This window comes from Oryza brachyantha, chromosome 6 (genome assembly GCF_000231095.2).
Source record: "Oryza brachyantha chromosome 6, ObraRS2, whole genome shotgun sequence".
Classification (NCBI taxonomy): Eukaryota; Viridiplantae; Streptophyta; class Magnoliopsida; order Poales; family Poaceae; genus Oryza; species Oryza brachyantha.
The window spans coordinates 2,668,073-2,806,536 of record NC_023168.2 but is presented as its reverse complement, the minus strand read 5'-3'; the positions used below and the strand labels follow the sequence as shown (position 1 = coordinate 2,806,536).

Here is a 138,464-nt window from a genome sequence, read left to right as displayed (position 1 = left end):
TATTATATTCTTTACTTAAAAATCATATCGTTTAGAAATCAGGAAAGCATAAGCATTTATCCATTTATCCTTTAAGAAGAGAAAAATACAGAAACTTTTCGTCCGATCTTGCTGATGGAAAATTTCTGATACAACGTATCATAGAAGGTCGTATATCTTCAAAACCCTATTATTAACGCGTTAACCTAGAGAGAGTTTTGTGTTGTGTCCGTCAACTCTATGCCGTCCAATTAGCAAACCTGTGGGCCGTGGCCTGTGGTACGTGTCCATTCTTCCTGGAGATTCAGGAAGACGCTTCGCTTCGCTGCAACTGCTATATACAGCTCTCAGCTCTGCAAGAAAAAGACCAACGCCATCATCTTATGCTTATACTTATAAATCAAAATTTAAATTTAAAATTTAAAATTTATGTTAGGACTTTTTATTATAGTTTATTTTTTAGTCTTGGTTTTGAGATCGCTAACAACACGTATATAAAAAATTTTATTAACAAATCATTTTCCGTTTGCAGATATGTTGTCTTGCTTATTCCTCCAGTAAACCAAAAGATGGGCAGAGAAGATAGTGAATGCACTGTTCTTAACTAGTCCAATTTCATGTAAAAAAAATCTCTTCAGGGAATATTAGTTTGCAAACTGAAAACAGCCTGAACCTTTTGATGTGCAATAACCCTGGTCCCTGCACAATGCAGCCTGAAGAATACCAACAAAACAGCCGATTATGTCAGAAGATTTCCTGCAAAAGATGGTGATTAGCATGATGATGCCCACTGGTGTGAATATCTGAAAAAATTTAGCGGCCAAATTAGACAGGGGGAGTTGGTGGTTTTGACCTCACCTGCCTTGCTTTGCTGCTTTGGTCAGTGTGGATAAATGTGATCTCCAAGCTTCATTTCGTCACGCGTAGATACTCAGTCAAGCACCTGGTCCAAGTAAGCAAAGGTTGTAGTAGCAGTACACTGGTACTTCGGTCTACCAGTAAGAGTGAATATTTAGAATAGTTTTGGAATTTTGCTGTTATTTTATTAATTATTTGAACAGACAAGTAAGTTTCAAAGTTAGAGGAGATGGTAGTATTTGTCGGTTTAGACAGTTCGTTTCAGCTCCTTGTTGGGTTAGCCCCTTGTTTACCCAAAAGACACTCAATTATTGTGTTAGAAACAGAGACACAACTAAGACGACATGAATTTAACGTGGAAAACTCTTGCGGAAAAAACCGCGGACGCCAACTCCGGCAATAACCACTATGAAGATATGATTATAGTACAGGGGAAACAATAAGAACTCGTATCTTCCCGTGCAGACTAAAAAATATATATATAAGGAAACCTAAAAGTCCTAATAGGGTAAGGCGAAATAATCCTATTAAGAAACTAATCTGACTCCTAGTAGGAACCAATTGGGAGAATACTAATCCGAATATAATTCTAGTTAAAATTCGGATCACATATTTAACATATTGCATGCTAATTACCGTACTTCCTGATCCGTTTTATATTATAATTTATTTTATGGTTGTCCAAAGTTAAATCTATTTAAATTTGATTAAGTTTATAGGAAAGTAAAGTAACATACGCAACACCCAATTAGTTTTGTTAAACTCACCATTATATATATACGTATGGTATATTTTGTGTTAAAAATGCACTATATTTTTCTATAAACTTAATGGAACTTAAATAAATTTAATTTTTGGATAACCCAAAATAACTTATAATATAAACATTATAATATAAAATAGGGAATTTAAGAGTATTAACTATTACAAACTCAAAAGATCAATTTATTTATTTATTATATATACATAGAAAGATTTTCGAATATCACTTTGTTTAATGGCTTAAAAGCGTGTCCATGGTAATCGAGCAGCTAGAATCCAAAGAGAAAAAACCGAAGCTAGTACTCCTATATTTAATTGGAACCTTTTCTCTACTAGTATTGTGCATTGGTCAGCCTTTTCTCTTGACTGTACCAGTTCCCCACTTTTAGGCAAAAAGAAAACAAAGTAAAGTTCTGGACGTTTTGAACGTTTTTCTTCTGAGCTCATGTTTAGGTCTTGTTTAGTTCCCAAATTTTTTTCTAAAAATATCCATCAAATCTTTGGACATTTAAATAAATTATTAAACATAGATGAACCAAAAAAACTAATTGCACGGTTACAGAAGAAATCTTGAGACAAATCTTTTGAGCCTAATTTGTCCATGATTAGCTATAAGTGCTACAGTAACCTACATGTGCTAACGACGGATTAATTAGGCTCAAAAGATTCGTCTCGCGGTTTCCAGGCTAGCCGTGAATTTTTTTTTTCATTCGTGTCCAAAAACCCTTTCCAACATCCGGTCAAAAATTTGACGTGACATTTCTTCTAAAAAAATTTTCAATCTAAACGAAGCCTTAGTTCCCAAGATCATTTAAAAAACCATCACATCGAATCTTTGATACCTAATAAAGTATTAAATATTGATAAAAGTTAAAACTAATTACATAGTTATGAGGGAAACCATGAAATGAATCTTTTAAGCTTAATTAGTGCATGATTAGCCATATATACTACAGTAGCCAACATGTGCTAATGATATATTAATTAGACTCAACAAGATTCGTCTCGCGGTTTCCAAGCGGAATCTAAAATTTGTTTTGTAATTAAACTATGTTATGTTTAATATGTAGTGATAGTACATGCCAATGTGACACCTGTCACAAAAATATTTGGGAACTAAACGGGGCATAAATGAATGATGCCTGCATTTGCTAGTGTTTGGGCCAAGAAGTTGGGACCATTTCCTCGTTCTTCGTTCGGATGAACACCAATTGGGCCATATGCATTCCATAGTAGGAGTTCGTTTGTAAAAGATGTCAGCCCAAATATGTTCCTTTGGTGAATTGTCCATGGACGTTTGAACTGCTGGCATTTCATTTCATGCCATTTTTTACCAAAAAAACAAACGAACGGATCAACTTGGTATTCTCCCCAAGGGAAAAAGGACATTTTTTTGAGGCAGGAAAAAGGACATTTTTTATAAGGTGAAATCTCTCTGATAAGCCTTTTATATAATGAAATTAATGTCCGACATATATTCTGCTACATGTACTCTCTCCTTACCAAAATATAACCAGTTAATACGTGTTATTTATTATAGATTAAGATTGATAAAAAAGATTTTAATGTCCCTAAATAAATGAGATGGATGAGAATAGGTGAGATTGAAAGAAATTTAAATGGAAGGTGCTTGATGGTAGTACTACCAAATACATCTGGAAATGCTACATTTAGGCTAGGTTTAAATGTTAAGGCCTCCAGTTTAGAGGATGTTAATCCTATGGAAAAAATTCCTATAAGAGCCTTTGAAATAAAGGATTACATCCTACCATTTTCTTTAAAATTCATATGGATTGGACAATCCTGTAGAAATTTTGGAGGAAAATAAACATGAGGTTCTACCTCATGTTTCTTCTTTCCATAACTCTCTCAAATTCATGTGTTTTTCCTGTGGTCCAATCAAACGGCTATCCTACGTTTTCTATGTTTTGCAATCCTGTGTTTTACATGTACATTCCTATCAGAATCCTATGTTTTTCCTATTACTCTATTTTTTCTATTCTTATTATTCAAAGGGCCCTAAAAGTGGGACTACTACACAGCCAAAGACATAAAAGTACGAGCTTTACTCTCATTCTTCCTTTTGTACCGCGAGGTATTAATACCATGAGGTACTAAAATCCTTACTCGTGCTATCCACCTCACGATAAAGTTAATACTAAAATCCCGACGGTTGGTGATGATAGATCGAACATGATACCTCGAGATACCAGCTTGGTCGTAGGGTAGATAGCACGAGGAGGGATATCAGTACAGAGTAAAACTTTAAAACCATGGAGTCAGTGACAAGAGACAGGGATGGATAGCCAGTGGACTGGCCTGGCCCTCTATTAATTTTTTTAAATATAACAATCATATAGTTAATCAGATAATTAACCTAAGTAACAGTGTATTAAGTCATCTCCAAGACTCATACTCTCGTAGGACCATCTCATACATGAATCCTGGTTCTGCCGCTGTATGGAAAACAGTATGGCCAAAACCGCTGTGCAACTTTTCAGCTAGTAGTAACCAAAATACAACTAGGAAGTACGAACAACGCCGATGCTGCCATTACTGGCACGATGCTGATCGATCTTGCACTGGCCACCACCGCCACCCGTTATCTGCAGCTCTGCTGCAACCTGCTGCAATGGCGAACGGAACAACGGACGCAGCCAGCAGCCATTGATTGCTCCCCGACCAAAGCCGCGGATTCTTTTGACAAAACTCGCCCAAAAATCCCATCGCATTTGCCTGCAATCCTGCACCCAGCGATGCCTCCCATCATCTCTCTTGCCCTGCACTCCAAGCCACACCCATCTTGAGCTTGAGCCCTAGCCGGCCGGCCGGCGGCGTCATCAATGGCTGGCGGCATTGCACTGCAGCGCGGCAAGGAGAGATTCAGGGCATGCACTACGCATGTTCCTCACGTGAGGAGCCCTAGCATGTCATATGGGATGAGGCTACACACCACACAATACAGAGTGTTCTAGATGGGTTCCACAAAACATTTTTTTAAATTTCCCTGACAACTCTCTCCCCTTCCCTTCCCCTTCCCCCTCCTGTCCTCATGAGCTCTTTCCACTCTCCCCCGGTCTGTAGAGCTCGGCAGCGGCCGCGTCCCCACGGCGGTGCATCTAGGTAGACCTCGCCAGCGTCGGGGCGGGGACGGTCCTCGCCGGCGTTGGGACGGCGCCAGCTTCCGAGCGGGGACAGCGTCGGCCTCGTCAGTCCTCTCTCTTCCTTCTCCGGTTTCTCTCTCCTCTCTCCCTCACTTTTGGTTGAAGCTACCATATCCTACAGAGGGTACATGTACCCTTATGGGGGCACGGTGCACGCTGATCTAATAAACCAGCTCCTACGTAGCAATCTAGAGTTCCTCAACACGTACGAGCACTGGCGTGCCCTCAGAGTTGTTACTGCTGCTGCAGGTGGATCTCCTGTTGCTATAAAAATTCGTCGTTCGGATGCCGGGATCTCCCACACCGATAGCGGGTGGATTCGTTGCGTGCGTACGCCTCGTGCGTTCGTCAGGAGCCTCCGTCGGACCACGCGATTAAAAAGTGGATCTTTTTTTTGCTGCAAATGCCTGGCGTCGATATCTTCTCTGTTCTTGAGATAATGGCCTCATCTGAATATCTGATCATGGACAGAACTGGTAGAAATTCAGGATGCATGTTTGTAATATCAATATATATATTATCCTCTGTCAGGGTTTGGGCAAATAGGAGATGGTGGTGGTGGGGGATTTGGGGTTTAGTGGCTAGGAATTTCTGGAAATTCTTTTTTTATTAAATTGGGCTGGTTTTCGCTGGCTTTTGGGTTGAGTTGGTGTGGTCCGGGAATTTTTCGGTATCTTGTAGCTATTGTTACCGGCTTTATTTATGCACCATAATTACAAATTTGCTCGACTTTAAGTTGTATTATATTTGGTTTTGGTTTTGAAGAGATGTTGTCTTATAATGTGTGTAATTGAACCATTAACACCTTGATTGATGATTAATGTATGTAAAATATAAGGATATGTTATGTAAAATGGACATGGCCTGATTAGTCTCAAACAAATACTAGTATATCCATAAATCATATGTCATATAACATGTATTTAAAATTTTAGCGACACATCGTTAGGAGAACTTTTTTATCATTCTTAAAAATATCTCGAGTATCACATTTTTCAGTGTAAAAGTAAAATAACTTGAGTTACAATATATTTCTAGATAACAGAGTTTTACACTAAAATTTTTAATACCTAAGCTACTTCTCAAATATAGTAAACAAGCCCTTAGGAGAAAGTTATTAAAGGTTAAAATTATGTGCTAGTGACTACAGAATTTTTAGTTGATGGCTAAACTTGCTACACCTAAATTTGTCAAATGTATGGTAGGCACACGGGCTAACGATTTGTTGGCAACGTGTGTGACAATGTCTGGGTTCAAAATTGAGCGTGTGAAAACTGAAAAGTGAGGCCAAGAATTAGTAAAGTGTGGCATGTTTCAGTTGTAAAAACCAACCAAATATTAGACTAACAAAGTATGGCGTAGAAGTCTAACAAGCTGTAAAGTATAATGGTAACAACTTATCAACATGGGCATGAATATCTTGAAGATCAAATGAAGCACATGGCACTAATTATTTGGGACACTAATTAATTAAAGTAGTAGAACAAAAATGAAGGTCTCAACCCCCAACCCTGTTATGCCCTAAATGATGCTACTGTATACACAAGCTGATTCAGAACTCTCTTGTGACCAAATTAAACTAATCTCGATCAGAGTTCTTCCTCACATAGCTTACTAAACTAAAGAAAAAATAAAAGAAAAAAAAAACAGGAGAAGGAAAAGTACAGAGGAGACAGGTAGATGAACATGCACATCAGCAGGAGATCTCCATGGAGAAGTTGGAGTCGAGCAGCTCCTCGATCATCTGGTCCACGTACTGCTCCTCGAGGAAGCCGCCGCTCCACTCCGACGTGGCCGCCGACGGCGCATTGCCGCCCATTGCGCCGGCGCCGGCGCCGGCGCTGGCGGCGGGGAGGGCGGAGACCGCCGCGGCGCGCGACGAGGCGGCGTCGTCGTCATTGCTGCTCCCGCGCTGCGCGGCCTGCACGGAGGCGAGGTTGAAGCGGTGGAGCTTGGCGACGAGAGCCGCGGAGAGGAACGAGGATGAGGCGGCGTGCGTCGGCGGCGGCGCGTCGGCGGCGTCGTGGGGGAAGTTGGTGCGCACGCGCGGGCCGCACATGATGCGCGCCGCCTCGTCGTAGGCGCGCGCCGCGTCCTCCGCCGTCTCGAACGTGCCCAGCCAGATCCTCGTCTTCCTGCACGAATCCCCCCGGTGAGCCAACCAACCACGAATCCCCCCGCCCGCCATGGCCAAGAAACCAGCCGATCTCAAGCCAAAGAAAAAGGAAAATCAATTACAGGAGCGGGTGGCGGATCTCGGAGACCCAGGACCCCCAGTGGCGCTGCCGCACGCCGCGATACCGCTGCTGCGGCCGTGCCATTGGCGCCGCCGCAATCTCCTTGTTGCGCGGCGAGACGAGACGAGGCGAGACCGTGCGTGCGTGCTTGCGAGCGAGAGTGAGAGAGTGATCAGTGTGGAGCGCGAGCCATGGGGGCCGTATAAATAGGGAGGGAGGCGAGGAAGTTCATTCAATCCGCGGCTTTTGTTTGAATTGAAAGCCTCCCCCCTCCCCCCAGTGGTGGGGCCCACCCATGCGTCTGCCCAGTCTATGATTCCTGGGGCCCACCTGGTCTGAGCAAATTTGTTCCCTCCGATTTGTACTCCCTTTGACACTCATGCTCCAGGGCTGCTTCTTCTTTTTTTTTTTTTCCTTTTTTTTCTGCTATATTTGTTTGTCTCACGAAGATTTAACTTTGACATCATTGTTGTATTTGAGTTTATAAAGTTGATAGATAAATGTGTTGGAGCTTATAATGGTTAAGGGTATTATCGTTTTTTTTACTTAGTATTGGCACGTATGAGATGCAGGAAAGATGATGTTTTTTGGGACAAAGGTAGGACACACTGAGCTAATTTTACACTAAGCTTCTGTTTGCTACTTTTAATTCTTTTGTTGTAAATTTGATTATAGAAAGATAGAGGACATGGAGAAGTCAAGGTTAGTTAGTGTCAACAATATTCCCCTAGAACATCCAACCAAGTCATGGCATTGCATTATCCAGTGAAAGTAATCACCTAATCCAGTGACCTAACTATAGTAAGGTGAGAATGAGGTGATAATTAATCTAGTTTAATTTAGCCCTAACTCTAGGCATATCTACAGTGCAACCATGTTAGGATCATTCATAAATGTCATATCCATTTCATAATATAAGATGTTTGACTTTTTTAGTTGCAACGTTTGACAATTCGTCTTATTCAAAAAGTTATAAAAATATTATTTATTCTGCTTGTGATTTACTTTATTATCAAAAGAACTTTAAGCATGACTTGTCATTTTTTATATTTATACTAAATCTTTGAATATGACAAATGTTCAAACGTTGCAACCAAAAAAATCAAACATCTTACGTTATAAACAAATGTAGTAGTACATGCTCCCAAGAAAAGCTAAGAGTATGCTTAGGTTATGAACTTCAGATTCCCCACAAGAACCCGAACTAACCTACAAGCATTTCTTGTGCAATGGTACTTTTTTAAGATAATGGAAATGTTTTGCATTTGCACTTTTGCAGCATCTATCATAAGACATAACCAATTGTGCTATGCTAATACTAAGTGTTTTTTTTTACTGCATAGAACTCTCTGTTTTCATCTGTATCATGACTAGGCTAATCTTTTTTTTTATAACAAAACTCTAAGCCTCCATATTAACAAGAAGAGATTTACTCCAGTCCAATAGAAAGTACCTTGAGGTACTGGAACCTCATGGTAACAAATCGTTTCTGACCGCTAGATCTAATAATGCTTATTCTGCTCAGCTAGATCCAATAATAGAAAACGATTTAATATTATGAGATACCGGCAGGAACAAATCTCTAACAAGAATGCACACGGCAATACAAGTAGGATAATCTAGTTAAACCAAATTGTGAAAAAGGCTCCAATGGCTTGTTACATCATCCTAGCTAGGTGATGAATGATCACAGCCAACAACCAACCCAGTTGCACTGGCTAGCTATATGTTGAGATAACCTTATTGGGCTGCTAACATTGTAGCTGGTTGGCACCATCCATGGGGCCATGGGTGTCACCTTGGGAAGAGCAGGGGCTGCACCTTGGGAAGAGCATGCAAGATGGAACTGAATCCTCCCCAAAAGACAAAAACTTGCAAATATATGCAATTGCTGCTGCTGCTGCTCCTGCTCCTGCTGAGGCATCATCACTCATGCATTGCCTTTGCTTATTATCATGTCTGCCTGCTTGTGCAGCTCAGCTGTGTGTGTGTGCATCTTCAGAACTCTGCAAAATTGTCTGAAAACTCTGAATGGCTGCATGTGTGTGTGTGTGTTGCTGTGTGTCATTGACCCCCGGCTGTGCAGCCATGCATGCACCGTATCCACCATACGATCTTGGCTCGTCCCTTCTCACATTGGAAGCTAGTGCGGTGTTCTGGCAAGCTGTGCTTGATCAGCTGTGATTTTCTATCGTTGTTTCAGCTGATCATAATTTAGAGGAAAGTCGGGGGTTTGTCCAAACACCTTACGTTTTCTTTTATATTATAACTCATTGATTGTGTGCATCGACGGCGGAATCGGATCCTCTGTCATTGCATGCTAATGACTGAGAAGGAACGGTGCGGTAACATAGGAAAGAATTTCAGCTGTCCGTTTCGAGATGGACCGCTATGGGTCCATCCGCTACAGCAACACGCTACAGTGCAAACAACAACTATATTATTATTTTATCTACAGTGATTTTCTACAATACCACATAGTGCACCTGCTGTGGGGTTTTGCCATTTTCTCTGTGCTAGCTTGTCATTGCTTAACCATGGCAGGTGATCCGAATTCTTTAGCGGCAGAGACCGGAGATGTAATGGGCTTTCGTTGTCTAAAAAAAATCAGCTCCTAATGCATACTGCGGACCATTCTTAATCAGGGATCAGTACAATGTACACACATGCTGCTGCCATGTACAGTGTTAAGCTGGGCTTTCTGATGATCAGTAGTGAGTCAGGGTATGGGCACTGACCAGGGGTTGTTTTGGAGGTTCATGGTTCAGACACTAAACTAAACTGTTGTGCCATGTGGGTTCTAATAGTAGTGTTTTAGGTGAGAGTGATAGTAGCTGGTCTGTCTAATCACTGCTGATCGAATGGAACCCTCCTCCATGCTTTGGTTAACTCTGATTAATTGATTGTCAATCTTCTGACAATAACCTAATAACCACACTGTCTCCTCTACAGCAGTTGCCATGCTTAGAATTGGCATCCACATACTATATATATATATATATATATATGCATTGAACCTGACAAGAATTGGACATCACAACAACTACTACTACTAACATGTAGATATAGATAGACAACTAGGGATCTTAATCTAATTAAGCTCAACAACATGGCAGCACATGCTGGTTCAGCCAATTGAAAACAAAATCTGTACTGAACCCTGCTGCTACTGCAACACTCTGCTGATGCACTGCACGGCACACGCATACATAGTTCCATCTCTTGAATGATAAGCTTACAAGTGAGAATTTTATGGCTCTGCTCAGCCACAGTCCCGACTGTTCTTGGACGCTGTTGCACTGGGAGTCCGTCATGGTCGAAAGGACAATGGCACAAGAGCCGATCGATTCATCGGTTCATCGATCGATCGATCAAACTGGCCGGCCGATGCTGCATGCATGCAGATGCAGCCATGAACACTGACAGTATCTTATCCATGATCTGCCTAACCGGCACAGAGAGACAGAGAGAGGGAGAGAAAAAAAGATTCAGAAACAGGTTGTCAGTGTGGTTCTTGCGGCTGCTACGTGGCCGCACGGCGGCGCGTCAGGCCGGCCCCTACGGCGACAGCGGCGCCGGCGATGGGGGGAGTAGGAAGGAAGAGACGACGGTGATGATGGACGGTCAGGTCATGGATTTGGATTTGGATTGGATTGGATTTGGATTTGTTTGGGGTTCAGGCTGCTTCAGAGTTCGTAGCAGGAGAGAAGCAAAGATCCCAGTACAAATCTTGGCCCTGATCCGCACGATCTGTGGCCCTGTGGCTACACAAACTTCACTGTGCAGCGTGTGCAGCTTGGCTAGATGCTTTACCATGCCGATGATATCTTGTCACTCACTCATTCACTCACCTGCTGCTGCTGCTGCTAGCTCAATCTATAGCTAGGAGCATGGAAAACATGGCATGTTCTTCCCAAGGATTACTGCGTACGTTTCCATGCCATGTGATGCCTGATGAAGACATGAAAGAGATCATCTCTTTTTTCTTTTTTTTTTCTGAAGGCATCATCAAACAACAGCCTATACTAGACAAGGTTTTGGAATAAAGAGAAAAAATGGTAGTATCAACAATGAAGCTAGAATGGTGTTCTCTACCTGCTACCTAACACATGATTCACTGGGAGAGTTGCTGACTAAAGTCTCAAACTAATTAAGGATACTTTAGACATATCTTGATATCTTTTCCAGAAAATTTTCTATAGACTTTGTTATAAAATCTATGTGATTTCTTTTCATTAGTTTAGCTGGTTATCATTTGAAGGGAGATGGGGTTTGTCACCACAACATCTTTTCTTTATAATTTCAGTGTCAGAGCTCATTGGTTGTGTGCCTAACAGTAAGAGCAGAGGCCAAAGATGTAAACCATTTCCATTATCAAAAAAAAAATTCTTCTTCAGAAAATGACCAAAATTATTATATACACATAGTTAATTATCTACATGCTTCCTTTTACCAAGTAATCGTATATAAGTTGGAGATCGAAAGAAACTATTATTGCTGAAAATTACTGTACTCTATCTATATTGCAAACACTGTTCATTATCTGAAATTTTTTCTATTGGGGAGCAGAGCAGATGATACATGCAGTTCTGTACATGGGTCAAATTGACGTAGGCTCATCTCTGCACTGAATTGCGATCCGTGTTTAATGTTGATGTCGTTTGGCCCCCCCAAGGTATATGAACTCAGTATCTGACGATCGTGACATTGCGAATCTGACGCTCTTTTCTTCAGAGTACGATGATCTGTTGCATCCGAGTCCAATCCAGTTGGCAGGTTAAGCTTTGCTGAAAGCCTGAAAACCTCACACAACATGTATGTATCAGTATCATCATGAAGTGCAAATCTTTGATCAAGTACTGGTATTAGCATCGTCTTTTTCTCAGTTCAGCAAAACTGCCTTGCATTGCATGCTGTTTAATTAAATATATAACCCTCAGATGACAATTGATATGATGCAAAGAGTGTGATCACACATTCAAAACTATGGTAACCTAGCTTGTCTTGTTTTTGGAGATATTTTTTTCTGAATTGGAATATTCTAGGTATGATGTAGCAAAAAAAACATGCATGGAAGAACATACCAACATGGACTGCCAAGTGTTTAAGAAACGATTAGAGCAAATTCAATAGTATAGCTAGCTGATGGCTACAAATTATCTATAGCCAATTTAATAGCCAATTCATGCAATAGTCATATACCACACAACTAATATATGGTCTCACATGTCATACACACATGTCTTGAAGTCCGTGCTGCAGCTGGCTATAAATCTATAGCCCGCTATTGTTCTGTCTTCTCTCTTATCATATTAAAATATGTTTATAGCTGACTTAGTCTGCTATTGTAACTGCTCTTAGCATGGCAAGTGGTGTGATTGGACTTGCAAACAACAGTATTTACACGTGTCGCTTAATCTTGGTCGGTCGGCACATGAACAGGGCTTAATTTTTTTTTAATTAGTCGATGAAGGTCTCCTGCAGCCATTGGCAAGGGCAGCATCTAAAAGAACCCCATGTGACCATGATTGCGAGATGTCGACAAATCATAAGACGATGTTAGTGGCCAATAGGATTTTAGGAAATTTCTCGTGCTGCCACGTGTCCTAATGAGCAACAAGAGTACGAGTACATGGATGATAGTGTCTGATTGGTTGCTTCCGTCTGATTTCACGGTTTCCAGATAACATGTACTCCTCCGTCCCAGGATAAGGGAATCATTAGGTTTTCGTGTGCATGAAAAACGTGTGCACAGAAAACAAGGAAATCTACATAAGAGTTGAAACAACCAAACGGAGCCCTGCAGGTATATTTGAACAGGATTACCACTTAACGCATGTGTGTTCCCAATGCACATTTTCATGTGAATTTTTAAATGAAAGTTTCAAAGGCGCAGTTGAAAATTTTGTATGATTTTACTCTAAAGCTGTATGATTTTGAGTAGAAACTTGTGTGTAAATGTGGTACTAAATCGGGAAAGAAATGTGTGCCGTAACCGCACATCCGCTAATTAGCAGTCCCCATTCCTAAATCCAGATTACTGTCAGGCCCATCCTTAGGCCCAGACACAGCGGCCCATTTCCGGCCATCCGGCCCATATATAGTACGCAGCAGGGAACTCGGCCCATACAAGAAGGCCCAATCAGAAAACCCATTAGGCCCATCGGGCACATCTCTTCTCCGTATAAATACTCACGGCCTCGAAATGCTGCGGCTTCTCCGATCCAAGGGTTTCCTCCCGCCGCCGCCGCGCTCGTCTCCACCGCCGTCGCCGCCATGGTACGCACCTCGGTTCATCTCTCCCGCTTTTCTACTCGTCTCTTCTGGACTTGATTTGTGTTTCCCCCCTCTCTGATCGATTGGGTGCTTGTTCCGCGCTTCCTCCGCCCGCCCGCTCGCAGCCGTCGCACAAGACGTTCCTGATCAAGAAGAAGCTGGGGAAGAAGATGCGCCAGAACCGCCCCATCCCGTACTGGATCCGCATGCGCACCGACAACACCATCAGGTAAGCAAGCATGATCCGATCCGATGCGTTCGTCTTTGAGGAAGGGAGGCACGCTGTTTCGTGTTGTTTCGATCCGATTCCTGAGCTGCTGTCTGTTCGTCTGCGGCGATGATGTGCCCAGGTATAACGCCAAGCGCAGGCACTGGCGCCGCACCAAGCTCGGTTTCTGAGCGGGCGAGGAGAGGAGAGGAGACGACGGACGCCGCTGCCCGGAGGAGGACGAGGACGAGGAGGAGAAACTAGGGTTTATGGGTTGCCTCGTGTTCGTTTTGAGGTTTTGCTTGTGTTGAAGAGATTATCAGTAGTTCTGCTCGTAGTTTGCCTGGGAGCATCATAATTTTGCTGGTTAAAGAACCACTTTGGTATCCTGCATGAATTTGTCTGAATTTTGTCTGAGCTGCAGTGGATTGATCAGTTGAATCTCTCTTGCTAGCATAATCTGATTGTTACCTGCTTATTGCCTAGATCCATTTCTGCTGTAGCTTTTAACAGTTATGCCATTTGGTATGTAGGATGAGATGACATGCTGAGATTTTAGCAGGATTCTAGGGAATGGGATTAAGTGAGATTGCACCATGACATTCTCGGTGACATTCTGTTACTGATATGTGGGTCTAGGCATATGCGGGTCCCACTGTTAGTGACAGAATGTCACCGAGAATGTCACGGTGCAATGTCACCGAATCCGGATCCGGATTTTAGTAGGGGATTGTGTTTCTGAGTTTCTCCATACTATGCCCTTCCTATTAAACAGTGACCTGTTGTAGCCATTTTTAATCACATGGGAATGGGGGATGTATCATGCATGTTTACTCTTTCTCCAAACCAAACCAGAGAGCTAGGAACCTTTGATAGCATTTCTATGGGGAGATTAGGAACATAAGTGTTCTTGTTTATTGGTATTACACAGATCTAGCTTGTTGTAGTACAAAGATGCTTATGCTTCAATGAGCTATAACCAATTGGGTCTTAGAACAATGATACTCGTGTTACTGTGTATGCTTCTGAATACCAGTCTCCATATAGGCCTCTCTGGGAGCAAAATTGACTAGGGTTTCCCATTCTGGAGTACTCAAGTAGGCAATTAGTCAAACTAGATTAGTGATTGAACGTCCGGTGAATTATCATGGTGGTTGAAAGGATGCTGGTTTATTCCAAGTATTTAAGGTCTCTTGAGTGACACATATGCTACAGTTCGGTTTAAAACTTTACCCCGCAATTCACTGCTGTGAACTTGCTATGTGGACCTCAGTGGATTAAGCCCTTATTCTGTCGAACTAGCAGTAATTTGAGCTTTGAAGCAGTGAGCATTTTATTTTATTTGGGCGTATAGTTGAATTCCGGTCTGCTCTATTGTGCAGAGCTTTTCGTTTACTTGACGTGAGGCTGGTCGAATACAGCTATTTTGTCCCAAACGTTGGTTGGTTGTGTGAATCCATCTATTGCTGCAATTAATTTTGAGGCCGTGTCAAGTGACCCATATTTGCAAACGAAAAATAATCCATGAATATAACTTTTATATTCTTATTTTTATTCTTAGCAATATAAAAGTTAAAGGTTGAAAAATAAACTTTAGTGAAAAAATCTTAAAATTTTGGCTTATAGGAATAGCGAAAGTCAAAAGATGGGGTGCATAAAACTTCACTCTGCCTTGGCCCTTGGCTTATGATTTACACTAACAAGTCATATTCAATGCATCGATTTTCCATTTTTTTAACTTCTCTTTACTTCAATGTAACTAGATGATGATTCTAAATTACACTTTAGGCTTCTCAAATGATTATTGTATGGTTTTATGTGTTGTGATTAGTACATTATCTGAACGACATGAAATGGTGCCTACCTGGCTTAATGCTGTATTCCTGTGGAAGTAGCAGTAATTGGAGCTCAAGCTGTCAGTATTCCAGCTTTGATGCAGCTCGGTTTCCTGCATCTTAAATTCAAAAACAACTTGAAATTCAGGGTTTCTAACCTACGCGAGCCAGCATCAAAATCAGTATGATTTTGATAGAACTGATGTGCTTTGGTGGCTCGGTTTCCCGCACCTGATTACGAGATTCGCAGCCTGAATCAGTTAAATTTCAGTAGGATTTAATAGAACTGATGAGATCTGTACTGCCATGAGAACTTCGATGAAAACAGCTTGAAACTCGAAGCTCGAACAGGTAAAATATCAGTAGGATTTGATGGAAAATTTTACAGTGCTCCAAATTATTTCAGTCCGTCCAATGCAGTTCAATTCAATGGACCACATCCATCTTACCTGCTTGGAGGTAATATATAAGAAAATTGAAGAAAACAAATTCTTGGATCTACCATGCAAAACGTTATTGCCTATAAAAAAAGTAAGAGCAACTTTAATGGTACTCAAATTCCGTTTTCTCTGGTCTTTTAACAAGTTTATAACCGATATAGCAAAGAAAAATTATTTTATCTCTAACATTTAGGAAAAATTTACTTACCAAAAACAGCTATAATCATCAAAACAGATGGAAGTTAAGGGAGATCGCAGTCGCACTCGTCGCCCTGCCACCCGCGCCGTCGGCCACGACGCCTGTGCCACACCGGCCGCACCCCCGCGACGCCTGTACTTCTGGAATCCAAACAGAAGAAAATAGCAGAAACAATAAAAAACCTCATCATTTAGCCACTCCGTTTCATTCAAGCAGTGCAAGATCTCTCTTGTTATAACAATATTTGATGATTCATGTACCACTAGCCAGAGACCTCTAAGACAATCAACACAAGATTTAGCAAAACAAAATTCAGCAGAGTGAAACTTGAGGAAGAAACTGACCTTTCTTATGCTTACTCCTCTTCCTTTCTAGCTTGTCCCAAAGATCAAAATGGACTTGCAATCTGTAGGACAGAAAAGAGAGGCTGAATTTTATTTTATTTTTTGAAAAAAAGCAGTGATCCATGGGTGCAGCTAACTCCAAAAAGGAGAAAATAACATAGCAAAAATGAGTACGAGCAAACTAGCAATCGACCTCCACACCACACTCGATCTGTCCTGGCGATGAAGAAAGCCGAAACTGTACTGCAACCACACTCAGAGAGAGGAAGAGGAGAGGAAGGAACGGGGCTGCGCAGGTGTCAGACTGAGCGAGTGCAGCTGTGCACTGCTTTGGGGGTTAAAAGTTGCGGAGGAGGAAGAGAGCGAAGAAAAACGGAAAAGCGGTGCGGCGTCGGGCCGTGGGCGCGCGCGACGGCGACGCTCGCGGGCGTGCCGATCAAGGCGCCAGGCGGCGACACGCACGGTCGCGACGAGCCAGGCCGCGGCGAGGTGGCGCGCGTGCGGGGGACAGCGGCGGGGCGACGGCACGGCGGCGCCGGGAGGTGAGGAGATGGCATTGGCAAAAGAAAATCGCGTACGCTGAAAGTTTCTGGTGGACCCAGCGCAGTACTTTTTTTGGATGCTATCTCGTCTCCCATATATACGCGCAAGAGGACATGATAAATTGTTAAAATTTAGAAACCCGGATGATAAACTATTAGAGACAGTTTTATTATTATTTACTAAAAAACAGAGTTAGCAAGTTAGTACGGGTAGCTGTTGAAGTTGCTCTAATTAAATGGTAATATCTCTTGCCAAATTTCGTATTTTATTTTAAACCATGAACCTGCCTGATGCAAAACTAACTTTAAATCATGTTGAATGAGAACTTCATATTTAATCTATAAATAATATCACAAGAATTGAAAATATAAATATATATAATGTAAATACAAAAAATAAGAGAAGAAAATATTTAATTATATTTTGCATATTATGAATTCTATAATTAAATTTAGCGTATGATATTTCATGAATTGGTAGAGTTAAAATAAACAAACATTTTTTATTGACCTGTGGCCTGCATGTCGAATGTAATACGATGGAATTAGTTGTTCTGTTCATCTCTAATTTATTGCATGCATAATTAAAATTGGAAAGCACAATATATGGTATCAACCATTGATGCTGACCCATGCAATCATTACTCACACATGAGAAATACATTTTAATTTTAAGTCACATAATTCAAATAAACATTATCAATGGTCAGGATTTATTGTTGAGTCGTACTCCCCTAGAGGTAAGGTGGAGCACCGTAAAACAGCTCAGGATTTGATAGAATTTCGACCGGTTTTGGGTGATTCAACCGAATTTGTAAAAACCTGAAAGAAAAGTAGGCTTGGTTTCTAATTTTCCCGCGGAATCCTGGCCTCACAAAGACACGCGCGCAGGAGGAGGCGGCCCGCGAAGCTCGCCATGGACAGAGCTTCCCCTATAAGACGCCCACGCCGAGCGCCATTGCCTCGCCGTCTTCCGCCCGCCCCCACGGAGAGGAGGAGAGAGCCAGGCCAGCCGCCGGCCCTCCCTCCGTGCCCCACTGCCTCCCCCGCCGGCCGGGCACCGGCCATCCACCCATCACCACTCACTTCATCATCATCCCAATAAAAACCCGGAGGCTGCCATGGCGTCCTCCATCTCCCTCGAAGACGTCCGCGACGGCGCCGTCGACCTGGTACGTCCGTCGGTGCATTGGCATCATGCGTGCGTGCGTGCGTCTCGCCTCCATGCGTGTAATCGTTTTGTCGTCGATGGCGCGCGCAGTCGAAGATGCCGGTGGAGGAGGTGTTCGCGACGCTGCAGTGCGACCGGAAGGGGCTCACCGGCGCCGAGGGAGAGAGCCGGCTGCGGCTGTTCGGGCCGAACAAGCTGGAGGAGAAGAAGGAGAGCAAGCTGCTCAAGTTCTTGGGCTTCATGTGGAACCCGCTCTCGTGGGTGATGGAGATCGCCGCCATCATGGCCATCGTGCTCGCCAACGGCGGCGGCCGCCCGCCCGACTGGCAGGACTTCGTCGGCATCGTGTCGCTGCTCATCATCAACTCCACCATCAGCTACATCGAGGAGGCCAACGCCGGGGACGCCGCGGCGGCGCTCATGGCCGGGCTGGCGCCCAAGACAAAGCTGCTGAGGGATGGGCGGTGGGAGGAGCAGGAGGCGGCGATCCTGGTGCCCGGCGACATCGTCAGCATCAAGCTCGGCGACATCATCCCCGCCGACGCGAGGCTGCTCGAGGGCGACCCGCTGAAGATCGACCAGTCGGCGCTCACCGGCGAGTCGATGCCGGTGAACAAGCACCCGGGGCAGGAGGTGTTCTCGGGGTCCACGGTGAAGCAGGGCGAGATCGAGGCCGTCGTCATCGCCACCGGCGTGCACACGTTCTTCGGCAAGGCGGCGCACCTCGTCGACAGCACCAACAACGTCGGCCACTTCCAGCTGGTGCTCACCGCCATCGGCAACTTCTGCATCGTCTCCATCGCCGCCGGCATGCTGGTCGAGGTCCTCGTCATGTACCCGATCCAGCACCGCGCCTACCGCGACGGCATCGACAACCTCCTCGTGCTCCTCATCGGCGGCATCCCCATCGCCATGCCCACCGTGCTGTCCGTCACCATGGCCATCGGCTCCCACCGGCTGTCGCAGCAGGGCGCCATCACCAAGCGCATGACCGCCATCGAGGAGATGGCCGGCATGGACGTGCTCTGCAGCGACAAGACCGGCACCCTCACCCTCAACAAGCTCACCGTCGACAAGACCCTCATCGAGGTCTGCTCCAAGGGCGTCGACAAGGACATGGTCCTCCTCTACGCCGCCAGGGCGTCCCGCGTCGAGAACCAGGACGCCATTGACACCTGCATCGTCAACATGCTCGCCGACCCCAAGGAGGCGCGCGCCGGCATCCAAGAAGTCCACTTCCTCCCCTTCAACCCCGTCGACAAGCGCACCGCCATCACCTACGTCGACGGCAATGGCGACTGGCACAGGGTCAGCAAGGGCGCCCCCGAGCAGATCATCGACCTCTGCAACATGGCCGCCGACGCCGAGAAGAAGATCCACGCCTTGATCGACAGCTACGCCGACCGGGGACTCCGGTCACTCGGCGTGTCGTACCAGCAGGTGCCGGAGAAGAACAAGGACAGCGCCGGCGAGCCGTGGCAGTTCATCGGCTTGCTGCCGCTGTTCGACCCGCCGAGGCACGACAGCGCGGAGACCATCCGCCGCGCGCTCCACCTCGGCGTCAACGTCAAGATGATCACCGGCGACCAGCTCGCCATCGCCAAGGAGACGGGGCGGCGGCTCGGCATGGGCACCAACATGTACCCGTCGACCACCCTCCTCGGCGACAAGAACAGCCAGGTGAACGGCCTCCCCATCGACGAGCTCATCGAGCGCGCCGACGGCTTCGCCGGCGTGTTCCCGGAGCACAAGTACGAGATCGTGAAGCGTCTCCAGGACCGGAAGCACATCTGCGGGATGACCGGCGACGGCGTGAACGACGCGCCGGCGCTGAAGAAGGCGGACATCGGGATCGCCGTCGACGACGCGACGGACGCGGCCCGGAGCGCGTCGGACATCGTGCTGACGGAGCCCGGGCTGAGCGTGATCGTGAGCGCCGTGCTGACGAGCCGCGCCATCTTCCAGCGGATGAAGAACTACACCATCTACGCCGTGTCCATCACCATCCGCATCGTGCTCGGCTTCCTCCTCATCGCGATCATCTGGAAGTTCGACTTCGCGCCCTTCATGGTGCTCATCATCGCCATCCTCAACGACGGCACCATCATGACCATCTCCAAGGACCGCGTCAAGCCGTCGCCCACCCCGGACTCGTGGAAGCTCAACGAGATCTTCGTCACCGGCGTCGTGCTCGGCACCTACATGGCGCTCGTCACCGTGCTCTTCTTCTACCTCGCGCACGACACCGACTTCTTCACGGAGGTGCTCGGGGCGAGGTCCATCAGGGGGAGCGACAGGGAGCTCATGGCGGCACTCTACCTCCAGGTGAGCATCATCAGCCAGGCGCTCATCTTCGTGACGCGCTCCAGGAGCTGGTCCTTCGTCGAGAGGCCCGGCTTCTTGCTGCTCTTCGCCTTCTTCGCGGCGCAGCTCGTGGCCACGGCCATCGCCGTCTACGCCAACTGGGACTTCTGCCGGATGCAGGGCATCGGCTGGGGGTGGGCCGCCGCCGTCTGGGAGTTCAGCCTCGTCACCTACCTCCCGCTCGACGTCCTCAAGTTCATCATCCGATACTTCCTCAGCAGCAAGGGCTTGGACAACGTCCAGAACAAGGCAAGCTCCCCCTCCAGTTGATTTCTCTCTCTCTCTCTCTCTTGTGCTCGCCGGCCGGCTGGCCGGGCCGTCGTGAACGCCATTGATGATGGTTGGGTGTTTGCTCTGCTGTGGCGTCGTCTCCAGTGAGAAATTTCTGGGCGTGTGTCCCGCGCAGACGGCGTCCACGAACAAGAACTACGGCAAGGGCGAGCGCGAGGCGCAGTGGGCGGTGGAGCAGCGCGAGCTCCACGGCCTCACCCAGCCTGCCGCCGCCGCCGCCTCCGACCTCCTCGCCGAGCAGGCCGCGGTCGCGGAGTATATAGGCAAACCTTGAAAGCCTCCGGCCGGACAGCCGCCGGCGACGACTCCTAGCTCCAGCAGCTTCTTGCGATCTCGCTCGCCGGCGACTGAGCAGAGTCAAGGGGGCAAGTCGAGTCGGTGGCGAAGCTGAAGGGGCTCGACGTGGAGATGATTCAGCAGAGCCACACCGTCTGATCGGCTGGCCGCCGGTGGCCGGAGAGTTTGTCGCCGTAGGTGTACGTCTTGTGTTTGCGTGGTTTTGAGCGGGAAAGAGGTTCTGCAAAGAAAAAAAACAAAAAAAATGCATTCCGTCTGTTCAGTATATATATCTCGTAAACTCTTAAGTTTATTATGTATATATATATATATATATATATATACACATATACACTAACTTATCAGTGTTCAGAAATGGTGCTATTCAGAAAAAAAAATTGCAAGAAAGTTCTTTTCTCATGAAAATCTTACCAACAACAAAAATGTCTTGCTGCAACTATATCAATCAAGCATGAAAGGGAAAATGGCTACAATAAATTGAAAATTTGCAGCTCTTGATCAACTGAAACAGGAGATTTATTCAAAACAAGTGGAGCTTGTGACATGAACAATCTGTCCATGCAAACAAAACTCACGACCTCATGTCCCTAAAGTTTACAGAAGAGATGCTTTCGTGGCCCTAAAGTTTACAGGAGAGATGCTTCAAATACTTTCTAAGAGTACAAAACAATAATAAGGAACACAAAAATTGTCAGCATTCTGATGGTACTCAAATATCGTGCTGAGATCTAGGGAGAAGTTTAGTAGGCTGAACAACGTTTCCTGGAATGACATAAGCTGCTTAACCAAGCTGAAAATTGTGAGATGACCTCTGAAAATATCCAGACTTTAAACATGCTCACTGGAACATCTAAAGGCAGGCAGCCAGTCACATCAACTCCAATGAAATCCTTGTTGCCTATTTTAGTTCATGCCATGCGGATTGACTGTTTGACCTCACATTAGCTTCATATTTCGATATGCAGCGGCACTCCTTTATGTAGGCATTGCACGAAACAGGACCAAGTTAGCACTGAATGATGCATGGTGATCAACTCCCCCCATCCTCCATGTTCCTTCACTCATTTCAAGTTCTAAGGTTTTTTCCAGCAAGTGAATTCAGAAGGTATTAGGCTTTCATCGCAGGAAATCGCAGCCTTGGCAGTAAGCTTTCCAGCCAATCCATGGTATAGAAGACCCCTCGCACCAAGCCCACCAACTAGCCAAAAATTACAGTTGCTCCTCTTACCTACCACATTATTCAAACAACCCAATAGCGGCAACGATCCATTGGCTGTCAATGGAGGCATTGCTCTTATCCCAGCCCTTGCCTGTACAAATTTCCATTTAGTAATTCCTGGATAAACAGCAGAAGCTTTTGGGAGCAGCTCTTCCATTGCAGTAAGAGCTTCATCATTAGATACAGCTGTAGAATAGTTTTCTGACTTCCATTGCCAAGTCGACCCAATGGAAACGGTACGAGGACCTTGAAATGCCAGCCAAGCATCAGATAAGATTGAAGGGCTTTGACTGCCATATATTTCTCTGCAGGAATGAAATACACAATCAGATAGTCCCACTTGGTGCTGCACTGACCTTAGTTCAACTGTTCAACACAAAGAATTTCCCTTACACTGTATCCGATGGCAACTTGAATCCAGCAATAACACCTCTGCAGGTTCTAAGAGGTAGCTTATTTGTGAGTTCTGGAAGTGAGCTAGCTTTGCCCCCGAGGCAGATAATTACTGAATCATAATCACCTGCAGAAGTTTGATGCATGTCTTTTGGTATTAAAGGAAGTCCATACAGAAACAGAGGTGCTTCAGCAAATCATAAAATTGTTGCATTTGAACATATTTGTTAACAGGAGCTGCTGGAATGTAACATGGCAAATTGACAACAACAAATGTTCACTTTTGCTTCAGGTAATATGTTTGTCCTAGCTTAGTCGGGTGAATGTGAGAGAATTTACCTGACAACTGTTGTAGATCATTGATGTGTTCCTTGTAAAGTTTGCACTCTTTCCATTTACTGGATGATAGTGATACTTCATCAGAAAAATTTTGGCATGCAGTGAACAAAGCCTGCAGAGACTCAAAAGAATGAGTATGAAGATAGATGACAAACCATCAACAATGAAACAAAGCATGAGGGGCCCACCACCTGTAAATATTTCTTAGGATTGATGTTCAAAGCTAATGGCATGTAAACCGCAAAGTTTAACGGAACACGTAACCCAGGGACCAGACATTGTGCCTCATCCGAATCAAGAACTTCAAGGCTGCAACTCTGGAGGCAACTCTGAGCATTCTAACTTCAATAGGTCGAAGCAATCAAGATCAAGATGATACACCAGAAACAGAAAGGAAGCACCTGAGCATATTCTGCACAATCTTAATTCAGCAGTACCTCCAGCAATATGTCAGCGGTTTTCTCGCTTGTAGGCGGCCGTATAATTCCCCTGTTCAGTTTAGATAAGCCAATCCTTTACAATGTGCACACAAATACAATAGCCCACAGCAACAGGCCAAACAGAAGTAGGGGTGTAAGTGGGCCGGTCCGCGAACCTACTTATAGGTCAATTAAGCAGGTAACCCAGTGGACAACCCGCTTAATTGACCTATAAGCGGGTTAGCGGGTCTGCCCACTTACACCCTTAAACAGAAGGGTTATGTAAATCCATAAACAAGTGTACAGAGAACAAAGGAATTGCCTTCTCCAGATAAGGGTCTCATCTTCGCTAGCTCCATCTGATCCATTCGCTTGTTCCGCGCAGCGAAGCAGATCCATGCACTCCTTCCAGAATTCACCACCCCTCCATAGAAGCTTCACTGCAGTTAATAAGAATCCGATTTTTGCATATCACGCAACGCAATCACACTTACGCTGGAGCAAAATATTTCTGCATTTGCAGTGCTTGTGGTGATGGAGAGGGAAACCTTTAGGTGAGTACGGGTGGAGAAGCCCTCCGGAAACGCCCGAGGCGCCTCCCCCGACGCCGTTCTCGTCGTAGATGTCCACGCGCACGCGGGAATCCTTGGAGCTATGCTGGAATCATTCAGGATTTTTCGAAAGCGTCAATTCAGGAGAAGCTTCTATTGGCAGGAAAGGGAGAAGGGAGGACCTTGAGGAGGTGCCAGGCGACGGAGAGCCCCGCGAACCCGGCGCCGAGGACCGCGTACCGGATGGGGCGGCCGCCGCCTCCCGCCGCCGCTGTCGAGTAGGCCGCGGAGAAGGCCGATGTGATGGCCCTCCTGGAGCACGATACAAGGTTGGGGAGGACGCGGGGTGGAAGCGAAGGCGGCGGCGGCGGCGGCGGCGGAAGCATGGCGTCTTCACTCTTCACCGACTCGTCTCCGGCCGTGTGGAGAAGAAAGCGGCGGCGAGGAGATTGGAGAAGATGACACGGAGAGGGCCTTCTATTGGGCCGTAGAACATGAGGCCCATGTACTATGTGGGCTGGAGGCCCACGTGCTATAGGCGGCCCAACCATGGCGACTTAGTTTCTGAATTCCGATTGAATGAGATGAGATTAACACCTAATCACCTTTGCTTTATGAACTTGAACACCAGGTTTAGCATTCTGGTGTGACAAATGGCCATGCAACCATTGATTAATTGCGGGAGAGATTGTCATATTACAGACAGCATAAGTGACTTGTAAAGAGTATAGTTGGATACAGATGCTCAGTTTCTCACTGAGTGAATGCACACAGAATATGTTCTCTTCAAGGAGGGGAGAGGGGTTAAATGTTAAAAAGCCATCACTTGTAAGCATCTGGTACTGATCAGGCGGCAGATTCTCACTCGAATCTATGCTCATGGATATGTCGGTGAAGCACCCAATTGGAAAAAGGATGCATCACGCCCAACTGCTTCAGCGGTAGAAAGGCTTGCTACTTGAGCATGTTATGCCCTAGAGCATAAGATTCTTCATCCAGAATGAAAGAAAATTCTTGTCTGAACCACTGTCTCTCGCTAATATCTTCTCATGTTTCTCCACTTATCTTTCAAGTCCATCTACAAGGGACAACAGGTGTCAGGCCAATGCTTTATGAAAAATAACTAAAAACAGGGACTTCTTAGTATGATACAATACTCACCGCTTTTCTACCAATAAAAACATCAGCATTGTTGGTTAAAATATCCTTCCAGTTGCCATTACCATACCTTCACATGGAAAAATATACATCAAAATGGTTAGCCCAACACAACTGAATGGCAGATATTTCCAAGAGGAAATTGGAACAACCAAGTACAACAAGGTAAACTACCCAATGAGAGGTTACAACAGCCAGGCAAAAAACATACTGTTCGACACCCTTTCTTAGTGTTTCTTCTTCTAATGCGCACCACTTCCTTGCCTTCCTACGCTTGGCTTTATTATCTGCCGGTTGCAAAGGAGAAACTGTTGTTCTCCTTGGGCTAGGCAGGTGTGGTCTATGTATCGGCGATCGTGACCCCTCAGGTTCTGGCGAGTCCTCCCACTGCAAACAAGCCATGTCCAAAATCTAATGCTGAGTTATGCTACGAAGTTATTTACATGCTAACAAGAAAGCCTTAAAATGTCTACATCACTTAAGTCGATATTATTTTAATTTTTAATAAAGTTTACTTATTGAGATGCATCGGCTAGTCTTGTCTGCATGGACAAACCAGAAACATTATGTTCTAGAAAATTTTATTAAGTATATAAGGATTCACCATTCTAACTTCAGTACTCATGCATGCAGTTTATGTTACTAGGCTCAATATTTTCCAGATCCTATAAGGTTGATATAATTCCATTTTATCATTCTTGTCATGGTTCAAGAGCAGCTTATACAAGAAAGCATGAGTACTCCATACTACCACAAAGCAAACAAACAAAAGGCACAAATGGAAAAGCAGGGAGATCTAAAACAGTTTACATTCAGAAAACCATGGGTGTTATGACCTGTGGCATTATAAAGACACTGATAGTATACATTCTAATTACTAGGCGATAATCAAGATGAGCAACAATTATCACAAATTTAATCTAATTCATCAAAGAGAGTGAAACATAGTCCATTCTCAAAGAGGTAAGTAATAAATAATACATGAGGAGAACTTACCAGAAAGGTTCTTGCTGTTGGGTTCCAATCCATAAGACTGGGTGATGCGCCTTTCTTTGGAGCCTCCCTATTGTCAGTAGGAGCACTTGGACCAGCAATGTCACAGGCCACTGGTTGATTACTAACTTCTCCAGCATTTAAATCGGCTGCTTTATCCATCCTTGCAGCCAGCACCTCATCTGCCACTGCCTTTGCAGCAGGAAGAGGATCCTCTACTACACTGTGAAGGTTAGCACAGCTTGATTTTAGGGAATCCACCACCTTATGAACTTCTGGTGTCGAAATTTGATTTCCTTGAAAGACAGGTCCTCCAAGTTTGCACTGAATTTCACATGCTCTTTGTTCCCCAGCTGGAGGTTGCAATGTGCACAGTAAGCTATAGACATTTAAAATAAAATATGGGAGCTAACTGCTCAACTACTTTACCAAATAATAGCAGCTAAAGTAAAATGTACCCAAACTAGTGACATTGGTATGCAAACCAGAATAGATAGTATGGAAAGATTAAAATTGCATAGCTGGGTCTACCTCTACCATATACAAGAATCTAGAAGAGGGTGTCCGATAAAACTTTTGAGGATAACATTAAACTTCTGATAGTTCCAAAGGTAACATTTTGACCGCACAGATTTATAGACCTAGATGATCAAGAGCTCTAGATTAGTGCTCATCTGTTTGGAATTAGAAGGAGAAAGAAGCCATGAATGATACTTCCATGAAATGTAGCATTCGTAAATCATGAATCAAGAATTTCTAACCTACTGACGGAGCAATCAAAGGGCCAAATTACGATGTTTCCACTCACCGATTTGTGCCGAAACATTGAAATAATTCAATTACAGAATTAAATTGTGACCTAATGTGCTGCATGAAACTTCAAGCACTAAGTGGCATCCGAATTACTCCTTCAAGATAGGGACTATTTCATTGCTCCTCCTGGCATAAAAACACTACATTCTTTTTGAGATAGAAGAGCACTAAAATTCTTTGTTCATTCAGTTTCCCCAATTCCTGACATGCTAATCTAATGCAAGTGTACGCCACAATAAGAATCTCACCGAGCACGCAGTACTTGGCGCGGGTGACCTCGTCGGCAGCACTCCATGTCTCGATGGCACCATCCCCAACAATCCGCTCAGCCGCCTCCTCCAGCCTGGACTGCCCAATCGCCGCCCACTCGGCAGCGAGGAGCTCCCTCACCCGCTCCTCCGCCGCGGCCCGGTCGCCCCACAGCCCCCTCAGCACAGCCTGCGAGAACGAGTTCCCCACGGCGGCCTCGAACTGGTCGGCCACGGTGGCGGCCTCGTCGGAGACGAGCGCGGCGTCCCCACCCTCGACCGCGCGGCGCGCGCGGCCGCCGGGGCGCGCGAAGAGGGCCCCCGCGGCGGCGTCGAAGTCGGGCGCGGAGACGGCGAGGTGGGCCGCGACGGCGATGTGGGCGGCAGAGGCGGAGGCGGAGGCCCGGGAGGGGAGCGAGGCGAGGAGCTGGAGCGAGTCGAGGGCGTCGGCGGAGACCGGGTCGGCGGCGAGGCGGCGGAGGAGGACGGCCCGGAGGAGGCGCGGGGTCGGGTTGGACGGGAACGGGAGCGCCGCGAGCACGGCGTTGGCCGCGGCGGCCGGCACGGAGGGGTCGCCCACCACGTGGTCCAGCACCAGGGACGCGTCCTCCGCCGTCAGCCGCGGCATCGCCCTCCCTTCCCTTCCCTTCCCTTGCGCGGCGGCGGAGCCAGCGGGACGGTGGCGGAGGGAGGGGGAACCGCTAGTGTGGACAGAAAGCTCGTGGTTCGTTAGCTCGCTCGACTCGTGACAAACTCAGCTCGGCTTGTTTCATTTTTCTAACGAGCCAAGCTACCATTTTAACTCGTTAGAGATAACGAGCCAGCTCAGCTGGCTCGTGAACAGAGCTGGCTCGTGAACCTAACGAGCTAGACCAAAGACACAAGATTCATCAGCGTTTATTGATTTCATCCTAGAATGTATTTGTTCAGTACTTCATAGGTTTACCCTGTAATTTGTTGGTTCAAACTTTAATATTTAAATATAATTTCATATGATTGCATGTTTGAAATAAAAATTTGCTTGTATAACCTATTGAAAAATTATTTAGGTTAATTTTTTATGCATGGCTCACGAGCTTAACGAGCCAGCTCGAGCTTTATAACGAGCCGAGCCGAGCTGGTTTTTTAGCTCGTTACGATAACGAGTCGAGCCGAGTCAGCTCGTTATCTTAACGAACTGGATCGAGCTGAGCCGAGTTGGCTCGTTATCCAACCCTAAGAACCGCCCCGCCGCATCGCGCCGTGCACGAGAGGGAACCGCAGGGGCCGCGAAGCATGCTTGGGCCTTTTGGGCTGGGCCTAGCGGGCCATGGGAAAGGTATTTGGGCTTACTTGGGGGAGGATTTCTGAAAAGCAACACGTGCGTGAGGAAAAACATAGGAATTGAAACTCATACATTTTGAATTTCTACTCGGTTTCAAAAACTCATTATGCGTTTTGGATGGCCGTAGGAAATAAAAGCAAGATAATTCTTGGGACTTCTCAATGCAAAACTAAAAATATGATATATGAACTTATGCGTAGATTCCTATGAAATTGGGTAAAGTCTACTTGTAGACCTTGAACTTCTCTCAAAATCTATTGTCATCTTAGACTATATAATTGGTTATTATTCACCATCAAACTTTTAAAACGGTACATATAGCACTAAACCGTATTTTATGGTGGTTTTGGTCGATATGATTGTGTTTTTTCGCTAGCACGAGTTTCAATCAGATAAGTTTTATAACTATGACCTAATAATGAAGTTACATTTGCATCGACAAATATGAAACAAGAAAACCAACACTGTTTCAAATAAAACCATTTAAAAGAATGGTTTTAAAAAGTTGAGAATGAAAAATGAGCTCTGACTAAAATTGAAGTGCTATAAATGAACTGTACCTAATTTTAAAAATGCAAAATCATCTTTAGAGTATGATCCGTAGCATTAGCGAGCATGGTTGCATGACTTTAAGGGCTGTATGAACAAGCCAACAAAATAAGTTGAGCTATATTTACTTATTTTTTATTTATAGGACTAAAATAACTTCTATTTATATTTACAATGAGAACAAGTATCAAGTAATGTTATTAAAACAATCTATGACTCTCACGGTTGAGATTCTCTATCTTCAAAGACATATATCTTTGTCATTAACATGTGATCGAGCCTAGGATTCATCGGATCCATATGTCAGTGACAACTTTACATGTTTTTAAAGATGACTATAACATATTGGATTGGTTCGTAACTTATAGGTGAAATGGAGTGGTCTAGTATGATATTCTGTGGTGGAGGGGGGTGGTCTGGATTGGGGCGTCTATAGATTGGATTTGACACCATTAGTTGGCCCATTTTTCATCATCAATTTTTTATTGAATACATAACACTAAGCCATATTTTATGGTAGTTTATACTAATATGGTTGTGGTTTTTGGCCTAGCACGAGTTTCAATTCAATAAGTTTTATGATTTGAACCTAATTAAGTTGCATTTGAATAAAGAAAAAATGCAGTATGAACAAAGAAAACCACCACGATTTCAAACAAAACCATGTCTTGAGTATTTCTATCCTATTTTGAAAGTTGAGATTGAAAATAACCATGTTTTTAGGTAAAAATGAGATTTGGCTGAAATTCAAGGGCTATAAAAATAAATTGTGCCTAATTTTAAAATCCAAAATCAGCTTTTGCATATGATCCGTAGCATTGCCGAGCAAGGTTATATGACTCATATTTTTAAGTGTTATATAAACAAAAGCCAACTATGTTATTTTAACCATATTTGCTCTCTCTCTTATTAAAAGGTCTTAAACAACTTTTATTTATATTCAGAATAGGAAGAAATAGCAAGTGTTACTATTGTTAACAGTCAACATATGACTTGATTTTTTTGTGAGTAATTGATGTTTGACACACAATAAATTCCGCGATGTGTGCTGTCTCGATAACAAATGACCACCGCACAAAGCCACAAACAAGACAAGGAAGCTGTCTTACCTGCACCAACCTCTGGTAAAGTTATCACCATATTTTCGCTTATGCTTATGTTTATAAGCCAAAATTTAAATTTTCAATCTAAAATTTAAATTTGATTTTAGGATTTTTCGCTAAAGTTTATTTTTCAACCTTAATTTTTAGATTGATAAGAATATGTATATAAAAGCTTATTTATAAATTATTTTTTAATAACTATGTTGCTTGACTTTTTTCATTAAAAAACCAAACAACCACTCCTATGTTATACTATAAACGGAAGCCAACAAAGTTATTTCAACCATATTTGCTCTCTCTCTCTCTCATTAAAAAAGGTCTAAAACGACTTCCATTTATATTCAGAATAGGAAGAAGAAATTAATAGGAAGTGCTACTATTGTTAACAGTCGACTTATGACTTGTTTTTTCGCGAGTAATTGCTGTTTGACGCACAATTAATTCCGCGACGTGTGCTGTCTCGCTCACAAGGAAGCTGCATTAAACTGCACCAACCTCTGCTCAAGTTCTATCTGGATCATGCATGGGTCGCTCTCTTGACTGGGACACAACCCCAAAGCCAGCTTTCACATTCCTCGACATGATCCTCTTCTGCACTGATCTTGACGTCTCTCGTGTGTGTGTCACCGGGATCAATCAGAAGAACGTCCGATCGTTAAGGCAGCTAATGTAGCCCAGGGAGTTCAATTAGGTCCCTTTCGCGTTCTTATCAACACCCAAATCTAGGCTGATACGTCACATGATCAAGGCCGTGTCTCACTTTGCCAGACTGAGTCTACAGATCGAAGATTGCATGGCCCCCCGGTATGGTCCATTCCATTCTGGGTCACGTCGACGTAGAGCAAGCTGATTTGTGGTTTTGCTCGTCGACTGACACGCCATTATAGCTCGGTCTGGAGACTGACACGCTCTAATCTAGTCCAAGCCGACTGATGAGAGAGACTTCTGGTTTCATTTCGTCTCATCTTTTCAGGGGAAACAAGCCCATAATTACACGGTCATCTTTTCAGGGGAAACAAGCCCATAATTACACGGAAGCAAAGGAGCGGATACACCACACCAACCATTGCCATACATTTGCCTTTTCAAACGCTGTCACAGGAAGCTACCAAGCATTCGCCATCATCTCTATAACCATAGCTACCATTTTCTTCTTCTTGTCTTTTTTCTTAACCTTATTCATGTACAGAGACAGGTCGCAGAACAGGAGGCTTGAGAGGAAAGGGGGAGAAGAAAAAAAAATCCTATTTCTGGGGTTGCGCCTTGGTAGTAGGAGTTGCCATGGCCCGTAGCCTCTTGCCGACCTCCGTGAAGCTCGGCCTTTCTGACGGTTCGGACGACCAGCATTGCTCCATGAGCGACCTCCACCGAGGGTCGCATGCCTCGGGCACCGGAGGGCGAAGCGTGTTGTTCACAATCCCGCCTGGATTGTAGCACGCGAAAAGGTTCAGCCACAACAAAGGCATTCGGTTTCAGCATGGAAATTTAGTGTTGTGGATTAATGTAAAGAAGCTGCAAACGTACCGATGATGGCGCCATAATGCAATTCGGCGTAAGGCTCTTCGCCGGTAAGCAGCTCCCACATTACAATTCCGAATGAGAACACGTCGACCTAGAAGAAAAGCATATGAAGTTTCGTTCAAACAAAGCAAAGCATATGAAGGTGGCTCTGGAAAAGAGGATTGCATGTCAAGTGGCGGCGCAAGGAAAGTGAGTGTGGTGGTCACTGGCAAACCTTTTCAGAAACAAGGCTGCTGCTGCCATTCAACAGCTCGGGGGCCATCCAAGGAAGTGTCCCTCGCACTCCGCCGGAAATTAGCGTCTGGCATTTAACCTTTGATAAGCCCAAATCACCAACCTGCAAAAAAGGGCAAGTTAGTACAGAACTGCAGCACTTCATGCCTTGCATGCAAAGCAAAACTGTCCTCTAAATATTTGCTCAATTACACCCGAAGTGTGGCACTACAAGGGCCTTAAATAGTACAACTTTGTTTCAGACATCCAAGTCACTTGGGGAATTGTTTGGCTTTAGTAACACATTGTTTCTGCAAGATATAACCACATGCTTTCTGACTAAGGAGAACACCATCGTCTCTTTGTCAAGAAACATATGATTGTATAGTCAACAAAATTACAGCCATCTGTACAAACATGACTTTGCTAGATGATATGACTATCACTTGAATAATAGAATGATTATGATTAATTTTCAGCACTTGCAAAACAAGCAGAGAATAGTTATACGAATAGCGAATAGATCTCACCTTGCATATAGGATGCTGAGGATCTCTTAGATTGACAAGCAGATTATCACTCTTCAGGTCAAAGTGTACAATGTTCTTTTCATGCAAATATTCCATACCAAATGCAACATCCATTGCAATCAGGAGACGTCTACGCCGATCAAATATCCTGAAGGCAGAAGAAATTTGAATTATAGGCATCACCAATTCACCATATGATAAGTATAAGAATGGCACTGAACAGATAGTATACTTTTCATGTCTTTGCAGTGCCTGCCGAAGCGAGCCATTAGCCATGTATTCAGTTACTGTTGCAACAGATCCACCTGGTCCATCCAGTACAACACCATAGAAAGCTACAACATTTGGATGGTGCAATGATGCAAGCTTGTCAGCTTCATTCCAGAAATCAGTTCTCTACATGGTACATGCACAGGCAAAGTTACAACATGAAAAACTTAATAATAGATGAAAATATTCAGTATGTTAGATGCAGACCATCCGCTCTTGCTCAGATGCCTTCCCAGCAAAGCATCGATCATTGATCCTTTTTATAGCAACATCCGAACCTCTCCATTTTCCATGGTAAACAGTACCAAAGGTTCCAGAACCCAGTTCCCGCAATTCTTCCAGATCACTATTCTTTATTATCTGGAACAAATAAGGGTGAATTATTTGCTTCCAAACATGAAATAATTTTACGTTTGCAGCTGTCAACAACCTGAAGATTATCGATGTCATCTAAAACTTTGACTCCTTGGCTTGTTTTCTCTGATTGATTGCTCACCGCATCCTGAATGAAGCAAAGAAAGGAATTTGTAACCACTCAAACCACAAAGTTATAACAGCGAAGAAAGAAACACTACCAACCTCCAATTTTGGATCAATTACAGCTCCATGTTTATCTGTGTGATAACCAGAAAATACAGCTGGTTTTTCAGGAAAAGGTGACTGAAGAACAGATGCTGCCACATCTTCAGCAACAGCTTGTAGCTGCCGCTTGATAGTTTCTTCTCCAAATCCTTTTTGAAGACAAAAGTAAAAAAAAAAGGGGGCAAAAAATTCATGCTTTGTCCATTTCAGTTTTAAGATGATCAGATGATTAAGCTAGAACTGACCAAATCATATAAAGATGAGACAGAATACAACCTTTGGTCATTTGAGAGGGTTCTGGATAGATATCCTTAAAAGTACGGTCCTGGATGAGTGGAAGATTGCCTTCTTCTAGGAGTGTAGCAGCATTTGAACTGCTAATGACAAGCCCGTGGCCTTCCACATATGGAACTCCAGAAACAACAGGCTCCTTAGCCAACTTATTTGGTCTTGGAAGTGCTACAGAGGCATTCCCCACTGCATTCCAAGGATCCTGATTTGAGAATAGAGAATCTGTGTAAGCTGGATCATGTGTGGCTTCCACATTATCAATGCCACTAGTCACCTGCAGTGGAAATTGACCGTTCCCATTAGGAGGAGCAGAAACCACATGATTCAGCATTTCCGAGGGTCGCAGTGGAGAATGCTCAACAGGAACCTGAAGACCAGCGCTAGCAGGTCTTGCAAGAAATCTTTCATTTGAAACATGTGGTTTGGCAGGTACACCAAGGTTGTTTGAGACAGGCACATTCTGTAACACATTTAGCTGCTGGCCTATGTCCGAATGAAGACTTTGTGAATCAAAAGCTGAAGATGACTGTTCAGCATGTCTCACAAGATTTTCCTCAGCTGGTGCAGAAAAGGCATTAGTAATACCCATATGATAACCTCCAGCTTGAGACTTGTAGATGGAACCACTATCAATATTCACATGTGATGGCTTCTCAAGTTTTCCATCGCTGATAGCACCATGTGGGCTTGCAGGCTTTCCTTGCACACTAGACTCTGGAGGGGCAATAGGGCCCAAATGAACTCCTTGCATCTGTGCATTGATAGCTCTGACATAGTCATGAGGAAGATCATTGCCATATTCTCTAAATGGGTCTGGTACCTGATTATTTGTATTCTTAAATGCACTAGCATCTATCCCTTGTGGATTGCTGATAAATCCATTTACTGGTACTTGTGATGGTTGCATACTATAAGAATTTTGTTGTTGATGCTGGTATATGATAGGATCTTCAGTCCGGAGCTGTGGTGGATTCCCTGCAAATGCTAATCTGGAAGTAACCCTGGGGTTTTGAACCAATACGCTAGCATCTGGAAATGAAGTTGGCTGGGCTACATGATTGTTTGCGGCAAAGTTTGGCTCCATTTGCCCCATCCCTGATGTGACCTCGGATCTTGCTTCTACTATGTAATTAGTAGGAGTTCCTGCGGTTGCACCTGGAGTATGCTGTTTGGTAACATTCTCTTGATGGAGGCTGTAAAACACTGGAGCAGCATCAGGATTGTTCATTGCACGTGGATTGCCCTGCTCTTGGATCATGTTGTCTGAATGGGCATGAGGTAGTGCTTTCAGGCACATTGTGCAATCATCATACCTCACTGCAGGCATGGTAGCCGAGCTAATGACCACTGGAATTGTACCTGAGCTGGTTACAATTGGTGTGCTCATTGTGCTTGTCACTACCGTCTGGACACCATATCTGTGCGCATCGCTAACCTGCAAATGCACAGGAGGCAAAGGAGGAAGCTGTGACAGTGGCTGTAGCACCCTGTAATTCTGATCACCCGTAGCTTGCATTGGCCTTGTGTTATGAACGTTGTCCAAAACAGGTTCGACAACTGCAGAAACTGGCTTCAATGTGCTTGATGGAGGAGCAGAGGTCGACACAGAGTTCGTCACCGGAATGCTGGGCACATACTGGCTCACTTGCACCGGAACAAAATTGACAGATTGGGGAACGCCATGCACACCCAATTGCTGTGCATTGATGTATTGGACTTGCTGTGGCTCTCTGAATTGTGGCATCTGTGGAATATAGGAAGCAGGCTGCTGCTGCTGCTGTGCATACGATGCAACTTGCGGTTGTTGATGCTGCGCATACGATGCAACCTGTGGCGGCTGATGCGATGGTGCGTAAGGGGCAACTTGATGCGGCTGCGGTGGTAATGGCTCTGTTCTAATCATGACAGGATTTTGTGCCGGGATACCCATCGCCGGAGCTGAAGGTGTGACGGCACTGAACCCCAGCGACTCCGGAAAGGCAGCATGGTATTTGTTCCCACCTGAATACAGGTATTCAGGCGGAAGAGAAGGAGGCGGCACGGCCTGCGGCGACATACCTTCGACGGCGCCGCCGTACTCGGAGGCCTCGGAGTTGTGCGCCGATGACCCAGCGCTCGCGACGCTCTCCTTCCTCCGCACGGCCGCGACGGACTCTCCGGAGACGCAGTTGATGGCGTCGATGTAGCGCTGCCCCGACTCGTCGACGGCGGCGGCGAGGTGCGACCCGGAGCCGGACGCCGCCGCCGCGTCGCTCCCGGAGGCCGGGAACAGGAAGACCCGGAGCTTGGCGGAGCCGTCGGGCGCGGAGGCGGCCAGCTTCTCGTACTCCTCCAACATGTTCTCGTAGTCCTCCGTGCAGGACACGGAGATGAGCGAGTCGAGGTCCTCCCCGGGGAGCTGGTACTTGACGAGCACCCCACCGCCGCCTCCTCCCCCCTCGTCCACCGCCTCCACCTTCCGCATCAGCTCCCCGAACGACGCCGTCCGCGGCACGGAGATGAGCCGCATCTGCCCGCCCACGTACCGCAGCAGCCCGTCCCCCTGCCTCGGCGCGATCCTCCCCCCGAAGCTGCACAGCAGCTTCACCTTCCCGCCCCCCGCCTCCTCCTCCGCCGCCCCCCTCGCGCTCGGGCTACTCGGATCCCCCATCCCCACCGCCGCCCTGCTCCCCGCCATCCCCCTAGGGCTCAGCCCCAACACACAGCCCACCAACACAACCAAGCCCACCCCCACCCCCACCGCCACCACCTCCAGGTCTCCACCACCCGCCAAACAAACAAATTCCTCCGCCGGCGGCCGGCCCGATTCGGGAATCGGCGGTGGCCGGTGGGGATAAGCTCGGAATTGCTTCCCTCCCCGCTGCGATTCGCGTCGGGTGCGGGGGTCTCGCTCTGCACCGTTGAGAGCACGGGCGCGTGCGCGTGGCGCCGCTGGTTTTATTTATACCCGGACCATTCGAGCGAGCCGAGACGAGACGAGGAGAGTGAGTCAAGCGGCCGCGATTAGGCCGGAGCGGGCGACGAGAGGGGAGCGGGGCTAATTACTTAATTAGGCGGGGGTGACGTGGGCGCCCATCCAGCCGTCGCCCTTGCGCGCTCTGCGTTGGACGGTCCCGATCTCGTTGGCCTCCGGCATTTTTAGATCTGGGAGAAAATATCTCGGTGAGCATCTGTTGGGCGCGTGTGGCTGAGCTGCTGGGCCCACTTGGAGGTGAGGCTTCGCTTTAACTCTGGTGTCCACGTGGCCGGTGTGGGGGTGGGTGCGTTGACTTTTCTTTGTGCGAGTCTCTCGTGGGCCGACGTGCTACGGCCATGCAGGGGAGCAAAGAGTGGAGAGATTTGGGATCCAGTGAGAGTAGAGATGGCAACGGGACCCGCGACCAAGACCCGATGGGTATTACTCTTTTAGGGTATGAGTATAAGCTAAATATATTAACTGTGGGTAAGTAATTGGACAAATACTTTCATCCGATGGGTACGCAGGTATGGAAACGTTCTTATGATCCCCATACCCGTTTACCCATGGGTAATAAATACTCGCAAGTTTAAATGCATGTCATGGGCTAATATCATATTAGCCTAGTCTAATTAACCAAAATCATATGTATTTAAATCATCCATACATTTTCCATCACACTGTATGAATGTGTGATGTCCTAAGTATCTAGCGTTTATGCATATACTATATGAAAAATATGATATTTACATTGTTTTGAACTTTTGTGGGTATATGGGTAACCTGATGGGTAAGGTTTATCCAAGCGGGTATAGGTATGGGAAACTTTCTTACTCGTGACGAGTATGGATATTTTAATAGTATGAAATTTTACTAGTGGGTATAGGTATGAGACAGCAATACTCGATACCCATTGTTATCCCTAAGGGAGAGGAAAGAGGATCGTGTAATCTACTCCATGCCTCCATCGGGAGGGAGGTGACGGTGCTGTTTCTGCACAAGCACCGGCAGAATGAATGCATCACTAGGGTGATCGTTGATTTCGTTTGGGCATATTTGTAAATAAAAAATAATTTATGAATAATAATTTTATAGGTATAAGTGATCTAAAAATCAGTATAAAAAATAATTTGCTATAATAAATCTTGAAATTAACTTTTAACAAAAATGTAAATTTTGACTTATAAAAATAAGCCTAGAAAGGACTAATGATGAGTGTTTGGCTTGTGTTCTGCGCCACGCCGAATTGAGGCCTTGTTTAGTTCCTAAAATTTTTTTCCAAAAATATCATATCGAACTTTTGGACATCTAAATAAAGCATTAAATTTAGATGAACCAAAAAACTAATTGCACAGTTATGGAAGAAATCTTGAAACGAATCTTTTGAGCCTAATTAGTCTATGATTAGCCATAAGTGTTACAGTACCAACATGTGCTAATGACAGATTAATTAGACTCAAAAGATTCGTCTCGTGGTTTTCAGGCTAGCCGTGAAATTCGTTTTTTCATTCGTGTCCGAAAACCTCTTCCAATATCCGGTCAAACATTTGACGTGTCACTTCTCCCAAAAATTTACTCAATCTAAACACCCCCTGAGTGATTTCTACTCCCTCACATCGTCTCGTTACGAATGGGCTTCATTCCCTGAATATTTGAGGGATTTTAAATCCGAGCTGTACACAAACACCTGGTACAGTAGCACCTGAATTGGCCAAGTGGTTTGGGGGTAATCTTCAGAAACTCCAGTATTCGTACATCCCAAACAAAAGGGAAAAGAGAACTCCTGTTCATGGGCCATAATCAGATGAACCCACGAATGATACCCTGCCAGCCAGCAACATGCAGCTAATCATCACAGAGAGGAGACATCACCACATGATTGCTACTATTACAGTAATCTAGGGACACTTAAAGAAACCATTATCCGGTAAGCCCCACACGCTGCCCAGCGGCTTGCCCTTTCACGGTCAAACATGTGCCCCCCAGAAAGGACCAGGATCGAGTTCGAATTATAATACTTACTTGATGCGTTACACCATAAAATTAATAGATGAGCACGAATTAACCCTGAATCTAAAACCAAATATTTTTCTCTATCGACTAGCAAAATACCAGACGGAGAATCCTCACAAGCGGGTTTTGGTTTAGATTGGTAGGCGTGACCTTTCCTGTAGCCGCGTGTATTAATCTAAACCAGAATCGGTCTCAAAGTTGCTTAATGGTATTTTTTTCTCGTATTATTGGTTGAGGAATGAATAATATCCTTTTTTTTATTCGAGGGATAATCCGTACTCACTGAATAATAGTTTAAAAGGCATAATTTATAATTTTACGTTAAAAATGTCTATGTTGTCTTATAAGTCTGCTGTTGAATTTCGATCGTGAGTCGTTTGGTTTTTTTTCCTCCAAACATATTAGTTCTAACTTTCTAATATTTGAAATTTAGTCGACGACCGAGGCCTTATTTAGTTAAAAACATCACATTAAATTTTTTTGACACACACTTAAAGTATTAAACGTAGTCTAATTACAAAACAAATTTCAGATTCCGCCTGAAAGCCGCGAGACAAATCTTTTGAATATAATTAATCTCTCATTAGCATATATTGGTTACTGTCACACTTATGACTAATCATGTTCTAATTAAGTTAAAAATCCATCAAACGATTTTCTCCATAACTGTGTAATTAGTTTTAATGTTTATATATATTTAATACATGTATAAAGATTAATATGATGTTTTTGAAAAAAAATTTAAAACTAAACAGGCCGAATTAATCCAAACGACCAAATAACCGCTTCTGGCCCGATGCCCCAGCCAGGGGCCTGCACTGCACAGCACCTCGGACCCGGCGGGACACCGCGGGGCTTGGCCACGGCGGCGCGTCAGGACAAGCCGTTGGGTGGTGGGCCGGGGAGACGTGTCTGCTGGTGGGAAAAAAATGCTTCGGCGCGAAGGCAAAGCGCGCGGATGAGGAGGCAGCGGCGCGTGTCCACGGACGTGTGTACCCCCGGCTGGCGAGACGGGGCAAGGCGACACTGCCGTGTCGATGTTTTGGCGTGGATACGTGGAGGTGTTTCTTCCCATCCTCATGAGCTCTCGCGCTTGCAAGGCGCAAACGGGCCCGTTCCAAACCGGACGGGTTGGTTGAGGTGTGGTGGTAGTCCGCGTCCGGCAGGTTGGACGCTGTATGAGCTCGATGAACTGTAGGGTCCAGTGCTGTGTTTTTTTTTTCCCTCTCCCCGAGTTAGCTATCAGATCTCCTGAAAATGATAGCGGAAAATATACCGAAGGTAGACCGTTCCTTCGCCCCAGCACTTTCTCTCGTCGCATACTCCTTCGTCGGCATAGGTCGTAATAATACTATATAATACTAACTGATATTATCTAATTATCCTATATCATAATAATACTGGATAATACTAACTGATATCATCTAATTATCCTATAATAATAATACTGAATTGTACTAACTGATATCATCTAATTATCCAATATAAAAAATACCGGACGTTTTATAACCTGTTCCGTCCAAATATAACCATGTTCTTTAGTCTAAATATAATCATGTTCTTTAGTCGGTTTTTGATGAGAGTGCTGCATGTTTGTTGGTTAATGGCCAGTGTAAACGTATAAGTGTAGATTGATTTTGGAGTTTTCCTTGTATGATCGATGGATGTGTTATCGGCCGTAAAGTGATATTTGCCGATGGAATTTGGCTCATCAATTTTGGTTTTCCCTTTCGTTTTTATGCTCGGTGCTCAAATCTCTTTGATTCTCTACTTCCAAGAGGGAAGGACATCCGTACCGGTTGCTTCCAAGCTGTAGGCTTCCCGAGTGGCCCCAACCACACTTTCAAGCGGCTTAGAATCATCTGTAGGGTTTTAAAATGAGAAAGCCAAACAGCTATTTATAAACTGAAAATAATTTCCGAATAATTTTGTTCATGTTCATAGTGATTTAAAAATCAAATATGAAAATAAACTTAAGCAAAAACTCAAACTCAACTCTAATTTTAAAGTTAAAAATTCAAACTCTAGGTTATAACCATAACCAAAGTCAAAAGATGTAGGCGCTGTGTCAAGAGCCCGGAGGAGGAGGCTGAAGATGCCACTCAAGCGTATCCATTTCAAAATAATTTCATTTCTCCGTCTATATAAACATACCAACACAAACACAAAAGAACTATAATACAACTTTTTTTTATCAAATTTCAATGAAGTATTATCTACTTCTAATACATTTATTTTCTACTTTCACAAACTTTAACATAATAACTATTAAAATAAACTTATTTCAAAGCAATGAAGGATAAAATAAATAATTTTTTATTTTAGGACCGATCAAACAGTAACTATGCCTGGTGACATCGATCAGTCGGCAAGCAAAAAAGGTAGACGACCGGTGCACCACCTGGAAAAGCTCGGTGTAAATTGTGTAACAGTAGTAGCATGATGCCTGCCTATGTCTCTGTTACGCTGGGTCCCAGCCTCCCGGAGGCAAGGGAGACGGCCGACATCAACTACCGCCTCACTTTAGGTGGTTTTTGATTAAAAAAATTTTTGGGAGAAATATCACGTTAATGTTTGATCGGTCGTTGGAAGGGGTTTTCGGACACGAATAAAAAAACGAATTTCACGGTTAGCCTAGAAACTGTGAGACGAATCTTTTGAGTCTAATTAATCCGTCATTAGCACATGTTGGTTACTGTAGCAGATTCGTCTAAAGATTTCTTACATAACTGTGCAATTAGTTTTTTGGTTCATCTATATTTAATACTTTGTTTAGATGTCCAAAAATTCGATGTGATGTTTTTTTAAAAAAAATTTAGAAACTAAACAAGGCCTTACTCGTTTTCTAAAACCGGTTTAACCAAAACCCTCGGCGTTAGACAAACGATCGACCGACCTTGTCGCTTTTCAACTGGAAGCTCCGGTCTTTTGGACGCCGACCACAGGAGACGCACGCGACTACGCGAGCGCCGCGCGCTCGGTGCCTCGCTTTTCGTACACTCGGAGACGAGACCGGGGGAACGGGTGGGCGATGGCATGCACTGTACAGGCTTCGTAAATGAGTGGTTTAGGTAAAAAAAGCAGTTGTCATATAGGAAGAAGCCACTTCTTTCACAGTGTCTGTTGCTTAACGTGATCCCACAAAAAATTACTTTACCTCTTACTTTATACTTCTTCTTCTCTCTCGTCTCTCACCTCTCTTCACTCTCTCTCACCTCTTTCGCCGGCGAGGCGTGGAGGTCAACGGCGGCCGTGTCCGAGGCGACGCGGCGGAGCTCGGTGGCCGGAGGCGATGGATCTAGGCGTATGGCGGATGGTAGGGCGTGACAACGGCGGACAACGTGCGGTGCTAGTGGATCGGGCGCGACGACGGCGAACGGGTGGATGGAACGCCTCGGTGGCAGATCTTGGCGCACGTATCCCGGCGGCAGTGAGTCCCAGCGACAGGGGCACGTCCCCTGACGGATCTCGGCGCGCGCGTCCCGGCAGCGAGTAGCGGGTATGCTCTCCCCCTGCTTTCCCGTTCTACCTCAATCGGCTCTCTTACAAAAAGCCTGACGCAGCTCCCCTCTATGACAAAAAGTCTGAGGCATTGGTACCCTGCAAAAGAGTCGAGGAGTTTCGTGGAGGCACAACCCAGTCTGAGCTGGCCTGACGACACCACTCGCCAACTCACCACGCTGTGCATGGCCTGAGGCTCCTCCTGAGAGACGTCAATGGCACGCGATAGGTTTTTCCCACATCAAATTTCTTTATTAGTGAACGAGAATGGTTCTAAGCTAGTTCTATACGAAGAAAGTGGAAAACATGTCCCTCTCGGGTCTTGCAAAGACGGATATGGTACTTAGCTCCCCGTGTCCGTTTTTCGTGGAGACCCGATTGAGAATTATATATGAGTTTTAATTTAATTTTTTCATGACATGTGATTATATCAATTATTATATTTAATAAATAATAATCTTATTCTCTATGATATGAATTAGTGAATATATGTTTATTTATTGATATAAATGTGTATTATATATATATGATTATGATTAGAGATGTATACATGTTGTTTAAGCGGGGACGTGAAGTTCACGGGATTAATTTCCCGTGCGAAGATTGGTATGAAAAAAGTATTTTACCCTTTGCATTAGCGGGGATGGGACCTATAAAATTCTACCCCGATGAAAAATTCATGTTGCCATCTCTACTCCTCTGGTTTTGGGCGCGTGCGGCTCACGTGGTCGTCGACGCGGAAGCCAAGGCTGGTGACGAAACAGGCGAAGGGTTTAATGTTATTTTAATTTTGAATTTTATTTATTAAATAATTTACGAATTTAATTTTGTATTTTAAAAAATCACAAAACTAACCTCCTGCCGCCCTCTGTGAGGGCGGAAAGGTGACGTGGCAAACGGCCACTCGGCCACGACGAACGGCCGGAAACGGCGGCACGACAAATTTTACATTTAGTCCCTTTCCGCCCTCTGTAAAGGCGGTAAGGACCTAAATGCAAAATTTGTCGTGTCACCCAGTAATTTTTCGATTGAATCACGGTTAGATGAGCACATGTATAACATATATATAATTGTCAGATGATAAATAGTTACGTGGCTCAGTGGTCTCAGAGTAATTTTTCAATTGAACCGCGGTTAGATACGCATATGTATAACATATATATAATTGTCAGATCGTAAATAGTTACGTGGCTCAGTGGTCTCAGAGTATATTTTCTTCCTATTTTTGCCAGTTGACCTTTGGTCTTCTGGATAGAAGAGTGAAGCAATAACCACTGAGCTATGATAATAATTGTGATCAAACAATTACATATGTTGTACATATACGTATCTAACCGCGGTTCGATCAAAAAATTGTTGTTTCAATAGAAAAATTCCTGGACGGCACGGCAAATTTTGCATTTAGGCCCTTTCCGCCCTTATAGAGGATGGAAAGGGTCTAAATGTAAAATTTGCTGTGCCGTCGTTTCGAGCCGTTCGTTGCGACCGAGTGACCGTTTGCCACGCCACCTTTCCGCCCTCCTAGAGGGTGGCAGGAGGTTAGTTTTGTGATTTTTTGAAATGCAAAATTAAATTGGTAAATTATTTAATAAATAAAATTCAAAATTCAAAAAAATTCTTTTTTCTGCTGGTTAGTTCACGTGGTTTTGGGCCTGTTCCGGAGGGGGAGGGAAGGTGTGGCCTTGTGGGGGGATGTAGCGGCCCATCCAAAGCTTATTTCTCTTGGGCTAAAGGGCTTGTGGATTTCCTTGTTGCGTTTCATATGGCCCGTGCCAGCATCTCGGACGCTAGTTTGGTAAGGAATAAGTCCACTGAAGGTCCCTTACTTATCGTTCAATCTGTTTTTCGTCCCTGGACCGCAAAACCGGATACAACCGGTCTCTGAACTATCAAACTAGCGCAAAAGAGGTCCCTCGGCGGTTTTGAAGACGATTTTGGCTGACTTGGTGCCTACATGGCTAGTTTGCCGTCCCACGTGGCATTGACATGGCGCTTACGTGGCAATTATATATCAGATAAATAGTGGACCCACCTATCAGCTGCACACAAAAAAATATTTAAAATTGCAGGCCCACGTGGGCACACAGTCAACTACCCAAAAGAAATAAATATGGCCCCAGATGTCATTCCTTCTCCCCTCTTAGCTGACAGGTGGGTCCTCTTTTGTACCGGTTTTGATAGTTCAGGGACCGGTTATATCCGGTTTTACGGTTCAAGAATAAAAAACAGACTGGACGATAAGTTGAGGGATCTCAAGTAGGCTTATTCTGCTTGGGAATAGTCTGTTTTGGAAATCTCTCTCTCTCAAAAAAAAAAAAATCCGGGAATCGGCGTGCATGGGCTGAGAGGTTGGGTCTCGTTCGACGTACCTAGACGGGCTTCAATTTCGGCCTGTCAAAATGGGCCCAGCATGCATTCCCAGACAAAATGCAACTGTTTATTTTGGTCTGGCTGCAGTTGCTACAGCACCCAAAAATGACCCCATCACATATCAGCCAGTGCTTGTAAAGCGACTCGTCCTTTGATTCGGGTACAGCAACACAACACAAATTTCTGCATACAGAAATACTTCATCCGTTTCGTATAGTAAGATTTTAAACTATATATAAATTTATCTATTTATCAATATATATCGTTTGTATATATATGTCTAAATTCATTGATATCCATATAAATATAGATAGGGCTAAAAAAAGTCATGTGAGGAGGTAGTAAGTTTTTATATGATTTAAATTGTGTCTCACAATATAAGAATATCTTGCATTTATAATACCAATCACTTCCACATAATTCTCTTATTTTATCCCACATAACCTTCTACCCATCAATTACTCATTTATTAAGAGCTATCACAATATTTTCTTCTTAATCTTAATCTCAGAAAAATAACCTAGAACTAATCACCAGTGCCTTATTTTCGCTTCTCTCTATGTTTATAAGATAAAATATAATTTTTTCAATCTTAAAATTTGAAATAGATTTTGGAGTTTTTTTATCGTAGTTTATTTCTCAGTCTTAACTTTTAGATCGCCTAGAATACGTTGTATAAAATTCTCGCTCATAGATTATTTTTTATTTAAGATACATCATTTGATTTTTTGTAATCACCCCCCTTTATTTTGCCACAAAGATGATACGTACTCTCTCCGTTTCATAATATATGATGTTTGACTTTTTTGGTTGCAATATTTGATCATTTGTCTTATTTAAAAAATTATGAAAATATCATTTATCTTACTTGTGACTTACTTTATTATCAAAATAACTTTAAGCATGACTTATCATTTTTTATATTTGTACTAAATTTTTGAATAAGACGAATGGTTAAACGTTACAACTAAAAAAAGTGAAACATCTTATATTATAAAACGGAGAGACAGTAATAAAGAGGACAGAGATGGCTCACTGTTATTGATTTCCCAGAAGCAGCTAGAGATCTTTTGTGTTGGCACAAAGCATTGTGAGCCAAATATGTCGAAGTTGACAGCCATCTTGACCTGAGGCCGTGGAGACAATCTTGCCTGAATGCACATGCCTTCGTCCTATACCTCCCTTACCGGCTTTACCCACCACCTCACTGAAACTTTAGGCGAAATGGGTTGTTGGCACAAATGACATCGAAAGCAACATGGCACTTTCTTGAGAACATCTTGTCAAATGGGCAAATGGCAAGTCTGGATTCTGAACAGGGAGCAGAGTTTTTGCTTGAAGGCTGTCCAAATGATTTTGCTCTGAAACTTTGCATCTCCTATCCTTTGTCAATGCTGCAGTTGGGGGTGAATCTGAATTTGAGTATGGCATATGCTTCAATATTTTCTCTACCAAAAGAAAGAAAATAGAAATGAAGAGTCATAAGTTCTCATGCCGTCTGGCGACTCAAATGTGCTTAAAAACTGCATCCCAGCGACCATCAGTATTCAAGAGCATTCAAGACCGTTGTCCTTGTACAACTCGTGGCAGCTTCTGAAGATGGTTAGCACTTCTCTTCGGTTTCAGGCCTCCAGCTTCAGTTGAGGCCATGGCCCGGTCCTGCCTACTTGAGCTAAATAAATTCTAATATCTTGAGGAGGTTTTTGCATATCATCCACGTAGCTGTGATTTTTTTTTAAAAAAAATACAAGATAAATTAATATATGTTATAATACTCCACAAACATGCATGATCAAATTTCATCTTTATAAGTTGTAAGAAAACAATTTAAACTCTGATTAATTTACGTGTATTCAGGGTCAATTTTTTTTTAACTCACAGAAGTCAATTTTTATCTTAAATGTTGGTACAGTGATACATCATATATTAATTTAACTTTTGAATCTATAAATATTTAGATGATATGTATGAAACTAGAAGATATCCCATAAGGGTTTAAAAGAGTTTGCCCTACTCTTGAAGTTCGGCTACCTTCCAGCACTGCCTGTATATGACAATACCTCAAGATACCTCATACTTGTAGCTCACTCACGTAGAACTGAAAACGACTAACCACCGCTTGATTCAGCATCCGTAGTGTCTCCAAATAGAGTCCCGAGTGACCCGTTTCGTTTCACATGCAAGATGCCTCTAGGATTCGATGGAACATCAAAAAAATACAACATGATCATGATCACAATGCTACCATTATTAGCAATCAGGGTGACCTATATATATGATCCCTTTAACGAGTCTAGATCCTCTACAGTACTACTCCTGCAATACTGCTTATTAATATATGGATACTTGATACAGTATCGCAGAGGGATCCCATTTACCATTTGATCTCCTTCTAAACTAGTAAAGAAAATTCAAGAGATCACCATCTCCAGTTTAGGTGGCGAAAGGAACAAGAGCGAATCGGCGTAGCGATTACAGTTTTGCAGCAGCAGCAGAAGAGTGTAGCTCTCTGCTCGGCGCTGCGAATCACAGGCTTGCGTATATATAGGAAAATGCAGCCGAAAATGACTCGCCTGTAATTGTCGCCTTGTTAGCTTATACTACATCACCCGTTTCAAAAGGTGACGTACTAACGTGTTTTGATTTTGTTCTAACTCAAACTTTTTTAGATTCAATTAATTTTAGAAAGAAAAGAAAGCAATATTTTTTTACTAAACAGATATATTATAAAAAAATAGATTGTTCAGTGAAGGATTGTTGCTAGGTATTTTTGAACCCCATTGAAATACATGATTGTGAACACGCAGAAATATATGAAAAATCAGGAACCTAGAATATTGGAATTGAAAACACATGAACATTCAAAATTATCGTTTGATTCATACACAGAAAACACACAGGAATTTAGAGTCATGGAAAGAAGAGAACACAAGGTAGAACGCCATATTTATTTTCCTCCAAAATCTTTATAAATTGCTCAATCTATAGGAACTATAAAAAGGATGTGATGCAATCCCTTGCTTCAAAGGATTTCATAGGAAATTACTTCATATAGGTTTGAAACCCTCCAAACCTTCAATGTTTTTCCTACAGATCGAAGTAGGCCTTATAGACTTGTCAAACTTTAAAAGTTTGATTTAGTTAAAAAAAAAACCAAAACACCCTGCGTTCTAGAACAGAGGGAGCATACCACACCCAGAATTTAAAGTGTAAAACTAAGTGCTTATTTGGGTTCTCGGAATTTTAGAGTAAAATTGGAGGATTTAATTCCTATAGGCTTTTAGGACTATTCATCCATTCAGATTGCAAATGTTGTTATATTTTTTTTATATAAAGTTGGTCAGGTTCTTATCATCAATGATCATAAAGAAATATAACCACTTATTTTCTATGAGGATGCTTCCAAAAGTACTAAACGATGTGTTTTTCCAAATAAAATATATTTAAAAGTTGCTAAAAATTATATTAATGTATTTTTATGTTTGTAACAACTAATATTTATTAAAGAGATAACCCATTTTATGTGATCTTCTAATTATTCTCTTTCATCACTCTCAAACTTACTCTTAGAATAAAACTAAAAAAACTTACTCTTAAAACAAAACTAAAATGACTTGCAATGTGGGGGCACGGGGTAGGAATTTGCACATTCATTATGACCCTTTTAAAAAAATTTTACTTCAAATATGCATATTTAAACACTGATCAGGCAAAAGAAAAACTATATGTTATACACTTACTTAAAATAGCAAAATTTTTGTGTTTTGCTCGATCCCAATGTTTCTGCAACTTCTACCTAATTTTAGAGTTGCATTTGATGTCTCTAACTGCAATATATTTCTCATCATTAATTAATAACTTTATTATAGTACTATTAGCAGTACAGTTTGTACTAGTCCTCTCTGTTTCTGAGTTTGGACAGCAGCGGCGGCGGCAGCAGCAGCAACAATGGGATCGATATGCATGGAGTGATGATAGGCATTCATCAGAGGGGTGGGTGGGTCTCCCTGATGATGTCCGATGATGATCGAGAGCCACAAAACGAAATTAATGGCAGCGTGGGCATGTCCGGCCGCTGCTACCCGGAAGCTTCCTGGAAGCCTCGCCCGCTAGCTGCCGTGGCCCATCGCCATGGCTCCCAGGAGGAGGAGGAGGAGGAGAAACCGATCGACGTGGCGTCGCTGCAGTGGAGTGGAGTGGAGTGGCGACAAGAGTTCGTTGCTGGGTTTGCAGGGCTGCTGTCACACGCCTGCGGGGCTTGCTTCCGGCTGCACCACTGGCCCAACATTCGCTATAGACGACACCTTGTGACAGCACTACGTTCGTTCATGGACAGACAACGAGTTCTACTACAGTATTTGATTTGTATATATGCGTATTTTGTTCTTATTTTGACAGTGTTCTTGTGGGCTGGATCATGGAATAGAATGGTGATGTTGAGTATAAGGGGATGAATGGATGATGGCGAGCTCATCGCTTCGTTCTCCGGCATCAGCTATATCTCTTGCTCTAACATAGGAGCTATGTTTTAGGTTTGTGCAAACGCTTCGGTACATATTACTTGTAGTATAATACTGTCAGTAGAACTAATCTCGTCCATTGATTTAAAAGGGTATTTTCGTACTTTGATTAATATTAGATTTGTATTTATTGTTTTTTACCACATTATGCACGGATTAAAAAAAGCCCAGCAATGCCCACTTATTATCACAGTAAAAAAGACGATATTACCCTCTCAGAATTCTACTATACCTAAAATTGTTGGTAGTATAATTTAATCACAATCGTCCAACAAAATTAGATCAACGGTCTGGATTAAATTATACTACAAGTAATATGTACCGGAGTCGGCCTCTTTGGGTTTCGGGGGTGAAGGTCAGGGTGCGATGAGAGTTATGAGAGGGAGAAGTGGAAGATTTTTCTTTTTTTTAGAGAAATGACCGTAGATGACGAGTGGACGCGCTGAGGTAGGGGTGAGTGTTGTAATGATAGGTGGGTGTTGAGGCTCTAGAGACAATATAAGAGGAATGGGTAATAGGTTACGAGGCAACAAATCCAATGGGGCAAGCTGCTGGAGATGGTCATGTAAGTAAATGATTCCATCGTCTTGCTTATAATGAAGCAAAGAGTGGAGGTAGAAAGGACAAGGCTAGTCTGGAAATGGAGCCAACACTAACAAGCTAGGGTACAATGTAGGGATATAGGAGACGGCGATGATAAATTGAGCAGTCGGCTCGTATTTGGTACTCACATCCTATCACTCATGGCAACATTGGAGTGAGAATGAAGAGGCAATGTTAACGGGGCACGCGAATCGCAATGTAATCCTCACTAAAGAAGGGTCATTTAATTTTTTATCATTGCTACATTAACGTGTTTAAGAATTTATCAATCTACGTGTCTATAGTGCAAGAGTATCAAATTGTTTAATATTACCTCTATACCAGAATAGAACTATTTCTACCGCCCACCATTCATTTCAAAATGTAGCTATTTCATCACCTATATCCTTATCTCAACATATCCCAATCATTATCCTTTTAATTTTTTTCACCTATATTTCTTCTCAACCAATCACTATCTTTCTCCAATCATTCCCAACTACATTTTTAATATCCGTGTTCACCTATAGGAATACTTCTAATTTTAGATGGATGGACCATCTTGTAAAAGGGGGCGAAAGACTATCCATGGCGGTGCTCTTTTGAGTATTTTAGGAAAAAAAGACAAACATCATATTTATAAATAAAGAATAAAGACTTAAAAAACAAAATAAAATAAAAAAACTTTAAAATTAATTCTAAATTTTAAATTAAAAATTTAAATTTTATCGAAGCACGGGCAGTAAAGGGAAGGGCGAGGGTGAAGATTTTCGGTTAACTGCTGTAAAATTGGCGCAGTTCCTGACTGACAGTGTGACTGGCAGGTGAGATGAACTACAGTTGGGCTGAGCATCGGTAGATCAGTGGTCGCATCAGGCAGACCAGTCATGAGTCCCCAATAATTCCATCCTGCCGCTCAGTGGATTTCGTTCCCCATCCCGTGGCCCCCCACTACAAAAATAACTGTTGGGAATTTTTTTAAAAATGTCAAATGATACGTTAGATTATATATTTGAAGTATTAAATATAGTGTAATTATTAAATAAATTTTAGATTTCGTCTGAAAACTGTAAGACGAATATTTTGAATCTAATTAATCCGTCATGAGCACATGTTGATTACTATAGCACTTATAATTAATCATGTATTAATTATACTTAAAAGATTCGTCTCAAAATTTCTCCCATAAATATGTAATTAATTTTAATGTTCATGTACATTTACTACTTTATTTAGGTGTTCAAATGATTCGACGTGATGTTTTTGAAAAAAATTAGAACCAAACGGACCCTAATTCATCCATCCATGAGACCATGACATCGCACGCGCGACGGCGCGAGGTGGTTGAGCTCGGCAGCTGCGCGCACACACTTGAAAGCATCGGAACACCGGAGCACACATCCATAAAGCTGCCGCGCCATTGCTGCCTGCGCATCCCGATCCACGCACGCGAGGGAGATGGACGGGAGCTACTCGTACCACCGGCTTGTCCTCGCCCTTCTTTTTCTTCTTCTTCCCCAAATGGCCGCCCACCGTGTTGCTCTCTCTGCCCTCGCTAGATTTCTTGCCCGCAAACGCGCTCGCAGCTAGACAGGACAGATTCAGTCCAGTTCTTCTTCTTGTTGCTGTTCTTGTGGTTGGTGCGGCGAGGTTGTGGTGGGAGGGTGTGGGTGAGGTGAGGTAGCGGCGATGGTAATCATGGCGGCGATGCTGCCTGGGGTGGAGTGCGCGCGGCGGCGGCGGCTCCGGCAGGGAGCGGGAGCTGGGGCGGAGACGACTGCTGCTGCTGCGGTGGCGGCCGGAGGCGGAGGCGGTGGCGCGAGAAGGTCGTCGTCGTTGTGCGTGCACGCGGCCGGGCGCGGTGGCCACCCCTGTGGCGCCGCCGGGAGCCATTCCGGCAAGGTGTGTGATTGATCGAACAGCTCAAAGATTTGCTAGCTCGGCTCTGTTTGATTGATTGATTGATTGATACGATGAGATGGATTGGTTGGTTTGGTTTCTTGGGAATTCGCAGCAGAGGAGCAGTGTGATGGAGCTCATCCATGGGGGGTCGCTGGACAGCAATGCCCGGGAGGCGAAGGAGCGGCTGGACCAGAAGCTGAGGAACCAGAGGGAAGCAGTCATCAAGAGGTAGTAGGAGTACATGTTCATGCAAAGATCGAATCTTTCTTTTCTTTTAGGAAAAAAAACGATGCAAAGATTGAAAATTTGCTCGATTATGTTCGCCGTTTCTGCAGGCATCACAGCACGGGGAGCATCAAGCTCAACAGAGCAAACGGCGGCGGCGGCGGCGGCGGAGGCGGAGGGAGCTCGACGTCGACGGCGGCGATGGGGGTGCAGCGGGAGGTGTACTCGAAGAAGGGGGTGATGCGGCGGCTGCTGCGGTGGAGCCGGCTGCGCTGGGACGCGGCGGGGCAGGCGGAGTGCGCCGTGTGCCTGGAGGAGTTCGCCGCCGGCGACGTCCTGGCGCACCTCCCCTGCGGCCACCGCTTCCACTGGGGCTGCGCCCTGCCCTGGCTCGAGGCCGGCACCGCCTCCCGCTCCTGCCCCTTCTGCCGCGCCGCCGTCGACACGCCGCTGCCTTCCTAGCTGCTAGCTAGCTCGCCGGCGCGGCAGAAGCGCCATTGCCGTGCTCGTGGTGTACAGTACAAAAATGGCATGAAAAATGTGCAGAGATTTGGCTTCGAGCTTCTTTTTTTTTTTTCTGTTCTTGGGTGAAGTGGTGCACCGGCATGATGCTGTGTTCTGCCATTTGAGCGAGTGATTTCTGCGAGCGATCAGCGATGAACTTTGTTGGCGATCTGTGCATCTGATCAAAGAAAAAAGATGATACAGATTAAGCATCTGGACAATAAGTTTGCGAAGATCTTGAAAGTGTTGATTTTTTTCTATCAAATTCATGCCTGAGAGAGGTGATGAAGTCCATCCATTCCATCTGCTCCCTTTCTTCATTTGTATTTAATATCATCGATCAGTGTGATTTTACTTTTAACCAATAAAAAATCTTAAATCACAATGGTTCAATGAATACAAGCACTATAGTTATATTATGATGTCTTTTAATTTTCATAAAATTTATATAAAAGAGATGAATAATTAAAGTTTATACAATAAATGGCATTAGCATCAATTACTTTCTCCATTTCAAAATACATCAAGATTGTATTAGTTTCATTTCAGGTTATATAATGTTTTGGTTTTTCTTATATTCATATAAATTCATAGATAAATATAGTGAAACAAAAACATCTTACAGTTTGAAACGGAGAAATCGAAAAATATTGAATTATTAGACATAAGTAAAAGAAAATAATAAAATGATTCCATTGACGGATTTAGTTCTCCTATGGCACGCATGAAATCAGCAACCGCTAGCCCAAAGTCCAAGTGAGTAAGTGACCAGAATTGACTCCGTCTGAACTCTGGAGTGTGAACAATATCAAGGCCCAGGCCTCGGTTAGTTCTTAAAAATTTTTTTCAAAAACATCACATCAAATTTTTGTACACTTAAATAAAGCATTAAATATAGATAAATCAAAAAACTAATTGCACAGTTACGAAAGAAATATTGAGACGAATCTTTTGAGCATAATTAGTCCATAATTAGCCATAAAGTACTACAGTAATCAATATGTGCTAATGACGGATTCGTTCCACAATTTCCTCCGTAACTGTGTAATTAGTTTTAATGTTTATGTATATTTAATTCTTTATTTATGTGTCCAAAGATTTAATGTGATGTTTTTGGAAAAAAAATTTAGTAACTAAACACGGCCTAAAATTCCCCACTTGAATTAAGGATTCCATCAAGTTTGCGACTGATCATGCATGCAGAACCAACTCCTATCATCATCTTCTTGGCATAGGAACCAGGCATAATTCTGCCATAACCTAAAAAATAAATCCGTGTCCTCATCTTCCCAGATATGATACCCAAAGCTTCAGCAACAATTTGTATTATGACCACATAAATACTGTAGTGCTTTACACGAAAGATCAAATTAACCGTTACAAAGTTAAAAGATATAGTCAGAAAAGATAAGAGGAGCTTCTGTATAAAACATTTTTTTTAAAAAAACACATACTACTACTATACTACCACCTCTGTTTTATAATATAAGATGCTTGACTTTTTTTTATAACGTTTGACCATTCGTCTTATTTAAAAATTTGGTACAAATATAAAAAAATAAGTCGTACTTAAATTCTTTTCATAATAAAGTAAGTCACAAGAAAAATAAATGATATTTCTATAATTTTTTGAATAAGATGAATGATTAAATATTACAAGTAAAAAAATCAAACATATTACAATAGGAAACGGAGAGAGTGCTATTGAGTAGTTTAGAAATATGCACATTAGGGATTAAAAAGTCTAAGAAAAATCTGGCGAAACAACTAGCCAGATATCTCGCTCCTTGTGCCAAATGTGATGACACATTCTGCTATAGCGACACCTACAAAATTATGGCGCGTCAAATTCTGGCGAGCACGTCGCTGCCAAGTGGTAGTAGCATTCTTTACTTAGCATCTCACAACGCTTGAGATAGATATTATATATCTGATTATCACCGTGGATTATCTATTTTATTATCACGATAAATTAAATGTTTTGGTAAATAAATTTAATAAATACTCTAGCTTAGAATAAGGTTGCGTTCGTTTCATCAGGTTAGTAATCCATGTTCACTTATTTACATGCACATACTGAACTACTAAATATAATATTTTTTTGACAAATTCAGTAGTTTAAACAAAATAGTAGGAATTTCTTTTTTCTTTTTACTTTTAGGATGTGAATCAAATAATGTATGCCAATAATCTGGTGAAGTAGTAGCTGAAAACAACACGGCAACCGTGGGAAAACGTGAGAGGAAAAGCCCCATCCATCTTTTACGCCATTACTCGCTGAAAGCTACAAGATCCATTAAGAGGCTCATCTTCCACGTTCTGTAATCTCTACAGATGAGGAGATTTAAGTGTGCTGGTAGTGGTGCACAAATGTGGCAGAATCTCTGGACTGATCGTCTCCAAAGCCACGTGCTCTTATCATATCTGAACTCATGGAAATCCTTTCTACCAACAAAAAAAAAGGCTAATTAAATTAAATTCACCACAAGAAGTCAATAATGGAATGAGCTAACTAGACAAGGCTTCTTTTTTTGTCTGAGTGTGGCCATGTTCAGTAGTTGGTTTGGTAACCGGCGCGAAAAACCCAGTAACATATTAGTATAGGATTAATTAATTATCAACTATAAAAAAAGAAAAATGAATTAATCTGAATTTTTAAAGAAACTTTTCGTATATAACTTTTTTATTAAAAATATATTGTTTAATATTTTTTGAAGCGTGTGTGTGGAAAAAAATGGAATATGGGTCGGTAAGATGGATTGCCTAACATGGCCTGTGTGATTGGAGACATAGGATGGGCTATGGTCTTACTTGGCAAAACGGATCAGGCCCACTAGGCTATCGGAGGCCCATTGAGCAACCAGCGGCTCTTGTTTTGAGGCGCAAAGCAGCTTTGATTAGTACCACATCGAAAACTTTGTGGGTATATGTGTGGGTTTGCGATATATAAGCAGGGGGAGGGCAACCGTTGAAGGCACTTACCTGGACGGGGTCGATGGGTGATCAAGGAGACCCATGGCCTAGATCAATGGCCCACATTGCACTTGGTTGGCGCGTTGGTCTACCATCTCCTCATGTAGGAGAGTGGACGTCGTAATTTGTGGTAGATGGGGTACGCGTTCGCGCGGCCCCTACCAAGATTTTTAAATTTAAATTTATTTCATGAAAGAATTAGTTTCTTGCTCTAGTGTATTTTATACCAGAGAAACATGCTAAATTCAAATACGGAGGATTTGTTACGAACTAGGTTTTCACTTTTCAAATGGTTTGTTAGAAAGCATTTGCATGTATTTTATACCGGAATAACATGCGCCATTTGCATGCTAAGCATGCATCTTCGTTCCTTCAGAAATGTAGTAATAAGCTCTTCTCGGCTTCCATCGTTTTTCGGTTGATACCTCTTGTGATCCATGTAATGTAAGCAAGGGCAAAATGTTGTTGATCAATGGGCTATTTAGCACTTTTTGGAAAACGGACCTGGCCCATTAGAGGTTGGGCTCCCTAGCTACTTTCAGAGGCAGGCCCATGGGCCGTATAACAAGCTGGTTAGTGTATATAAGCTGGATGCAAAGTATTTCATCTGTTTCATATTATAAAACTTTTTAGTTTTATGTATACTTAATTATGCAAATGAATTTAGGCACATATACAAAATATATGCATTGATATATGGATAAAGCCAGATAACCCAAAAAGTCTAGAATATGAAATGGAGAGAGTACTTCTCTAGACGGTGTCGATGGATGATGATGGAGAGTGTACTGCAGTTGGTGGACGTGTTGATCTACTATCTCCTCGAACCGGAAAGTGGACATCATAATTTGTAGGGGCATGTATTCGTGTGACCCCTACCAAAACGAGAGGGATAAGTTAACTTAGAGTGGGGGCGAACATAATTTTTGTGGATTAAGACTTATGGGCCATAACCATTTGGACATTTGGATATTTTTATAAAAAACCATGCTATTATGCTAATCTATTGCAGATATTCTAGGTATTTAAAATTTAAATTTGCAAGAATTATTAATATGCCAACAGAACGGTAAGAAAAAAAAATGGTGTTTCCATTCGTTCCTGTAATCCTGTTGTCGGATGAAACAGACAGAAATAAAAGGAAAAACGACATCGAAAACGGTATGGATTTTCCGTAAGGTTTTCATGCCAACCTAAAAAAAGTAGCCTTTCCGGTCTCCACACCGCACGCCGCTTCACTCCACGGCGCGCACCACATCGTCCCCGTCTTGCCTCCTCCACGGCGAGCGCGTGCCGCCGGCGGCCATGGCCGCCCCGTGCGGGTCCAGCCGCGGCACCCTCCAGCTCCTCCTCATCGCCCTCTCCGCCGCCTACCTCACCTACAGCGCCCTCCTCTCCTCCCGCTCCCTGCTCCCTCTCCCCACCGCCTCCTTCCCCGGCGCCACCGCCACCGCCGCCTCCTCCTCCCGCCGCCTCGCCTCGGGCGCCCGGCGGAGGGCGTTCCACACCGCCGTGACCGCGTCCGGCTCCGTCTACAACACGTGGCAGTGCCGGGTCATGTACTACTGGTTCAAGCGGGCGCGGGAGGCTCCCGGCGGCGCCGAGATGGGCGGGTTCACCAGGATCCTGCACTCCGGGAGGCCCGACGCGTTCGTCGACGAGATCCCCACCTTCGTCGCTGACCCGCTCCCCGCGGGCACGGATCAGGTACTTCTGCGTTCGGCTCTGCCGTTGGGTAAAACCGCAAATTGTTACCAATTTGTTCGTTGTGTTCTTAGCCTTTTGTTACTTGTTCGTTGAAATTCTCGAAAAAAATGTGGATTGCTCGTGGACATTAATAAGCGAATTCGAGACATTCCAAAAATGTGGAATCACGTAAATTTGTAGATTATATGGAATTAGTGTGGCATGATGTGAATTTGTTGACATTTCATTCCGTGCACGCAAGCCATTCCCATTCATGATGATCATACTACTCCACTATTCCTATTAGAAGTTTTAGATTTTTCTCGTGAGAATACAGTTTGTCCTACACTGGCTAGTATATCAAACATGTGGGGATGAAGGACATGTGGAAATATGAGTGCTATGGAAGGCCCAACTAATTAGAAAGACTGACTTTCACGTGATGAAAAGGAGAAAACATGATTGGTTCTTTCTCATGGCTGCCTTTTCATTGTATAACGTCTGAAGCAAGACAAGAACCTTTGCTGTAGGGTAGTACAATTGTAAATTCTGTGGGCTGTAGTTGTCACATCGTGGCCTGCTATGCTGGATTTTAACTGCAACTTTTTGGCTACATTGACTATACACCCTGTCCGTTGTTTAGCAAAGAACTGGTATGCTGAATTGCCGATGAATCAACAATTGACAGAAACTTAGTACTAAAAGAACTCTTGTTGTTGCAATTCCTTTTTGTTCTTTAATAAGGTGAAGTGGTATGTGCATAATGGTTGTTTTTTTTTCCTAAACACTGTTTTTCCTGACAATTTCAGGGATACGTTGTCCTCAATAGGCCCTGGGCGTTTGTTCAGTGGCTTCAGAAGGCAGACATACATGAAGAGTAAGTTTGGTAGGTTCATATGAGAAGCATGGCTTAATCTTCAGATTCAATATTTAAGTTAATTTTGATAACCTTTTGCAGATATATCTTGATGGCTGAGCCAGATCATATTATTGTCAAACCTATACCGAACTTATCAAGGGATGGTCATTCAGCAGCTTTCCCTTTCTTCTATATTGAGCCCAAAAAATATGAAAATGTATTGCGCAAATTCTTCCCTGAACGAGAAGGACCAATAACCAAAATTGATCCTATTGGGAATTCCCCGGTAATCGCAAGAAAGGTAATTTGCTTCTCCATGGACTATATTCTGAGCTCCTACATAACAAAAGAATTTTATTCAATTTTGTTTTTCCTGATCTCCTAGGAATCTCTTGCAAAAATTGCTCCAACTTGGATGAATATTTCAATAGCAATGAAGAAAGATCCTGAAACAGATAAAGCTTTTGGCTGGGTTCTTGAAATGTAATTCCTGCCATTCAATTTCTTATTTACCAATTTTTTCCAGGCTTTTGACCTTGTGTTATGCATTCCAAATCTAACTGTTGAAATGTATATATTGAGTTAACATAAATATTTATGTGGTCTAGTTTATGTAAAATAGGTATGCCTATGCTGTAGCATCTGCTCTCCATGGAGTGAGCAGCATCTTACATAAGGAATTTATGATTCAGGTCAGATGCTTAGTTAATTACCATGTTATCGTGCATATTGGGTAGTATGTTTAATCCTCTTCTGAGCTGATAATATTGTCCTGTTGTTTTAGCCACCATGGGACTTGGAAATTGGTGATGCATTTATCATACATTATACTTATGGGTGTGACTATGATATGAAGGTATGTGGTTCTCCTTTTGATGTGGAATTTCAGTATTTATGTATCTGTTAGTTTCCTGTTTAACCCTTTTTTTGTGCACTAGGGTAAACTCACTTATGGAAAAGTTGGAGAATGGAGGTTTGACAAAAGATCCTATGATAGTAAACCTCCTCCTAGAAATTTGCCATTGCCTCCTAATGGTGTACCTCAAAGTGTGGTATGGTTCAGCTCCCTATGCAGATATCTAATATTCTACTTTTAATTTTCAATTTGAGTACCTTCTTTCTTCATCCTTTTTCATGGACATTAATTTAATTATCTTCTGTACTTCTTGATTATTTTTGTTGTGAACTATATCTTCTTTAGTATTGAGTCTTGCAAGAAAAAGTTTGGTCATGAAAGTCAATGCACTATGTAACTACATGGAGGACAAAATTCAAAATATGTTGAATTGATATCAATATCAGCGTTGCAATGTTAACCACCGAGATTTGAGACAGTAATAATTTTTATCAATTAATTCACTATGATGCATCGGCATTTGTGAAATTCATAAGGTATTCGATTTGTTGTCTGAAACAGCTACAAGTTTCTTGAGATCACTTCATTAGAATAACCTTGCTTTATAATTCTTGTCCATCAGGCTGATGCACACAGAACACTTCACAGCCCTTGGTCACTATGTATGTGCCCCTTTTTCCTTGAGATAGTCACTAATCCGTATTATGGATTTTGTATTGGCCACAGGTGACACTTGTGAAAATGGTTAATGAAGCGACAGCCAATATACCTGACTGGGATTCTTATGCGTCTTAGTATCTGGTATTCGGTTTGACAATTTTGTCGGCCTTGTCTTCCAATGAAAGTTGATGCGTGATAACAGATCAAGCATAGAAGTGAGTAACTGACAATGCGGGGTGCATACAGCTATACAAGTTTATCTAGGGTCACAGGTCACTGACTCTATTCATTTTTGCTTGGATTTCCTGGGGCTCGTTTTGGTCTTGACGAAAATCCATACCAGTGCAAAGCAACATGATCCCCATTTTTACTCAAGGTCTGGAACCCACGTACTGTAATTAATATACTTCTGGTTGTTTTTTTCTGTGGCAAAAACTAGTCCTGAGTTAGAAGTGTACCGACGCTGAATCCTGACTTCATTCTGGTTTTCCTTTGGCAAAAGCCATAGATTGTCATTTGTACTAGACAGACAAACGCTGTACTTGTTTTCTTTTATTCATCTGGAGGCCCCTGTGATTTTTTTATTAAATGCACATCTTTATTTTTTTTAAAAAAATTAACCGTTCCAAAACTTCAAAATTTGTATCATTTGGCCACACCATTATATATGGTATGACAATAACAATGTCACGTCATAATCTATAATCTATTAGTGTGATATTGTTTTTGGCCATGCCGATCCTTCAGGTGTGGCAAAACCCCCTTGCCACCCCAATCTTGTCGATGCAACAAGATGGTAATATTTTCTTGCCACGCTGGCGAGACTAACGTGGCAAGATATATAGATTTTAGAAATAAGTTTTGAAATGGTTTATTTCAAAAACAAATAATAAAAAGGTACATTTAATAAACAATTCTCCTCCTGTTAACGAATGCCAATCATAGCTTATTTATCCTCTAAATAATGTAACTGTTCTATCCTCTGTATAGAAAGGAATATAGCTTCTTTGTACTGTCTGTTTATCCTCGATATTGTTATCGTTTGTTTACCCCCTAGTGTATTTTCATTCGTCAGAGCAAAACTTTGATTAATAATTATATTATTAAAAAATAGAGAAAATATAATAAATGCCATTGACAAGCACTTAGTTCTTAGAAATGTCATCGGCGAGCGTGAATTCTATAAACTTTGTCTAAGAAATAAAATCGTCGTTAAGGTTCCCTCGACATTTATTTATTAAGTGCTATAATATGAACATTGTTATTAACGACAGAGATGGATGAAACCTAACAACGGTAATATTTCTTAAACAAAGTCATTTATGCGATGCCATTTCGTAAAACCCACACTCGTCAATAAGAAACTTGGATATTTTCCAATGATATTTTTTAGATTATCTCTAAAAATATAATCTTTAGTGACATGAAATTGATAATATTATATTCTATACTAATATAAAAAGGAGAATTTAAAATTTCTCTATGCCTACCCAGCAAATGTACACGTGATTTACTCGATTTATTTTCGTTAGTTATACGTATCCCAATAGTCAAAAATACTCTAAAATAACTCTCTACTGCAATCGGACGCACCCTGATTACGCGCCATCCCATCCACCGAAATCGCCCAGGCATGCCGCCCAGCGAAATGCCCGCGTCGACTGTCCCCAACCTCACCCCGACCGGCCGCCCCACTCCAAAATCGCCAACGCAGGTCGCCGCCGCCGCCCGCCCCGCTCCGGCCGGCTGGCGCCCACCTCCGGCGCGCCAACGCAGTCCGCCGCCGCCCGCCCCGCTCCGGCCGGCCGGTGCCCACCTCCGGCGCGCCACAGTAGGCTGCCGCCGCCGCTCCCGACCGCCGCCTGCCCCGCCCCGCTCCGGCCGGCCGGCGACCACCTCCCGCACGCCACCGCAGGGCGCCGCCACTGCGCCCACGTCGGCTCCCGCTCTCTCGACCGGAAAGGTAAAAACATTGTCGTCAGTCTGTCACTAATGGACTGCAATTATGCAAAGCACCTACAATCGTAAGGTAGCAGGGAAAAGATGTCAAGTTTAACCAAAAATGTGCTTCTCTGTCTTCATTGTTTCATCGAATACAAGATAAAAAGGAAAAAAAATTAGAAAATACACAACAATGCAACGCTGAGGAACTCACCTTTCAAGTTTCTTAGCCCCTCAACACCAATCTTGCTCTTGGTTTGCTCTATTCTTGAGAAATCATGTCAGTGTTGGCATGTCACCTACTTAATACAAGATCCAAATTCAGCCAAATCATGAGTAGATTTATTTTTTAGTTCAACACTTCAACTCCACTGCCTTTGAAAGTTATTCAAACCACTGGAACAACAAGATATAGTTCAGAAGGTGTAAAATTTGCATGTGCACACGAGAGCCAGAAAGAATGATGTAGATCAAATGATCATCAGCTCATCATTGGGTTTTTGTGGGTTGATTACTGGTTGCATCTCTCTTATGTGTTTATTTAGTTTGGGTGTTCGCACAATGGTCACCGGTCCCAACATCCTGATTCCTGCATTGCAAATTTGCAATAGGCAGAAAACTGGACTAATCTAGAGAGTTGTAGATGAGCTTTTTTTTAATGTGTGTGGTCATCAGAGATCAAAATGCTATGTGAATTCACAGCCTCCCTTATGAATTTGAACTCACATTGCTAAAATCTTTGCTCGCATTTTTTTATTACAATTTTCAGGTGGAGATGTATTTGGGAACAAAGTAAGGTATGTACCTTTGTTGAGAAAATTTTTAATGCTTCGATTTATTCTTCTGATGTCTAAGGGACCTTCCTGACTTGTCTGACCTCCAAGGACAATCTAGATCAAGGAGGGTAAAACACAAGGGATTTACATTTCTGGAGCAACTGAGGTAAGAAAAAAGTACTACTTAACATGTGTCCTTCCATTTTATTTTCGCCTCTATGTTCTGAAACTAACACACACCATATATCCTTCCAATTTATTTTACATTTTAGAGATCATAACCACTATTATGAAAATTTCAGATCTTCGAACACCTTTTTGTAGTAAATTCTTTGAGTTTTTCTTCGAGTAACTTTCAGTAATTAGACACCAGTTTAGTTATTTTATTGCTTCAAATTAAAGGAGGGGATTGCCAACAGACTGTTAAGATATTGCAGGTATCCTTTATTTTCTGCTTGTGAAAAACCTCTGCCACCAAATTTGAGTCCTCTTGTGCTCAGCTTTATTGCTCTTCTTCTATATGTATTAATCCGATCCAAAGTTTCTACATAGTACCTTACTTTTCCTTTCTCATATGGTGATCTAATAGTTGGAACACGTGGCATGTATATAATAACAAAATCAGTCGTTTGATCAAAGGTTCAACCGTTCAAGTAAGTAAGTAACCCTTCAGGCACCAATTTTTCTCTGGCAAGCTGAGACGGACAGCCTACTGAGCCCTACATTACTGGCTCATAGGCCTCTTCAATTTTCTTTCATTATGCTAGCTAGCCTGCTTGTTTTTCTCTTGTAACCTTGCTTATCTTGTCTGCCTCTTTGTGGAGGCTGAGATGTAAAAGAGTTGTGTCTCCGCAGTTCTTGGAGCTCTGTAACATTTCTGTTGGTCCCATTCTCTCTTAATAAAAATTCTTTCGGCTGGCGTCGCCGGCCCCACGATTTTTTTTCTTTTATTATCTGTTAAGTGCTCATTCTTTTTTGACTGAATAAAGCATAGAGTAGTTGGAGCAAGGGCATTCTTACCATGCCATATGGTGATACATATGCCACTATTGATTTCCTTATGCCCCACCCAGTTCCGAGCCGTGGACATAAACATGAATTCGTGTTTTCTAGAATAAAACTATTTTAGCGTTTCGAGTAAGTCATATGCATTTGTATAATGTCGTTTGTGGTATACTGAAAATAAAATTTGTGATTTGAGATAATTAGTTTTTTTTGCTGTCAACTATAGTTTAATTGCAACGCACGGGCATGTAACTATGGATAATAAAATCTTAGCAATTCAGATTGCAGTATATATATAGTTAAATGTATGGTTGATAGATTCATATGATATACTTTTGGTCCTTTGGAGATCTAGATGGTGTAAAGCATGCTGGGGTTAATAACTCCCTTTCACTCTTCTTTAAATCAATGATATATTTCCTAAACTTGTGGAGTTCCTGGTATACTTGACTTTAAGGACTCAACAAGCTGAAACAATTAATTGAAGGAACTTGTAACGATAATTTGATTTGTATGCAACTGGGATTGATAAATGATAATGCTCCCTAATAATGGGTTGTGCAATGGAACAAGGTTAATGGTTAGAGCTTTCCAAAACAATTCAGTAGATGCTGAAATTGTCGGTGAACAATATACAGGCAAGAGAGTGTTTATACGTAGGATCCCGTTGTCTCCATCGGATAATATATCACTCACTTTCAAGTTCAAGAGGAAACAATTCCCAATACGCCTAAGTTTTGCAATGACCATAAACAAATCAAAAGGACAAATCATTCCTAATGTCAGGATATATCTTTAAGAGCCTGTGTATTCACATGAACAACTTTACGTTGCACTTTCAAGGAGTGTGTCAATGGAATCAACAAGAATTTTGGCCAAACCAAAAAAAAAAAGACCGAATAGGAAAGAGCATAAAGAATATTGTGTATAAAGATATACTCGAGTGATGAATTATTGTCTACTTTCAAGGTTAGCATCAAAGCATATCTTTTTTATTATTTATAATGGTGCATAGCATTATAATTTATAAATAAATGTATGTGTAAGATGGCTATGAGCTGAGAAGACATTCACTGATACATCTACCGGCATACCAAGGGAATGAGTGTTTCTTGCTGCTAAATGATATATTTAATTAAAGTGTTATATTGTATTAGCTATGGTGTTACTGAATGCTTATGTTTTGATCTTCTTTATGACAACAACATGATATTTAATATTATAACATTATATTATTTTCCTATATGGATGTATTTTATATATATCATACTATTTGTACTTTATATTGTAATATTTGTTATATAAGTTGGATCGATTTTAAGCTTGGTTGTATTTATATGATAATAAATTTGACGATTGATATAGTTGACACCGTAGCGTTAGTACGGGCACTTTTTATATTTAAAAGCATGCTATTATAACTACACTTTTGTATCCAACAAATACACAATAAATAAAATATGTCTTATGTTTTTGGACGGATGAAATCCTGGACAACTGGTGGTGCTAAATCACTGTGAACATTTTAATTCTAGCAGGAACAAGGAAAGTTACTAATGCTCAAATAATAGGACTTTTGATAAAATTTCCTGCTGGATTATTATTATTAGAAAGGAAAAAACTTCCTTGAGTGATTTAAAAAAACAATTACAAATTTATCACTAGTTTAAAACGTTATTACATAAAAAATTACAAAAATACTAATAGAATTATGATATTAAAAAAACAGCAACAAATTTTAAAAATACCCCTTTTAAAAAAAATCCGGTCAAAAAGACAGTCAAATCACGAGTTCCACTGCTTCCTTCTCCGGTCGTCTTCCTCGTCTGGCTCCTGCCAGATCTCACCTTCGCCGAGACTCCCATGCCTCCTCCCCCCTCTCCTCCTCCACCTCCGCCGCGCTAGCCCACGCCGCCTCCAAATGGAAGCCGCGGCGCCAGCTTCCCATGCCGCCGCCGCGGGCGGCCTCCGGTCGCGGCAGTACGCGGTGCTGGCGATCACCTTCGCGGCGTACGCCTCGTTCCACGCCTCCCGCAAGCCGCCCAGCATCGTCAAGGCCGTGCTGTCCGCCGACTGGGCGCCCTTCTCGGGGCCCCGTGGGCCCCACCGCCTCGGGGAGCTCGACGTCGCCTTCCTCTCCGCCTACGCCGTGGCTATGTTCGCCGCGGGCCACCTCGCCGACCGCGCCGACCTGCGGCGCCTCCTCGCCGCCGCCATGGTCGCCTCCGGGGCCACGTCGGCGGCGCTCGGGGCGGCCTACTTCCTCGACGTGCATAGCCTCGCCTTCTTCCTCGCCGCCCAGGTCGCCAGCGGCGTGGTCCAGTCCGCCGGGTGGCCCTGCGTCGTCGCCGTCGTGGGGAACTGGTTCGGCCACGCGTCCAGCCGCGGGACCATCATGGGGGTGTGGAACTCGCACACCTCCGTCGGCAACATCGCCGGCTCGGTCCTCGCGGCCGCCGTGCTCGAGTTTGGGTGGGGATGGTCCTTCTTGGTGCCCGCATTTGCCATCGCCGCGCTCGGCGTTGTGGTGCTAGTGTTCCTGATCGCGCATCCAATGGATGCTGGACTGGACCTTCAAGCAATGGAGGTTGAGATGAACGGGGGGAGCGGAGAGGAGGTGGAGCTTCTTGGGGAGGACAAGAAGGAAGGGGAAGGGGATGAGTTGGAGGTGGAGGCGTTGTCGGAATTGCCGAGGGCCATTGGGTTCTTGGAGGCATGGAGATTGCCCGGAGTTGCGCCATTTGCTTTCTGCCTCTTCTTCTCCAAGCTTGTTGCTTATACCTTCCTCTACTGGTTGCCTTTCTATATCCGGCACAATGGTGAGTATGTCTTATATGCTTTCAGTACATTTTGTTTCTTAATTTTCAGTTAGGGACCAGTAAAAAGTGTGATCTTATTGCTTGATGCTAGTTTTCATAATTGCTATTAACTGAATGAAGATCGGTAGTGTCTACTGTCTAGCATTGTGAGGTAGCTTCTGTGTCAAACTCTAGATCATTAGAATGTTCATGTCAGAAGTTCCAAGATGGTATTCAATTTTTTTTGAATGATTAGATTAGAAAGTAATGTAATACAACTAACATACGAAGATAAATATTATACGGGATATATTGATTTATAGTGCGCCTTCCCTGATATTTAGGGAGTGTGTTCAACATTTCTGCTAATAGGTTTCATGTAGCAAGCTTCTGAGAAGAGGATACTAAATCTTTTCATGTTGAAGCACCTTTTGTTGATTGAAATGATTAACTTCAAACTTATATACATCATCTACCAACCTAGCTTTCCAGGTAGATGTATGATAGAACTCATAGAAGTTTATGCAGGTAATTAATCTAGCGTACGAAGTGTTACTACACCTTTCTATGATGAGATGAAAGATACAGATCTTCTATCGATTTTATGATTTGCCGGTAGCATTCTTTCTGTACTTATTTCTTCAGTAAGCCGTTTCTATCATTTTAGAGCATATACGAGGCATATTTAATTTACCCCACCATCCTATGTTCAATTTTGCAGCTGTAGCAGGTCAGTTCTTATCACACAAGGCTTCAGGAATTTTGTCTGTTGTTTTCGATATTGGAGGAGTTTTGGGTGGCATTTCGGCTGGTTTGCTCTCGGACAAAATAGGTGCCCGTGCTGTGACATCAGCTCTGTTCCTCTTTCTTTCAATCCCTGCGCTTATTCTTTACCGGACATATGGAAGCATATCCATGAACCACAACATTGGGCTCATGTTCCTCGCTGGCTACTTTGTGAATGGCCCATACTCACTCATCACCACTGCTGTTGCTACTGATCTTGGTACTCAGGATGCGATCAAGGGAAACTCAAGAGCATTAGCTACAGTATCTGCGATAATCGATGGCACTGGTTCTGTTGGGGCGGCTTTGGGACCCTTGCTAACTGGGTATATTTCCACGAGAGGATGGAACAGCGTATTTTTCATGTTGATTGTTTCCATATCACTTGCCCTCGTGTTTTTGATACGGCTGGCGAAAGATGAGATTGTTAGCAAGATCAATTCAAGGCATTAGTGTTGTATTTTTCTGATTTTGAGGATTGTAGATGTTTAGGAAGAGTTGTAGAGGATAGAAATACACCCTTCCTTTGGTTGTATGATTGGCAAGCAAACATTGATAGAATCATTTTTGCACAGCAATTTCCCAATATCACAGCAAACAATCACAATGCTCTTTGCATACTTAGATTAGTTGGCGTAACAGGCGCCTGATGAAATTTCTCTCGAGTTTCATTTCATCGACAACAAAATTGTTTAACTAGTTTACAATATAAATCTGCTTGATTCAAAATCATGGTCTTGTTGCCAAGCCACTAATTTGTACATGTATCCTGCACATTAGTCTTGTACATTTTTCTTATGCGTATGCTTATAAGCCAAAATTTGAATTTTTAACTTTAAATTTAAAGTTGTTTTTAAGTTTTTTTCATCGTAATTTATTTTTCAGTCTTTTTTTAGATCATTAAGAACATACCTATATAATGTTTATTAATAAATTATTTTAAATTATTTTTCATTTATAAAATTGTTGTTTCGCTTATTCCTTGAAAAAGTCAAAAGATGGGCACCCTGGTCTGAATGTCTGATGATCGTCTCCATCAACCTGATAAAGTACTAGGGCGTACCCTTATGGCAAAGCCACAAATATTTATTTGCGAAGAACATAATAGATATGATAATATAATATGTGTGTTTCAGACAATATAAACATTATTATGTGAAAGCTAACAACAATGCGTCCAAAAAACAAAAATAGCAAGACATAGCAAATATGGTAAATAGTAGAATAGTAAATAGTAAGATGTGACAAGAACCAACCTATCGTCTTCTTTTCATGTATGACCAAAACCGCGGTAGGCCAAAACAGGTGCATGCTGATCGGATGGAAAAAAAATGTAAACAGTGTAACAACGCCAAACTACCTGGCAAGGACTGGGACATCGTGTTGTACCTCACTGAAAACTAAGATCTTTATAGATTCCCTATGTCCCAACTACAGCTATTTTGGAATTCTTATTAGAGATTAGGATAGGGATGAAATTAAATAGGGTTTTATGGGATTGGTTAAGATGATTAGGTAGGTGAACAGATCAAATAATAGATGGTTATGATTTTGCTGAAATGGGATGACATATTTATCTTTTTGTATTTAGTTATGTTTATAAACCAAAATTTAAAATTTTACTCTTATGTTTGGAGTTTTTTAATCACAATTTATTTTTTCGCCCTTTACGTTTAGATCATAAGAACATGTATATAAAAGTTTTTATTCACAAATTATTCTTTATTTACAAATATGTTGTTTGACTTTTTTCACGATAAAAGCAAAAGATGAGCCTAAATTGTGTAGGGTAGTGTTATCTTTTCACTGACTAAATTTTGTTTTGCAGAGAGGAAAAGAAATTAACCATGGTCTAAAATCCCAAAATAGCAACTTATAGATGAAGCCACAAAATTACTATTGTTTTATTTATTACAGTCTTGAAAGTGATATTTTACCAAAATCTAATAAGGTTGCCATATTGTCATCCGTCAATTTCTCTATCTATATATCTAGGAGGGTAGAGCTTTGATCAGGTTATATAGGAACAAGTTCAAATCTTTCGTTCATTAGGACGTCTCAACTGCATACATAACTGTATTTCCACTTGACACATATTTAAATGGCTCATATCGTCGCTACCTTATCCTATTTCCATGTTTCTGTCCTTCCATCCTCATATGGATAGAGAACTCGTTGTTGTCTCGGTTGTGCTAACGGAGACGTCTCCATGAAAGTTGGAGGAGAGAGCGCTCATCTTAGGGTTGGCGTATAACTAAAACACTATAAATATGGATTAGACAAAAAGAGTCAAGTAAGTGATACTGTAGCCGTTGATTAATTGAGTCGTAACCATTGATTAATTAAGTCGTAATTAAGTCGGATGGTTGATACCTACGGATAGCAATTTCTTTCTCCAACGGCGGATTTTGCCGGCCAATTTCTGCAGATGACCGTGGACCGGCCATGGTGGATTTTGCCGGTCATCTGCAGACTGCTCGCTTTTCCGGTGGGTCTCGCCATTACCGCCGTGGATGGAGGATTGGAGGTGGAGCAAGCACATCGGCGGTCTGTGCTCCCCAAGATTCCACAATCCCCACCCGCTTGATGCTTCTCTTCTACTGCGAAGTCGCAAGCCGGCTCCACTGTTGACGACACCAAAAGGCGATTTCTTCAGGCGGCGGCCACTACCGTCGCAATCGACCACCTTTCTTGATGATGCCGCCACAGGTGAGTCCGGTGAAGGTGAGTGCGTGCGATGTACACTGTGCTGATACCATCGTTACCCCAAAAAAAAGTCGATTTGATCCGTGCCCGGTGCCCTTGAGGGGGAGAGGGCAAAAGATTTCCACGGCGTGTTCGTCCAGGATATATATATATAGAGAGAGATCGATGCCAATCTGTTGCTAGAAGTTACTGGTGTGGTGTTGGGGGTGGTACAATGCAGCTCTTGTGCTGTTTCTTGGCTCTGCTGTGCGTAGGAGCGGCCATGGCACGGCGTTGCGAGGGGTGCTTGCGCGAGGAAAGGAAGGCGCTTTTGGACATCTACGCCGCGTTCTCCGATGAACTTCTCTCGCCGCCGCCGGGCGGCGGAAGCGGAGATTGCTGCCGGTGGGAGTGGGTGACCTGCAGCCCCCGCACAGGCCGGGTCATGGCCCTCGACCTTAGTACTGCAATTGCACCGCCAGATTCAGACAACTTCACGGTGCTTCTCAACGCCACTTTGTTCCTTCCACTCCAGGGCCTCTACAGCCTGTGGCTGCCCGACCTTGGCATAATTGGATGCATGCCTGGTCATTTTCTTTTCTTTATCTTGCAAACCTTTTTTTCGTATTGCGATTAGGCTCTTCACCATATATACCGACACTGTATTAATGATGTATTTTTGTGGCAGGTTTCGAAGTATGGTCAGATTTACACAAGTTACAAGTTCTTGATTTATCTTTGAATCAGCTGAATGATAGTAGTATCTCATCCTTGGCTGCTCTTTCATCCCTACGATCATTATACCTCCAGGGAAACATTTTAAACCATGTTGTAACAATCCAAAATGAGCTTCGTGTTCTCTTGAAACCTCTTTTTAATCGAACCTTTATTTCATTTTGCTAGTGTTGATCTCATCAATCATATCATCATTCTCCTACTTTTTTTTTGTTTTTTTTTGTAGAATTGAGCGAAATGAAACTTGATAGTCTTGATCTGAGAAGCAATTCGATCAACGGCAGGTTACCGCTAGGTGATTACTTTTTATTGATGAGTATGCTGTTGTGTAATATCATGTCACTATGTCAGGTGGTGGCATGGTGCGTCAGATTAAAATGATGCCTTATTTCTTACTGGATTTTAAAAAAAACTAAACCAGGGAGTGATTTATCATTGGAATTCTATTCTTACTTCTTATACTTACAGCATCTCCAAGAGAATGCTAATATTTGCTATCCAAAAACTTGTAGTGGGTTCATCAAAAAAAATATTGGGCATAAAAATTACACACTCCTCCAACAGAAATCTAAAAATGAATAACTTGTATTAGGAACCCATATTTTTTTACTCAAATTTAGGATACAATTGAGGCAATTTTAGGCATGAGTAAATATTAGGAATACATTTGGTAACCTATTGGGGATATATTTTCTAGTCTAATCAAAATTTAGTTTTAGAGATCAATTTTAGACATCTCTTGGAGATGTTCTTAGTAACGCATGGGTATAATATGGGGAATTGGTCCTTTAGAAATTAACTCGAGGTACCAAATTTTTAGCGTAACATTTTGGTACCTCGAGGTCCCAAGTACTAGGAGGTACTAAGTTATTATGCAATAAAATGTGGTACCTGAAGGTACTATTTTAAGAGTTTTTTTATCATCTTTGAAAAAGTATCTCAAGGTACCACACTTTTTAGTGTAAAAAGTGTGATACCTCGAGGAATCAAAAATTTGTACTAAAATTTTTAGTATAATGAGTTACTTTTCAAGGATGATAAAAAACCCATATTTTAAGGATGTTAAAAAAAACTCATATAATATAGCTAGAAGTATGTATTCACAATTTGTATTCTTCATTTCATTTACAGATATTTGCAATATGGAGAATCTTGAAGAATTATATCTTAATGACAATTTTCTATTTGGAGAGTCTCCACCCTGCATAGGAAATCTGACCTCTCTCAGAATTCTTGATCTGTCAAACAATCTATTAACACTGAGGTTTCCCTTCCTTAGCTTTGCAAATCTAAAATCGCTGACCAAACTTTCCCTATCCAAAAACAATCTCGAAGGTGTGCTTTCCCTAAGTTCTTTCTCGAATAATAGCCAACTGAAATCCTTGGACCTTTCAGGCAATAGTAAAAGATTTCATGTGCAAACTGAGAGTCCAATAACCAATCTGTCAGCTCAGCTTCATGTCCTGGTACTACCAAACTGTCACCTTAACGGTAAATCCTCAATCGTGCCAAGTTTCCTGTTGTACCAACATGCACTACGCATCATTGACATATCTAACAATAATCTAAGAGGCTATTTTCCTTCATGGTTGATAGAGAACAATATTAATCTGTCATTCCTATATCTGCGTGGTAACTCATTCCGTGGACCTCTTGCTCTTCCATTGAAAGTGCACAACACCTTGTTATGGTTGGATGCATCTTGCAACAGATTAAGGAATCTACCTATGGACATTAACAGCACATTTCCAAATTTGTTCCACCTAAACTTATCAAGGAATAATTTCCATGGTTTTTATCCTTCTGCCTTTAGGTACATGAGTAGTCTATCTCTTTTGGACTTCTCTTACAACAATATAACAGATAACATAGGAGCTGCGTTGGTTGGAGCTATGTCCCACATCTCTGTTTTGATCCTATCCGGAAACAGTTTCTATGGTTCATTTCCTCGTCACCTAATATTACCTTTCATTAATCACCTAGTGTTGAATGATAATAACATCACTGGGAACATTCCCGAGAATTTCTGTCAAAGTTTGCAACTGACTGTTCTTGATGTTAGCAGCAACAAGCTGACTGGTTCTCTTCCTAATTGCCTATTCGAACTATCCGATCTTGCTGTCTTGAATTTGAGAGAGAACTATTTGGTTGGATCAATTCCATCAGGATTCTGCCATCTCATACAACTGGTGTTTCTCGATGTGTCAAGAAACAACCTTTCTGGTCCACTACAATGTTTACCCAATTTGCAGTACCTCCACCTAAGTGAAAATAGATTGAATGGAACATTCCCTATTCCATTGCCTTCAGGAACTGATACATGTACGATAGATTTGCGAGGAAACCAATTCAGTGGTATCATTCCAAGTGTGATAAGCAAGGCCTTTACAGGGCTCAAAGTATTATTGTTGGGAGGAAATATGTTTGAAGGAGTTATTCCAAATGATGTATGCCACTTAAGGAATTTGCGTCTGCTAGATCTGTCCAGTAATAAGTTTTCTGGGAAGATACCTTCATGCTTGAGCCGTATGGGATTAGATGATGATCTCAACTACTTTGAATACACTGACGAAAATTCTACCAGCCTCGTAACAAAATATTTTCCAGGTGAAGATGATGTCTTTGATGCCTCTGAAGGCATCGATTTTGTATATGAATTAGACCAAGAAGTATTCACAACCAAGAGTAGGCAAGGCTACTACATGGGAAACATCCTCAACTACATGTCTGGACTTGATTTCTCTTCAAACCAGCTGGAAGGAAACATTCCTGAAAACATAGGCAGAATGCAGTGGTTACGGGCACTGAATCTTTCCAACAATTTATTCAGTGGACCAATCCCAAAGTCCTTATCAAATTTAAGCAACCTTGAGAGCTTGGATCTGTCTCACAACAGCTTAGGCGGCCAAATACCACCAGAACTACAAGCATTACAATCTCTGGAGGTCTTCTCCGTGGCGTACAACAATCTTTCAGGCCCTACACTGGGTACAAAGGATCAGTTCATCACATTTGGTCAGAGTAGCTATGAAGGCAACCCATATCTCTGTGGTCCACCATTGCAGAAGAGTTGCTCTGCCATGCCCACGCAATCGATTCCTCAACATGAACAAGATGATGACGGCGATGATCAAGCTGGTGATGTGGTACTGATTTGCGGCTCAGCATTGTTCTACGTGATTGGGCTCTGGACTTCGTTGGCTGTGCTTTACTTCAAGAGAACCTGGCGAGATGCATTGTTTCTAGCTGTGGACAGGTTCAGTGATCTTCTCATGGTTCGACTTTCCATATTAAGCAAGAGGATCGGCAGCACCAATTAAATTTTCCTTTCTTGATGTCTAAATAATTTCTGATGTATTCTCACTGATTACTTATTACCTAGATGTTACGCCCCTTCCTAGCTTAATATGGATGCTAATAAATATTAATATGAGTTTTTTTTATTATCCTTAAAAAAATAAGTACTACACTTTCTAAAGTATAAATTTTTTGGTACCTCGAGGTACTTCTTAAGAATAATAAAAAGCTCTATTGATATACATATATAAAACATATTTAATGATTAATGAATAAAACTAAATAGAACTAAAATATCTTATTATAACATGGAGCAGAGGAGATGCGGTACTACTTATTACTCAACTGTTAAAGTGATGTAATGTTTTTCTTTTGCGAATAAGAAGTAATGTAATGTTTCCTTTGTAAGACTGGTTGTGTCTTATGTGCTTATGGTGGTCAGCTTGTGATATTCTGTGGTTATACTTTCTTGTCTTTTTTTTTTTTTTTGGTTTCTATCGGTGTCAGCATGTTTACAGTTATAAGAGACTCATTTGGTTCTGGATGTTTTCATAATGTGGTATTATATTCAGAGTCTACATCCAATTGACGTTTGAACTTTGAAGCACATGGACCACTTTTATAGCCCTTTCTTAACCGCGAGGTTAAACATCTCAAAGTGGTACTTCAAGGATTCTCTGATAAGGTGCTATTAGCTTTTTATATTTTGATAGCAAATACTAACTTATTATTTTTAGTAGATAATATTGTGGACTTTTAAATATATGTTTCACTATTTGTCTTATTCGATTCAAATGATTGTACAAATATTACTTAAAATATCTTTAATGATAAAAACCATAATAAAATAAATAATAATTTGTATAAGTTTATTAAGTATGACAAATGATTAAATGTATGTTCAAAAGTTAATGGCGGTAAAAGATAAACGAAAGACACATATTTGACCATTTATCTTATTTAAAATCCTCACATAATTATTATTTATTTGTTGTGTTTGATTTATTACTAGAGATATTTTAATCATAACCTATATTTTCATAAATTTATATATTTTTTAACCTAATAAAACACGGTGGGAGGGACGAGGAGTATATCTAAGGCCGTGTTCGGGAGGGGATAACTAAGCCAAGATTCTTTTTTTTTTGCACGCTTCCCAAACTGCTAAACGGTGTATATTTTATAAAAGTTTTCTATAGAAAAAATGTTTTAAAAAATCATAATAATTTATTTCATATTTTTTAATAATTAATAATTAATAAATCATGTGCTAATCTATTATCACGTTTTTCGCGCCGGATAATAACCCTCTCCCCCATCCAAATTAACGCGGCCTAAGTGTAATTAAAAGCTTCACACATAATATAACATCCAGAGCGGTCGTGGCTATAAAAAGCAGGGTGAGGCGTTGAGCCGGCGAATCTGCCTGTGCTTGCACCGGCGGCCAGCCGGCCCAGGGTACAAACGCGGCCTTCCTCACGTGACTCCGCCGCCGCCCCCATCTGATCTCGCTGCGGCCCGTCGATTCGTATATCTTGGTGGACTGGGCCAATAATGGGCCAGGCTATATAGCATGCGACGATTCTGGGTGAGCCTCCGATCCACAATCCCACTGGATATATGAGACGATTTTTTTGGATTTTTAAATAATTCATAAAATTGAATTTTCATTTCGAAAAATCACATATCTAACCTCCCACGAGCATGCAGCTTCTCGATTCTTGATATGGTTGATTTTAGCAATAACAAGTTGACTGGATCCATTCCAAATTGCAGAGCCCTAAATTCTCTACCTTTTATCTTGAGTCTAAGAGGGAACCATTTAACCGGAGCAATTCCAACGGGCCTATACAGCTTTCAGTTTCTTGCTCTGTCCAAAAGCCATAGGCCTAATCCGTTTTTGTTTATACTTGTAAGTCAAAATTTAAATTTTAAATTAGAGTTAATTTTAAAGTTTTTTTTATCGTAGTTTATTTATCAGGCTTTATTTTTATATCGCTAAAAACACATATATGTCCACTTAAGCGAGACTGAACTGAATGGAACATTTCCCATGGCCTTGTCATTCAATGCTGAGTTGAAGACAATGGATCTGCGACATAACCAATTCGGTGGTGCAATCCCAACCTCTATTGAAGGAAAACAAGTTTGGATTGTATTATGTGATCTCTCTGAGTACTATTACTACTCATTACACAACTTATCTTTTAAAGTGATTGAACAAGGGTTGTAATGGTTTTTGAAAGACCGGGTGGTTATGTCTATCAGCTTGTGATATGTTGTGGTGTCCTTGCTTTCTTTTTCAGTCTCAAGTGACAAGAGAAATCAATTTTGATTCAGAGCTAGCAGTTCTGCATCCAATTGTAGTTCTACACATTGAAGCTTTCCTAACTGCGTGGTTAAACATTACCAACTAGTTATAAGGCCGAAGAGTAATATGGCAAATATATGTATTTAGATTAGATTACCCCAATGTCATGAGAATCAAGTATCTAAAGTTTTGAGGGTCATTTTTACGAAAACAACGTTTCGTATCCTATAATTACAAAACGTGCTGTTTCAGTTGTCAAAATTGTAATTTTAGGTCCCAACTCTAACATTATGGATGGTATAGATATACATGATAAGTTGCTTCAGAACTTTCACATCCAGAGTGCTCCTGCAAGATGCGGACCACGCCGGCGGCCTGCGCCGCCGGCGACGACGAGCGTACGGCTCCACAGGTTCAGCCGGCAAATCTGCCTGTCCTTGTCCGAGAAGCTACGGTTGTACAACGCCGTCTCCAGCTCCGACGCTACTCATCTCGCGCGCCGCCCGTCTCGCCCTCCCGGCGCCGCCGCCGCCACCACGCGTGGGAGTCGAGCACCTTGAACACCGCGACGTTCACCACGACGCCGGTGTCCTGCACGGTGCAGAACCTGCCTCTCCCTAGGTAGACCGTCCTGGTGGAGTTGCCCGCCGCTGCCGCCGCCGGCGTGATGATCGGTATGGGGTCGTGTATCCGGTACGTCTCGCACCTCACGGAGGGAGGGTCCTCGTCGGTGAGGCCGTCTTTGACGACGTCGAGCTTGTGCGCCCGGAGACGCCCGTCCGACGGCGACGTCGAGAGCAACAGGTAGTCGGAGGTTTGCACCGCGCGCTCCTCGAACGGCAGCGGCTCGCCGCGGAGCTTCTCCCAGGCCGCGCGGCCGACGTCGAACAGGTAGGTCTCGCGGTCCTCCGTCGAGAGGAGGAGGCCGCCGCGATCTGCCCTCCGGTGCACGGCGAGCGACACGACGCGGCTACTGAAAGGAGGGCGCGGTAGCGGCGACCACCTCAGGCCGGCGCCGTCCCTCGCCGGGCCGAGGACCTCGAACCGGGGATCCTTGCGGAACATGTCGACGTGGTAGACCTCACCGTCGAGCTCCACGATGCCGTGCTTCACGGAGGACGGCGGTGGGCCGGTGGTCACCTCCCACGAGCGGGCGTCGATGATGACGCTCTCGGCAACATCGCCGCCGTCTTTGCCGGTGACGCCGACAATTCTTTAAACGTACGTTGATAAACTCCATGCCCGGAGCAGCCCGGAAGAGGACGACGGGTGGTTCGGGTTCTTGGCCGGTGATCGAGATGCCGCGGCGGGAGTGCGCCACGTGGATGCGGTGCACGGCGTAGCCGGAGGAGTCGCCCTCGCCGTGGCTATCCCGCAAGATCAGGTAGAGCGACTTCTCGGAATTCTGGCCATGGTGCAACAGCCGATCCGGATACACCGGAGGTGGCAGCTGTCTGCCACAAGCCGGAGGTGGCGATGGCGATCGCATCCGATACCGCGGCGGCGACAGCGAAGGCCTACGGCACCGTCGCGACCACGGCGGCGACAGCGAACGTCGTGGGCTCCGGCGGCGTTGGCACATGGGCGACAGCGTACGCCGGCGAAACCAACGGCCGCTACCATCGGACAGAGGCGACGGCGAACGCCAGCAACGCCCACGGTCGCTATTGTCCGACTGGGAAGCCACCGATGACGACGACGACGACGACGCCGCAGTCGAGCCCAGACCCAGAGACCAGCCGGTCCAGCAATCGTCGCCGGACTCCTCCGACGGCGTGCGCTCACGCCGCCTCGACCGAGACGACGCCTTCCGACACCGACACGGCGGCGAACACTGGTCGGAGCACTCCTCCTCTGTGGACGACGCCGCCGCCGACGGCGACGGCGAAGGCGTACGCGGCCCGTAAAAGTAAAACCGTCGACGCGGAAACCCTCGGCCACCGCCAGACTCCGGCGAAGACAGCCGGCGACGTTCCCTCGAACCGCCACCGCCGCCGGCGGACGGTGACCGCGATCGCTTCCTCCCCATCGCCGGATCTCGCCGAAACAACCGACTCGAATCGCGCCGCGAGTTCGCGAGGGGATCGACGTGGACGCGGCCGCCGCTGCTGCATGCGGGTTCGGTGTCCGCGTCGGACGCTGACTCAGCAAAAGCGGGCCGACGCAGAGCCGGGCCCAAGGCCCAAGGACGAAAGCCCAAATATCCACGTCAGATTTGACGTTTCTACGCCCACGTGCTTTTCTTCCTCCTCGCTCTCTCTCTCTCTCTCTCTCTCTCTCTTTCTCCACCAAAAATATCGACTTGCAACTAACCACCACCTCAAGCTTTCCCTCCTCCTCCTCCACGAGCGATTTCTTTCTTTCGCCGCAGATATTCGCAGAGAATCTGCTCCTCGTATTCCAGTAGTCCACTCTCTCACCCCTACGATTATTCCTCTCCTCTCCTACGGCCGGAGCAGTACCTTCTTGTTTCTGCTTGCTTGTCTGCTCCTCACGCACCAGCGCCCGGCGCCGCCATGTGCGTGGAGGAGCTGGAGGGCACGGAAAGGCTGGGTTTTGGAGAGCGCGGCGGCGACAGGAACGGGAACACCGACGAGCTCCCCTCGCCTCGGGTGGGTACTGAGGTTTCCCTTTTTCCTGCGAGTGAAGGTTCGATTTTTTTGTGTGGGGGATGGGGTTTTTCTTTGTTAATTACTACAGTGGCTTGGATGGATCTTTTATCGGCCTGTGGTGAATGAGTTGAGTGAATCGATTGATGCGTCTGTGTTGGTGTGGTTCATCTGAGTTCCTTTGATCGTGGCGTGGAAGGATGGATTGGGAGGGAAGCAAACATCCCGGGCTTGCTTTGTGCACACGCCTCTTCCATTTCTTGGAAGCATACAGGATATCGTTGTTTTTGTTATGGTTTAATTCTGCTACTGATTGTGTGTGCATAGCGAGCAGTGATCGTTTGTGGAAGAGTTAAGCTTTCTGCATTGTTTGCTGTAAAGTTTGGTGGTAGGTGTTGTTCTCACTGGCTGAGCACCCACCCCTCCCCCCGCGGCGGCCGGCGGGCAAGCTCGGCGCTGGGCGGTTGGAGGAGAAGCCGTGGCTGGCTATGAAGTAACGGCCCAAAACCTAAAGAAAACGCTAGCTGGCCCAGAAAAACGTGAGTAGCCGAGCAGGCAGCAGCCGCACTCGCCAGTCGTCATTGTCGCCGCCGTCGTCGTCGCGAGGGTTGCCGAGTTGTCGGAGGCCGGAGCGGAGGCGGTCCAGGCGGACTCTGGTCGGCCGGTCGGTGGTCGTCCCTTCGGCCGTCGCGCCGCAGGGGCGGCGGCGACCTCTCTCTCCCCTGATCCCCTCCCGTTCTCCCCCCACTGCCCACTTCCCATTCGGTCATTCCCAGCGGCGCCGGTGGGCCGGCGCCCGGCGGAGGAGGCCGGAGAGGCTACTCGCCTACTTGGTCGTCCGGCGGACCGGCGCACGCAGCGAGCCAGCGACAGCGGGGGCGCAGCCAGCTTTTTTACTTTTTGAAAATAGAGATTTTACGGTTAGTAAATAGAAAACCAGCGATTTAATTTTCTGATTGGTGCTTTTGTGAATTTCTGATTTCATTTTTTGATGTACTGAATCACAATTGTGAATTTGTGAATATTGAATGTTAGCTCGACAATCTAGAAGAATAGAAGATGGATAGCAAATTATTCATATCTCTAGTCTATCACCTATGCACTATGCTCCCCTCCGCTAGCTCTAGCGTCGAATCTTCATTTCCTGTCGAATCTTCATTTCCTTAAGGTATAATTCAATTTCAATGCTCGCTTATGCATTTTCAATTTAAATGTTAGAATTGGTATAATTATTATCATGTAACTGAGAATTTTTTATTATGCACTTAGCATAAAACTTATCTCTCTGCCATACCTTATTCTTTTTCGTCCTCCGCCACTGGTTGTGCTTGCCATTGGTCATACGTTATTGGTCGCCTACGCATTGCATTGTTCGTTGGTAGTTTGATTTTGTAGTGAATGTATGTAGTCGCAGCGTTCAATCGTTGGCCAGTTCATTGTGATTGAGACTTGTTATGAAAGTGAGGTACAGATTATCATAAACAAAAAAGTGAGGTACTAATTTCAGACTGTTGTACCTACTAAACAGGAAAAATAATCATCACGTGCTTTAGTACAGGAAAGAACTGAGTAGTACTTGCAAAGCGCACGTGGTACTTTATTTCTCTCTCTCGACTGAAACGAGAAAAAAAGAATGGTTCTTATGGCTTCTTTAGCCAAAGGAAACAACTCTCCTGGGTTGGTACGTGTGGTTAGCTAACTTTGAAGTGGTTGTTGTTTTATCAGTTATGGAAACTAACTAGACTGCAGTTATGGAAACTACTAGGCTTTAATTACCTGTGGCTAGTGAGATTGTTGGATCATAAGAGTTGCGTCATAAAATTTTTGCTATGAACGGTGCTGAAATAGTGAAGTACATAACTCTAGATGATTTATTTATTTCATCTATTGGTTCTGCTTATTCAATCAGCAGACAGTAGCAGCTACGAGTCTTTCTCATATTCTGTGATGTTGTTCCAAGTAGTTAGTCTCTTGTTTGGTTGTCATGTGTTACATTATTGGTTATTTGGCACTCAGCTAGTACTTTAACTAACAAATGTTCAGCTTGGCCACCATCTCGTGTGATTTGAATTTGCTTGTCTAGCCATGCTTCTAAAGAAGCATAAAAAACAATTTCCCTTTTTCTCACCACAGTTGTTTCATATCGCTCCAGCTCAAATTTCTAGGACAAATTAATTTATGTAGCATTATTTTTTTGTGCAGATGGAGAGAGTTTGTGAGAACACAGTAGCTTCTGATTTCAAGCAAAATAAGTCTGGTAATTTTGTCCCAAATATTAGGTCAGGGGATTGGTCGGATATTGGAGGTCGTCAATACATGGAAGATGCCCATGTTTGTATTGCTGACCTAGCTAAGAACTTTGGTTATCAATCTGTGGATAATGAAGCTATTTCCTTTTATGGTGTAAGTACTTTCCTCTCATTTTTTATGTTTCCCTGATTTTGACTGACAAATGAGTACCTGATCTTTTTTACTGTATAAACCTACAGCTAAAAAGAGATTAGCATGTCCTCTGTAATGAAAGTAGAAAGTTTTGTTTACGTTTTTCTGAATCAGATTACATTACATCCAGTAGTAGCATATCAAGAGGGCCAGTACAATAGAAGATGAACATGCCATGTGCATTTTTTCCAATTGCCATTTGACCTGGTTTATTTGTGTAGTTTATCTGGAGTACATCTACTAAGAAATATGTATAAAACATGTAAATACAAATTATTGCATCCGTAATAACTATCCAACCAATCATATCCAGACATACTCTGTACTCACCTACAAACCTTGTTCTGCACTCTTCACCAATGAAATTTCTTGCTTAATCCATATACAGAATGTTGTACGCACGTAGAGATCTCTGAGTAGAGTAAATTTACTATCCCATTTGCGGGCCTCCGTTTTTATGTAACATTAAGGATGTAGGTTTATCAATTTTCCTGTTCTTCTGCTTCTGTATTTTGACAAAGCTATTAGGCATAGTATGTTTATACGAGTTAAGCCTGTGCTCCATTTCCATCATCAGGTCTTTGATGGGCATGGTGGAAAAGATGCTGCCCATTTTGTTCGTGATAATTTACCAAGGGTCATTGTGGAAGATGCTGATTTTCCTGTTGAGCTTGAGAAAGTAGTAAGGAGATCCTTTGTTCAAACAGATAGTCAGTTTGCAGAGACAACACTATCTTCTGGCACAACTGCACTTACAGCAATGATTTTCGGAAGGTGCTTTTATGACACAGAAGCTGTGGTTTTCCTATCTTTGTAAATAGTGTGCTTATAAGAATCAGTTATCAGTATCATGAGACATGACCTGTATGCCTGTGACAACCTTGGATTCTTCACTGTTCAATTTGACTTTGGGGTTAGTTAGATACTTATAACTGTGGCTAGCATCTCTGTTTGGTTATTATATTATGCCACAAGATTCTGCATGTTTTTGAATCTTTATCACATGCGTTAGATTTCACCACTTTACTATTTCCTGGATATAGTTCTAAAAGCATAAATAAGCAAACATCCATACCATATCTTTATGTGAGCCTTTTGCTACGTTTTTATTCCTTTTCACTTGTTCACAAACCTTTTTTTTTCTTTGCTGGGAAGGCCGAGCAATCGGCCCATTAATTTCATTAAGATGGTAAGGGAAAAAATATTTATTTTGGATGCTAATATTTTCATGTCTGCTGCAGGTCTCTTCTAGTTGCAAATGCTGGTGATTGCAGGGCAGTTCTTTCCCGGTGCGGCACTGCAATTGAAATGTCAATGGACCACAGGCCTTGCAGCCTCAGTGAAAAACTGCGGGTAGAATCACTTGGTGGCTATGTGGATGACGGTTACCTGAACGGTTTGTTAGGAGTCACTAGAGCCCTTGGTGACTGGCATCTTGAGGGCATGAAAGAGGTTGGCTGTCCAGGAGGTCCACTTAGTGCTGAGCCAGAGCTAAAGGTGGTCACACTAACAAAGGATGATGAGTTCTTGATAATTGGCAGCGACGGGATCTGGGACGTCTTCTCGAACCAAAACGCCGTCGACTTCGCAAGGAGGCGCCTCCAAGAACACAACGATGCGAAGTCCTGCTGCAAGGAGATCGTCGAGGAGGCGATAAGGCGAGGCGCCACTGACAACTTAACCGCGGTGCTAGTTTCTTTCCACCTGGATGCTCCTCCCCAGATCAGGGTGAGCCGGCCCGGGAGGGTGGCGCGGAGCATTTCAGCTGAAGGGCTCAACAGCCTCAGGACACTCCTGGGAAGCCAAAACCAGTGATGGTCCATCTTGCTGCAGTTTCTGTAGTATGGTTGCATTGCCGAGTTTCAATTGAATGTAGTGATCTCGGCACCCCATTGTTGTTAGATGTTACCATTGTTGTGACACCAGCTATTATTCTTGTTGGTAATTAAGCCAACGAACATGAGCTCTGAGCTCTGAAATTGTGAGAATTCCAAGCGGCTGTAACAAGTTGAGGCCTGGGGAGTAAGAAGTGAGTGCCCAGGCTCACTATATCATGTTTTCTCCTCCTTTTTTTTTTTAACTTTCTTGTAAATAAAAATGTCAGCTCCTGTCAGGGCAATTGAACGTTGACCTTGTAAAAGACAACCCTATTGAGTGAAATTGCCGCCAATTGGCTCATCTTTTCCATGGTTTTGTCTCGTGATTATTCAGCTGTCTGGTTTCTTAATACAAAAGACACGGAGACAACACACAAGAGACCAAAATAATGCATGCCGAATTGCACGGGCAGTGATCATTTTCGTCTGATTAGTCCTGTTCTTCGCATAAAAAATTCAAACTTTCTCGTACTCCAGTACGCAACCCAATTAAATAGTTTGGTTTTGTACACTTTTTTGGAGGAACGCACAAGCAAATATACGCAAATCTGTGCATTCCCAGAGAGACATGCATGCAACTTTTTAGGAGCAGATGTGTATCATACTTGAGACCAAATACAGTACTTGACAAAGTTCTTAATTACATTTGGTACTTTCAAGTATGGCAATGGTACCTAATCCAGGGACCAGTGGCCTAAACATGGCCCATACTTTGGGCAGACATACTTCTCTAAAGTGTAGCAGAGATAACATAAAGTAATTCCGATTACCCCTTCATTGCAGACATGAGTACAGCAATCACTAGATGGGGCCAGGGTTTTGTTCAGAAGCAGAGGATGTATATATATCATCTCTGGGTCAAAGGGGTTGCAACAATCTAAGTTCATAGCTCCTCACTGTTCCATCTGAGTTGGAGTGCTAGTCCAGTCTCTGAACTTCTTCAAGATTCTTAAACAGAGATCAAAATGAAGACCTCCTTGCCATTGGTTGCTGCTGTCCTGGTTCTGTTCCTGATGGCTGCAACAGTTCAGAGCATTCGGTTGGATGCAGAGAGTCATTCAGCATTCAGCAACCAGATTGTGAATAATGTAAGTGTTCATCACTAGCTAATCATCTGAGTTTTCTGATTAAGGATTGGGCAATGACTCTCTCTGCTGACACTAAGTTGCTAACTGATGTACATTCTTTGTTTGCAGACATCAGGAGATAAAGTAGCAGTAGCAAAGACTGATGGTGAGCCATCTGGTGAAATGGAGAAAACCATTTCTGAAGAGAAGAATAGAGTAGGACATGAGCTGCCTGAGATCCATGTAGATTACTATGGTCCAAGGGGCCATAACCCTAGACATCACTGAACATTTTTTTTCTTCTTCTATTTTTCATTCTTTTTAGATAAGCTGTGCTCAGCTAGTGAGCATACCACATGAGGAGGCAACCTGCTATAGAGAGATCCAAGGTGTAATTTCATTTATTTTTCCCTTCTTCATTTTCTTTCCCCTGTTGAAGAGGGTGAGAAGCACCATTGATGTACTAACTTCTTGACAAGATTTCAATCAAGAAACTGGAACTTGATGACAGCATTTCAGATTTTTCAATCAGGAAAATGCAAATTTACGAGCCGGTAACGGCAAGCTTCTAATTGTTCATATTTACAAAGTTTCAATCAAGAAACTCACAGAATGCTTAGCTGTGTGCCTAATCCAACATACCATCCGCAGCTTTAGGTGTCAGTCTCACGTATGGCTGAGCATTGCCTGATGTGTGGCAGTTTTATTCGCCTGGTTTTCTTATTTATGTCATCAACTAGTTTGACAAAAGGCAGGTCAATGATTTCATAAACCAATAATGATTGTTAATTTAATCTTATAAGTATAGAATGCGTAGGAAACATACCGATCGCCAGATTAGCATTGACAAGTAAAGGACATTATCTAAAAAAAATTCCAACTAAGGGAATAGTCACTGAACTTGATTGCTCAGCGCCATTATTGTAAGAATTTCTGAATTTTTCTCCTGCTACTTTATATAGTGGATGATTTTTTATCTGAGCATGCATAATTCCCCTTATAATTATGTAACGTAGGCCATGAAGAAAGAAATTATGTTAGCCAAGTTGCAGTTCATGTGGGGCAGAAGGGGTAGCTCACAGCTGCAGCATTTTCTTTTTATTAAAAAAAAGGACTAAATGTCCTTGTCATGATGAATTGTTAGCGTGTAAAGGATTTTCTTATATTTTAGCCTCGAAATGATTATTCTAAGTAAAATGCCAGCGATTGGATCAGATAAGTCCATGTCATGTTATTGTGTTAAATTCGTTTATCATGTTTTGTTCATGCGCTATGACCTATATATTCGCAAGCGAAAATTAATTCCATGCCGACTGATTAAGACATTATGATTTACAGCGATTTTGGTTGGGCAACTCTCTTTTTTTTTTAAAAAAAAAGGAGAAAACTGGCCTTTTTTTGTTGCCAAATTTTTGATTGCCTGATCTGAACCAATAGAATGTAGAATAAGTCAAAAGTTGCTGGGTCAATCTGTCTTTATCGTAATCGTGTAACTGCTGATAAAAAAATATAATTTATAATCCTAGGCAGGTTATGTTCATTGAAAAGTGATTGTGATATTCCTCTAAAAAAGTGATTGTGACATTGATCCTTAGTTAAAAAGTAACTAGCGAAGAGACATCATATTATAAACACATTGTCAACAATAAATAAAGACTAAGCTGAAGCTGACTTCTGACTCAAGCTAAAAGTGATTTTGCTTTGATACCATGCTAATCGCTAATGTACTGGTAGTACAAAAATTTAGACAAGTTTTGATCCTAAACATCGTGGTCAAGTGGCAACTTCGGGTGAAAATTCAAATCTTGCCAAACCACTTTTTAAAATCTCAACTATTTGGTAGCGCAAAATTTTGAACCAAAACAGCTTTAGACTACTGTTTAGTTAAACTGGATAGAACCACGTAGATTGCGGCTTACAGCTCCATCTTTTATTTCTGTTTATGCTTATAAGCCAAATTTAAATTTTTAAGTATAAATTGGAGTTGATTTTGAATTTTTTTCATCGTAGTTTAATTTTTAGCATTGCTTTTAGATCTCTAAGAATACATATATAAAAGTTTTATTTATAAATTATTACAAATATGTAGTTTGGTATTTTTTATTAAAAAAGTCAAACAATCACCACTTAGAGTCCCTAGTTGTGAAAGCATTGGGAGAGATTTCGGGCCTTTATATTGTGGGGCTCCTAAGTAGGGAGTTTTTCCATCGATCTAAAAAAATTTGAAGTGCTACCAGCCTTATCTTTTTCCTTTCGCTTGTGTTTATAAGCCAAAATTTTAATTTTAGAGTAATTTTTTTGAGAGGATGGGGTTATAGTTGTTTATTTTTCAGACTTAGTTTTTAGATCATTAAGAATACATATATAAATATGTAGATTGACTTTCTCTATAAAAAGCCAAACAATTACCTCCTTATGTGTATAGATGCTCCACTGGAGATGCTTTAAAATAAATCAAATAGTACATTTGGGTTGGCCCACATATATATATTCGAATCCTGATTTTGGATAGTGAACACATACTCCATATAGGTAAGTTGTCCAAACTCCTACGGTAAATATTATCCAAAATTAGGACGTGGACATGGTGTGGTTGCAGAAATCAAAAACAAAAGCAAAAGCCCTTCTTTGAGCAAACACGGCGACTACCATAAAAGGTCACGAAGGATATCAGATGTGACGAAGACCATGTAAATACATGGGAGTGGATTTTAAACTCGTGAGAAAAGAAAATTAGTTCATTGGGATTAGAATATACTAATCTTACCTAATTTTTTAGTATTATCTTAGCTATCTAAACAATATAATAATGGATTTCGTCGGAGGTCATCGGGGTCGGCTGACCCCGGCGGTAGTACTGTAGCTCCGCCCCTGCCGTTTTAAATAGTCATTAAAAATTTTAAAAAACTTATAAAGATAGATTAATATGAGATATATCACTACACAAACATACAAGTTCAAATATGACTTTCTATGGCCCATCACAAAAATAACAAATATGACTGTGAGTATATGTATATTATTCAGAATTTAATTTATTATTTTTGTTATGGATTAGAGAAGTCATATTTCAACTTGTATGTTTGTGTAATGATATACCAAATATTAATCTATCTTTACAAAAAAATTAAATTTTTTATGACTACTTAAATAGCATATAATAGACGAGGGGATATCCCTCAAGAGTTTAGATTACTTTCCGCATATAATAAAACTGAAAATACTTATATAGCGGGATGAGATTCAAATACTTGAAAATACTTGCATTTCTTGATGGGATGGAGTATCTGTCAAACAAAGATACGTATAGTTTTCAAAAAAAAAAAACCAAGATACGTACGTACAAGTATAAATTAATCGCAAAACCAAAAAGAAAAAAAACATTAACTACAAACCAAAATACACATCACAACAAACCCAAATGCATGCAATATATCCAAATCAACGACGTCGTCGGCGGGGAGGGAGAGAGGGTCTACGCCGGCGGCGCGACGGTGACGGCGCCGAACCACCGCGAGCAGGTGTAGACGGAGCAGAAGGCCTGCAGCGTGGTGAGCAGCAGCATGACGATGGCGGCGAGGAAGGTGAGCAGCTGCCACGAGCTGAAGACGTACTTGCGCATGAACCGCTTCGTCTTCACGCGCCACCGCGCGTCGTGGTAGCGGTTCGCCTCCTCCACCGCCGCGTCCATGAACGCCACCCTCGTCAGCCGCACCGACCTGCTCATCCCGTTCCACAGCCTCGCCACCTCGCCGTCGCTCTTCATCCGGTTCAGCACCACCCCGCGCCCCCGCAGCAGCGCCACGTCCTCGTCGGTGTCGATGATGCCGTTCATCAGCTCCGTGTACCGCGTCAGGACGAGCGGCCCCGACGCCGCCGACGCCTCGTAGGCGACCAGGTTGCGGAGCACCACCTCCGTGTTGCTGTCGAGCGTCACCACCGGGAGGTGGAACGTCGCCGTCTTGGCGTCGAAGGACACGCTGGAGATGTCGCCGTTCGTCGGGACGAACTGGACGCCGGCGTTGACGAGCTCCGACACGGAGGGGATCATGATCTCCTCGATCAGCGGCGGCCGGCTGATGTGGCCACCGGCTGTGGAGCTCGGGTCGCGGGCGGTGGAGCCCCCGTCGCCGGAAAAGAAGGACTCCACTGGGTGCTTCATCGCCGAGAAGCCCGGCACGACGGTGAGCATCTTCCATGGCGCCTTCACCGCGAACGAGATCGGCTTCGCCACGTACTGCATCGGGCCGGTCTTGAGGTTCGACACGATGCCCCACACGGCGGCGAACAGCTGCTTCACGTACTCGCAGCCGGCGGACGGCTTCTCATCGCCGCCGCCGCCGCCGCCGCCGCCGCCGTCAACCGGCTGCTCCTCGATGTCGTACCCCTCGTCGTGGCCGTTGGCGGCGTCGGCGGCGGCGGAGTCATCGGCCGGCTTCGGCACGAGCAGGTAGTACAGCAGCTCGAGGAGGTGCGCGTGCTTGGCGACGTCGATCGCCGGGAAGTTGTCCATCATCTTGAAGGGGCAGAGCTCCTTCATGAGGCCGGTGACCATCCTCCCCAGCAGCTCGCCGGCCTCATCCGCCGACGAGCACTGCGGCTCGAGGAGCTTGCGGAGGAGGAAGAGCGGCATCTGGTTCTCGAGCATGAGCATGTCGCGGAGGATGAGGTTGTGCGCCGACTTCCTCCCGGCGAAGTCGACGAGGTGCGCCATCCTCGACGACACCCTCCTCAGCGCCGGCTTGCCGCCGCCGCCGTCCTCCGACGCCTCGGCAGCGGCGAAGATCTGCAAGAATTCGAGCAGGAATGCGCCGTCGACGACCATCATCCACGCCAGCGTCTCGCCGCTGAAGTCGAGGTACCGGTGGTAGTACGCCCGCACCTTGCGCTCCAGCCGCGCGAACTGCTCGACGAGCTGCTCGAGCTTGACGCCGGCGCGGAGGTGCCTCTGCGCGCGGCGCGCCGCGGCGAGCTTGTACCGCTCCATCTCGTACAGCTCCGGCCGCCAGTGGTGGTACGGCCCCAGCGCAATGAACTGCGGCACGTACGCCTCCGGCTTGTGCACCTGCAGCTGCTTGGGCACGTTGAACACGGACACCGGGATGCCGTTGTCGTCGTCGTCCTCGCCGCCGTCCTCCTGGAGGGAGTGCCGGATCTGGATCACCCACCGGAGCTCGTCGAACACCAGCGGCGCGCCCTGCCGGCCGCCGGGATGGTGATCGGAGCCAGCCATTGCCGATCAACTCGAGCTCGAGCTAGCTAATTGCACACGTGCAAGCTACCGAGCCGCCTCTCACTGTCACTGGCTCACTCACTGCAGCTTCTTGTTGCTCTGTTAGTTTCATCCACTTTTGCAGTAATATATAGCGAACCTATCATAGATTCACGATTAAATTACATGGCGTGTAAATTTGTTTAAAGTTCGAACTAATTAAGTATACTTGATGGCGAATTGGCAATAAGAACGTGGAAATTTTTTTTTAAAAAAAGAGGGAACTGTTTGGTCAGTAGAGTTGAAACTCGTTCTGCCATTCCATGTTCATCTGGGCCATGCATGTCTCCTTCATTTTTCACATGCTCACCAGCCGCAGAGAGATGATGATTAACCCAAAAATGTTTCAAGCATTGGTCAGTTTACTTTAGTTTGCACACGATTAATACTGAACAATGCAAAGAATTCAGCATTGGTAGAACTTATTTACAACAATTAATCAGCTGAAATCTCCCTAAAATTCTGTCATGTTCCGACGAACTCTCACTCAAGAGGAGGAGCAACTTGCAGCAAGCAACCCTGGAGTCTGGATCTAGCTAAGTGCAGTGACAGTGTGACACATTTGCCGAACAAAATGGCCATAATTCATCCATAAAATATCCATCAGATCGGGCATGATCAATCACTAGCTCCAAGTCGCGATTGATCGATGCATCTATGGGCATGCATGATATGATCAGAACATGGCACTGATCATACACACACTATATACCAGACTGGAAAGGACATTGATTTAGTTCTAGCAATGGATTGCTGAAGAATCTGAATATGACCACTTGAGTGTTTCTGATCGACTGAACCAGCTTTGCATGGCTATAATAACAGGAAGCGTGGATCATGAGCGCTGGCAGTGAGTAAGCCTGTGACCCCGGTTAAGCTTTTGTTTATCTACATGTGGGGCGCTAAATTAGCTGTTTTTTTTGGTCCAAGAAATTTGGGCTGGATGGCCACTCGCAATTATCATGGCATTATTCAACTCCCTTCTGATGCTGTCATGCCAGAGATGGGGCAACTTGAGCTTAAGTCCCATGTCTAGTAAAAAAATATATTGGAAAAGTACTAAATTTTAGATAAAATTTATTCAAAAAATATATACTTATTTGTTGAGCCTTAGGCTTGGAAATTTCGTGTTTCCACCCCTGATACCAACTACCAGTAGCAGGGAAGTAGTTTTTTAGCACACGGGTGTATATACACCCGTTGCTTGCATGCCATCTAAATAGTTATAAAAAATATGAAAAAAATTTGACAAGATAGATTAATATGAGTTACATCACTCCACAAACATGCAAGTTTAAATTCAACTTCTACAAGTTGTAGCAAAAATAACAAAAATAATTATGAATATGCGTATACTTAGTTTCAGTTTTGTTTGTTTTTTTACTGCAACTTATAGAAGTTTAATTTAAACTTGCATGTTTGTGGAGTGATATAACTTATATTAATCTATTTTGTCAATTTTTTTTCATATTTTTTGATGACTATTTAGATGACATGTAAGCACACGAGTGTATATATACTCATGTGCTAAAAACTGTTTCTCCCGTAGCAGCAGTGGAATTGTACCTGCTGTAGTTAACACTGATGGAATGGAGAAAGTTAACCATATATCTCCCACATAATTCGTTCAAAGAAAACACTAATAAGCTCTTACTTAAGTTGTGTCTACGATTTAGACCAATACTGATAGTTTTCTTTATTATCTACGAAACGTTCCGTTTATGTGTTAATCTCTTCAAGAAGCGGCTCGACTCTTGCAGGAGCATCACTGGTCTACTGGTTGCCTTGTGGGTACCTGTCACACCCGGAGTTTTATCCCAAGTCTAATTTCGTAAAAGAAAATTCGTAAATAATAATTAGCTTAATTAACTCAGGAAAAATCCCTCTAAAGAAATTAATTTAATTAAATCGAAGTTCGCAAATCGATTAACAGGATTTAAACTCAAATTGCAAAAGTATAAAATTTGGCAAAACAAATTAATTTAAAATTCGGTAAAAGTGGGGCTTTCCTCTTTTCCTCCTTTTTCCTTTCTTTTTTCCTTACTTCTTAAATTGGGCTGAAGTCCAATTTTCCTCTTTTCTTCCTTTTCCTTTTCCTTTTCCTTTTTGCTCCCTTTCTCTTTTTCTTCTTTTTCTTTTTCCTTTTTTCCCCTCCTCCTCGGCCGGCCCAGCCCAGCCAGCCAGCCGAGCCAGCCCAGCCCATCCCCTCTCCTCCCCTCCACGCGCGCTCCCCCTCCTCCATCTGTCTGGGCCGCTGGCCCATTTGCCCACGCACCGCACCCGCCCGCGCAAGTCTGCCTCGCCTCCCTTGGCCGACCGAACCGAGCCCGCACCGCTCCGCCGCCGACTCCAACTCCTCCGCCGCAACCGCCGCCGCCGAATCCGGCTTGCCGCCAACTTGGTCTCCTCCCCAACGGCCGCCAGCCCTAGCCGGCGCCTCCCCCCCATAAAACCCCCTCGTTCGTGCGCCGCCGTCACCCCTTTCCACACATCCCGAGCCGCCGCCGTGCCCCGTCATCTCGCCGTCGTCGGCCGATCTCGTCGCCGAACGCCGCAAGCCGCCGCTCGACCGCGTCACCACCTCCGCCTCGCCTTCGCCGACGCGCCGCCGTCTCCGTCGCCACCGGTGAGCGCTTCCCCTCCTCCCTCTCCCGTTCCCTCCACTGTCGCCGCCGTGCCCTCGCCGCGTCGTCGTCGCCGGGCGCCGCGAGTCGCCGGTCGTCGCCGCCGTGTCATCACCCGCCATCCTCGTCGCCTCGCCGTCAACGCCGTGCCATCGGCCGTCGTGCGCCACTGCCGCCGCGCCGATAGCCGCGCGCGCTCGCCGCTAACTACCTCCCCGCCTCCTTTACCTCCGCGACATTCCGCCGTCGTCACCGTCGCATCCCGGCTGCCCCTCCGCCTCCTCTCGGTCGCACCACCCCACGACACCGCTCGCTCGCCCCGCCACCGCGGCCACCCTGCTCGTGTCGCGCCCGTGCCACCGTCCCGGTTGCCGCCTTCCTTCTCTCGGCCGTCCTCCGCGAGCATGTCGCGCGCGCCTGTGTTGTCGTCGTGCCACGCCGTCGATCGTGCCGCGTCTGCTACCGCCGCACGTGCGCATCCCGCCGCCCGAGCCGCCGCTCTGCTGCGCCGTCGTGCTCGCACCCGCTCACGACCGCGCCGCTGGCCGTGTCCTACGCCGCTGCTGCTCGCCCCCACCCCACGCCGTCGCCGAGCCGCGCTCGTGCCACATGCCTCGCCGTGCGCCACCGCCTTGCTCCCTTTCGTAGGCGCAACCGCCGCTCCGCTTTCCCCGGTCGCGCCGTCGTCCGCAACGGTCACCGCTGATCCCGCCGCTCCGCCCGCGCCGGCCCAACGGCTGCGCCGCAACCGCCGTACCCACCGCCGTGGATTCTCCGTGCCACGTCGGCCCCGCGCTCGCTAACCGCCGGCCGCATTCCACGCCGCCGCTAACAACCTCCCCGTCTCCTCTGCGTCCGCGCCGGCTGTCACAACCACCTCCCCGCCCTAGCCAGCGCCGCCCCCCTATAAACCCCCTCTCCTTGCACGCCGCCGCCACATCTTTCCGCAAGCATCGCCGCGCCACCATCGCCCCGCCGCCGATCGATCTCGCCACCTCCTGCGTCACCGCCTCCGCCTCATCGACGCCGACTTATTGTCACCTTCCGCGTCATCGGTGAACACCCCTTCGCCTCTCCTCCTCACTTTCCCCTCACCGCGCCACCGCTTAGCCGCCGCGCATGCATGCGCGCCAAGCCACCGCCGCTCGGCCTCACTGTCTCCGCCACCTGCGCGCACGCCCGCCCTCACCTAGCGTCGCCGTCCCGCGCGGCGTTGCGTCGCCGCTCGCCACTTGGCGCCGTCGGCCGTCGCTGCCGGTTGGCCGGTCATCGTCGTGTTGCGCCGCCACAACCTCCCTCGCGCCGGTCGCCGCCGTCCACCAGCGGTCGTCCACCGCCATCGCCTTGCACCGCCGGCCACCGTCGTTGCTGCCTCCCGCTCGCGCCGCTCGGCCGAGCCATCTCCTCCCCCTCCTCTGTTCTCTCTCACTGCCTCGCCGGGCCCACCCATCACTCTCTCCCTCTCTCACCCAAGCTATGGGCCCGCTCTGTCAGCCTCTCTCTCATTCCCTCTCACGGGTCCCGCAGGTCAGTCTCCCCTCTCACCCCCTTTCTATCTCTCCCTGCGGGCCCCATGTGTCGGCCGCTGTCCCCTCTCTCTCTTTCACTACCAGTGGGGCCCACCTATCAGCGCACCCTCTCTCTCATGTGCTGACGTCACGCCTCCGATTAATTGCGCAATAATTCATTAAGGTTTTTTGTTTAGTTTAAAAACACAGTTAAACTTCTAAAATTCATAGCTAATTCATCTAGTCTCCGTTTAGATCCATTCAAGTTTCATTAAATCAAGAAAAATGTCAAGAATCCATTAAAAATAGTTTCTTTTTCTGTTTCAGTAGTTTTATAGTCTGTTTTTACTTGTTTTGCCTTGTTTGTCATAGGTTTTGACCCCGTCGCAGCGCCGTTCGTTCTCGAAGTTGTCGCGGAAGTTCCTCGTGGGTCAGAGCAAGGCAAGTGGCACCCTTCTTTGATCATATTGATCCCATGTTTATAAAATTCCCCGCTTTACATTCAAACATGCATTGTTTTATGCAAATCTATTTACTTTATTTACCTATTGGGCATTTACCTTTATATATCCGTTGATTCCCACTTATTATTGTAATCCCAGGGTTAATTTTGACTAGAAATAGGTTTAGGCAATGCTTAGCCATGCTTAATTCACCTAGCTCACCAATTATTATTTAATCATCTTTTACACTTTGATACACCTTTAATGGTTGTTATCATTATTCATTTCCCGATGCGGATTTAATACAACTAAAATATTGCTTATGGTGGGCTGTGGGTGCATGGTTTTGAGAGTCGCACCCATGGCAATTAAGGACCGGTTCTCGGGAAACCCTGAAAGTCTTACACGTACTAACCACAAGACAGAATGGGCAACGGTGAGACTCGTAATCTAGCTTGTCCCTATTCGACGTACCAAGGCAAGGGTGAGCGTGATGGAGTATGGACGGGCAATCGTGGTGTAACGAAAGCCTCTGCTGCTTCCGGATTCACTAAGGCACAAGAGGGGACTGCCCAACTTGGTGTAAAGGAGGGGGTGAAACCTGAAGTGCGGTGCGATTGTCTAGGGAGGGTTAGGTGAAAGGTCTTATCATGGTTTCCATACTGAGGTATCGCGGTGATACGTTGGGGCATGGTAACATGCTTGTGAGCCATGTCTTGTGGGTAAAGTTGTACACCTCTGCAGAGTAAAATTATTCGAATAGCCGTGCCCGCGGTTATTGGACGAACTGACAGATTCACTGGGATTAGTTGAACCTTTTATAATTTGATTAATCTTGGAACTGTTTTGACCCTGCGCAGCGTGGTGTAACGTTGGCAGTGGTTTGGGACTGTCGCAACGTGGTTTAACGTTGGACAGAGGGTTGACCTTGTTGCAATGTGTTGTAACGCTGGAAAGTGGTTTGGGCCTGTTGCAACGTGGTGTAACGTTGGACAGTGGATGATTATTTTAAATGTTACTTTACTTCTATTCAGTCTATTTTATCTACTGTTTTGCTAAATTACCACAGCTTTGTGCAATTTAACCTTAGCCTATCTTTGATACCCTATTGCATTCATTATTCCCCCTACTCTTGGGTATTACTTATTGAGTACGGTGGTTTGTACTCAGCCTTGCTTATTTTCCCTCCACCAAAGAAAGTGCCAAAATTCTAGTCAGAAGGTTGTTCCTAAGGTTGAAGTGAAGTTCAGTCCGCCGTCGAGAATGCCTGTGGTGTGGAGCCGTCATCGCTAGATGAAGCTGAAGATTAGATGGTCTAGTCTTGTTTTTCTTTTTCGCTGCATTTCGATAGATAATTATTTTTATTTGTTTTTAAGTCGTGGAACTGTGTATTAATTTATCATAGTATGTACTTGGGCTGATTTCTAGACTGAGATTCAATGCATGCTATTGTTCAGAAATTTGGTGTAAATTTCTAGACGTGACAGTACTACCTTCACCCATCATTCTTTTCTTAAGAAAATAGATCAATAGGTAAATTTCACTTTGGGCCACATTTTTTGACCAAAGTTTTACGATGGACCACGGCTAAATCAATCTTTCACTTAACATCACGTTCCTTTGCACTTGTTGGCAGTTGGACCAGGTTTGAGTAAAAGAATAGCACATGTGAGAGAAAAGCTAGTTCTAACCATCATCTTCATTTGTATTAATATAAATATGTTTTGAGAATCACGTGAAACATGTTTTAAGCTATAATCTCATAATCATTCTTTTAGCAAATCACAGAAATCAGAGATGATGTGAATATATTCATAAGAAAGGCATAAGTTTATATACATCAAAGGAGAAAATGAAAATGAGTAGAATGGAAATATAAATAAAAGTAGTTGGTTAGATAACTTTCAAACTAGAAAAGAATAAAGAAATCATACAACATTTTACCTTTATAAAATTTATCCCTTGCTGTATGAAACTTTTTCATATATTTTCTGTGTGTTGACCCCTACTCCAAATTGCAAACTTGTTGAAAGACATATGGTGTTAAGTGAAAAAATTGGTTTAGACCTAGTCCATTGTGAAACTTTGGCCAAAATATATGGCTCAAAGCAAAATTTACTCTAGATAATACATGGCCTCTATATCTAAACTGGATGTACACAGCCAATTCAACCATCATTAATTCTTAGTTGGTGCAGAAAATGCAAGTTATGCTTCTATTGTTAAAAAAAAGTTGCCTTTTGTATATGCCCTTACACAAGTAATTTTGTCTGTGTGCTGTGTGCCTATATGTTTTTCCCATAACCCATTAATTTCCATGAACGCAATATGACTTGCTACATCAAAATGTTTAGAGAAAGACACACAAGATACATCGTTTTATAGATATACTCTCACTGGACAAAAATATTTGTAATTTTGGACCAATGAAATGACCTGCGTGTAGTACCTTTTGGCTGTTGGAAACGCCATATAAAACTCAGCAGATTTTTTGAAAATAATATTTTTTTAATGTAAAATTACAAAAAAAAAAGGTTCATGTCACATGGAACTGTGAGAATAGCACCCTCGAAAGAGTAGTTCGGCAGGGTGCCTATCAAACAGGGGGAGAGTGACTTATGAAATCCCCAATTCGATAGGTCTAACATCCATGCTATTTGTGTTGTAATAGGTAACGGACCTGTTAAACTAGGGGAGTTTGATAGGGTCATGCTACTCTCTCCATGTTCGACAAGCATTTTGTCGAATTCCTCCAGTTCGACAGGATGATATTCTCGCAATTACACATGCCAGAAAATTATTTTTGTAATTTTATATTAAAATAATATTATTTTTAGAAAAAAAAAACTAAAACTCAGAGGAGCCAGGAGGGAGCACTTTTTTTTCATCTGTAAGATAGAGAAAGAGGTCGCTGACAGGCTAAATCCCTTCTTCCACTGGGCCACACGAGTGACAAAGTTCTTCACTCCCGGCCCACCAGGCCACCACCTCGGTCGTCCCCTCCGCCTCTTCCGGCCCGGCCCGGCCCATCGAAACCAACCCGTCGCTTTCCGCTTTTCCAGCACCAAACCCACCGTGCCCCGGCCCGGCCGGCACAGTCGCCGTCGCCGTCGGAGAGGTGACGTGAACCTGCCCCACCCCCTTGCTTTGTCACTGACACGTGGGCCACCGCAAGAGGGACCCACGTGTCAGGGACTCCCCACAAATCCCACTTTAATACAGAGCTCGCCGACGCGGCAGCGCGCAAAACCCCCCTCTGCTCTGCTCCGCTCCTCTCACCGTCTCGTCGTGGAGGCATCTCCCTCTCCGCGCGGCGGTGCTGGTGTGCGTGCGTGAGCTTGATCGGGGGGAGGAATAGGATGAGGGGGGCGGTGGCGGTGAAGGCGGGGAGCAGGCCGCCGTGGGTGGGGCTGGGGGCGGCGGTGTGGGTGCAGGTGGCCGGCGGAGCCAGCTCCACCTTCGCGCTCTACTCCCACGCGCTCAAGGTCGCGCTCGGCGCCGACCAGCGCCGCCTCGCGCTGCTGGGCGTCGCCTGCGACGTCGGGGAGAACCTCGGGCTGCTCCCCGGGGTGCTCTGCAACCGCCTCCACCCCGCGCTGCTGCTGCTCGTCGGCGCCGCCGCCTGCCTCCTCGGCTACGGATCCACCTGGCTCGCCGTCTCTGCCTCCGGCCCTGCGCTGCCGTACTGGCTGGTGATCGATCTATCCATCCTTCTCAGTTCTCTGCTCTGAAAAAAAAATTCCTTGCTTTCTTGGATCTGTTGCTACTAGCTAATTCACTTCTGAGATCGGTTTGCCAAGTCCTTTTTAGTAATTTTGGTTTTAAAGAAATTGCATTTTCAATGCACTATTAGCTGTACATTTTTCGCTAGGTTGTGAAATTGGACTTGAATTGGTGTACTATATTGTAGTGTGATTTGAGGTGTGGTGCGCTTCTTTTACGCCAAGTGGCCACTTTTAGGCGGTGCAAGTAACGACTTTGTAAATATGGTAGCAAGGAACCTGTTCCCGGGAACAAAAGGAGTCATTTTCTAAGATCCTAGAGACAAAAGAAAACACCAAATTGAGAATCGTTGTACCAAGCACTATCAAACAAGTATGGACCACATTTGGGTTGAAAAAAACATGCGCCATTTGGCTTGACACGCCAGCAACGCGCACAGATTGAGGAGTTTTACTTCTACACACAAACAAGATATCTGTGTAACTGTGTTGGGGCAGGTTTTGTGGGGTTTAGCTTTCTTGACTAGCTTCTTCTGATGGTGATCTTTACTTTGATACTAGTAGTAATCAAGGATACCTTGAACTGACTAGTGATCCTGTTGTTGTATTTCAGATATGGTTTGCCTTGTGCCTTGCTGCAAACAGTGGTGCATGGTTGGGGACTGCTGTTTTGGTAACCAACATGAGGAACTTTCCACTCAGTAGAGGTGCTGTTGCTGGCATCCTTAAAGGGTACGCCGGTTTGAGTGCTGCTGTGTACACTGTGATATACACTGGAGTACTCCATGATTCAGCGGCGAACTTTCTGCTTTTTCTCACCCTGGGAGTTCCCGTTGTATGCCTCGTGACAATGTACTTCGTGCGGCCTTGTGAACCCTCACTTGTGGAGAACTCTTCGGAGAAAGTCCATTTTCTGTTCACACAACTCTCCAGTGTTCTTCTAGGGGCTTATCTTGTTGCAGCTACGATATTGGATCATTTCGTAACTCTTACTGATGCTCTGAACTATGTTCTGCTTGTCATTATGGTCCTTATCCTATTTGTTCCACTTACAGTACCCTTGAAAATGACATTGTTTCCAAGTAACCGAAGAAAAGGGCAATCCGATTCATCAGATTGCTCTTCCTCTGCTGATCATGGGCATACAGAACCATTACTTCCTTCGTCATCAGCATCAAACCTTAGTAATATAGAAGATGATGATTCCATGGATATTGACATTCTCTTAGCTGAGGGTGAAGGGGCTATAAAGCAGAAGAGAAGAAGACCAAAAAGGGGAGAGGACTTCAGATTTCGTGAAGCACTGCTGAAGGCTGATTTCTGGCTTTTATTTGCAGTATATTTTATTGGGGTCGGTTCTGGAGTCACTGTTCTTAATAATCTAGCACAAGTTGGAATTGCAGCAGGTGTTGTTGATACAACCATATCACTTTCCCTCTTCAGTTTCGGCAATTTTTTTGGCCGTTTAGGAGGCGGTGCTGTTTCTGAGTATCTTGTCAGGTAATGGAATTTCTTGTCCTACATAGTTGCATTTGTTTTGAAATGATGCTTAGTCATTCCATCAAGTTTCTTGGAGTTTGTGGTTTAGTGTGTGGTACCTGGTAGATACCCCTCTCATAAATTTCCTTTGTTTTGTGTGTGTGGGGGGGGGGGGTGCAAACATGTTATATTCTGCCATCGTTCATGATTCATCTATTTCCCTCATCAAACTTCCAATCCAGGTTCAAACTTTCAGCTAGTAAATAACAAACCAACCATAACTTCTCTACTTTTTAATATAAGAAACAGTAGGTATAGTTCCCTCCCCCAATATGTATAAATGTTAAATCGACAATACTTTCTTTGGGGTTCATTGCTGAAGTACCTTGTTTTATGTTCAAAATTTCTGTATGACTATTCTGTACTCAGTTCATTGATCTTCATTGCAGGTCAAGGACCCTTCCACGGACAACATTGATTACATGCACCCAAGTCATGATGATAATTATATACCTTCTCTTTGCATTGGGTCACCATGCCACACTTCATGTCTCTGTTGCTTTACTTGGCATTTGTTACGGTGCCCAATTCTCGGTGATGGTGTCAACTTCATCGGAGCTGTTTGGATTGAAGCACTTCGGAAAGATTTTCAATTTCATCTCATTGGGGAATCCTCTTGGCGCGCTCTTGTTTAACAGTCTCGCAGGGTACGTTTATGACAAGGAAGTGGAAAGACAGCACGCCACAACAATGGACACTGACATTGCATGCCATGGCCCTAACTGTTTCAGACTTACATTTTGCGTTCTAGCTGGCGTGGCTAGCTTGGGCACATTGCTGAGCATAGTTTTGACAGTGAGAATCCGACCAGTATATCAGATGCTCTATGCTGGTGGATCCTTCAGCCAGCCGAGGAGCTCTGCTCACTGAGAAAGGCATTCAAGAATTTGCATTAATGTAGTATATGAGATAGAGAGCTTGCTTGATGGTATTCTTGGATCTACTATATTCAGTTATGAGTATTGGTGATCTACACTGTTATTTGAGCTATGAGGTTCAGGAATGAGAGATTTTTGTCGAGTTTCTAGTGCTAGATTCTGGTGCTGCTGGTTCTAGGCTAATGCGCTGAAGCAACAAACCGAGAATGTAATAACAGAATTTGCTCCTTTTGTATCATAGCAATTTATAATATACTAAAATCTCACAATAGGTGTGATATTTGGGTGTTATCATGTTCTGAGAAAAAAAAATATATCTCATGCATTTCAGCATCTCAGCACTCAGCAGAATAGGCTATTGCCCATTTCTTCAAAGGTATGGTTTACTATTGCCCATTTCTTCAAAGGTATGGTTTATCTATGAAGCTAGCTACTTGTCCAATTTGACCTTGTTCCAGCACTAGATTTGGCATCAAACGAGGCAAGAATTATTAATCTGCACCTCAAGTCTGAACTCAAACCATGTGGCCAATTACTACAGGTGATTGGAGTTACATTTATAGTACTAGCACTGAATTAACAGTCATTACCACCTATCAAACGTTATATCACTCTCTGCTACTACTGTAAACTCTAATTACTTTTGTGTGGATCAAGGGGACAATGACGCGTCAGGCAGCAAGAATCCTCCTGAAGCTTCATAAACTCTGATTACTTTTGTGTGAAGCGTGCTGAATTTTTTTAACAGGCAGATGGCGCCCCAGATTTGATCAGGTCCAGGTTGGCCAGCTACACTGCACTGAAGCCGACAGATCTAAAAACCCTGCACAAAAATGTCCTCCTGCCTTTTTCAATAGTGGCTGAAGTGACTGTCACCACCACATCACACACTACTAGCTGTTCAGATCTGAAAAAAACCTCCTTGGCATGTAGTCCAATCACCCTTGTTTTGTTTCTGATCTGAATTGTGAAACTGTCAGCATGTGCTACGACTGTCAAGGCTCGATCTCAAAAGTAAGCTTTGTCCTTTGCAGCTAGCTGCAGCTTAATTAATTACTCATTGAAAGTATGCATTTATTTATTAGTCCTGAGCTCTATCATATTGGCTAAATTGGCCTACTCCGTACATGGCACATGCACAAACAATAATAGATGGATGCTACAGTGAAGAACGGTGATGTATTCATGGCTGAACATGAAAATGAAGATACTGCTGAAAAGAAACAGGGCCACTTTGATGAGTTATCTTGTCACTGCACCAGTGAACATTGCAACTATGAACAATGCAATAACCAAACAAGAAAAAGAAAATGGTATTGCCAAAACCAAATGATTTTTGATTTCTTGCTCCAGAGACAAACAAGAACAGTGGTAAAACAGTTAAAAAAAACACAAGCTTGATCTTCTTCTCCACACACACACATACAGTTACAAAACATAGCAGTAACGAGCATACACACAGACAGCAGCTGGTAGCCTAGGAGTGAGCAGTGAGCCAGTGGCCACGGTGGATTTACATGGCGGCATGCAAGGCAAGGTCTCCTATGTGGGCTTGAGATCTTGGAACATGGACTCCCACCGCATGTCGTCGCCGCCGTCGCCGTCATCGTCGTCATCGCTGTAGGTGTAGGTGTCGGGGTTTGCGAAGCAGCCGGCTATCGCCGCCTTGGCGGGGGCGGCGGCCTTGTACGTGGCCGCGCCGTTCGTCGGCCTCGTCCTCTTCTTCCCGCCGCCGCTGCTGTTGGTGAGCATGGGCTTGCTCACGTGCCTCAGCAGCGCCATCTTCCTGGCGCTGCCGCCACGCCGGGCGGCGGACGACGGCGCCGCGAGAGGTGCCTTCCACAACAGCGGCGACGGGCGCGGCGCGACTGCGACGGCGGTCTTGTCGCGGCGGGCCACGGAGCGGAGGCGGTCGGCGAGGGAGAGCGCGGAGCGGCGCACGGCCGCGGCGAGCAGCCTGGTGGCGCGCCACGGGAGCTGGACGGCGGCGGCGGAGGAGGAGGAGGAGGGGCGCGGCTTGTCCCTCCTGGCGAGGTTGAGGATCTCGAGGCGGTGCTTGGCGACGGGGACGCCCATGGTGGCGAGGAACTCGTGGTCGAGACGGCGCAGGTCGCCGGCGGCGAGGTCGTTGCGCGCGAAGAGGAGCGCGTACTGGAACGCCACGTCCGGCTGGAGCCCCGCCCTGCACATCCACGCGTACCAGTCCATCGCCCCGCCCGCTCGCCCGCTCGCCGCGGCGCGTGCGCTGCTTTAGTACCCCGCCGATCCGGTGCGCGAGGTGACGCGCCGTGGACCACGGCGAGGCGGCGGCGCGCGTGACGAGACGAGACGAGACGAGAGAGCGCGTCGCGCGCGAGCAACGGGATCTTGTGTGGTGCGGTTGGCGCGCGGGGGCCCACGACGGTTGGGCCGGAACGGGGGGTCGCGGCCTTCGCGTGTGGGCCCAAGTTAATTTCTGCAGGGGACGGGATTGACGTGGTGGGCCCATATATGGGCCCATTATGAATTTGGCCCATGGGGGTGCTCCCAGCCGACCGAAGAACGTGGTCGACTGTGTTTCGATGGGCCGTAATAAGCACTAGTGTGGTGATACGCGCAGTGACAGCTAGATCGTCATGATTTTTTTTAGATGATAGTATGTACTTTTATTGTTGAACAAATAAAATTATTGAACAAAATGTTTCGCATTTTATTGCAAATAATATTAAAAAGATAATATAAAACATGATGGATCCTTTAGTATTCTCTTAATGATACGATAAATCAAAGATATATAAAATTTATGTTACTTTTTATTTTCTTCCCTCCATATCTATCTTTATGAATTGGTGGCATTTTTCTACTATCTTGAAGGGCATTCTTACGCCCACCAAAAATGGCATACTCTATCGTATTTTTTTTCAGTAAATATCATATTGTATATACATAATAGTCTAAAACATGTTTCAAATTTAGAAAAAAAATCCATCATTATAAATATTTTATTTCATTGTTATTGTTCATGGTTGGGACTTTTTATTATATTTATTATGCGAAACCTTGGTGAATACCGACGCATAGGAACTGTTATCCCTATTTTGTAATAATGCAAAGCACTGTCTTTTGTACAGATTTCGTTCACTTTTTGGACGGCCGTTCTATTTTAGCTAAATCATTTTAGTACCTTTCTGGGGGAAAGGACGAAAAATAAAATGCACCAAAAGTCAAATGCAAGTACCAAAAAACAGATGACGAAAGGCAAATATATACTGTCTTTTTCGTTGCTCAGTAGATGAGACATTCTCAATTTGACCATTACTAAAGAGAACAGAAAAAAAAAACCCCCGCAATTTGTCAAATTTGACAGATTCTGATCGAGTAACAGATAAACCAAGAACAACAAACTTCATACAAGTGACACCAAGACTCGCTATCATACTTGCTACCAAATTGCGATACAAATTAGGATGCAACCAGAATGAAGAACCAGCCTTGCCTGAATCTCTCTGAAGTTCCTGAACCAAGCCATGCACATTGCCCCAAACAGAAGCTTCAAGTTTATACCTTCGCCGGCAATGGCGAGTTGGCTACTCATATTCAGTGTTGGTACATTAGTAGTAGCATCGTACATTCTTGCAGAAACTTTCAGGTTTCAAGAACTCTTATCGGCTATATATGTTAAATGAACTGTTTCTTATCTGAATTTTTCGGACGAACTATTGGTATGATATCAACAGCTAGATGTGCCAATCTGTTGCGTTATTTCAAGTACATGACCATGTCACATTCAGCTTTTGGATCAGTTATAAATCCATCACTATGTCTTGAAAACAATTTATCAACCATTGACTCAGACAAACAATTGCAATTTGGTGGTCTGAAATAGAAGGATAGTTGCCTCTTTCGGTGCACGTATTGATCGAAAAAAAATCTTGAACAATACAGATTCAGTAGCAATAATTCTTGATCAATCCACATTGGACCAGCTATCAAGTATAGATTATTCTGATCAAAATTCAGAGTTTCAGAGTTGTATTTGGACGGTAGCAGTTGCACAATCCTGTGGCCTGTTGGCCTTTTCTCCCTGGTTTCACTTGCCTTCGCCAACTACTAAGATAAAAAATTCTGCAAAATCCAAAAGATCAAACAGGAATATTTGGAAACTCTAGAGTTTACCTTTTTCAAATAACCATACACTTGGTCATCCTGGCTAGATTTGGTCTATCTAACTTGGATTATAGGACATGCACATTTGTTCAGAAGCTCAGAACTCATTACTCGACCAAAAAATATTGTTTCTTTGAGGGGATACTAGAAGGTCTGCTGTTTCTTTTTATTTAAGTGAGGAAGGGATATGAAAAATGTTCAGATAATACCGAAACAAAAGGAAGAAGAAAAGAGCATTATGTAATCCAATAACACATGTATACTTAAAAAGTAGTGTTAGAAGGTGCTCTTTTCAATTTATGGACTGGATTATACGTACCTTGATTCTTAATCTATGATTTTTCTAAAAAAAGTTTCTACATAAGTAGTTGTTAGATAACTTAAGCTATTTTTTTAACATTGTGATATACAATATTTAATCTATCCCACTAGTAATTGTCAATAGTATGTCCAATCATCCATAAGAACAAAGTTTTAAACCGCTAAGCTACCGCATCATTCTTACATGGAGTCTATTTTGCGAAATAAGCCTATTCTTTCTAAGCCATGTATAACAGAATTAGCGGTGTAAGTCAGAATTGTAGACAAATCTTGATCATTCAAATCAAGATATTCTCACAATCTCATCCAATAAGAATTCAATTGAATTGAAGATGTGAGCCCCCATCACCCATGTCCTTTCTCCCATTAGCCCCCACCAATGGCTAGAGTTCAGCCAACAAAGCCCTTGTCACCCACTATTATTGAGACATTGTGCCCACAAGGAAAGCAAAGTGCTGTAAAGCCCCATGTAGCTAGATTGGATGGTTTTTGGATTGGCAAAAGAGAGGACCAGTTGAGAGTGGTACAACGGCTGTGCTAAGGGGTGTCTCCGGACCACGCAAAAAAATGCCGACGGACCCATAATACCAAAAAAAATGATAATTCTATCAATTGGTTTTCATGCAAATGCTGTAATGTGATCATCTTTATTGAGCATGATATTTTTTTAAAAGTAGATGAAGAAGATATAATGAACACTTTTATGGTTATTAGAAGACATAGATACGATAAGAAAAAATACGTAGTATGGTAATCTTCTTCAAACTTTTCTAGCCATATAAGCTTCTTTTGAGTCAAAATTTTACTTAACCGCTAATTTTATGTGTTTTAAGATGTTTTATTAATATATCATGGTACACTTTTGGTCTACTATATTATCTATACTTGCATTATATATGTTAGCATCGTTAGGTTTATAGTGTTTAGAAAAGAAATTCGGTTAGACCATCCATATGCTAAATGTTGGAGTGATATGCTACTAACTCTCATGCATGCTCCTCTTCAACTTTGGATGGCAGGTGTAGCAGATTGCCTACAAATGGACTCATGTTCAATCCTTTTCTCTGACAAAGCTAATCAAATTCACTGGCCACGGCCAGACTGTCCGGTAGATTATTGCTGGGACAAATTTTCCACTATGCATGCTTGCATAGTGTTAATGAAGGCTGTTCCCTTGTCATCAAGGAACATAATTAATTGCCAGATAAACTTAGGACTGTAATCATTTTAAAGAATGGCATACTTTTCTAAATTAAATTCATGACCGAAATATCTGTTCCGAACAGGTGCTAGATAAGATAAGCTGTTTAGAATCTTGCTGGCACGATGTACTTAACATGACTCGGCACACTAAACCTCTCAAGTTTCACGCTTTAGTTTTTTTTTCAGGATTATTTGCTTCATTTTTTAAAAAATAAATACATTTCTTAGATCAATTATTATAGGCTATTTAAAATATTTAATTTATTCCTACAATTAAGTAATAATCCAATGAACAATATTTAAAACGGCTCATTAGAGTTTAAGATTTAACCATGATTCCTTCCTAAAACCCTCGACTCGCATCGTAATTTACACCCATGTATTAGAAACAAGAATGCATCCAAAGTTCCAAACCCATCCTCTTGTCGATTTTGCCCTAGAGATCAGAATTTTCCAACCAGACCTGCACCACTGCAGCCGGCAAGAACAAACGAAACGATCAATCATCCAAGAACGCAATGCAATTGCAGCAGCAGGCTAGACAACACGTTGGATTCCTTCCTAGAAAACCTTTTTGGTTTTTACCGCTGCTCCCCTCTCTCCTTCACCACTGCACCACTACACTGTTTTTTCCCTTTTTTTTTTACAGTGTTTTAGTTTTAATCTCTTGCCCCGGTCAAAATCTGACCAAATTAACCTCTAGTCTAACTGCTAACCGAAGAAGGAAAAACTGAATTTTTGCCGGGCTTACCGCGTCATGCATGGAGCTCAGCTCAGCTCAAGAATGGCGGTGAAAAAGGAAAAAAAAAACAAGAAAAATGGAGAAGGAATTAGAGAGCGGCAATGGATCGAGGTGGACAGTGAAGCTGAAGCATTTCTACCCCCACCCTTATCTTCTTCCTCCTCCTGCTGCTGCTGCTGCTGCTCTGACTCGATGCGTCGTCTTGGCGTCTTCCCATTTAGTATTTAGCCATGGTGTAGGTGGCCGGCAGAAAGCGCCATTGCCCGCCCGCCCGCCCGCCCGCCTGCTCCTTGCCCGGGGGACTCGCCGTGTAGGGTAGGCTCGCTGCTGCCGATCGAGGCGTCGCGCCATTGCCGGTGCCGTGGTGGTGGTGCTCGCGGGATGATGGAGGTGAGGCGTTTTCTTGGGTGCCTCCTCTGGTTCTTGGCTCTGCTGCGGCTGGCCGCGGCGGCCGGCGCCGGGGTAGCCGCGGTGGACGGGCGGCGAGCCATTGCGGCGACGGACGAGGACTTCGTGTGCGCGACGCTGGACTGGTGGCCGCCGGACAAGTGCGACTACGGCACCTGCAGCTGGGGCCTCGCCTCCCTCCTCAACCTGGTCGGCGACCATCCTCTCCTCCTCCTCCTCCTCCAATTCCCGCCATTTTTCTCCCCGACTCACACGAGCTCCGTCTCGGCCTCGGCCATTTCCTTCCCGCGCAGGATCTCTCCAACAAAGTCTTGCTCAATGCCGTGCGAGGTAGGCGACGACGACGACAACGACGGCGAGCCACCGCCGTTGGCCGTAACGTGTTCTCATCTTCTTCGCCGACGGTGATGGACGCTCTCTCTCTCTCTCTCTTTTGCAGCCTTCTCGCCGTTGAAGCTCCGGCTGGGCGGCTCGCTGCAGGACAAGCTGGTGTACGGCACCGGCGACGGCGGAGGGCGGTGCACGCCGTTCGTCAAGAACACGTCGGAGATGTTCGGGTTCACGCAGGGATGCCTGCCTATGCACAGGTGGGACGAGCTCAACGCCTTCTTCCAAAAATCCGGGTAAATTCTATTTCCAACTTCTAGTCTCTGAATCTGACCAAAAAAAGGATGCATTTTTTTTGGCGCTCTGAATCATTTGAAACTGACGAGAATTCGATGAAATTTGCTCAAATTTGCAGCGCGAGAATCGTGTTCGGGCTGAACGCTCTCAACGGCCGGGTTCCATTGCCGGATGGGTCGATGGGAGGGCCATGGGATTACACCAATGCTGCATCACTGATTCGCTACACAGCCAGCAAGGGGTATAAAATCCATGGATGGGAGCTTGGTGAGTTCAAATCATTTTACAAATTGAATGGAGATTGCTTCGAAACCGTGTCCTCTTTGGGGTTCTTTTTGGTCAGAAACAAGCAATGTTTCGAGTTTTGACACATGCTGTCAACATCTGTTTAGTTAATGTTCAGATTACCAAGTTACCAACCCTACCAAATAAAGAACAGGATGAGAATCTTGTGCTACCTGCCCTTCCATTTTTGCTTTTTCTCAAATAAAAGCATATAAAAATAAGAAATTCAAAGGCGTTCTTTATGCAATTCAACCAGGTTGATTTGGGAGTGTGTGTACCCTCCTTGCAGGAAATGAACTCAGTGGCACTGGGGTTGGAACTAAGGTTGGGGCTGACCAATACGCTGCAGATGTAATTGCACTGAAATCAGTAGTTGACAATGTGTACCAAGGCAGTCCATCAAAGCCACTTGTTCTTGCTCCTGGAGGTTTCTTTGATGCAGGCTGGTTTACTGAACTTATAATCAAAACCAAGCCAAACCTACTGAATGTGGTCACTCATCACATCTACAATTTAGGGCCAGGTATGCTCACTATGAACTTCTAACAATTTGATATTTGAATTGGAGTTTAAATTCTGAACAGATGCGCCGAACATTGATCTTTGCAGGGGTGGACACACATCTGATTGAGAAGATCCTGAATCCAACTTATCTTGATGGAATGATAAGCACATTCAGCAATCTTCAGGGGATACTGAATTCTGCAGGGACATCGGCTGTCGCATGGGTTGGTGAGTCTGGAGGAGCTTACAACAGTGGCCACCATCTTGTCACTGATTCATTTGTGTTCAGCTTCTGGTAAGCCAATTACTTCTGAAGTGCAGAATAATATATTACCTCATGTTCTGTCCTTCTCTATATTCATATCAATACTAATTGAATATGGACATATATATAAATGATATTTATTTATCTATCAATGAATCTAGTTAGAGCCAAAGCATCTTATAATATGGAACGGAAGGAGCAGATATTACCAAAGTGGTTATTCTGAATATATGTGGTTTTCAGGTTTTTGGATCAGCTTGGGATGTCAGCAAAGTATGACACGAAGAGTTATTGCAGACAGAGTTTGATTGGTGGGAACTATGGCCTGCTAAACAAAGAAACGTTCCAACCAAATCCTGATTACTACAGGTACCTGATATCCTTGGACTGTTCTTAAGTAGGTAAAAAGTAACTTCACACATGAACAACTTCCCTTGTGTGAGAGTGCAAAAAAGATTTGATGCCTCATGCCTCCTAACAAAGTGTAGAACTATCCTTACACTTGGAATCCAATAGGTACCTAATGGCCAAGCTAAGCATTGGTTCCATTGCACATAATCTTGCAGAATCAGATAAAGTGCCAAATTTGTTGCTTTCATGACACTTTCCGCCCAACTTTGATTCCCCTGCAGCGCTCTTCTCTGGCATCGCCTAATGGGAACCAAAGTTCTATCCACAACATTCAGTGGCACCAACATGATTCGCGCTTATGCGCATTGCGCAAGAGATTCTGTAAGCAATCCAGACAAGCTACTGCATTTTCATCAGCACAATAACAAAAAACACACATATGCTAACTGAATTTATGCTCAACCTTTTTCCTTGTATGTTCAGCCAGGAATAACTCTACTGCTGATCAACCTCAGTGGCAACAGCACAAACCAAGTGACTGTAACAAGTGAAGGTGTTCATGCAAATGCTGTGAAGAAGCACAGCAGAAAGACCAAGCATCTTCCTGGTTATGTTCAGGCAGCTGGATCCATGAGAGAGGAGTACCATCTTACTCCCAAAGATGGCAGCTTGCAGAGCCAGGTTATGCTGCTAAATGGCAGGGCCTTGGTTACTGATGCAAATGGTGGCATCCCTAGGCTTGAACCTGTCAAAGTTGATGCAGCACAGCCGATAGCTGTGGCTCCTTACTCCATTGTGTTTGCTCACATACCCAATTTCTCTGCTCCTGCATGTAGTTAGATTAGTCCAAGATTGGTTTTTGGTGATTTGGTATGATTTTTTATTTTTATTGTTGTTATAGGAAAGGTGAATTTAGGATGGGTAGCTAAGCTTGCCCATCTGAAGAAGCTGCAAGGCTGAAAAGTTTGTGATTTTTTTTTTGGTTGTTGTTGTTCAGTTGTATAAGATTGGGGTAAAAGATTGATATGATGAAGAAAAGGAAAGGGAAAAGCTCTTTCCCATTTTCAATCTTACACTTTTTTTTCCTCTGAGATGCAATCTTTCACTTTTCTTTCTGAGATGCAATCCACCTTTTTTATGAGATTTAATCATTCACTTTTGTTTGGATATAAAGATAGTGAAAAGATAAATTGTGAATTTCTGAAATCTTTCACCTTTCCTTTTCTGAGATTTACTTTTGTTTGGATATAAAGATGGTGAAAAGATAAAATGTGAAATTATAGACGCTAGCATAAAAGCTATCAATTTTTTTGTGAGGTTTAATTTTTCACTTTTGTTTGGATGTAAAGATAGTGGAAAGATAAATTATGAAATTATGGATGGTAGCATAAAACTATCAACACAATGAGGCAGATACCAACAGAATGAGGTAGAGTGCGCAACACCAGGTGCCATTGCCTACGCAATTGACCCAAATTCTATAATCCATATAGTTGTAAAGTTTCATGGCTGGCCTGGAAATTTGTAAACTTCCTGTTGTACAGGAAAGCATTTCCATCACCTGCACTTTATCACAGCAACAACAGTCATCCAGTTGTAGAGGTGTCCCCAAATGGAAAATGACTGCAAATTGATCAGCTGGAGAGATGTACCACCAGTAACTAACATGCAACAATCAACATCTCATTGTCCAGGAGTTCAACATTATCATCGTCATCATGGGACGAGGAAAATTTGCCGGACACAGCACCAGAGATGGGGGAACATCTGGACTCTGGTATCTCCTAAGTGAAGCTAACAGTAAGGCTAAGGTAACACCTCCAAGAGGCCAAAGAAAAGACAACAGCAATCCTGAGACAACATGAGACCGAAAAAAACAGCGCGGCCATGCCAAGCACAACATACGAGCAGCTGGCAGATGTTATTCGTGATGTCCGTAGATCTTACTCATCGTAGTACCGCTGCCACTGGTATTGTGTTCTTAGAGGTACTTGAACAGCAGACCACCGTGTGTGGCAAAGAAAGGCGCAAACACAAGGGACTCGACGGCCATGAGCTTGATGAGGATGTTGAGCGACGGGCCTGATGTGTCCTTGAGGGGGTCTCCAATGGTGTCACCGATCACAGCGGCCTTGTGGCAGTCTGATCCCTTGGGGCCGAGGGTCCGTGCATGCTCACTGGCACCAGCCTGAAAATAAACAGGATGCAAGTTGATGTTAAGACTTGGGCGGACATTGATCCACCAAACATGATCAATAAGGGCTTCTGAACATTTACCTCAATGTACTTCTTTGCGTTATCCCATGCACCACCAGTGTTGGATGCTGAGATGGCAATCTGTAAAACAGCAAGATTATAAATTCATTGAATAGGATGAACACATAATGAGAAAGAGGTAGAATGTGATGCCCACCTGTACTCCAGAAACAAGAGCACCAGCCAGAACACCAGAAAGAGTCTCCACACCAAACAGGGTTCCGACGATGAGCGGGGTGAGCATCACCAAAGCACCAGGAGGAATCATCTCCTTGATGGAAGCATCAGTGGAGATCTTGACACAGGTCGCATAGTCAGGCTTGGTGGTTCCCTCCATCAGCCCAGGAATGGTGTTGAATTGCCTCCGAACCTCCTCAACCATCTTGAGGGCAGCACTTCCAACACTCTTCATGGTCATGGCAGAGAACCAGTACGGAAGCATGGCTCCAACAATCAAACCAATGAAGACCTTTGGAGACAGGACATCAACAACCTTCACTCCAGCTCTGCTGACAAAGGCACCAAAGAGTGCAAGGGACACCAGAGCAGCTGATCCAATGGCGAAACCCTACAAAAGAATATGAAATGATCAAATTACAGAACCAACATAACAGTTCTTCATAAGAACCTGAGTTCTAACGCTCAATTCCCAACCTAATAACTCAGGCATGTTCATCAACAGTAAAGCATATGGATGTACCTTCCCAATAGCAGCAGTTGTGTTGCCAGCAGCATCAAGGGCATCAGTCCTCTCACGGATTCTGTGGCTCATACCAGCCATCTCAGCGATTCCACCAGCATTGTCACTGATAGGGCCATAAGCATCAATGGCAAGGCCAGTTGCAATGGTGCTTAGCATGCCAAGAGCCGCAACTGCAATGCCATACATTGCAGCAATAGAGAAACTGACATAGATGCTGACGGCAATAGCGAAAATTGGGATGATAACTGATTTGTATCCCAGAGCAAGACCAAATATGACATTAGTGGCAGCACCAGTTCTGCAGGAATCTGCAACATCTTGCACAGGGCTGCCAAAAAGAATCAGCATGTAGGGATTAATTAAAACATGTAATGTAACAATGGTCACAGAAACCATAGTTGCAAACTAATGGGTCCCTTACCTGTATGCATTGCTAGTGTAGTACTCTGTCACAAAACCAATGATCAGACCAGCCCACAGACCAATTGCAACGCAGAAGAACAAGCCCCTGTACGAAGCCATAGTAAATTAGTCAGAAAGAGCACCATTTCACAAACAAATAACAAAGATAAACAAGTAGCTTACCAGTTGGTCACTTCCTTCTGAGCACCAAAATTGAAGATAGTGAACTTCGCCGGGAGGGCCAGCCAGCTGATTATTGCAATACCAACAGTCATCAAAGCAGTGGAGATGATGAGCTGCTTCTTCAGAGCAGGTTCGATTTCTTTCACTGCCTTGATCTCAAAGAAATCAGTTGCAAAGAGTGTGGTGATCAAGCAAACGATGATGCCAACAGAGCTGACAAGCAGTGGGTAGCACATGCCAGTGAAATCATGGTTGATTCCAAAAGATGAGATAGATGCAACAACAAGAGCAGCACAGGATGATTCAGCATATGAGCCAAAGAGATCTGATCCCATTCCAGCAATATCACCGACATTGTCACCAACATTGTCAGCAATCACCTGCAAAACAAGATTAGGAGGTTCAGAGAGGCAAATTTCATACCATAATAAGCCACCGCATGACTGCTAAGCTTATCCCTCTTAAATCCCTTAAAAATTATTAGCCTGACAAAGAGATAAGAAACTCACAGCTGGGTTCCTAGGATCATCTTCAGGGATGTTCCTCTCGACCTTGCCAACAAGATCAGCACCCACATCAGCAGCCTTAGTGTAGATGCCTCCACCAACCCTTCCGAAGAGAGCCATGGAAGAGCCACCAAGGCCATAACCAGTGATAGACTCGAAAAGACCCTCCCAGTCATCACCATAATACAACTTAAATACATTAATGGTAATGTAAAGAACCACAAGACCACTTGATGCAAGCAAAAAGCCCATGACAGCACCAGAGCGGAAAGCGGTGATAAACGCCTTCCCAACACCCTTCCTCGCTTCCAGGGTAGTTCTGGCATTGGCAAATGTGGCGATCTTCATTCCAAGGAAACCAGAGACCAAAGAGGTGATAGCTCCAAGCAAGAAAGACGCGGTGCTAAAGAGTGCATTGAAAAGGGCTGGCTTGCAGTACTTGTCCTTGCTGTATGTGCAAGGCTGGCTCTTTGTACTGAATCCCTCGACCGAACCAAGGAAGAGGAAGATCACAACAGCGAAGATCGACATGAAGATACCAACATATTGGTACTCCGTGAAGAGAAACGATGTTGCCCCTGCTCATAAAAGAAAGCAATTGTTACATAAAAATCTTATCATTAAACATGATATTATCAGTAGAACTAGAGTTACGCTACGTTACATTGCAATACCCATGTAAAACGCTAACTGCCATGTTACATTCAACCGTAAGTAACAAGCCTCATGCCCAAATCCTAGCATATATTTCTATAAGTAGAAACTCCTGTGTCCCCATCCCAATCAAGGAAAAAGGGCATGAGCCAAGATTGGTGACGCACATAAACAAACCACACCAACAGGACACGCATCTGAAGATCATTAAGCCATCCATAATGATGAAGACGGCAAATTCATAAGGCATGTGCTAAGCTGACAAGTTGGTGACAGATGGCCTGGTATCCTTATCAAGAACCTGACGTTTCCAGACTAGACTAGATCTACAGGGCACCAGAAGATTGGAGTCCAGGTTTACATTAACATAAACTTAAGTCATCCTAATACTGACTACATCAACTTGTTAAGTTTGGACAGATCCCTCACGCATCTTCCACTGCAAATTTTGTACTGCTACTGAAAGCTACATACTCCTATTTCCTACAAAACCGACACAGGGTAAGAGCACCGCTCCAAGCATTAAAAGAACTCATTACTGAAGCCTCGATTTAGCAGACTACAAGGCTTCTAACACCAATGTGCAGATCTACGTCTTGGTGAAAGGAAAAATATTTGCCAGCCCCACTAGCATAAACAAAATTGTAAGAAACAACACTATAACACTGGAGGAGCCCCCACTAGAAATATACAGATTTGGGGGCAAGCCAGGAGTGACTAAAATATCAGAAAAGTACACATATGGACAAAGCAACACTATTTGGCAGCCCCCACACAGGAACCAAAAGCTCCAACGCGAAGATTTGGTTTCCAGTGCATAAAAAGCTCCAGTTTTTAACATAAAATCAGCTGTTCATCTCAGCCTTTTCATGATCTTTTTTTCATAAAGGAATCAATCAAGTGCAGAGACATCAGACATTTGACGAGCTCACTTGGTTAATTTTTTTGGGGGGAGTTTTCCAATCAGATCATCGTTAAAACTAACTAAACGAAGGAAAATATAACCAAAAAATCGAATCATTTCCCACTGAAATGTCGCACTCGTCGACAAAATTTATAAGCACAAATATGAAATGAGTTAAAATATATATATTTCCCACGAAAAAACGCGCGAAGGCCGCGTCTCCTCCACCAAAACGGCCATGAAACGATCAGATCTAACCGAACCACGCGACGCGTCCAGATCTGAGAGAGAGAGAGATCGCCGGCCGCCGCTCACCTTCGGAGATGGCGCTCTGGATCTCGCGGCACTTGACGACGACGTTGTGGTCGTTGAGCCCCTCCTCCTCCTCGATGAGGTAGTCCCCGTACCCGCCGTTCTTACCGCCCCCCGACGCGCCCGCCGCGTCCTCGCTGAGCTTCACCCGCGCGACGAGCACCCACTGCACGACGGCGAACGCGATGCCCACGGCCGCGGCCACGGGGACGAACACCTCCGTCCCGAGCTCCGAGAGGATCGCCATGGCGGCGACAACGCCAAAATAACCCTAACCCTACTACGCTCGCGCAGGAACGCCGAGGGACGCGCTGCTGCGGCGGCGGGTTGGAGGAGGAGGGCGACGCGTCTCTCTCGCTCTGCACACTCTCCTGTGAGCTCGGGAGGCGTGTTATTATATAGCGGCGAGCTGAGGTGGCGCCGCGAGGAGAGAGAAGAGGGACCTTAATGCGATTAAATATAGTTACGAGGGTTTATTTGTAAGAACGCGTTTGCTGGTTCTGGGATCTGAAATTAATTATGGGGTATTATGAGGGGTTGGATGTAAGATTTGCATCACTGGTGTGGTCACTTGTTTGTAATTTTGCTGGTGAGGTGGGGGTGGAATTTGAATGCTTTTCCCGGTCCCTGGAGGATGCAAGTGGGCCCGGAATGAAATATCTCTCCTTTTCACTGATATAGCAAAGACTAGGAAAAAATTTCAGATCTACTAGTAGTAGCACCAGCACCAGCAATTACTTGAAATTTTCTGCAGATTTTGTGCAATTTGTCGATGAAACGGAGAATGGCAGGAATGAATTTTGTGATGAGCATTGTCTGAATTCACGGGTAGTATGGTTGTTTCGGAGAAATTTCACTGTATAACCTTTGTTGCAAGAACCACAATGTATAACCACTTTGTGATAGTGTTGGAAACTTGGAATGCACAAGCTTTTGCGACATAGATAACCAAGACAACCCACCGTGGCTACCTTCTTCGTGTCCAAGGCCCCGTTTAGTTTCAAAAAATTTCCACCCAAAAACATCACATCAAATCTTTAGACACCTAATAAATATTGAATATAGATAAAACGAAAAACTAATTGCACAGTTATGTGAGAAATCACAAGACGAATCTTTTGAGCCTAACTAGTGCATGATTAGCCATAAGTGCTACAGTAACCTACATGTGCTAATGACGGATTATTTAGGCTCAAAAGATTCGTCTCGCGGTTTTCATGCCAGCCGTAAAATTCGTTTTTTTATTCTTGTCCGAAAACCCCTTCCAATATCCGGTCAAACGACTGATGTGACACGCAAAAATTTTTATTTCACCAACTAAACAGCCCCCAAGATTTGGATGGTGTCATATGAGAAAGCTTAGGGGGTGTTTGGATCCCCTTGACTTTTTTAAGTCCCTGTCACATCGAATGTTTGGACACTAATTAAAAATATTAAATATATACTATTAATAAAACCCATGATTAGTCAATGTGGTGCTACAGTAAATATTTGCTAATCGTAGCTTAATTAGGCTTAAAAAATTTGTCTAATGAAATAGCCTATATTTATGCAATTAGTTTTGGTATCAGTCTATATTTAATACACCTAATTAACGTCCAAACATCTGATGTGACAAGAGACTATAAAAAAGTTTCTGGATCCAAACAACCACTTAGTTTGATATAGAGAGGTGCACGGTCACTCCAATGGATAGTTGTGATGGACGAGGAAGGCGCGTAACAAGAAACTAGAGTGAAGTGAACTAGAACGTTAAGGTAGGAGCTGAGAAAACATCATCGTGTCGACCATACCAGAAGAGTGGTCATTCTTGACATTGATTAGCGACGATGAATGACGATATCACTAGTGGATGGACGACCTAGCTGACGGATAAGAAAATTGGACGGATAAAATGGTTTGGTATGAAGTAATTCGTATTGCCTATGACAAGAACAACACCTTAGTAATACAACTTTGTTCATTTAGTCCGAGAAAGCCGGTTATGGATTACCTACGGACCAACTCACACCTATTCTTGCCCAGTAGCAAATTCAATAAGAATGTGAACTGTGTGGCAAATTTCAAAAGTCTGCAGTGGCAAATAATGAACTGAATCACTTGCCCTCCTCTCTCATTCACAGAAACTGGCCAGTGTTAATATTTTTAGAATTGGATGGTTAGGTGACAATGAACAATGCTTTTAACACTAACGATGCAGCGTGCTTTGATATGATACGGCATTATTAAGTATTCATATATTTTGTTTGGGGAAAATTCGATTGGCCAAAGTTCAAAAGACAAAAAGTAGTGTTAGGGGACAACTATTCATGAGCGAATGTAGTGTACTTAGGCCCCGTTCTAAACAGCTTATCGGGCTTAACTACTTCTTAATTTATGTTAGCACATGTTTCAAACCGCAAAAACAATACATTTTGTGTGAAAACTTTCTATATAGAAGTTTCCTGAGCCATTAGCCAAATTAACAGCCGAAAATAACACGGCTTAATAACCTGCAAAAACAAACACTTTTTTTTGTCCAAACAAATGACCAAATCAAAAATTTGCGAGGATTGGAATCGCCGTTTCCATTTCCCACCAAATTCATGCGAACTTCTTCTTCAAAATCTCTGAATTTTAAACAGTTATCGTTTCTCAGCAGTGAAGTTCAGGGCCACTTGAACTGATTCGAAAGGGAATCGCGCATAGCTGGGTCATAGCTAACGCGTGGACGCAGACAAATCCGATTCGTCTCAACTACAATTTGGGTCCATGGCGTTCGGTCCAACTAACGATCCAGCCCCCACACTAAACGGCACCATTCCTTCCATTTTTTCCATCCACCGTTAGCTCACTCGTCTTCTCGCTTTCGTTTATGCTCTAAACTAATATTTAAAATTTTAACTTTAAATTTAGAGTTGATTTTAGTTTTTTTCATCTAAGTTTATTTTGCAGGTTTTGTTTTTAGATCGCTAAGAAAATATATTTAATTTTTTTTATTTGCAAATATGTAAGTTGCCTTTTTCCCTCAAAAAGTGAATCAATGACCGCCCCAGTCTCACTGACACCACATGTACCATTATGATTACTGAACTGTAATTGAACTATAATCTACAGCAAAATGTAAAGAAAATCGTTAAACATAACACAAATCATCTGAAATAACATGATGAGACAAGGGTAATCTTGATGGGTAAAAAAGTGTAGAACCAAACCTGACACAACATCTTGGCAGCAGTACAAAGTACTTCACCTGTATTAAAATTCTCGTTTTTGTTCCTTCCTCTGAAGCCATGTAGCTGTCCCTGACAGCAGCAAATTTTTTTGGAGGTTAGGGAGTACACGTCACGGAGTGTGCCACGCTGGTTAGTTTAAGGATTGCTTTCTTTTATTAGCTGGGGCTTTTCGGTGCACTGATCTGCTCCCTAATTGCTTTGATGTGGATCTCCTATCATACCACCTCACTACTGTTTGTGATTTATAATTATGATTCAGTGGTTGTTGCATAAAAAAATTGCACAACCATGCTTGCTGTGTCCTGTTTTTGGATCTGAATTTGCATCATTGTTTGAGAAGTGTTGGTTAATTAGTCATCTTCTACTGATTGCTTATTCTTCCATACAAAATATCAACCGATTCTAATTAGATAGTCCCCCAACAACACTCAGTTTCTTTACTTTTGATTTTCAATGAAATACAAAAAGGAGAACCATAACTATGGTGTCCTGTTATACTTTTACAAGGCCGTGATGCCAAGATATTTATGTCATGAAGATTGGCATTAGCTTGTGTATGTGTTTTTTTTCCTTATTAATTCTTACATGCATGCTTTCTACACTACTGAATTATATTTTTTAAACAGTTCCTGTACAAGTTTACCACTTTACCTTTTCTAAAATAGAATTTAAAATTCACAATGATTAATTCCATCATTTATCTATTAAATAACTGTTATAAAAATCAAACAACCTTTCATCTTTTGGAAAACAAAAACACAGCAATGGACCTCCCAGATGAGTACTCATTAATTAGCTAGTGCTTTTCCTTTTCAGGGAGCCTTAGTTTCCAAGTTAAAAGGCTAAAAAGTACGTGCGTACTAATCACGCCCCAACAACCAAACATCTACTATTGTGCAAATGTCTTGAATCTGCAAGGGGTCGATTCGGATCTCGTGTTGGCACCAAATTCAGTCCAGCGTTTCCATCATCCCAGCTCGCAGCTCCTGTCTTACAAAAATATCTGAACTACCGTTACAAATGAAAATTTTGCACGAATTGCTGCTGTGTTGCGTGCGTGATCGCTATAATAACGATACTGGCTTATTTTTCTTATTTAACACCGTTAACTTTTAGTTCTATATTTGACCATTTATTTTATTAAAATAATAATAGTTATTATTATTTATAATTTGATTTATTATTGAACTAACTTTAAGAGTAACTAATAGCTTGCATATTATATAAAGCTTTTGGAAAAGATAAATGATCAAAATATAGATACAAAATCAATGATACTAAATTAAAAAAAAATCAGAGATAGTACTAATTTTCGTTTGATTCATGTCCAGCCTGGCAATCACGAAGCCACAACATGTGGGAACCGAAAGAAAATCCCAACAGCAAAGTCGTGATGGAAACTGGAAGAGAAAAATAAGAACAGATCACCGACTGCAAGAGGGAAGGGAGATCGAGAGACCGACCGACCGACACTTCACCTTGGGATGCTGGAGGCGTCTGATGCCAGTATGATTGGCGTCGGGGTCGACAAAGTCTAAGTTCTAACCCCGATTACTGTGGCTTACCGCTGAATAACCCAACAACCTCGCCACATATTATTACATTTATTTTTTTAGGCAGGTTGTTTCGCCACATATTATTACATCTATTTTTTAGGCAGGTTGTTTAGAAGAGATTAAAGTTAAAAATAAAAACTACGTTGACTTAAAAGTAATGAATTCATACGAGTGAAATGATAGGCGGAGATGAAATAAAAAGAATTTTGAATAAAAAATATTCGATAAGATAACTAGTATTGCGAAAAGTGTAAAAAATGATTATATTTTTTACGAGATTCAAATATTAGAAATGACTATATTTTGAAATGAATTGAATAAAAAGGTTTTAGTAAATTTATATTTTGTATAGCCAAAAGTAAATTTGTATTTCTTTTATAGCCAGGCTTACCACTGGATTACCCTTATGTCCTCTCCCCCTATAGGATGAACCCTGCATCATCAGTCTCCTTAACGCTAGCTAGCGCGCGTCAGTCTGGCCATTGTGGATTTGTGGTGTGCGCGTACGGTGAAAACACTGAACTATTGCTACTAGGGCCGTGTTCGCCTGCCTCTTACTGTCCCTTGTATTCTCGTGTTTCACTTATATGCTTACTAAATTATTAAACGGTGTATTTTTTAAAATTTCTATAGAAAAATTACTTTAAAAATCATATTAATCTATTATATATTTTTTATAGCTAATAATTAATTAATCATATACTAATTTATCACTGCGTTTTCCGTACTGGATAACTTAACCTTATTTCCTTTTACGCCAAACGCGGCCTAGATCTGTTTCAAATATAAGCATTTATTACTACTATATTTACTCCAAAATATAAACATTTCTGGTGTATTTTGTACAGAGCGAGGAGATATCAAAAGATTTTCTACTAGCCACTTTAGTATTTAATTTTTGAATTGATTAGATTTCCTATTTAAGTATTTGGTTGGCTCTAAAATCATTAAAATGATTAAATCATAAGAATCAGTGAACAATACTTATATCACAAAAAATAAATTCTAGACATATTAAAAGAGGGAAATTACATTTCCTGGAGTCGTGTACTCTCGCGTATGATCAGACAAGTGGTAGGCGTTGAGTTAGCTGATCGAGCAGCAGCTGACTCGCCAACAACTCACTTGCAAGCAGCAGGGCATACACCACCACTAGCCTACCAGTGCAGTAAGTGAATATACCAACATGGCACAAATTAGTATTTAGTAGTAATAAATATTAAATAATGTAGGAGTACTAGTATAGTAGCTACTGTTTGGTAGGTTCACCAACAATTCAAAGACCGGCCTATCAAATTCGCGTAGAATCTCTGCGTTTTCAAGCTGCAGACAAGGGCCGAAACACGCACTGCAGCTGTGCAGCTGCATCCACGCCATGACGCCCGGCCGGCACGCTCCCATGCACTATGCGGGCTATACGAATGAGTTGCTCTAGCAAAAAAGCATTTGTCACTTAGGACGAAGCCACTCATCTCGTATATTGCTTAACGTGGGTCCCACGAAAATTATTTTATTCTTACTTTACCTCTTTCCTCTCTCTCCATTGTTCACTTTCTCTCTCTCACCTCTCTTTGCTCTCTCCCTCTCTTCTCTCATGACACGGCCGGCGGGGTGACGGAGGTCGGCGGTGGCCCGTCGGGGCGGCGGAGGTCGGCGTGGCCGCGTCGGGGCGGCGGAGGTCGGCGTGGCCGCGTCGGGGCGGCGGTGGCCGTGTCCGGGACGACGCGGCGGAGCTCGACGACCGGAGGGGATGGATCTGGGCGCACAACGGGCGGCAAGGCGCGGCGACGGCGGACCACACGCGGCGTCGGCGGAGCTCGGCGCGCTTCCTGGTGGCGGGGAAGCTCGGGGCGCGTCCCGGTGGCGGCGCTCGGGAGCGTCCCGGCGGCGGAGGAGCTCGGGTGCGTCCTGGGGGCGGAGGAGCTCGGGGCGCGTCCCAGGGGCGGTGCTCGGGCGCGTCCCGGCGGCGGAGGAGCTCGGGGCACGTCCCCCCGGCGGCGGAAGAGCTCGGGCGCGTCCTGGCGGCGGCGGAGCTCGCCGAGCGTCCTGGCCTTCTCTCTTCAACTTTCTGACAAAAAGACACAAAAAGCCTGCGAAGCAACTGGATCTTAGAGAGGAGGCGAGAAGCTTGCAGGGGGCACGACTCCCTCCTAGCTGGAGAGGAATCTCCTAGCTGGACGGTCGAAGCTCCACACCATGTCACTGCATGGCCTCAGCTTTCACCCTGACCGACAAGAAACATAAGGAACTCTATAGCTATCTATCGTCTTAGGGGTGTTTGTTTATAAGAACTAAATTCACCTATAATCTTGGACTAATTCGTGAGACGAATGTACTAAGCCTAATTAATCCATGATTAGCCTATGTGATGCTACAGTAAACATTTACTAATTATGGATTAATTAGGTTAAAAAAATCGTCTTGTGATTAGCTCTCATTTATGAAATTAGTTTTTTATTAGTCTATGTTTAATACTTTAAATTAGTGTCCAAACATCCGAGGTGATATGTGGCTAAAAAGTTTAGCCCCATCTAAACAATCCCTTAATTTTTTTTCTTTTTCTTTTTGGTCTTATAAATAAAAATTTGAATTTTAACTTTAAATTTGAAGTTGAGTTTTGGGAGTTATTTTACTGAAATTTATTTTCTAATATTGACTTTTAGATTGCTATGAATATATATATATATAATTTTTATTTGGAAATTATTTTTTGTTTATAAATACGTCGTTTGACTTTTTCTCATAAAAATGTTACTCTCTCCGTCCCATATTATATGGGATTTTAACTATTCACTTATAATTTTTAACATTTCATATTATTCAAAAATTTAGTGCAAATATAAAAAATTATAAGTAATATTTAAACTACTTTTAATAGTAAACAAAATAATAAACAAAATAAATAATATTTTTAAATTTTTTAAATAAGACAAGTGGTCAAACATTACCAACAAAAAAATGAAAATCTTGGGACAGAGGGAGTAATAATCATCCTGAGTATAACGAGCTAGGAACGCATGACGAATCCGAATAAAGAACCAATTGTAACAGTTTGGGCTCTATTTTCGTGGGAGTTGGCTATATTTTGAGACGGATACAGAGTAACGGGGTCACACAGCTCGCACGTCACGGTCGTAAGCGCCAAACTGATGACATCGAGAGGAGAGGCGCCCAAGTTGCAGAGGTAAGCCGTCTCGCCGGCGTGAGACCAACGCAAGCGGCGTAGACGTCTGTGTCTTTCTGCCGCTGTCCATGGCCATGCATGGATCCATGAGGCCATGGCTTGATAGGAAGACGGGTCATGGCTGATGGGTGCATTCTTTGTTTGGACGCGTTACCCATGAGGCCGCCATGAACATGAGATCATGAGAGGCAAAAGAAAATCAGAACAAGATTAGCCGAGACGCAGACGCAAAAACGAACTCCGTTTGTTCAGAAATTCGGTAGTTTTCAGGCTTGCAGAGTAGTAGTAGTCAGCAGCAGCACGAGTGACTGACTGACCGTATGATAGATTTATGAACAGACTCTTTAATTACATGGACGTCCCGATACTATACGTGGGTAGTGATTAGTGACCTCTTATTAGTAGCTAGAAACAGCTTTTTAAAATTTGGCAACCTCCTCATTTCACTTATAGTTATACTTATAAGTTAAAATTTAGTTGATTTTGGGTTCTTTATCGTACTTTATTTTTTACCCTTTGTTTTTAAATTATTAAGAACATGTATATAATATTTTATCTATAAATTATTTATCATTTGTAAATACGTCGTTTAACTTTTTTTTATATAAAAAGGAAGATGACTCCCCGGATTAGTGACATTTGCCATCCGGATAACAGCATAAACAAATCTGGAGCAAAACCCATTCCGGTGGAGGTGTCATCTGTGCAGCATGATGTGTTCCCTCACACGGATCACTCACACGATCTGCTCAGAATTCAGATCCCTCTCCTGCACTACAGCTAGATCCACTATGGTAGGAGTAAGGATATTCTAAGGTATACATGACTAGATCCAGTAAGTTGCCTCCCTGCATGTTCAAGCTTTGCTCCAATTTGTCCCAACCTATCCCCATATTTGACATATAAAATGCGCAGAGCAGAGGTACTGTCATCACCGACGTGCTGTTTTGCAATGCTGGCAATTAACCGTGTTTAGTTGGAGGTACGTAAAATTTGATCCGAGTTTTAAGTCTTGTATTTAAACTAAACATTTAAGAAATTATGGATGATTGAAATTTTAGAAGTTTAGCTAAATGACTTATGCTAAATAATATATTTTTTAACCCACTGAGTAGTTTATATCTCTATATATACTTGGTGCTAGCCACATAATTGCATTGCATATTTGCATATGGACCAGGTGTTTATTATCATTCATCACTAATAATAGCGTAGGATTTATCTTACTGCGTGGAGAGCTCTGAAGCCATCGTCTGACGGAACATGATTATCATGTTTTTTTTCACTAATTTTAAGTAATCGCAGCAACCACGGCGGACAAGCCGCTGATTTCGTCTGCCCTGGTATGCATGTACCCAAGCAGTTTGCCTCTTTTTTTCTTTCTTCTTTTGGCCGTGTTGTTTCTTTCCGTTGCGGCACTTGCTGCAAAGGCGGCTCTGCCTTGCCTGCCAGACTGCGACGTTTCACTGTTAATACCAGTACCCATTTGTTCCTCACGGACGTTGTATTATTATTACCATTTATTACTTCACGCAGGGGTATATTCTGCCGGAGGGCCGCGTTCACACGCCCAGTATCAGTAACGCACGTGTATAGTATAGAGTAGTTGTCTCCATGTTCACCGAGACGTTACTGTTCAGCTCGGTAAAAGTAAAAAACAAACCAAAAAAACCTGCCTTGTCGCGCGGTGCTGCGGTTGCGTAATTTTTACCACTTTTAAAAAAATATCTATAGATACTAAAATTTAAAATTTACACAGCTTCTGTTTTTTTGGCCGCACGAGGGGATTAATTAAGGAGGATATGGTTGCTTAGGCGGGCCTCGCTTGCTTTGGGTCAGTTTTGGGCACACAGGCTTGTTAAAAATACAGAAATAGAAAAATCGTAAAAATATATAGATTGTCATATTTATATTGTGTTCATGCGTGATCTCAGAACACGCAAGAACTTTAAAACTATCGTTTGAGAGGCATATGAATTTAATGTCTCACCTCATGTTTATTTTTTCATCAAAATTTCTCTGGATACTCCATTCCATACGAAAACCCTTTGTTTCAAACGGTTCAACAGGATTGTTTTTCATGGGATACAAATTCAGTAAAATTCATATGTTTTTATTTGTTTCAAAGGGTTATTTGAGGCCAAATTTTGTTCAAATCAATATATTGTTTGCCTTTCATCTTATAAGCCGTTTACATAATTTCAATTTTAAAATGTAATTTGTAAGTTTATTTTAGGCCTCTTCATCCTAGTTTATATTTCAACATTGAATTTTAAATCAGTAAGGGTGCATACACAAAAGTTTATTTTTGGCGCTGATAAGCCGAAAACCAAATGCTGCGAGTGCGAACCAAAGTAGCCCTCTATTTTTGGGCATTACCTGCTAGTGTTTCAGTGAATTATTCATATTTTCGCAGTGTTCCAAAGCACAAAACACTCTAGGATCTTTAGCAGAGATTAAGACCAAGAAAAGATTTTGGTATCCGTCAGTGAATATGGCAGAATGAAGGTGGGAGTAAGATGAGAAAAAAAAGTGAATGACAATTAATTCATACCACGAATAATATTTGAACAATGCTAAAATGCTTATATTTTAAAACAGACTTCCTCTCTCAAAAAATATAAGAAGTTTTAGAGCTATATATGGGTGCTAAGGAAATTGATGAAATTAAATGGAGGAAAAATGTGTTTGGTCAAGGAAAGGCACGTGCAAAATTTTAGTGGTGTAAATTTGTGATTGGATGAAAGCATAATGTAAGTGTATAAGTTGTTGTATTTTGAGATGAATCTTGCATGCCGGAAGTTGCTATATTTTGCGCTAGAGTATTAGTGTTCAACAATTTTCACATAATCATACTTTCCTCTCCCCTAGCATAATGTCTGTCTTTTCATGCCAAATTGTACTAAATGTTTATTATTCTGGATAAAACACTATAAACTCTGAAGCAGCCTTTGTCAAATCTTCATTGAATCCACAACTCTTGCTCCTCGAGAGAAATGTTCCTAGTGCTCAACCAGCAAGTCCTTGCTCTTGATTCTCCATTTCTCCTGTACCGTGCCGGTTGTAGAAAATGCAGAGTGAGAATTTTGATTAGGTGTTCATGTGTGTGTGATTACCTCCAGTGTGACACCAATGTTAACCAGGAGAGAGCAATCCTGCGCAGTCGGAACACTGTACCATGTGCCATCTCTAAGAATTTGCAGGCCACTGACATCTTTGTCCATGAGAAGAACAAGTGAGAACAAAGAGGTCGGAGTGAGGCTTGAGGCCTAACACAACATCAGGTCTTGGGCAGGGAGAGTAGCGGTTGAATCTTGCAGTAGTGACAGCCTTGTGGCTGAACTGGTTGATGAGGCAATCTTCGTCAAGCTCCAAGAGCTTGTCCAATGCGACGAGGATATTGTTTTTGATCGTCTTGATCTTCAGAGTGTATTCATGCAGAACATCTCTGCAAATATGGCTCAGGTAGTTCAGTGAAACCAAGTCTTTCTTTTTTCTTCATTTTTGGCTGAAACAAGTCTGAAATTCAGCTCACTCAAGACATTTTTCAGAAAGTTGATTCTGAAATCTGAAATTCGCTTGGGAAAGGCACACAAGCAGACGAGTTCTGCTTTGCAAACAGGCAACAGAGAGTATACATCATTGAAATGTTATTACCTGAAAGATTTGGGAATTGGGATGTGTTGGCCAAAAGGCCAGATCTCTATCACCCTCTGGCTCGACCATGAGATGCAACCGATCAGACCAGTCGAGGACCTGATCTTTGGTTGGCACCGGGTCATTTCCACACCCTTGTATCTGAAAATGGTTCCCATCCATCAGATTGCTGAGTTTTTTTCTTCTCTCTAACTGGCTGGTGAAAAAACTCCCTTGCTGCGTTAATCACAGCATCGATCAGAGAGGTCTCAACCCCATGGTCAGAAACCTGGCCACACAGAACATTCATGTCAAAAAGATTAAGGTGCAACCAAGCTAAAACACACAACTTTCAAGTAAAAGCAAGTATAAGTGAATTAATCGTCATTTTTGATCGGCTTAAATTTTTGGACTACCTAAACATTATATGGGTGATTCCTCTCCCCCCCCATCGCACCATTTTTCAGCTATCCAATTACTTCAAGTTTCGTGCAGCACTCTCTTAATCCTACCTCACTCTCTTCTTTCACCTGCCACCGCCACCAACTCCGCTACCACCGCCTCCCTGGCCGGTGCATCGCCTCCTTCTCGTAGAAGGGATCCTCTGACTTACTGCCCTCTAACTTTGAGTAACTGACATATAAAACTAGTGACGTAGACAGAAAATTTTTAGTGGGTAGTCCTGTCTAAAAACTCTAACATCGCAAGTTGATGTGACATAAAAAAAATTAAATATCACAATCACATAAATGGGTACAAATTTAGTTCAAATATGATAGAATACAGAATACAGAAATAACATCGATAATGGATTGAATTAACACGTTCAAAATTTTCAAATACCACAACATAGATAGTTCAAATACAAAAAGTGTTACACATAAATAGGAAATCACAGTGCAAGTATCGCAGCCCATCTTTCGCTTATGTTTATGTTTACGCCTACAAGTCAAAATTTAAATTTTCAACCTTGAACTTACAATTGATTTTGGGTTTTTTTCACCGAAGTTTATTTTTCAACCTAAACTATTAAATTGTTTAGAATGCATATATAAAAGTTTTGTTCACAAATTATTTTCTTTCTTAATAACCTTAACCTTAGCAATTAAAAGATTCTCACTTAACATCCAAAACAGGATAAAAATGTTAATTTTCTTTCTTAATAACCTTAGCAATTAAAAGAGTTAGATCATCTAGTGTTATTGTGTACTCACCATTAAAGATATCAAATATATTTACTATCGGTCCACACATCTACTTTTCTAAAAATTAATCTTATGTCATTTGGATAATAGACCAACCATCGCATATGCTTCGGTAGCATTGATATCAAGATATTTAACATTCTAAAGAACATTTGTGAAAGTAGTTTATTATTTTTTATTATCCAAAAGTCAGTTTAGTTATAACATGTTTTTCATTAAAACTGTCATCACTTTCCCCTTAAAAAAGAATCACCATTTGAAATATTTACTCCATGATGATATAAAAGTTGAATATTACCATAAGTTTTAAAATAATTGATAAGAACAAAAATATCATTATCCAAGACATTATTGAGTAATTTTTACATACAACTTTAGTAAATAATGTCTTAACATGAGATCAAGTGAACTAATATATATGAAAGTGTGTTTTAAAGTCACATAAGCCAAATAATCGAAGTATGCTAGCCAAGATTCATTAAAAGTGAGTAATAGCAATCTAATGACGAGATATAACCTAACATTTCTTTCAAACTTTTTTTTGAGACTGAGTTATTCCATGTGTGATTCATTTTAAACAATAAGTAATCAATTTTCTTTAATATTTCAACCGTATCACTTCTTTTCATAAATAATACTCACCAAGTTGTGCTATAATTACTAGTTGATTTTTATCCTCATGAACAACTTATTGTCCTATGCTAAAATGTCTCATATAAGAATAAATTTTATATATTTTTAGAATAAGACCCTTTCAACAAACTTCACTGAAATCAATCAAATAATAGAACAGAATGAACATGACAATCTAAAAATTAATAATCACTATAGGGAATTTAATAGAATAGGAAAAATAAATCTAACTGAAAATCTAATGAAAAGATGAAATTTAACAGTAGTTTGGCGAGAGTATATCAACTTGTGTAGGAAGACAATTTCATCTGGACTTCCCACAGCTGTAGACTTGGTTGGTTATGGTATTGTCTGAATTTACGGTTATGCTAAAATAACTTACAATAGTCCTAGATGTCACTGAATATTGCAACAGGACATATCTCACAACATTGAGCAGATGGATACAGAGGAATTCAGAGTTGGTATTAAATAATATGATAATGTAATATTCTTTTAAAACATGGCAAAATATGAATTTTAAAAACATATTCATATAAGCATTGCCATATAAAAACTAAATAAATGCACTTGCTTGATTTTTGGCATCATGAGTATGTATTCAAAAACTAATTGATATATAAGAGATTCGCACATGTATTCTACTGTGTATCGTATCTCTACCAGTATGCCAAACATATCAACAAGACTTCTATACGGTGTTAAAATAAGAAGAATTATTCTTAGATGAACAAGATTCTTCTGTTCTGAATGTATATAAGGAGTAGCAAGATTTATCCCATGTAAATCTACATAACAAGTTTGGTTCTGCAGACTTGTAAACAAGCCAAAAAGCAGAGCCACTTCATTAATCATAGAACAAACACTAATTTATTTATAAGGTTTAAACCAGATACACCAAAACACCAAGCCATACAAGAGTAGAAGGCTAACTAGATCCACCAAACCAAAGTAAAAATTAAATCAACTTGAACAACAATAAGATTCACCAAACTAGTAAAAGTTTGTGAGCTTTACTAATAGTAGCATAGTAGCCCGGGTTGAGGCCTTCGACGGTGGCCATCAACTGGTGAATCGACCAATGATGTTGTCGTAAACCAGCAAGCCTTCACGTCAAGCACTGATATAGACGCCAAAAGCACTACCTACAACTTTAACACTCCATTCACCCCAAGTTCACTCCTCTCGTCGCGTTCTATTTCTCCATTTCGTTACCGTGGAAAAGGCACAAATCAAACAAGTATCTTGCCCAAAAGTAAGCAGACGATGATAGAGAACATGATGGATGGGAATACCCTAGCTTGGCCCTCTTAGACTTGTCAGTTAGACTATAGTACATGGTTAGTGCTTTTTAATAATCCCTAAGTGTACGTCTTAATGAAAATTGTGTAAAAAATGGTGTATGAAAATAGTGTTGTATGAATTATTTTTTTAGGTCCAAATGGCATGCGGTACGCAGGAGGATTCTGTATGCACTGCTGGTATGAAAGTGAGGTTATTCTCACTAGTGAATTGCAAACAAAACTAGCATGCGTCGTTGACCTCAAACGGACTTTGATCTGATTATATGTTCACACGGTCAATTGTACAAACACAAATCGTAAAATGGTAAGAACACACATACTTAATATTTACTTATTGAAATATTATTTACTAACAAAGCACTACCAATCCTTCTCTGCTATATCTAGCCGAATGTACCTTCACAAGTATCTTGATGAACCAATTAACGACTTCGGCGTCAATAATTAATTGTGGATCAACTACAATTTACAGCATGAAGCTAGGAGTGTCTACAAAAGGAGGACACTCTTCGTAGAAGCCATCAAGCTCACTATCGGTGCAACTTGTGTATTCAAGTTTTATGAAAAATATAAACAAATGAACCTACTAGTGTATTTTCTTGACTTGACGTGAATTCCTAATGCAATTTGACATATGTATAGAACTATAGCTAAGAATCCCCTTGGTGTTTCTGCCTACTACATGTGTCAGATGCTTCTTATGTGAGCTACATACAACTTATGCAAATGCAGATGTGTGTGTCCTTTGTTCGGATATGTTTTTTTCTATTGAACTACATATTTGGATCATATTGTGAGAAATGATATTTCGTGGGCAATGGTAAATTGTTATTGGACATTCTATCATCAAAGTAAAAAAAAACATTTCACGATTACAAAATTATAATGGCACGTTTGCAAATTTCTCTTTACTAATTCAGTGTATATGAACATAACACAATGTTTGAAATAGAACAATCTCCGATGATTCGTACTGGGCAAGTCGTACAACTAGAATTTATTACAGAACTCAGATAAACACGAAGGTTAGGACAGCTATATTTTAAAACATAAAAATAACTATATTTCGTATCAAAAGTAACTATAAAAATTTGATAATCCATCATATTTTAAACTATAAAAATAACTATATTTTATTGTACAAGACAACTATATTTTAAAATATAAAACATATATACCTATAAAAATCCGATAATCTATCGCCTTTCGTATTCCTTCGAAAAGAACCCAGCCTGCATCAAGTACGGTATTACGCCGGCGCCGCAACTGCGGTTAGCCGTCGCAGACCAGCGTTGGCCGCTGCCCCAGCCACTGCGAGCTTGGAGGCCTCCAACACGTCCACGCGCCCTCCTCCCGTTGCAACACCGATCGATCAAGCAAAGCAAAGCCAACCCAACCCATGCATATGCAGAGGTGGCTCACACCTCACGCTATACGTTTGCGCTCATGCGTATGCGTTAGTTAGCAGTACTGTACCGGATTCTGATCTCATTTTGCTCATCATGCAGCACAAGCACAACGTTGGGTTGCTTATCGTTAGGGCCTTAGGGGCACTGCTGCCCACCGTTCTTCGTTAAAGCCGCAAGTCTCCGCTATCGTTTTCTGCCTTGAAGTCATTCGAACTTTTCTTATTTATATATTTTATTAAAAAATTAATAAAAATATATTTTTGAAAAAAATGCTGTAAAATTATACCCTACCACCTCACTACATTCCCTCCCTTTCACAGTATAAGACTTTCTAGCCTTATCTAGATATATATAGATACTAGTAAATCTAGACATATATATAAATTATATATACTAGCATATTACCCATACATTACAATTGGATTTTATTAAAAAATATTATTAGTATTTTTATTAAAATATAGTTAATAAAAATGGTTTAACATATAAGTCTCAACTTTTTTAAAAAAATAGGAGGGAGTTGGTGGTGAGATGGATGGCAGATTCACCACCACCCACTACCACCATCACTACTCTCTTTCATAGTAGTAGTAGATATTCATCGATTAATAAATTTAAACAAGACTAGAAAGTCTTATAATATGAAATAAATGTAGTAGACGATATATCTGACATGACAAACGTCGGTAGTTGCTCATAGCACAGTTGATAATGGCTGCTTATTTTGTAGCTGACTACATTAAAGCTCTACTAATGGGTGTTTTATGTGAATGTGGTAAGCACAGTTAGCCGTCCATCTAACAACCATTAACGACCATCAACGACCTTTACCACATCATGAGTCCACAAAAGAATATATTCTTTGTTATTTTTTAATATAAAAAATTCGTAGTCAATCCCCATGAGTCCACAAACTATTCGGCCCAACAGGAGAGATTTTATTCTGCAATACGGACCATTTAAGAGGCCCCTTTTTAGTACTACAGGTAAAATATTCTGGCCTAGATTTTACACCGTTTTTGAGCCAAAACCTGGTTTCCATCTTCCAACCACAAACAGGTTGAAATGTTTACTAAAAAAACACACGTTTAAACACACCAGATTTATTCTGTGCTACATCCGTCCTATAATAACTTCGTAATATTTTGACTCTTTGTCTTATTTAAATTTTTTGCAATTAATATTTTTATTGTTACTAGATGATAAAATATAAATAGTATTTTATGCTAGACTAATTTTTTAAAAAAAATTTAATAAATTTTTTAAATAAGATAAATGGTCAAACGTTGGATATGAAGAAACGAAAAATAAAATTATTATGGGACATAGATAGCAGAACACACTGATCATAATATAATGCCATGAACGACACACAATATTAATTAATCTGTGAGTACGTGAAATTGAGGTATCTTGACAGCGTCGATGACCCGTGAGCCTCCGGCGGTCTTGGCGTACAGCCTCGGCCGCCGCTCGCCGTCGACCAGCTCCGGCGCCGGCTGCAGCTCCTTCTCCGGGCCCAGCGCGTAGAACATCACCACCGACACCCGCTCCTTCCCGAAGTTCGTCACCGCCCTGTGCACCGGGCTCTTCAGCAACCCGTTGCTCATTATCTGCGTAGAATTATGTCAGGCTTATTATAGCATTGATGTGCCCAAAATTTAATTTTTTTACATCTCTACAACTCTACGGAAGTTTTTTGGACCTTACCATGCAACCGAGTCTAATCGGCGTATGTAAAACAAAAAAATCATTAGCACATGATTAATTGAGTATTAACTTTTACAAACTTAAAAATTGGTTCTGATTTTTTAAAACAACTTTCATATAAATTTCTTTTTGTAAAAGATATAACGTTTAGTAGTTTAGGAAATGTGCGCATGAAAAAAGAGATAAAAATTACCGTCCTTAGTCAGTTGCGAATGGGACCATTGTAACAAATAGCTAAGAGTTTGTTTGCAGGTTATACGTGATACATCTTGCATCTATATGAAATTCAGATCTATGCAGTACTGCATTACTTGTAAAGCCCATATATTAGTGTGCAGTACTACATAGAATTTCATTTGGCCACCTATATACGTGGTTTGTACGGTATATAACACATAACCAAGGCTGGACGAGATTGGCAGACCTTGTTTTACCTAATATACATGGTACCAGATCTGGCTCCTCCATCCAAATGTCATCTTCTTCCTCAAGCACCGTCATCATCTTGGTTGTTAGCCAACCTATGATGGAGAACTGGCATTGGGAACTACCCTCCGTGGAAGGCTCAAGTGCTTATGGTTTCTCACGGTATACAAATGGCCAGCTACTTGGATGGCACCAAGGAGAGGCCAACCCCAACTAGGGGTAATAAAACTAACTATTTTACCTATAAAATTTAAGAGCCGAGTTCAAAACAGATTAAAAATATAATTATATATAGTTTTAAGCCAAATTTTTTTTATAAATTAAATAAGGTCGTGAAAGAACCCACGAGTCTTGGTCCATTCCCACCTCTACCCCCAATCATCATGGTGACCAATGATGGATTTTTCATGCCCATACAAACATATAGAAATCGATTTTTTTTTACTTTGTAAGAGAACAGATAGTACAGAAGAAGCTAGGGTCAGTTTTGTTGGTTCCGGTGACCAGCTTGGGGATGGTGCAGCAAATATCTTCTTACACCACAAAAAATGAGTTTATACACGATCCAAACCTCATTCATGTGGTGATATTATCAGTGGGGTGTTCAAAATACAGAGGACTATCACAACTACAAATATAAATCCCAAACAATGTCATCACCGAATATATCCATCAGGAAAACAAACATAGCTACGGAATTTAGGAACATCATCTTGGCAATTTTACACCGGTTTTTAAAGCCAAACCCACGCTTCTAATAAGGAAGGTCACAGGTTTCCGTCCCAAAAAACAACAACAGAGCAGATCATTCAAAGGAGTGTAAATCTCGACCCAGAAGCTTGTTTAAAACACACTGTTCCCTCCGTTTCGTATTATAAAAATTTCTGAATTTATCTAAATTCATCAATATACCAATATATATGCTTTCTATATATGTCTAGATTCATTAGCCTACATATAAATTAAATAATACCAAAATATCTTATAATATGAAACAAGTATAATAATTTTTATTGAAGCAAAGCTGAAACCACACGGACCCACGATGATTATTTCCATACGACGAAAAGGTCTCATTCAGATATCCTGACAGTGTCGATGACTCGCGTCCCTCTCGCAAACGTCTCGAAGAGACCGGTGACATAGTCCTTGGTCTTCGTCTTGGCGTACCGCCTTGGCCGCCGCTCGTCGTCGACCAGCTCCGGCGCCGGCTCCAGCTCCTTCTCCGGGTCCAGCGTGTAGAACATCGCCAGCGACACCCGGTCCCTCTCGGCGTTCGTCACCACCCTGTGCACCGGGCTCTTGAACGCCCCGTTGCTCATTATCTGCACTCCCATGAACAGCTTTGTCAGTCAGGCCAATTTGCAATTTATCGCAATGTCGGACATAATCTCAGGGTTCTACAACTTTGTGTTTTGTTGTTGTTCAAGTCCTCATCGAGATCTCACGATCTCAGGCCCTTAGATTTGCTGTTCACGAGACGGTGAAATGAACCATTGTTACTGCATCTACGGTTCATTCCAAAGATTTTTGAAAAAAGAAAAACTAACACGGTTGTTTCACTGACATTGATGATGCAACAACCAACAGACAAATTATATACGCCCTCTGTTTTTTTTTAACTTAACGCCGTTGATTTTTTAACATAAGTTTGATCATTCATCTTATAAATTTTTTAGATATGAGTTAAACGTAGATCTAAAACGTAAAAAAAAAACGGAGGGAGTACCTCAATTCCATCCCCGACGTTGATAAGGAGCGCGTTGGGGACGATGGGCACGTCGTACCAGACGCCCTGCCTGAGCACCTGAAGCCCACTGACGCTGTCGTCCATGGAGGCGACGGTGATCACCGACGCATCCGAGTGCGGCTTCAGGCCCAGCACCTGCTCCGGCCTCGGGCAGCGAGGGTAGTAATTGAACCTCGCGTAGGTCATGGCGTTCTCGTCCAGCATGCCGGCGAAGTACCCCTCCTGCAACCCCAGCAGGCCGGCCATCTTGGCGAGCACCAGGCCGGCGATCTCCCTGCACCTGACAGTGTGCTCGCGCACAACATCTCTGACCAAAAAGAAACACGAAAAGTTCAGACAACACTGCACGTACGTCTGCACTGACAGAGACTTGAACCAAATTCGACAGGTGCCTGAACGAAGGAGGCTGCGTTGGCCAGAGGCTGTGGGCTATCCGGGACTCGGGCTCGACGATGAGGTAGAACCTGTCGCACCAGTCCAAGATCTGTTCCTCTGACACGACCATGTCGTCGCCGTAGCCTTCGATCCTGAACTCCTTGCCGTTCACCAGGTTGGAGTACTTCTGCTTCTCCTCCAGCGGGAGCTCGTAGAATCCTCTCGTCACATTGATCACCTCGCCAAGAAAGCTCGGATCAATGCCATGTCCAACAGCCTGGAGAAAATTTACACGATTATTCAGAGATCAATCAAGTTTCAGTAATCAATCATCCTGCAGCTTGTAGCATGAGAGATCAAAGTGTTTTTTACCAGGAAGAGGCCCCAGTCCTCCACGGCGGAGCGCAGCCTGGCGAGCTCGCCGGCGCGGTCCTCGTCGTCGGAGGCGGACAGGCGGCTGAGGTCGACGATGGGGACAGGCTCAGGCATGCCGGAGACGGCGGCGACGGAGGGGCGGTCTTGCTCGCGGACCACGTACTGGCTCGGCGGCTCATGCACCTCGCCGGCGAGCTCCTGCACAATCGGTGGTATCTTGACAATCTTCCATTGGTGGCCGTCGGCCATGGTTGTCTGAAGCTCTGGATGCTCGCTGTTTCTCTTGCTCAGGTGATTCCTGGACTGCCGGCTTCGTGGTAGCTGTTTCTGCTCAGTTTTATGGCCATGGATGGTGACAGAATGCAATTGGTCAAGTTTTTGTCAAGATGAAAGATTTTCGTGTGCACAAGTTGGTCTTTGATCGATGCTCATAGGTAGGGGTAGGGGTTAAGTGCGTACGGTCTTAACGGAGAGTGTGGGTGAATATGTTATGAGCGTCTGTGTTGCACTGTGTTCTCTTAAAAAAGAGTTGGTAGTTGATCTTCATATCACTGTCAGATCTAATTCATCTAATTCATATATACAGCCAATTCATATAATAGTTACCTACAAAACATTAATACATAATTTCACATATCATACACACATGTCTTAAAATCCGTGCTAAAGCTAGCTATAAATTAATAGGTTTTGACTTATAGTCTATAATTGTAACTGCTCTTAGCAGCCCACATGGCCCCGGTACCAGCTAGTGCAAATCTTTTCCGCACTCCGAAAAGATCATCGTCTTCAAGCTGATCAGATAAGGACTGGGGTCAAGAGTGATGAATTATTTCCTTTTTTCTTACAAAAAATTATAATGATACACAGATATATATATGTAGTACTTTAAACTGGAACAGTTATGGTGATGAATCTGTGTTCCTATGTTCTAAGAATTTTACTCTGTTTCATGTGTATGTATATATATATATATATATATATATATATATATATTCCAGAGATATATAACCTGTGCATAATAACTTAACATCTTGAGATACATATTAAGACCGTGTTCTTGGTTAGGGTAGGCACAAAAAATGTAGTAGAGATAACATATCATTAATTAATTATTAGCTACAAAAATTTTAAAAATTGATTGATATGATTTTTTAAATTAACTTTTTTATAGAAAATTTTCGCTAAAAATACACCGTTTAACAATTTAGGATATGTCATACGTGCGCACGAAGAAAGTCATGTTTCCTTTTTATTTGAGAGCGGCTTACTTAGCATAAAAAGTCTATGGCAATCTTGTTTCCTTCTCATTTGAAAATGCCAAGGCGGCATACTTTACAACAAACTCGATGAAAATCATGCTTCTTTCCAATTTGAAAATGGCATACACCACATCAAAATCTATTAAATGCATGGAACCCTAATACCGCACTTACCAAGAAAGAATTTTGCGTAGTAATCCCAATAAAACTTTCCTCCAAAGGCTTGCAAGTAAAAATAAAATAAAATAAAATAACCCTCAATTCACCTTCTTCCTGTCTCTGCTCATCCCCGCCGGCGGCTGCGAGATGGAATCGATTGCTCGCCGGCGCCGCTGCCTCCGCAGTCGCACGCCGCGCGGCTCCTCCGGGCTCCATCTCATTCGCCGGCACCGTCCGTGCCTCCGACGTATCCCCCGCGCCGCGAGCACAAACCTCCGCAGCTTCATTGCCTTCGCTCGGCCTGTCGGCCACCGTCGAAGTTCTTCTCCACCTCCGACGCCGACGCCGCCGCCGCCGCTAGCGCCGGTGGAGTGGTAGCCCATTTGCAGCTAGACTTGCGGATGGGCTTAAATGGGCCGTCTAGTCAATGCACGGCCCATGATAAGATGGACCTTTTCGAGGATTTATTTTTTTATTTTCATAATTTTATAACAAATATATTCCTAAGATAGGTATGGGATATTTGAGGTATTCGGATAAAAGATGGATATGTAGATTTTTGGAATTCTAACACGAGGGTTTTGACTTTTGAGTAGAGATTCAGTGTGGAAACTTAGGATAGGATTTGAATGGAAAAAATTCAAATAAAAGATATTGGCATTTCTGGACATTGGTATAATTTGATTAGAAATATTTATAGAATTTCGTGGGAAGGATCCGACAATGGATAATCGTGAAAGAATTGAGATTAGTGGAGACTTCGGGGTTGATGGTGGGGATCGGAAAAACAAAAGAAGAAAGAGGAGGGTTTTAAGAGGCTCCAATCCGACGAAAACAAAAGCGACAACTTAAAAATATTTTTGAATTTTTACCCTAAAAATTTTAATATGTTACAGTAATTAAGGTTCATCAGTTAAATAGTGTAGAACCCACGCTTTATCGATGGAATAAAACAAGTTATCCAATAATATACTAGTCCATCCGTCTCAAAATAATTCTATTTTTCACTCATCCCGTACCTATTAATACAAAAATTAACGAAAAATACCCTCTGCTTTATCAAATCTCACTAGAATTATCTCCTACTTTATATATTTGTAATGTATTTATTCCATGGTTTCACAAACTCCAATAAATAATTACATAAAATAAACTTATTTTGAGATAAACTGGAATGACTAAAAGTAACCTTATTTCGTGAGTACCATAGCATAGAAACACGCTAAAAAAAATGGATTGACTCTACTTTATCATTCCCGGCTCCGGTGAGCCCAGAAGAATTCGTCTCTACACAAGTTAGAATTCTCCATCGATCGATCCCGAGGAAGCTAGATCCATATCGCCATTGATTGATTGCTCCATGATGACACACAACATCGTCGTCTCTGGCTGCAAAGGGACAAGCAGCGACAGTTTCATGCCAATAATGTTGCGGCGTCGTTGTACGCATCCGTCGTCTTCAAAGATATCCATCCCAGCGATGCAGATAAGGAGAGAGGAGATGGCTACGCAGCCCTGCGATCCATCGATGTCATCCATCGCAGCAATGGCGACCGCCCGCCGGCCGGCCGGGCGGTGGACACATGGACGGACCTCGATCTTACGCGGTCCGGCCAGCGACAGATGGACACGGCGGATCGACGGCGACGTACGGCCGGCGGCGCGTACGTCCGTCGTATTATTGCAGCGCACGCGGCCTGATCATCTCCCTAGGGCTCCCATATTTTCGTATTTACGGGTGTTTATAAGCCAAAATTTAAATTTTACAACTTAATTTCAGTTAATTTTGTGATTTGTTTACGTTTGCAAAAACGCGTTTTCACCTTTTCTTCAAAAAGTGAGTTGAAACGGTGGGAACCCAAATTATGGTAGTATTTGGGTTAGCTAACATTCAGCGATTAAAAAATATTAGAAATGTAGTCACTATTCAGCATATTTTAATTTAAAATAATAAGACAGCATTCATGACAATCATAGAAAATAATATAGTGAACATGAATTGTAAACTAAACATCATGCTTAATATGTAATAAACATAAATTGGTATATAATAGACACGTAGCAAAATCATTGCTAACAGGCAGTTTAAAT

The 138,464-nt window shown here is 43.0% G+C and overlaps 16 protein-coding genes, 2 long non-coding RNA genes, 1 other non-coding gene and 1 pseudogene across 24 annotated transcripts; 10 read left to right on the top strand and 10 right to left on the bottom strand.

Moving 5' to 3' along the window:
• Positions 1 to 6,456: 6,456 nt before the first annotated feature.
• LOC102718933 (ethylene-responsive transcription factor ERF003) lies at positions 6,457 to 7,087 on the bottom strand. Its single transcript, XM_040525566.1, has 2 exons — positions 7,002 to 7,087; positions 6,457 to 6,898 (listed from the first exon to the last, which is right to left on the bottom strand). Exons 1-2 carry the CDS (start codon positions 7,082 to 7,084, stop codon positions 6,457 to 6,459), a joined length of 525 nt encoding a protein of 174 aa, XP_040381500.1. The 5' UTR covers positions 7,085 to 7,087.
• An 8,477-nt stretch (positions 7,088 to 15,564) lies between these two features.
• LOC107304402 lies at positions 15,565 to 16,869 on the bottom strand. Its single transcript, XR_001550478.2, has 4 exons — positions 16,496 to 16,869; positions 16,303 to 16,364; positions 15,968 to 16,098; positions 15,565 to 15,768 (listed from the first exon to the last, which is right to left on the bottom strand). It is a non-coding gene; the product is annotated as an uncharacterized LOC107304402 (long non-coding RNA).
• A 952-nt stretch (positions 16,870 to 17,821) lies between these two features.
• LOC102721845 (ATPase 6, plasma membrane-type-like) lies at positions 17,822 to 21,232 on the top strand. Its single transcript, XM_040525347.1, has 3 exons — positions 17,822 to 18,016; positions 18,106 to 20,628; positions 20,755 to 21,232. The coding sequence occupies exons 1-3, from the start codon at positions 17,966 to 17,968 to the stop codon at positions 20,755 to 20,757; spliced, it is 2,577 nt and encodes an 858-aa protein (XP_040381281.1). The 5' UTR covers positions 17,822 to 17,965; the 3' UTR covers positions 20,758 to 21,232.
• Positions 21,233 to 21,425: 193 nt separating this feature from the next.
• Positions 21,426 to 24,301, bottom strand: LOC102718657. The gene is made up of 8 exons (XM_015838796.2): positions 24,071 to 24,301; positions 23,886 to 23,994; positions 23,660 to 23,777; positions 23,356 to 23,407; positions 23,110 to 23,256; positions 22,919 to 23,030; positions 22,580 to 22,706; positions 21,426 to 22,491 (listed from the first exon to the last, which is right to left on the bottom strand). The coding sequence occupies exons 1-8, from the start codon at positions 24,272 to 24,274 to the stop codon at positions 22,041 to 22,043; spliced, it is 1,320 nt and encodes a 439-aa protein (XP_015694282.2). The 5' UTR covers positions 24,275 to 24,301; the 3' UTR covers positions 21,426 to 22,040.
• Positions 24,302 to 24,498: 197 nt separating this feature from the next.
• LOC102721559 lies at positions 24,499 to 27,796 on the bottom strand. Of its 3 annotated transcripts, none has more exons than XM_040525013.1 (5): positions 27,101 to 27,796; positions 26,043 to 26,392; positions 25,258 to 25,457; positions 25,050 to 25,116; positions 24,499 to 24,966 (listed from the first exon to the last, which is right to left on the bottom strand). In XM_040525013.1, exons 1-5 carry the CDS (start codon positions 27,726 to 27,728, stop codon positions 24,925 to 24,927), a joined length of 1,287 nt encoding a protein of 428 aa, XP_040380947.1. In that variant the 5' UTR covers positions 27,729 to 27,796; the 3' UTR covers positions 24,499 to 24,924. The 3 variants fall into 3 exon arrangements, 2 of the variants coding, with proteins under 2 accessions (XP_040380947.1, XP_006655850.2); XM_006655787.3 differs by having other exon boundaries at positions 25,258 to 25,433; XR_005812026.1 differs by having other exon boundaries at positions 24,936 to 24,966; positions 25,221 to 25,457.
• Positions 27,797 to 31,079: 3,283 nt separating this feature from the next.
• On the bottom strand, positions 31,080 to 36,205 carry LOC102718371. Its single transcript, XM_015838806.2, has 9 exons — positions 33,469 to 36,205; positions 33,190 to 33,341; positions 33,041 to 33,112; positions 32,818 to 32,970; positions 32,573 to 32,736; positions 32,341 to 32,488; positions 31,812 to 31,934; positions 31,601 to 31,688; positions 31,080 to 31,499 (listed from the first exon to the last, which is right to left on the bottom strand). The coding sequence occupies exons 1-9, from the start codon at positions 36,158 to 36,160 to the stop codon at positions 31,321 to 31,323; spliced, it is 3,771 nt and encodes a 1,256-aa protein (XP_015694292.2). The 5' UTR covers positions 36,161 to 36,205; the 3' UTR covers positions 31,080 to 31,320.
• Positions 36,206 to 50,826: 14,621 nt separating this feature from the next.
• Positions 50,827 to 52,458, top strand: LOC102718091 (probable E3 ubiquitin-protein ligase RHY1A). 2 transcript variants are annotated; one of them, XM_040525401.1, is made up of 3 exons: positions 50,827 to 51,327; positions 51,443 to 51,555; positions 51,663 to 52,458. In XM_040525401.1, the coding sequence occupies exons 1-3, from the start codon at positions 51,115 to 51,117 to the stop codon at positions 52,012 to 52,014; spliced, it is 678 nt and encodes a 225-aa protein (XP_040381335.1). In that variant the 5' UTR covers positions 50,827 to 51,114; the 3' UTR covers positions 52,015 to 52,458. The 2 variants fall into 2 exon arrangements, with proteins under 2 accessions (XP_040381335.1, XP_040381334.1); XM_040525400.1 differs by having other exon boundaries at positions 50,830 to 51,327; positions 51,440 to 51,555.
• A 2,572-nt stretch (positions 52,459 to 55,030) lies between these two features.
• On the top strand, positions 55,031 to 55,191 carry LOC121054815. The gene has a single exon (XR_005812102.1). It is a non-coding gene; the product is annotated as a U1 spliceosomal RNA (small nuclear RNA).
• Positions 55,192 to 56,213: 1,022 nt separating this feature from the next.
• LOC102721282 (hydroxyproline O-arabinosyltransferase 1-like) lies at positions 56,214 to 59,693 on the top strand. Its single transcript, XM_006655786.3, has 8 exons — positions 56,214 to 56,736; positions 57,525 to 57,592; positions 57,674 to 57,875; positions 57,960 to 58,057; positions 58,197 to 58,266; positions 58,359 to 58,430; positions 58,513 to 58,626; positions 59,157 to 59,693. The coding sequence occupies exons 1-8, from the start codon at positions 56,335 to 56,337 to the stop codon at positions 59,223 to 59,225; spliced, it is 1,095 nt and encodes a 364-aa protein (XP_006655849.3). The 5' UTR covers positions 56,214 to 56,334; the 3' UTR covers positions 59,226 to 59,693.
• A 1,282-nt stretch (positions 59,694 to 60,975) lies between these two features.
• On the top strand, positions 60,976 to 62,712 carry LOC121054745. 2 transcript variants are annotated; one of them, XR_005812060.1, is made up of 3 exons: positions 60,976 to 61,053; positions 61,801 to 61,828; positions 61,926 to 62,712. It is a non-coding gene; the product is annotated as an uncharacterized LOC121054745 (long non-coding RNA). The 2 variants fall into 2 exon arrangements; XR_005812059.1 differs by having other exon boundaries at positions 61,916 to 62,712.
• A 1,905-nt stretch (positions 62,713 to 64,617) lies between these two features.
• LOC102717809 (putative glycerol-3-phosphate transporter 5) lies at positions 64,618 to 67,163 on the top strand. Its single transcript, XM_015838435.2, has 2 exons — positions 64,618 to 65,631; positions 66,332 to 67,163. The coding sequence occupies exons 1-2, from the start codon at positions 64,734 to 64,736 to the stop codon at positions 66,847 to 66,849; spliced, it is 1,416 nt and encodes a 471-aa protein (XP_015693921.2). The 5' UTR covers positions 64,618 to 64,733; the 3' UTR covers positions 66,850 to 67,163.
• A 1,422-nt stretch (positions 67,164 to 68,585) lies between these two features.
• On the top strand, positions 68,586 to 73,223 carry LOC102717534 (receptor-like protein 9a). Its single transcript, XM_040525392.1, has 4 exons — positions 68,586 to 69,668; positions 69,770 to 69,934; positions 70,043 to 70,111; positions 70,948 to 73,223. Exons 1-4 carry the CDS (start codon positions 69,317 to 69,319, stop codon positions 73,134 to 73,136), a joined length of 2,775 nt encoding a protein of 924 aa, XP_040381326.1. The 5' UTR covers positions 68,586 to 69,316; the 3' UTR covers positions 73,137 to 73,223.
• Positions 73,224 to 77,713: 4,490 nt separating this feature from the next.
• Positions 77,714 to 82,660, top strand: LOC102717259 (probable protein phosphatase 2C 54). Of its 2 annotated transcripts, none has more exons than XM_015838271.2 (4): positions 77,714 to 78,036; positions 80,236 to 80,436; positions 81,053 to 81,249; positions 81,717 to 82,660. In XM_015838271.2, the coding sequence occupies exons 1-4, from the start codon at positions 77,941 to 77,943 to the stop codon at positions 82,288 to 82,290; spliced, it is 1,068 nt and encodes a 355-aa protein (XP_015693757.1). In that variant the 5' UTR covers positions 77,714 to 77,940; the 3' UTR covers positions 82,291 to 82,660. The 2 variants fall into 2 exon arrangements, with proteins under 2 accessions (XP_015693757.1, XP_040381485.1); XM_040525551.1 differs by having other exon boundaries at positions 78,014 to 78,036; positions 80,313 to 80,436; positions 81,717 to 82,645.
• A 4,142-nt stretch (positions 82,661 to 86,802) lies between these two features.
• On the bottom strand, positions 86,803 to 88,652 carry LOC102716979 (putative UPF0481 protein At3g02645). The gene is made up of 2 exons (XM_040524867.1): positions 86,905 to 88,652; positions 86,803 to 86,806 (listed from the first exon to the last, which is right to left on the bottom strand). Exons 1-2 carry the CDS (start codon positions 88,650 to 88,652, stop codon positions 86,803 to 86,805), a joined length of 1,752 nt encoding a protein of 583 aa, XP_040380801.1.
• A 7,888-nt stretch (positions 88,653 to 96,540) lies between these two features.
• On the top strand, positions 96,541 to 99,696 carry LOC102716699 (protein NUCLEAR FUSION DEFECTIVE 4). Its single transcript, XM_040525151.1, has 3 exons — positions 96,541 to 96,958; positions 97,602 to 98,488; positions 98,917 to 99,696. Exons 1-3 carry the CDS (start codon positions 96,626 to 96,628, stop codon positions 99,395 to 99,397), a joined length of 1,701 nt encoding a protein of 566 aa, XP_040381085.1. The 5' UTR covers positions 96,541 to 96,625; the 3' UTR covers positions 99,398 to 99,696.
• A 1,251-nt stretch (positions 99,697 to 100,947) lies between these two features.
• Positions 100,948 to 101,613, bottom strand: LOC121054673. Its single transcript, XM_040524866.1, has one exon. It carries the CDS (start codon positions 101,611 to 101,613, stop codon positions 100,948 to 100,950), a length of 666 nt encoding a protein of 221 aa, XP_040380800.1.
• A 4,511-nt stretch (positions 101,614 to 106,124) lies between these two features.
• Positions 106,125 to 109,369, top strand: LOC102720994 (heparanase-like protein 3). Its single transcript, XM_006655785.3, has 9 exons — positions 106,125 to 106,414; positions 106,519 to 106,555; positions 106,665 to 106,848; positions 106,968 to 107,116; positions 107,424 to 107,657; positions 107,744 to 107,933; positions 108,147 to 108,272; positions 108,536 to 108,635; positions 108,738 to 109,369. Exons 1-9 carry the CDS (start codon positions 106,199 to 106,201, stop codon positions 109,092 to 109,094), a joined length of 1,593 nt encoding a protein of 530 aa, XP_006655848.2. The 5' UTR covers positions 106,125 to 106,198; the 3' UTR covers positions 109,095 to 109,369.
• Positions 109,370 to 109,867: 498 nt separating this feature from the next.
• On the bottom strand, positions 109,868 to 114,543 carry LOC102716422 (pyrophosphate-energized vacuolar membrane proton pump). Its single transcript, XM_015838551.2, has 8 exons — positions 114,178 to 114,543; positions 112,308 to 112,882; positions 111,799 to 112,178; positions 111,635 to 111,721; positions 111,211 to 111,541; positions 110,668 to 111,078; positions 110,532 to 110,591; positions 109,868 to 110,442 (listed from the first exon to the last, which is right to left on the bottom strand). Exons 1-8 carry the CDS (start codon positions 114,419 to 114,421, stop codon positions 110,236 to 110,238), a joined length of 2,295 nt encoding a protein of 764 aa, XP_015694037.1. The 5' UTR covers positions 114,422 to 114,543; the 3' UTR covers positions 109,868 to 110,235.
• Positions 114,544 to 125,227: 10,684 nt separating this feature from the next.
• On the bottom strand, positions 125,228 to 132,530 carry LOC102716139 (annotated as a pseudogene).
• An 863-nt stretch (positions 132,531 to 133,393) lies between these two features.
• On the bottom strand, positions 133,394 to 136,767 carry LOC102720713 (protein SRG1-like). Its single transcript, XM_040525220.1, has 5 exons — positions 136,481 to 136,767; positions 134,950 to 135,279; positions 134,595 to 134,854; positions 134,182 to 134,509; positions 133,394 to 133,777 (listed from the first exon to the last, which is right to left on the bottom strand). Exons 1-5 carry the CDS (start codon positions 136,754 to 136,756, stop codon positions 133,526 to 133,528), a joined length of 1,446 nt encoding a protein of 481 aa, XP_040381154.1. The 5' UTR covers positions 136,757 to 136,767; the 3' UTR covers positions 133,394 to 133,525.
• Positions 136,768 to 138,464: the final 1,697 nt, after the last annotated feature.

Bases quoted from the DNA above. Each gene is read 5' to 3' on its own strand.
- LOC102718933 (XM_040525566.1), bottom strand. From the start codon at position 7,084: ATGGCACGGCCGCAGCAGCGGTATCGCGGCGTGCGGCAGCGCCACTGG. The intron at 6,899-7,001 runs GTAATTGATTTT...GGATTCGTGCAG, and splicing joins GAGATCCGCCACCCGCTCCT to GAAGACGAGGATCTGGCTGG.
- LOC102721845 (XM_040525347.1), top strand. From the start codon at position 17,966: ATGGCGTCCTCCATCTCCCTCGAAGACGTCCGCGACGGCGCCGTCGAC. The intron at 18,017-18,105 runs GTACGTCCGTCG...TGGCGCGCGCAG, and splicing joins GCGACGGCGCCGTCGACCTG to TCGAAGATGCCGGTGGAGGA.
- LOC102718657 (XM_015838796.2), bottom strand. From the start codon at position 24,274: ATGCTTCCGCCGCCGCCGCCGCCGCCGCCTTCGCTTCCACCCCGCGTC. The intron at 23,995-24,070 runs GTCCTCCCTTCT...GAATGATTCCAG, and splicing joins TCGCCTGGCACCTCCTCAAG to CATAGCTCCAAGGATTCCCG. The intron at 23,257-23,355 runs GTACTGCTGAAT...TATTGAAGTTAG, and splicing joins CCGCTGACATATTGCTGGAG to AATGCTCAGAGTTGCCTCCA.
- LOC102721559 (XM_040525013.1), bottom strand. From the start codon at position 27,728: ATGCCGCGGCTGACGGCGGAGGACGCGTCCCTGGTGCTGGACCACGTG. The intron at 26,393-27,100 runs GTGAGATTCTTA...TGCAACCTCCAG, and splicing joins CGCCAAGTACTGCGTGCTCG to CTGGGGAACAAAGAGCATGT. The intron at 25,117-25,257 runs GTATGTTTTTTG...TTCCATGTGAAG, and splicing joins CTAAGAAAGGGTGTCGAACA to GTATGGTAATGGCAACTGGA.
- LOC102718371 (XM_015838806.2), bottom strand. From the start codon at position 36,160: ATGGCGGGGAGCAGGGCGGCGGTGGGGATGGGGGATCCGAGTAGCCCG. The intron at 33,342-33,468 runs GTTGTATTCTGT...GTCTTCAAAAAG, and splicing joins ACCCTCTCAAATGACCAAAG to GATTTGGAGAAGAAACTATC. The intron at 32,737-32,817 runs GTCTGCATCTAA...TGTACCATGTAG, and splicing joins CATCTGAGCAAGAGCGGATG to AGAACTGATTTCTGGAATGA.
- LOC102718091 (XM_040525400.1), top strand. From the start codon at position 51,115: ATGGTAATCATGGCGGCGATGCTGCCTGGGGTGGAGTGCGCGCGGCGG. The intron at 51,328-51,439 runs GTGTGTGATTGA...GGGAATTCGCAG, and splicing joins CCGGGAGCCATTCCGGCAAG to CAGAGGAGCAGTGTGATGGA. The intron at 51,556-51,662 runs GTAGTAGGAGTA...CCGTTTCTGCAG, and splicing joins AGGGAAGCAGTCATCAAGAG to GCATCACAGCACGGGGAGCA.
- LOC102721282 (XM_006655786.3), top strand. From the start codon at position 56,335: ATGGCCGCCCCGTGCGGGTCCAGCCGCGGCACCCTCCAGCTCCTCCTC. The intron at 58,058-58,196 runs GTAATTCCTGCC...TATGTAAAATAG, and splicing joins TTTGGCTGGGTTCTTGAAAT to GTATGCCTATGCTGTAGCAT. The intron at 58,431-58,512 runs GTATGTGGTTCT...TTTGTGCACTAG, and splicing joins GGTGTGACTATGATATGAAG to GGTAAACTCACTTATGGAAA.
- LOC102717809 (XM_015838435.2), top strand. From the start codon at position 64,734: ATGGAAGCCGCGGCGCCAGCTTCCCATGCCGCCGCCGCGGGCGGCCTC. The intron at 65,632-66,331 runs GTGAGTATGTCT...TCAATTTTGCAG, and splicing joins TTTCTATATCCGGCACAATG to CTGTAGCAGGTCAGTTCTTA.
- LOC102717534 (XM_040525392.1), top strand. From the start codon at position 69,317: ATGCAGCTCTTGTGCTGTTTCTTGGCTCTGCTGTGCGTAGGAGCGGCC. The intron at 69,935-70,042 runs GTGTTCTCTTGA...TTTTTTTTGTAG, and splicing joins AACAATCCAAAATGAGCTTC to AATTGAGCGAAATGAAACTT. The intron at 70,112-70,947 runs GTGATTACTTTT...TTTCATTTACAG, and splicing joins CAACGGCAGGTTACCGCTAG to ATATTTGCAATATGGAGAAT.
- LOC102717259 (XM_015838271.2), top strand. From the start codon at position 77,941: ATGTGCGTGGAGGAGCTGGAGGGCACGGAAAGGCTGGGTTTTGGAGAG. The intron at 78,037-80,235 runs GTGGGTACTGAG...TTTTTTGTGCAG, and splicing joins ACGAGCTCCCCTCGCCTCGG to ATGGAGAGAGTTTGTGAGAA. The intron at 81,250-81,716 runs GTGCTTTTATGA...TGTCTGCTGCAG, and splicing joins ACAGCAATGATTTTCGGAAG to GTCTCTTCTAGTTGCAAATG.
- LOC102716979 (XM_040524867.1), bottom strand. From the start codon at position 88,652: ATGGCTGGCTCCGATCACCATCCCGGCGGCCGGCAGGGCGCGCCGCTG.
- LOC102716699 (XM_040525151.1), top strand. From the start codon at position 96,626: ATGAGGGGGGCGGTGGCGGTGAAGGCGGGGAGCAGGCCGCCGTGGGTG. The intron at 96,959-97,601 runs GTGATCGATCTA...GTTGTATTTCAG, and splicing joins CTGCGCTGCCGTACTGGCTG to ATATGGTTTGCCTTGTGCCT. The intron at 98,489-98,916 runs GTAATGGAATTT...TCTTCATTGCAG, and splicing joins GTTTCTGAGTATCTTGTCAG to GTCAAGGACCCTTCCACGGA.
- LOC121054673 (XM_040524866.1), bottom strand. From the start codon at position 101,613: ATGGACTGGTACGCGTGGATGTGCAGGGCGGGGCTCCAGCCGGACGTG.
- LOC102720994 (XM_006655785.3), top strand. From the start codon at position 106,199: ATGATGGAGGTGAGGCGTTTTCTTGGGTGCCTCCTCTGGTTCTTGGCT. The intron at 106,556-106,664 runs GTAGGCGACGAC...TCTCTTTTGCAG, and splicing joins CTTGCTCAATGCCGTGCGAG to CCTTCTCGCCGTTGAAGCTC. The intron at 108,636-108,737 runs GTAAGCAATCCA...TTGTATGTTCAG, and splicing joins CGCATTGCGCAAGAGATTCT to CCAGGAATAACTCTACTGCT.
- LOC102716422 (XM_015838551.2), bottom strand. From the start codon at position 114,421: ATGGCGATCCTCTCGGAGCTCGGGACGGAGGTGTTCGTCCCCGTGGCC. The intron at 112,883-114,177 runs GTGAGCGGCGGC...TTTTATGAGCAG, and splicing joins CCAGAGCGCCATCTCCGAAG to GGGCAACATCGTTTCTCTTC. The intron at 111,079-111,210 runs GTACATCCATAT...ATTCTTTTGTAG, and splicing joins CAACTGCTGCTATTGGGAAG to GGTTTCGCCATTGGATCAGC.
- LOC102720713 (XM_040525220.1), bottom strand. From the start codon at position 136,756: ATGGGCTACCACTCCACCGGCGCTAGCGGCGGCGGCGGCGTCGGCGTC. The intron at 135,280-136,480 runs GTGAATTGAGGG...AAAACTGAGCAG, and splicing joins TGAGCAGAGACAGGAAGAAG to AAACAGCTACCACGAAGCCG. The intron at 134,510-134,594 runs GCACCTGTCGAA...CTTTTTGGTCAG, and splicing joins ACGCAGCCTCCTTCGTTCAG to AGATGTTGTGCGCGAGCACA.